Source organism: Archocentrus centrarchus, chromosome 6 (genome assembly GCF_007364275.1).
Source record: "Archocentrus centrarchus isolate MPI-CPG fArcCen1 chromosome 6, fArcCen1, whole genome shotgun sequence".
NCBI classification, from domain to species: Eukaryota; Metazoa; Chordata; class Actinopteri; order Cichliformes; family Cichlidae; genus Archocentrus; species Archocentrus centrarchus.
In genome coordinates, this window is record NC_044351.1 from 20,482,857 (window position 1) to 20,627,035 (window position 144,179).

The following is a 144,179-nucleotide window of genomic DNA, read 5'->3' on the forward strand; positions in this document are numbered from 1 at the left end:
TACTCTTGCTACTGGCAAAATTTTAGATGTTTTTAAAGTGGTATTTCAAACAAACAAACAAACAAACAAAAAGAAATAGACTTAGGGTTCCCGGCTGCTCAAACTAAAAACATAAACTAATAACTAAAGCTGTCCAGTAAATGCAAAGCAGCAACCTATAAAATACAAACAAGCAGTTCCCAGCAGTGGTTAACACAGCTACAAAAAGATGTCCCCATCACCTTCAGTGGGTGTCTGATCCGGGGTTCTCCAACTGTATTTCTCCAGCATGAGCTCCTGTGCAGCTTTGACCTTTACTTTGGTACGTGGGCTTTCAGACCACACATGCCCGCTTAAATACTGCACTCAGATGATTCATGTATGCCTGTTATTTATTTATTTATTTTTTTCTTTCTTTCTTTTAAACCACTCGGTGCAAACCTGCCTCGTACACCTGTGCAGCTGGCTCCAGGACACTGCTGCAGTCTCCGTCGGTGCGCCAGCAACACCTGGAGCAGCAACCTGGAGAGGGAGATCAAACCGGCCGCGGGGGGTGAAGATGGGAGAGTTGGCCCCTGCGCCTTTAAGACTGCATGTGGTCTACATCTTGCTTCTCCCATGGCAGGCTCAGTGGGTGCACGCGTTCAAAGTTTGACTGGGGAATAGAGGTAACAGTGGAGACGGCAGCAGCATCGCCCCGTCGGGAAACACACTCACACTCTCTCACACACGCACTGAACATCTGAGAGGGGGCAGAAAAGGGACCGCAGCTCGCCGGGGAGCGTCCGACTCCCGGCGAAAAGAACAAAGGGACAGATGACTGAGCGGATTTTCGATTTATAAATGGAAAACACAAGAAGGTTAATTTAAGACAGTGTTTGCTGAACGGAGGGACTCCCCGGCAGCAGCCTCCCCCCCTCAGCCATGCCGCTTGTATTCCGCACACTGTTTTTCGGCTTTGTAACGCTGCTGGTTGTGCTTTTGATAATTGATGATATTGCAGAAGTGGAAGAAGAAACTGCGTAAGTATCCTGCTGTGATTTATCCACGCAGTGTGTGTGTGTGAGAGAGAGGGGATATGTTAGTGCTGCCCATTGTTTTCTTGCCCAGCAGGTTATTTCCCTCAGGTTTCTCAGAAGATTTAAGGTGCGATGTGAGGGGAGGAAGGATAACCAGGTGAAATAAACGAGTTTATTTGCATTGAAATGAAGTTTAGAGTTTGGATGCTGGAGTGTGCGCGGTTTGTTTCTACATTTGTAACACTTGGGTGCAGCAGTAGCAGCTGTTCCGACAGCAGCCTGCCTGCCTGGGTCTCCAAGGATTAGGCTATTTGTCTTGCAGCAGCCTGCATGCGGGATAGGATACATTTACACTATAAGAGAGAGGAGTGGAGAGGGAGAGAAAGGGAGAAGGAGGAGAGAGAGAGAGAATGTGTGTGTGAGTGTGTGTGTGTGTGTGTGTGTGTGAGTGAGTGAAAGAGAGACAAAAGGGGCTACGCGCGGGGGGGCTGACTGAATGGCAACAAAAGAGGCTCTCCTATTTTTTTTCCCCCTTTTTCATTTTCAGACTTTGAAATGTTGCCGCACAAATCCTCCAAGTCACACACTTGCATTTGACCTGCAAGAAGATCCATTCTTAATTTAGCATGAAAAACATGCAGGCTCAAAAATCCAACCAGATCTCAACAGGGCTACATCCTCCTCTGCTTCTCTTTATAGTCATCACAGAGATGTAAAGATGCCCTGTTACCTGAATGGGAAAAAGAAAATTAAAAAAAAAATTTAGCCTTCTGTGCAGCTTTTGCGTTCTTGCATTTTCCCTTTGAGCAAGAACATTTTGTTTTGAAAGCAATTACTCGGCTGTGGCTCACATTGTAATGAGGTCACATTGGTTTGTGATTTGCCGTGGGAGAAGCACCAGAACCAATTCCACTCCTGCATAAATGCAGGCTAATATGATTATAACAATATATTTAAAGGCCACCGGGATTGTAAAATGAATGAAAGGAGCCCAGCAGCACTCTGATGTTTCAGTTCTTTGCGCCTTTATTTAAAGTCATCTATTAGATGTGACCAAGGTCATGATTGCAAAATTGCCTGAGGCTTAACAATCTGAACGCATAAACAATATATTTACTGTAAATGCATTTTAGCTGATGCATTCAACACCCCTGTAAAACGATCACTCTCTTCCCTGAAAAGAAAACCTCCTTCCAGTATAATGAGGCCCCATTAAGGCCTCATTTCCCCTCATTACATCAGCCAATGGGCCCACAGTGGAGTTCTCTAAAAATACCTTGATGTGTGCTTTTCACCTTTATTCTGTCTTGAAAGAGTGATGTACAGTAACGCCTGCTGCTGGATACAGCTCAGTGTAAGAATCTACACCGCAGTAAGTGATTCATAATTCAATCTAAATCTTTTTTTCTTTTTTTTTTACCCCCTCCCCTCAGAAATATTGGACATTCAAAGAAGGTGAACTTACACCAGCTCGGCCCCAAACCACACAGGTCTGAAATCTCATCTATCTACACACACACACACACACACACACACACACACACACACACACACACACACACACACACACACACACACACACACACACACACACACACACACAGAGCTGTAGAACACCAGTGGGGAAGCTAAATGGTCTCTCTGGATAATTTTCACTTGCCATTGGTCACTGAATCCTTTACAGCTATGATGCCACAGTGAGTCACTCAGAGTGAGCGTCTCATTAGTTTTTTTAAGGCGAGACACAGCCGCTATAAATACCCATCAATGTGAGTGTGGTATCCATGTGATGATACAAAATATGCCACGTGAGCAAAGCGGGATTTAACTTTTAGAAAAACTGCGGTATTTCAGATAACATCATTTTATTTCATTTATGTTATAGTTCACACACTGACACAATAGCATCACACAGTTGCTGCAGATTTGACGGCTGCACATCCAGGATTTGAATATCCCGTTGCACCACATCCCAAAGGTATTCTAATGGAGTGAGATCTGGTGACTGTGGAGGCCATCTGAGTGCAGTGAATTCATTATAGCGTTCAAGAAACCAGTTTGAGATGATCTGAGTTTTGTAACATGGCGTGTTATCCTGCTGGAAGCAGCCATCAGAAGATGGGTACACTGTGGTCATAAAGGGATGGATATGATCAGCAACAACACTCAGGTAGGCTGTGGCTTAAAAAGTGTGCCAATAAAATCTCCCCCATATGGTTACACCACCAACAGCAGCCTGAAACACTGATGTAAGGCAGGATGGATCTGTGCTTTCATATTGATTACGCCAAATTCTGACCCTACTATCTGCCACAGCAGGAATTGAGACTCAGCAGACTAGGCAATGTTTTTCCAGTCTTCTATCATCTGATATTGGTGAGCCCATGTGGTTGTAAAGAGTGGTTATTTGAGTTACCGTTGCCTTCCTGCCAGCTGGGAGCAGTCAGACCATTCTCCTCTGACCTCTGACATCAACATCTGACATCAACATCAGGCATTTTCACCCCGAGAGCTGTCGCTCAGTGAATATTTTCTCTTTTTCGGATGGTCGTGTGGGAAAATCGCAGTAGATCAGCAGTTTCTGAAATACTCAGACCAGCCCATCGTGCACCAACAACAATGCCACATTCACTGAGTCACTGAAATCACCTTTCTTCTGCTTGAACTTCAGCAGATAATTTTGACCATGTCTGCATGCCTAAATGCATTGAGCTGCTGCTATGTGATTGGCTGTTCAAATGTTTGCATTGACGAGAAGTTGAGCAGATGTACCTATTAAAATGGCCAGTGAGCATGCTGTAAATCTACCTTGTTATAGTCTGTCAATGTTTATATAGTCCCAAAGTCACATATTTGTTAGGAGAAGGAAAGGCTTGTCATAATGGCCTTTAGATTTAGAAATAAACAGGACAAATTCTAACAATACGTAGAGGAGATAATAGGATTTTTTTGGGACTGTGTGTTGGTAACATGACTTATTCTTGTCATTTAGAAAGGTTGCAGTACATGTGAATCCCACTGCTTTGACAACAGCGAACATAGAGACAGATCATCACCATCCAAGCTACAATAACACTGCCAAACATTCGTCAAACAACTGGACTTTCAATAAGACCCTCTCCCACCTCATCAGGTATTTTCATCACCCTCCACAATTATCTCCACAAGGTTTTTTTACACTTCACCAAAGACAGCCTGTCATAATTGGTGCATATTTTCTCTTTTCACAGAAAAAATATTCTGAGATTCCTTGACCCGGAGAGAGATATCTCAATTCTGAAGGGCACGCTGAAACCAGGAGATATCATCCACTATGTTTTTGATCGTCACAGCACCACAAACATCTCAGAAAATCTCTACCGTCTCTTGCCAACCGTATCCCCCATGAAAAACCAACATTACAGGCGCTGCGCCATCGTGGGCAACTCTGGGATCCTTCTGAACAGCAGCTGTGGGCCTGAGATCGACTCTCACGACTTTGTTATCAGGTAGCATGGGTGATTTGAGTCTTGGAAGCCTTCCACTTGAAATAAATCATAAAACACACAAGTTGTAATAGACTGGTGCATTAGTTTTAGGCTTATCTTATCTCCTATACTGAGAGTATACTTCATATTGGTATGATAATCTGTAGCTGGTGGCCACACAGCTGGAAATGTTTTAATTGCACATTTGAAAAAGCTGTCAAAGCTTCTCTAATGACTTAAAGTTGGGAGCCAACTGTCAGGCTGAGAGCTGTTAGATGCACGATTATACATGAAATTGACATTTTGAAATGCTTTTGCATCCAGCGGTAACGCGTTGTGCTTTTCAGAGAAACACCGGCGCTCTCCAGGGCCCTGCTCTCATTTAGCAGAGCGCAGTGTTTGCGAAGCCATCAGCCAGCTCTGTTTGTGTTCGGGTGCAAGCTCAGGAGTCCCTGAGTGGGATATGTATAACTATTCATACCTTTCACTGGAGGTAAAATAAGCCTGTCAAGGCTGTATTATAATTGGCAGATGCAAAAAAAAAGTGCTCTGGTATAAATTATCTGTGGAGTTAGGCATGATCGAACAGAACCTGCCTACCTGTACCCTCTCATAAATCAGTGCTGTTAGAATTAAAGGAGGAAGCAGGTGGGTGCAGCAGCACCTCACTGAGCTGATTGATCGATGGCTCAAAATCTTGTACATGCACCTTTTTATTCACAAACGGGATTCTGTTGTATGTGTATCTCGTCTTGTATCTTGTGCCGCGGCGTTGTGCCAATGAGGGGAGGTCATGATTTCTAAGACTTCCTTGGCATCATAATAATGCCACGGGATGGCAGCAATGGTTGGCTGAAGTCACAGAACAGGAAAGGTGTCATTTTGAGAAGCTGTGGAATTTGCTTCAGCGCTTACATATCAGATCGGCAGATAATGTCGCAGCTAAATATAGTTCTGTGCCCTTCTCGCGGTTTCCACAAAGTAGGTTGACAGCGTTCGGGGTACATAGATTACTTCAGCTCAGCGTGTACCAGCTGTTCTTTGCAGCCAGTGCATTAGCTGCTGTGGACAGTTGACAGGAGCCATTAAGATGTAATACGCAGCATCCCAGAGCAGTAAAAACCACAGAAATGAAAGCTCCAGAGTTCATATGCTAAAAAAAAATTGAAAATAAATAAATAATAATAAAAATTCCATGGCAATTACATTTTTGGAAATTCCTGTACAATATGTGTTTCACTTTATAGATTTATATTGTTTAAAAAATAGATCATGAAAGGGCAACATCTGACCAATCACAAAGTGCACTGTCAGCAGAGCTACTGCTTTTACAAAGGATGATAAAACTATGATATTAGAAAAATATGAAGAAGTTAAGCACATGGTTGCCATGAAAGCAACGCAGCTGCTGCACACAAATCAGTGGTATGAAAGTGTGAGAGGAAAAGCGCTGTCTGAATGTGTGTGCACTTTTAGTGCTTTGGCCATTAAGGCTGGGAAAAGAGCTACTATATTAATAAAGTTTAGCAAAACCCACTGTGAACCCTGAAGGCACCTGGATAAGCCTCGGGAAAATTAAAATTTGCCTGAAAGTAAAGAATGAGTCCTGGAACTTTATTAGTAAAAAATATGAATGAACCATGAAGATCTGAAGTATTCACACTGAACAAACACTGTAATCAGTGTGTAGATAAGAGAATAAAAATTTATTAACAACAAGCCCTCCTGAAGTCTCTCCCCCAACCCGCTGTACAGAATGGAGATGTTTCGCTGCGAGGATAATTACCAGCTTTGTGTTTTCTGACATTTACTTTCAGGCAGAGACTAACATCAATGAGCAAAATGCCACCCTGTTTTCCAGCTGAATTTAACCTTTATTTCTGCTCTATTTCACTCTTCAGCAGGGCTTTCTCTGGGTTTGAGGGGAGGGAACAGATGGGCAATAAATTACATGGAAAAATAAATTAATAAAAGTTTCCTATCAAAGGTTTCGCGATGAGACGCCAGAGCAGCTTCCACTAATCAGAACCACACAAGGAGATAAAAGTTACTTAAAATAGAGGATATCATAGCTTTAATTTTAAGCTAAAGACTTTTTTTAAAACATTATTATGGATATAAAAGCCTTTTATGGTCTTTCCCATCATTAGCAAACTACACATTTGATTCATTTATTTAACTTTTAAGAGTTTAATGTCACATTTCCCAATATTAAAACTGAATCATTTGCTTTAAGGTGTAACCTGGCGCCAGTAGAGGAATACTTTCAGGATGTTGGATGGCGGACCAACTTAGTGACCATGAACCCGTCTGTAGTACAGCGGGCCTTCCAGGACCTGGTCAGCGAAGAGTGGAAGGAGCGCTTCTTGCAGCGTCTTCGAAGCCTCAGTGGCAGCGTGCTGTGGATCCCAGCCTTCATGGCCAAGGGGGGAGAGGAGCGTGTGGAGTGGGCCCTGCGTCTCATCCTGCTGCACACCGTAGACATACGCACCGCCTTTCCATCACTGCGCCTTCTTCATGCTGTCAGAGGGTAAGATGCAGCTCAGGCACAGCTGGTGCGCTGCGACTCATAAGAACACCTGTGAGCAGTATACTCAAAGGGGCTGACGAAGTCTAATCTGCAGCCCAGGTGGCTATTTTTAAGCAAAGCATTATAGCTGATCATCCGGGGGCAGTCAGTGTGATAAAGCTACTCTGCCTGTGCTCACTCAAGAGTCCACCTATCAAATTTGCCTGAAAGGGGAGCTATTATGCTCATTTCCAGCTCCATATTTTTATTCTGGGGCTTTACTTGAGTAGCTTTGCATGACTCACAATTCCAAAAATGACTTATTTTGGTTATACGCCCCCATCCCCACCCCCCCCACCCCCCATCAGTTAATCCTCTGTCGTAACAAGCCATTTTAGCTCCCCGCTGCCTCCATTTAAGCCAACTTATTTCTGAAACTGTCTGTGCTTTTGTCTTTGGGAAAGCCAAACAGAATATTCACAACTAAAAGAAAGCTATTTTGGACAATATCTTCTTACTAATAATTTTGGGAAATCTCTGTCCGTCCATCTGTTCTTCACCCATCATGACAACTGTTCTTTCAATCCACTTCAAACTTGGCTGGTGTATTACAAGGGCCCCTGGCTGAGTGCGGTGCCCAGTTTGACGTCATTTGGATGAGTGACTCTCAAGATTCTGGCTAAAAGTTGTTCCCTTTTACAAGCTATTTCCTTTAGAGTGACTCCATTCTGTGTGTTGGGGGAGGGCACATAAAGGCATATTTGACGTTAGTCTCTTACCCCTTAGTGCCGAACCCTGACCTGAACCTAACTCTAACTTTAACCCTAAAACTTGACGATCAAAAAGGCCCTTGAAGGGGTGTAAAAATTGAAAGCAAGGCAAAAAGTGTCAACTTTTACAGAACGTAATCACTCAGATGAAAAGTCTCACCAAGACAGCTGAACAAGTATGAACTATATTTCTTTGTTTACATTTTTATCTCATTTTATGTGTTTATTCCCTTTGCTTTCCTGATCCAATCTGCCTGTTCTACACAGGCAAGTTTTAAACAGGCACAGTCGCACTCATTTGATCAGTGGCTGTGTCCTTTTATAGCTGTCCTCTTTTTAAATTTGTAGCTTTATGATTGTCTGCTTGTGACACATTTAAGAGACATTTATAAATTGTAAAAACAACAACAACAACAAAAATAAATAAATAAATAAATAAAAACTTGGGTTATGCACATTAGGCCCACTTTACACATAAAATACCTGTTTAACCCTGGAAATAATCTACTGCTTTTAATATTTGAGAAATATGTTTATTTTCTCAAATGACAGATGTCAGTTCTGCTCTCGTGTTGTGTTATATCATGTTAGAGACAGGTAGCTTAGTGTGAGGACCTTGAGTAAAGGAAAGGAAAACAGCTAGCCTGGTTTCTGCCCAACACCTTTAAAGCTCACAATTTAATATTTTGTACCCTGTTTGTTAAATATAAACACAAGCAGAGTATAATAAATTGTAAGCAGCACTATCTGGCCGCTTGAACTAATGATAACGTGATCTTTAGAGGTTTTGCACTAACTTGGGTTGAGTTCATGCTTTCCAGGCACTTTAAATTGTAAGGTAAAGACCCTATAATAATACAGAAAAAAACAAAAAAAAAACAGCAATCAGATGATCCCCTATGAGCAAGCACTTGGGAAGTGGGAAGGAAGAACTCCTTTTTAACAGGAAGAAACCTCCGGCAGAACCAGGCTCAGTGTGGGGCAGCCATCTACCGCAACTGGTTGGGGGTCACGGGAGGGACACAGGATAAAAGACACAATGTGGAAGAGAGCCAGAGATTAATAATAATCAATGATTAAATGCAGAGTGGTGTATAAACACATAGAGAGTGGCAAGAGGTGAATGAAGAAGCAACACTCAGTTCATCATGGGAACCCCCCCCCCCAGCAACGTAGGCCTATTGCAGCCTAACTAAGGGAGGGTTCAGGGTCACCTGATCCAGCCCTAACTATAAGCTTGATCAAAAAGGAAAGTTTTAAGCCTAATCTTAAAAATAAAGAGGGTGTCTGTCTCCTGAATCCAAGCTGGGAGCTGGTTTCACAGAAGAAAGGCCTGAAAGCTGAAGGCTCTGCCTCCCATTCTACTCTTAAATATCCTAGGAACCACAAGGAAGCCAGCAGTCTGAGAGCAGAGTGCTCTATTGGGGTAATATGATACTATGAGGGGGCATGATTATTCAAGACCTTTTATGTGAGGAGAAGGATTTTAAATTTGAATCAGGACTTAACAGGGAGCCAATGAGGAGAAGCCAATATGGGAGAAATTTGCTCTCTCTCTTTCTAGTCCCTGTCAGTACTCTAGCTGCAGCATTTTGGATCACCTGAAGACTTTTCAGGGAGTTTTTTTTTTTTTTTTAGGGCATCCTGATAATATTGAATTACAATAGTCCAGCCTAGAAATAATAAATGCATGAACTAGTTTTTAGCATCACTTTGAAACTCGATGTTTGTAATTTTAGGGATTCTAGCACAAATGCAAGAAATGTTGTTTAATATGTGCATTGAAGGACATATCCTGGTCAAAAATGATTCCTCACAGTGTCCCTGGAGGCTAAGGTAATGCTATCAAGATTAAGTACCTAGTTAGACACCATTTCTAATATTTTTAGGGCCGAGTACAATAACCTCAGTTTTATCTGAATTTAGAGGCAGGGAATTTGATGTCATCCAGGCCTTTATGTCTTTAAGACAGGCCTGTCATCTAGCTTCATGGATAGATAAAGCTGGGTATCTTCTGTACGGCAATGAAAATGCATGCTATGCCTTTTAATAATACTGCCTAAAGTAAGCATGTATAATGTAAGAAGAAGAAGAAGAAACAGCCTTTATTGTCCCACAGAGGGGAAATTTGGGTACAGAGGGGAAATTTGGGTAAATAGAACTGGTCCTAGCAATGAACCCTGTGGAACTCCATAATTAATGTTTGTTGGCATGATGCATGTTTTATTGCCTGCTCAGGTTCACAAATGCCTGTATGTGTTGCGTAGTTTTGTCTGACAGTGATGCAGCTGCACAATGCTGAATGCTTGCTTTGAGGAGAGGGTATTCAGTACAAGACTATAAGGGCGAACATGGTGTTTAAATCCATCTCCTTGTACATGTTTTCTATCAAAGCTGCCTGAGCGCAGTGGGAAGTTAAAAATTCTCCAGTGATTCTGTGCTGTATCTGCCCACCGTGCCTGGAAAAGAACAGTCAAGATACTCTGACTGCAGGCTTTTCCATAGTGCTTAGCACACAGTAATCAAAATGGTGCAGCAGGCCAGTCTTTAACCAGCTGCTATACTGTGGCTAAAAAGTAGTGATAGCCAGTATTTCATAATCATCCATGGGAACCCTTTGCAGTTTTCTGCATTTGATTTGATGGTCTCGCCCAGTCACAGCTGGGATAAGCTCCAGCACTCTGTTACCCTGAATTCATAGCAATCACTCCAAAATTAAACCAAAATATCAACCTCATGGTGAAATGAAAAGAAAAATCAGACGGTCAGAAGTGGTGCTGGACCCAAAGTACAATAAGTACAATATGACATTTCCACTGAGTCACAATGCTCCCACAATTTGACACTATCTTGTTAAAAAAAAAAAAAAAAAAAAAAGAAGAAGAAGAAAAAAACAGCAGGGAGCAGCGAGTCCTGCCGACACCGTGACATTGCCAGGCAACCAGCAGAGTAGCTGCATTAAAATGCTGGGTGGATTGACCTCATGTTGTTCATAATGTCAGTCTTTTAATGTCATTCTCTGCAAGAACGTAAATACGCACATTTCACAATTCAGTGTCAAACTGATGCTTAACTGAGGTGAAGTCAAAATTTCATCTCTGCGGTCACGTGTTCCTCGTCAGCTCTGCTACCCTGATTTACATGAGCTTGTGAAAAGATCACTTTGCCTTAATTATTTGCAAATATTGTTTATTTATTTGCTCTGCTGTTGAGAGGCTTTTGCAGGACCTCTGGAATAGCACAGATAATAGGAAAGGCTGGCACGCTGTGGTTTAACATGGTGTGTTTAGTGCATTTGGTTATAAATTATATTTATTATTTTATTTCATTTGTTTATTTTACAGCTTGTAGGTGATTTTTCAAGAAATGCTTTTTGCATTGCTGTTGAATACATCCTAAAGTGCCTGTGTTTATTAAAAAATAAAAAAAAAATCTCTCTCTCTCCTATTGTTCTTGCTGTCCTTGCCTCTGTTATCATAACCAGACTCCACTCTGGTTCTTTCCTGCCTCGTTAAAAGCCTAACAATCACCGCTGGTCAGTGACCAAATTATGCCATTTTGTATGCTCCAAGTAACTCTCTGTATTGCAAAGAGGTGCAACTGGCCATGATTTTTGTTGTTTAAAGAATGCAAGAAACAGTCTTTGCCCTAAACTGATAGCTGTGTCTGACCTTTTCTCAGAAAAGCTGAACTTTAAATCCTTGTTGGTTGCAGCAGAGAATAAAGCTTGTGCTCATATTCACTGTAACCAATTCTCACCTCAGATGATGCCACTGATAATTAAACCCTGTTCTCTTGCCCTGCATGGCTCATGAACTGATTAGAGTGGGAGGTTACCGCTGCTGCATCTCAACACAAGTTTCCACATTAACTATAGAGGGTGTTAGAGGAGACTGAGGAGACTGTTGTGGCCTCAAGGCTGGACAAATGGGCTAGTGACTGGAAAGGAAAATGAAGCTGATGCAAGTGAACGTGTGACCATCTGTCCCTGAAGCTGCTCCCGAGGGGAGCGTGTGGCATGTCACTGTCACAGGAGCTGCTAGTCACCTCAGGTAGAGAAAATAGTTGTGCAGAGCAGCTTTAGTGTCTGCAGCTTTGTTTAAAAAAAAAAAAAAAAAGCTCACACAGTAAAAAAACATACAGTATGTGCTCAGCAAACACTGTGCAAAAAAAAACATCCACCTGAACATTTTGATTTAATGTCAAATTCAGCATCCAGAAGTTCCTTTTTTTAACCCCCGAGAAACCTACAGTGAGGCTCTGCAACTGCAGTGAGAAAATCCTTTTTTCTCCCACAGTGAAATTTCTATTTCAGGAGTCTTTTGGTCATGAAACTAGACAGATGGAAGTGATTTGTTTCCTGTATAGATGTTGCTGGACCTGAAAATGCGAAGCATATTGTGCTGAAATTACTATCTTTATCGTTTTTTTTTAAGTGTAAATCTGTTTAAGAAGTGTCAGAAAATTAAAAATCTTTCCTTTGCTTATTTCATCCAATCACCAGTAGAAAACGTGCGAAGATTACAAAAAGGAGAGAGAGGAAGAAAGCAGCCAATCCTCGTATTTGAAAGACTGTTAATCTTTAAGAGCCCGAAATATTAAACCAATAGCTACAAAAGACTTTAGGAATACATAAGACAGTTGTAAGACAGAAAGGTATCTGTCAAACTGTGTTTTTCCTTGTGTCACGTAGGATTCAGCTCCTGTCTCACTGGTCTTACTGAAGGAGAAAAGCAAGTCCTTCCTAGTTAATGCAGGCTGCATTGTGATAAGCAGTTATGGAGACCTTGAATGTTCTTCCTTTTGTTCTGGTTATGTCCAAATTGGCTCCTTTTCTGTCACTGAGTGCATCTTACAGCATACTGTATGTCTCTCTCTACAGGTACTGGCTGACGAACAATGTCCACATCAAACGTCCGACCACTGGCCTCCTCATGTACACCATGGCCACTCGCTTCTGTGAGGAGATCCACCTTTACGGCTTTTGGCCCTTTCCGCTCAACCCGCAAGGCAAACCAGTTAAATACCACTACTACGATACCCTGAAGTATGAGTATACCTCCAGCTCGAGTCCTCACACCATGCCTTTGGAGTTCAGGACCTTGAGCACATTGCATAGACAGGGGGCGCTACGGCTCCACACTGGTGTGTGTGACATCCAGCAGAGACTACAGAAAGATCTCCAGAACAAATAGTTGGGGTGTCTTCAGTGAGCAGACTTAAATCTGAGCAGTTTTCTTGTTGCTACCACTTTTATGAAACTTGAATTAACTAATTTTCAGCAGCTGGAATTAAGATTTTTCTATTTCAAGCTCCAAGAGTGACTAATTCCACCCTCAGGGCTGAGGTCTCTGCATTCTTGAGCAGCTTTCATTTGAGCCTTCCAGTTTGAAGAAACCAAACGCAAGCACATCATTTTTTTTTCTGTGCGTTGAATAAATCAATAAACATAATTTCCTTTTTATATTCTAACTTATTATAAAATGGGTTATGCCGAAAAATGATAGATCCAAAATGCAAGCAAGTGAAAAGGTTTAAAAGTTAATAATTCATATTCTAACTTTACGATAATATGATGATAAGACTCCATTGAGGGTGTTTTGTGAGCTGTTAAATTACCGGTTCACTTGTTGAGCCACAAGATGGAAGCACTTAATAATCAGGAAGAATGATAATAGAGGAAAAAGTGGACCAACATTTCTTTTTTTAAAACAAACACCTCTAAGTGGAATCTTCTAAATGAGTCGATATGATGTTCAACGTGTGGCTGCATCATTTTCTCAAATAGAAAACCTTTTATGCGTTTATAGCTTCCTATGAAGTACCTTAATTTGTTATAGAGCAGGTTAATAACAAGCAAAAATGCAAACCTCCAGTAAACCAGAACCACCATCTAATAAAGTCAGGCTACCCTGAGAACCAAATCAAGAAAGGAAAGCATGTTGAACTGCCGTGGCTGTGAGTATAATGGGGGAGTGTACCAGCTGTTCACATATGAATGTTTACTTAGACTCAGCCGATGGTAAACTCACTTTGTAAACTTTCCTTAAAGAGCACCAACCCTGTTTCCTACCTGGAAGGCGAGACGGTAGCTGGGATGTTTGTAGTTAGGTTTACTTTTTGAAATGAATGTATTGGTTCGTTTTCTTACAAATGTGGGAGTGAATAAGCCCCATAATGTGCTTTTAAATTAATATTGAGTCACAATTAGCAGCTATTTCAGTTCAATAACACTGAGAGGAGGGAGAGCAGGAAATTTGTATGCCTTTATTCACGTAGATCAAGGGTTCTCAAGGTTTTGACAACCAATGTACGGAGCCAGCGTACGGATGAGGGCTGCACAAGAAAAATGCACCTCACAGACACTAGAAATGTTTGTGACGTGTCTGTTATTTATGGCAATATGTGTTTGTAATTTCCTTTTTGTGGTGTTTAATACATTTAATGTTACATTTCTTGACACCAGCTATATCTGTCAATGTTAGAAAGGTTTAGTCTGCTATGAAGGCTGTAACACAAGAGTTTTTGGTTTTGTTCTGCGCGGCTACACTCACTGGCCACTTTGTTAGGTACACCTGTTCATCCGAATGAGGAAGAAAGGTGATTTAAGCTGTATTCAATGTGGCATGCTTGGTGGTTTCAGACAGGCTGGTCTGAGTATTTAAGAATGCTTATTGACTGGGACTTTCCCACGCAACCATCTCTAGGGTTTACAGAGAAAGAGAAAATATTCACTGAGTGACAGTTCTCTGGGCAAAAATGCCTTGTTGATGTCAGAGGTCAGAGGTGAATGGTCTGACTGCTCCCAGCTGGCACGAAGGCCATGGTAACTCAAACAACCACGCTTTACAACCAAGGTATGCAGAAGAGGATCTCTGAACAATAAACATGTGAAACCCTGAAGCAGATGGGCTACAGCAGCAGCAGATCACACCTGTGCTGCTCCTGTCAGCTAAGAACAGGAAACTGAAGCTGCAATTCACACAGGCTCACCATAACTGAACAATTGAAGTTTGGAGAAATGTTGCCTGGTCTATACGTGCTGTGACGTTCAGGTGGTAGGGTGAATTTGGTGTAAGCAACATGAAAGCATGACTCCATCCTGCCTTGCATCAATGGGTAAAGCTGCTGCTGGTGGTGTATCCATGTGGGGGATATTTTCTTGGCACACTTTGGACCTCTTGGGCCACAGCCTACCTGAGTATTGCTGCTGACCATCCATCTCTTTATGATCCCAGTGTACCCATCTTCTGATGGCTGCTTCCAGCAGGATAACCATGCTACAAAGCTCAGAACATCTCCAACTGGCTTCTTGAATGTGGCATTGAGTTCACTGTACTCAAATGGCCCCCACAGTCATAAGGTCTCCAACAGAGCACCTCTGGTATGTGGTGGAATGGGAGATTTGCATCATAGCTGTGCAGCTGGCAAAACTGCAGCAACTGTTTGATGCTGTCATGTCAATACGGACCTACGTCTCTACGTTTCCAGCACCTTGTTGAAGCTTTCCAACCAGGTACTAGAAAGGTGTACTTAATGAAGTGGCCAGTGAGTGTATATCGTAGTTTGACATGTGGATGACTTTAATGTAAACTAGTGCATTCTTTCCTTGTTGTCCTCACAGGCCTCACAACATGCTAACAGGAACTGCCACTGGCTCACAGGTCACACTTTGAGAACCCCGGACATAGAGTAATGTATTGATCGTTCTTGTCTAGCATGTTTGGAGTAGTAAACCAATATAATAGTTTGGTACAGATGTGTGTGGAGCTGCTAGTATATTGTGCCTATAGTAAATAAATTCCACTAATCTGTAAATGGACCATCCCCATGCCCAGATGTAAAAAAAAGGTGTTGGCTCAAGAGTTCTTTATAGCCTAGTTATGAATTAATAACACACACAAACAGAATATGCAAAAAATGTTTGTTGTAGGCCTGCAGTCAGGAAAGAAACTCCTTTCTATGTACATTTTGAGGCTAATAGTAGACTGACTTTTCAAACTAGAACATCTTAACGTGAGCTTAAATTATATTTTTGTACTTCGAGGATCCACCTCAGTAAAAGTTTTTTTTTGTTTGTTTTTTTGGAGTTGTCTTGATGTTTGGGGTAGCTCTGGGTATTTTTCTGTAACAAAATGCCTCTGTAAAAGAAAATTAAGAGAAGCATTCAAAATATTCTAAGAGCTCTGCGGCTAAACAAGTAGCCTCATGCGCTCTCACCCATGTGATTTGTCCACAAAAGTGTTGCTTTGACGGGATGCGCCTGTTGACTTGCATGTCGGCCTTATTACACTGCCAATTAAGTTAAGAATAGACATGAAAGTTGCACTAGAGACGTCAGCAGTCTGAAGCAATGAAAGGTTTATTTGTGTGAGCTTGTCTGACTTTAGCAAAAAATAGAAACATTCTGTGACCAACACTATTAAGCTAATTAACCCAGAATGTGGAGTTTGCCACAGATGAGAAAACTTTCTCACACGTGTTATATGCTGCAAAGCTGTGAGGATTGTATAGTTTTATCCTGCCCCCCCCCTCCCGCTGTTAACATCTGTTTAATGTGCAAATTCCAGCAAACAAATACTTGCTTTTGCATGTTTGTCTTGTGTTAATGGATAGAGTTTGAACATCTTCCAGTTTTTGCTTTTACGATCCTCAGTATGACTCGCCGATGCTTAAAAGTGTGCATTTATGACGATGTGAATGTACTTTTCTGTGGCAGAAAATACACAAAAAAATTTTCCTTATCGCTTCAAAGGAAGAGCTTTTATTTCAGTGTTTTTTCTCAAATAAATGGAAACTGAGGAAACAGACAGGGCTGCACAAACATCTGTGTCAGAAACCAAGCGGGGACTTGTTTACTATAAACTTTTAAAACTGTTCCACTTGTAACTTTTTCTTTTTTTTGGGGGGGGGGGGGCTCTGTGAAATCATGGAAATTAGCTTAACCACTACAGCTTTGATTCCTTTTAAGAGAGGAACAATCTGTAGCAGATGATTCGCTTGTAATAAAAGCCCACGGTTTAGGTGAACGGTTTTTCCATGATTTCACACAGCTCAGGACAAAAAACAAACAAAAAAAAAGACATTGGGGGGGGGGGGGGGGGGGCAACTTTGTCTGAGAACTTAAGGCAGGCACACTAAAAAAAATGGATCTGCACAAAGAGTGAAAGACAGGACAGAAGAGAACAGTGAGCATACAGTTTGATGGAAAACACTAAATAACAGCAGTCAGTTTGACGTATACTACAGAACATCATAAAAAAAATACAGTATGTTTACAAGCTTCTTGATTCACATATGACTCAGTGAATTAGACGAAGACTCCTGTGTACTGAGCAGTGACAATAAACACATCCAGTTTTCTGAAATTGCCAAACACTTTATTTCAAGTGGGGGGTTGCAGCGCTCGTTCTCCTGGAAAGGAAAACGCTAAATTGGTTGTGCAAGTTTGGTCATGGCAGCTGCTATTCTTTTATTTTCTTATTAAACCAGGGATGGAGGTCATTCGGAGACAGCTGCACCTACAGGCCACGGTGCATGATCAAATAACTGCTGGGATACAAACAGGTCACCCACACTTTCATGTGCTGCAGAAACCTAATCTGTGTCTGTTCTGCTTTGCTCTTCAAACACTGTAATTGCAGTTATTGGGCAGACATGGGAGGTTTGTTATCTCCTCTGCTCTTCATTTTGTTTATTTTGAATAAATTTTTAGGTAAATTGTTTTTAATATGAGTTTAAATATGAGGTGTTTTTTTTTTTTTTTTTTTTTTTAAAATAGTGGCTTAGTATTTATCAAAAGCACCAATCCTGTTTAGGACCCCCAAATGTTAAAAATGGCCTTTATTACATTCATAGCCTGGGAAAATTGCCTTTTATAAGAAGAAGCCAGCTAGGCATTAGTGGATATTACAGGGGGGGGTGACTTTCATTTGTTAGATTATCTAGGCAATATCACATTTTAGGATATTTTTAACTGAGTAAGTGGACTTTGGACTCTGAAAAGTCAAACTTTAACTTGGCCTTGAAAATAAGATACTGGGCGCCTGTTGATCACTGTAGCAGCACGACTGCAGTCTTTACACGTGGTGTCGATACTGCTCAGCGCCTCCTTGGTAAGATGAAATCGTCGCATGTTTCAGCACACTCGAATAACAACAACAGGTTCACATTCATAGCAAACTGGTACATATTCCATAAATATCTTACAAATAGCCTTTGAGCTTTTAGTCAAATTTGATAAATGTCAGCTGTGATAGCAGCAAAATAGGAATGTCTGAAACAACACATGGTAAAAAAAAATATATATATACACATATATACTCACTCCTGTCAGAAAGCCTTTAACAGTATATATGCACAATAAAGTGGGTAGTAGATATAATATTTGGTTTGGTTAAAAAAAATATTGATTAAATTTTACAGTTGAAAAAAGTACTCTTGGTAAATGAACATTTTCTGCATCAAGTGGTGGCCTATAGTGACCACTGCGTATTTATTTATTTAAAGTGTGATTAACCCTGCATTACTGACATGGCTTCAAAGCAGACATTCGTCCTGATACTGCAGCTCAAATGAAAAATAATGACCATGAAAAAAGAAAATATTACTTCCATGTACTAAAGTGTTACGGCGATGACTGAACTCCAGACCAGTGATTCCTGAAAGACTCATGTGCAGGAGTCACAACATGAAGGCTCCTTCTCTCTAATATTAAATAACCGGGCAGACTATTTGGCTCACATGATAGAAGCGTAAGCATAGTCGCAAACAGTGATGTCAAAACACTATTTAACCACAGATACAAGCCATGCACAGACAGCATAAGTTGCTGATATGGTAAGACTTGGAAACACACACACAAAAAAAAAAAAAATTAAAGATAATGCAGGAAATCACTTGTCCTGGGCCAACTGGGAGTCATCCACTCAAAAACCTTGACACCCATGCTGGTATTCACCTGCAAAGTAGAAATTCAGAGTTATTTAAACACAGGGTAAGGAGGGAGAATGTTTGCCCACAGAGTCCCATCTGACTTGGAAGTCAGGAATGTCAGCTAAACAGGGCGTCCCACCTTCCTTTGAGGAAGTGACTGTGTGTAAAAGAACAATTGAAAGCATGGAAGGGTGAAACCTAAAGTCAACACTGGGTCAGAATTAAAGCAGGCTTTCTTAAAAATACCCTGTTACTTGAGGAAGATGAAATACACTTTTTAAACCCATATTTTTCAGTCTCGTCCTGCTACGCCAGGCTTTGTGCTTTTAAAAGCGAGTCATTAAAAGCAGGAAGAGCTGCAGCTGCTTCACAAAGGCTGGCAAATTTGCCGTTATGCAAAATTTCACAGTCAAAACTGAAGTACAATTTGCTTTACATAGTCAGATCAAGGGTTAAACATTTTATGACTGTAACAGTAGAGATTAAGGTGACTGAGAAAAATGTAATGCTGTGTTTTAAATCTATATTAATCTCAACTTTGCTTTGTTAGAGCTAAACCTTTACAAGGAAATACTATGATCTGTAAATCATAGACCGATCAAAAGGCCATAGCCTTTATAACAACTCTTATCACACTTCACTATTCATGGTCAGGATCTCATCCACATCCATATACCACCCTATCTTCTCTGGCTTACTTTTTTTCCCTTCTTATTTGCTTATATGGCCAGTAAAGATAGAAGAAGAGAAACGTGCTCTCTGGTTCTTCTCGGAATATAATGAATGCATGAACTTCTCATTGCCTAAGTAATTAAAAAAACAAAACAAAAACTAAACAGCCAACCTGTATTTGACATCAAAGAGGGTTGAGTCATCCTCATCGTCGTTTTCCTCATTGAGAGGAGCCATCTCGACCCGCTCCGCAGGTGTAGTGATGATATCATATTTCCGCGTCTTCCTGATTCTTCTGCCAGATCTGCGAGAAACGAAAAACCGAAAAAAACAAAAACAAAAAACAAACATGAGACAAGTACCAGAATTAAAGCCTCCCCTTCTTGGAACCCACAACCTGAAGTTGTAATCTTTCTTTTAGTTATGCCATATGGAGCGTGTTAAATTGCTCAGACTGGCTAGTTTTATAGTACTAATGGCCCAAACAGTGCTGAAATGATTAACTGAACGGTAGAAATTTTTTGATAATCAGTTATTTATACACCAACATTCCAAACAAGCAGTTCAAGGTTATCAAATGTTACACTGTTTTTACTGACATGACTAAATAACTCAATGATTAAACAGAAATATGATCAGCAGACTAACTGCAAGTGAAAACAGTAAGTAGCAGAATTAAACGTGACTTTGGTGACCCCTAAAATAAATTGTATGTAAAATCAAAGCAAATACAAAGCCAATGTTTATAGGCGTAAAAGTGTAACTTACTTCACATTATATTAGTTTCAAAGGTTGCAGACACACAAAACGGCTACGCAAGGCAGCATAAAGTTAAACTTGTGCTTAACGAAGTGCCTAGAAACCCCCGTAGGCTCATAATTAACAGGCCCAGACCTTTCCCCTGTGCTTGCACCATCACATGGGGCCAAAAACAACCACATGCTCCTCATCGATTAATTTACCAGGACACAGCTGAGATTTTAAACGGTGATATGCACCCTGTTTTTATATCGACTGCAGCACCGAGACACTGTTCACTCTTACAGGTCTCACAGTTTCACAACCGTAAAATTATTTTATTTTTACGTTAACCTGCCTACCTGATCACTTTGACCACCAGGCACGTGATGAGAACAGCTGTTAACGCGCAGATGAAAATAACAATGTTTTTCAGGGTCGGAAGATACGTCATTAAAGATGAAATCCGGGATCCCACGGCAGCATCTGTGGCATTGTTTGTCAGTAAATCTTGGCTGATGACGGATGATGTTGAATTTAAGTGCGTCGCAGAAGAAGGAGTAAGCAGTGGTTCGCCGCTGACCCCCCAAACAGCCACAGCAATAAAAGTTAAAGCCAGGCTGTATGCCACCATTGTCCTGAAATAATAAAACGCGAGCAGGATGCGCCCGTAGTTTCTCCCAACTAGATGAAAGGCGACAGCAGCTGTCACATTATAGAGAATCCGCTTGTCAGTCAGATTTGGCTATTTACACAATCAAGCCAGTGAGAGACGTAAAACAGACATTTCTCTACATGTCCGAGCTTTCCCTTAAAGGTGGACTTCTCGGTCGCAATTTGCATGTGATCCCTTGAGGTGAGTTGCAGCAATTCCTTCCTGACTGTATTAGGACTTCGCTTAGAGATGGGGATTATACGCCTCCGGAAGCGCTCTGCTGGCTGACCCACTGTTCCTGGTGCTGAAGAAGAGCATTATGTGGGCTTGTGCTGCGTTCAAGCTGATCGTGTAATTCCTAAAACTTGCTGCCATTGGGAAAATGTTACTGGCAGCTCGTAAGGTACACATGAGGCATATCAGAGGTATGTGTAGGTGTAATTTAATGTATTCCTATTCAAGACAACTTTGGATTTATTAGAGGCTATTCATAAGTGTGTGCATGTCTAGATGAGACTTTCCTTAGCTGACAAAAACAACACCTGGTGTGGTTTTATGTTGCTGTGGCCCATCTGGGAGATTGGATGGTATGATCTTTGGTTTCAGTGTTGCTTTCCCACCTTCATACGATCAGCGGATACACACCCTACTGACACGGCTTTTTGAGAAAACTGTCATTTTTAGTCATCTTAATGAATGGCTTTTAAATAATTTATTCTAGGAATAATTTATTCTGCTTAGTCCAGATCTGCTGCTGTCACTTTGTTGTACATACAGTGTGAAAGCAATTTACGGTTTCATTGTTACTAGAACACCTGCAGCTAAATGGTTAGAGAGGTTGTGGTAAACATTCATGTCCAAGCAGATATACAGTATATTGTCTAAAGTATTTGCTCACCTGTCTTGATTGACATCCTATTCTCTATCCATAGACTTTAATATGATATTGGCCCACCGATTAGAGCTATAAAAGCTTCAACTCTTCTGAGAAGGCTTTCCACAATGTTTAGGAGAATGTTTATGGGGATTTTTGAGCATTCTTCCCAAAGGTGTTCTATCAGTTGAGGTCAGGACTCTGTGCAGGCCAGTCAAGTTCTTCCACACCAAACTCGCTCATCTGTCATATTGGAACAGGAAGGAGCCATCTCCAAACTGTTCTCACAAAGCTGGAAGTGCAAAACTGTCCAAAATGTCTTTTATGCTCAAATATTACGTTACTTTTACTGGAACTAAGGGGCCGAGCCCAGCTCCTGAAAAACAACCCCACACCGTAATTCCCCCTCCACCAAACTTTACACTTGGCACACTGCTGTCAGACAAGTACCGTTCTCCCAGCAACTGCCAAATCCAGACTCATCCATTTGATTGCCAGATGGAGCAGTGTGATTTGTCACTCCAGAGAACACATCTCCAATGCTCCAGAGACCAGCAGTGGAGTGCTTTACCCCACTGGATCCAATGCTTTGCATTGTGCTTGGTGATGTAAGGCTCGAATGCAGCTGCTCGGCCATGGAAACCCATTCCATGAAGCTCTCTATGCACTGTTTTTGAGCTCATCTGAAAGCCACATGAAGTTCAGAGGTCTGTAGTGATTGACTCTGCAGAAAGCTGGCGATCTCTGCGCACTATGCGCTCTGTCATTTTATGTGGCCTACCACTTTGTTGCTGTCATTCGCAATTGCTTCCACTTTATTATAATACCACTAACAATTGACTGTGGAATATTTAGTAGGGAGGAAATTTCACAACTGGACTTGTTGCACAGGTGGCATCCTATCATGGTACCACGCTGGAATTCACAGAGTTCCTGAGAGCGACCCATTCTGCTTGTCCATGGAAGTGACTGGAACACCTGAATTAGATGATTTGGGTGGGTGAGTGAATACTTTTGGCAATGAAGTGTTTATACCATAATTTACTCACAGTGAAATAAAAATATCCTGATATCTGTGATGGAGCTCAAAATTCAAAATATTATGTATGTTGTTCAGAAATTAATCTAAGATTATTTGCAGTCTCACTTTACCAGAAGCAATGCAAACGACAGGAGTTCCTCGGTGCTAGAACTGGACCAGTTTGGAGTGAGCCTTAAACACTGATATTTTATTATACCATTGTTCGTTTTGTTGGAGAAACAGGCAGAGGGATACTCATATTGGCCTTGCAACGCTTTTTAATTCTTTTATTACTTGGCAAAAACTAGACAAGAAGACACGCCATAGGTGTGTTAACAGGCTGTTCTGTAGACTATAGTCTACATAAAGCCCTGAACAGGTTTATCTTATCATTACTCTTTGACACAGCGCATAGGTTAAAGAGTACGCTTACATTTTCAAGCACATTTAAAGGTCGTTTGGGTGTTCCCAAATTTCCGATAGCAATGAAGGCAACATTTTTCCTTCTACCCATGGGCCGTAGAAAACACAATTTTACAAGGACAGCAGACGTCGAGGTCACGACCGCAGATTCCTGGGAATCTTGACCAGATAATACGGTAATAAGAAGTCAGTGGGTCAGTGATAATCATTGGCAAATCTGTAAACATTAAGCAAAATGAAATTAGTCTCTGTCTTTGGGTCTGTCTTAGTACAGATGTAATTCGTGATTTATTCAATTTTGAAATTAGCCATACTGACTGAAAAAAAAAAAAACGAAGCAAAATTTACAGTTTATTTCTAGAATTATTGCCTGTGATTGATAGATGGTGGAGGAACTTAAAACTGCAGCAGATGTAGGCATCAGACCAGTGCAGCACTTCTTACAGTAGGCAAAAATGTGGGGGGGGGGGGGCTCCCTGTTTGTGAGAACAAAGACATAAGTTAATCTGATGGTGTGTGTGTGTAATTATTGTTATTATTGTCTTTTTTACATTTGCCTTGCTGCTGTTTGCTAGAACTATTTAATAATCTGTCCACCAGATGGCAGCACCAAATAATAATAGACCATGCATGTTTCTCCTCAGCTCAGGTTTCAACATGCAGCACAAACTGGTTTAGCTAAACCTCCAGAACACCTCAGTGGTGTTTTTCAGTAAACAGTCCTCTTGGTGGTTGGTATTTGTTCCTATTAGATAAGATACTTTATAATATTGAGATTTCAGATGAGTGCAAGTGAGGAGCACATACCAGCAGATACACAAAACCACAATCATAACCTGGTTTATATATATATATATATATTTTTTTTTTTTGCTTATTTAGCTTTTCTCTGCATGAGGTTGTTTCAAAAGGGATGTTGTCACATCCTGAGAGCAGGGCCTGAATTTTGAACAGAAAAACAGCTCAGATTGTGACTGTGGTGATCATGATGCATCGCCTTAGATTAGATTAAAACACAGCCATGCTCCTTAGGCTCCCGTTTTAGTCACACATTATAAATGTATTTCGTGGTGTTTATTTTGAATCTTGTTTCCCTTTCCCTTCAGAGACCATGTTAACATGCGTTTAAGTATTCGTTTCCACAATTACCTCTCTAACTTGTGTGCAACCACATCTTTCTAAGTGAAAAGCAAATATAAGATCCTGTTCCCATGTCAACCTAAAGGATATTTGCAGTGTAGATAGCAGCCTCTTTGTAAATACACACCTAGCCATTGTTGGGTCAGTCTTTGCAAGAACCAACAACAGGCACACCTTTCTACAACAGTGCTGTGTGCTCTTTTACTTAGGAAAATTCTGAGAAAGTGTGCTTCAAGATAAATGAAAAAAATTAGGTTGAACACTGCATCCATATATTTACTCACGCATACATACATGCTAGTTTCTCATATGCTAATATGTGTCTACATCTGTTTACATTTATTCTAATTACACTAAAAAAGCCTATTTTCCATAGAAGGCTGATTCTAATGATGTATTTATAATTTCCTACCATTCAAAATCAATCTCTTAAATACATCTTCCATTTTCTGGGTCATCTTGTCTATAAAATGTACTTCATGTATCACACTTTTCCATGTACTTAAATCGGGCGGGGGTGTGTGTGTACTTTTTCCACTCTTTTACTGGCTCCAGTTTAGTGGTTCGCACATTTGCCTGATGAGTGAAACATCCCCACTTTGGCCCCAGGAGACAAATCCCTCGTAGGTTGTGTCAGGAAGGGCATACAACATAAAATTGCCAAATCACATATCCAGAGCGACCCCTTGTGAATAAAGGAGCAGCTGAAAATAGCCTTTCGTTTTTCCACCATTTTAATTCTTCAATGCTGTTAAATCTCAAGACTGAATAAATAATCTGCATCTTGCATAAGACCAAGGAGAGGTGTCCCCAGCATAGTATGCATTGCCTTTAAAAACAGATGTTTTAAACACCTCTTCTACAAACTATTTCCTTACCAAAATGCATGTGTGAATTTGCACGGAAAATTTAATATAATGAATACACTTGACGACCAAACTGGAGTGGTGCTTATAAGAGTGGGTCACAAATTCCCACTGTCAGTCTTTGGAAGCACAATATTTAGATTTCAGCATTCAGGAAGCACCATCCATTGAACCAGTCAGTTAAAATAAGGCCATGATCACTTCACTTATAGCGTCTGAATTTGTAATGCCCCAGCAGGGCACTCCTGTTGCTAGGCTCATGATCTTTTTATAGAAATCTTCCACTGCAAAGAGCATGCGCTGCTGCGTGGAGTAGCTCATTGGCCCATGATGGGGGTGGAGTGCATGCATACCACAGACTCCAACAAATAGTGTCCAACAAAGGCTGCACTCACTGAACAAGCCAAGTTTACCATGTTTGGCTGTTCTCATTAGATTTCTCCATCCATCCATTGCATTCCTCCTTGAGTTCAATTTTTGTTTCAACTTTTCTCTCTCTCTCTTTTTTTGCAGTTAAACTAAATGATAGGCCAAAATCAGCTGTTTTTTTTTTTTTTTGGTCATGTTGTAACAAACAAGCTGGGTGCATGTATTTCATATTTGTGCTTATATCCTCTTACGTTTTAATGCAAATCTTAACCCTGAAGTATGTTTCCAATGTAAATTTGAACTTTCTGTTCAAAACAAACACAAAAAAATTACCTGTTCATGTACTATCTTATTCCAAGAAGGAATGGGCGCAAGGCCTCAATGAAATGAGTTCACATGGTATCTAAATAAAATGTATTACAAGTTATTAAAGTGTTATTAGCAGCCCCAACAGGCTTTCAAAGCCACAAAAAGGAAAGGGCACAATAAGACCAGCATTAAGCTAGAAAACAGGTTAATTCACACCTGTATTTCTCGTGTATTTAGTTACAAAACGAGGGAAAACTGGAAGCACACACTGGACTAAATGTCTTGTTCTACCCTTAATAAGCAGGGCCTTCAGCTAGCTGTAGTTTTGGACCACTTAGTGCCACTGTTAATGGTAATATTTGTATAAAACTATGTACTTTCTCATTAGGGTTCTGCTAGCATCCTAGCTGACAATTATGTACAGCTACACTCTGCTAACTTCTTGCATTGACGAAAATGTTTTGAATATGTTGCTTTTAATGTGGCACTAAGCTCAGTCAAAGAAGAAATAAAGGGGGACATTTCTTTCATGTTAAGTACGATGCTAGCGCTAGCTAGATGGGGCTGTAGAGGAAGTGGAGCTTGGCTTACGTTGAGAGGAAAAAGTGGGCAGAGCCGCTGAAGGATATCAGCTCAGGCGGAGGCAGAGAGGAGGACACACGCAGCAGAGAGGAGCAAGGCGTCGACGACGGAGTGGAGGAAGGGCACAGCGATGCGGCTCAAAGACCCACCAAAACGGCGAAAATCGCGCAAAAATGCGGCAGTGGCCGAGGCAGATGACGGGGGATAGACACGGCCTGGAAAATTGGTAAGAACTTACGAGTAATCATACATTAATAGCTAAAAAATACGAGCCAGGCGTGTAAGGCAATATGGTGGAAAGGACGACAGTTAGGCGCAGTGTTGGTAAAAATGGCTATGGTGTGCTGTCAGCGAAGAAGAGAGAAAACGGTCTGCAGAGTGTAAATTGCATGTAATTGTTCTTTAGTTGGTAGATTTTGCATGTTTGCAAGCGCTCTTTTGAGTTAGCCTAGTTTAGATTTGGAGAAGTATATTTGTTCTTGACCTGTTTGGAGTTATTTCAACCTACGCATTTAAAATTTGCTTTGTCCTTGAAAGGGCAAATGCCCTTGTCTGAATTTGCTCGACAAAAACACCTAAAATAAGCAAAAGTTTCGCATTTAAAATGTTGTATCGGGGAGTGATTGACAATCAACACAACAACCTTAAGCATATTTTTGGTTTTTTCACTGTATTCGGTTTTCGAGGCTTTTCATCGAGTTTTAGATGAAAAAAATATTTTAAAATCTATGATTTCATACATTTTATTAACCCAGACCATACAGATGTAGTTTGTAACAAGATTTAATAAACTGTTATATACTTACTCCTTATTAATTATAAATACTTTGCAGAAATTATGATAAGTTGCCAAAATGTCCAAAATACAACTATTAACCAAAATCCCTTAATTTTAGACACCATACATAAACTATACATAACCTGATTGTGAAATGCAGGTTCTGTATGTTATAAAAGCTTACATATACTTCGAAATACAAAATAGGGTGTTGGCTTTTAACCCTTTGAGGTACTGAAGGGAGAAGTAATTTAAATATTTACATAAATTTCCTTTTCCAAGTCACATTACATCTGCAAGACATGTAAAGAAAATTTTATGTTAGAAAGGTTCTCCAAAAGTATGTAAATTTAAGGAAATTGGAAATTCTGTAATAAAATTAGATGGGGAAATAAAATCATCTTAATATCTCAGTCTCATGGACAAGGTTGTTGGTTTCTAAACATATGAGGGCAAATGCAACACATAGGAAAAACAGATGTTATTTAGTCTTTTATGGTATAATGCATCTAACTTAGACTATATCGTTAAATCCAAATGGATTAGTACCACCCTGCCATACCAAAATGTCCTCTTTAAGGTTTTCTGTAATGGATGTTGTTGTTACAGAGAAATTTAGTTGTATTTTGAGCCACCAAAGCATGTTAAGATGGAACATTTGCATGACTAAATATGTAACTACTATTTAGGATTTTTGTAATATGTTAATGAGCTCTTAAGCGTTCTCAAAAATATTGTTTTAAAAATATATTTCAAAACAGCTTGTTTATGATTGGGCTTTATGGCTATGTAAGTTCTGATTTTGTTAATTGCGACTACTGGAATGATCAAAATAATGTTTTGTTTTTTTGCAGGGATTCATCTCGATGTTTCACAAATTACGTGAAAGAAGAGCGGAGATTGTTTCGCCATATCTAAATGGTATGTTTTACTTAAGACCAGACCAGGCTGTTTTGCATAGTCTTACAGTTTCTTAGTCTTTACTGCTACCTGCATGCAGCCAGTAGGGTATGCTGTTGTCACATTTTTTTTCTGAAAAATTATTTTTTTTATTTCAAAGGGTTGACATTTAGCCAACATGAATCGAAGAATTTGGGTGAGCTGTGCTGCAAACGGACACCGTAAGTATAATTTTAAGACAGATTGAGTGTCTTTAGGAGATTCCTTGCATGCAGGCTGTGCTTTGAACTCTTAAAAATTGTCAAATTTAAAAAAAAAAAACATTGTACGGTCCCTTTTTTTTTTTTTTATTATTATAATAACCTTACAAATCTGATCCAATAAACAGCACAGCAGAAAGTGCATTTTTTTTCGACCCCCCCCTTTGGGCATCAAAATCATTACTACGAAGTACCGCTATGTCCTTACATCTCTAAATAGACAGGTCTGCCCCCTAGTGTATAATCTTAACATGGATGCTCACATAAATTCCAAATGTATAGACGTGATCTCAATATGAGTAGAGACATTACACAGTTAGTTTAAAATAATTTTCCCTCAACTTTGAATAAAATATACTGCAGACATTTAAGTTCAACATGTACATTTTCATAGCTTAAGGCACATTAAATATTAGGTGACTTTGAAACGTTAAATTGCTAATGCGTTCATGATGGTCTTTCGGTGAGCTAGCTAACCTGTGAATTACAAATAGTCTTCAGTTATTCTTTTCATAAACTTGTTTCACGTAATTAAAAACAATTGGCAGTCTTTACAGCACACTCATATTGGTTATATTTAAAACGATGAGCTTTTTTCCAACGCTAATTGTACACGGGCAAGAAGTAATTTTGGTGTACAATCTTAAATTCTACGTTAGCTTATGTTTTAGTGACCCAAGTGTAAAGCGACCGGCTATGCAAACTTCAGCACGTCATTAATCGTTTTCTGCTTTTACGGCTTTACTACCTAAGAACGTTTGTTGCATCTCATTTCTAGTTGTACTAAAAATTAAAAGCAGTAAGAACCGCCATATAACCCGTCTGGGGCAGGAGTGTTAAACATGTAGAGCTCAAGCGTCATTTAACAGTTTTATTTTTTTTATACGTCTGGCAGTAGTTGACAGCCTGTGCAAACACTCCACATCCAAGTGCACATTACATTTTGAAATGTTTGATTAGATTTCGAAGCAAAATCAGACTATAGGCTAATTGGCCCATGCAGTAGTGCTTTATTTAGAAAAGCAGTTTTAATATTCAGACACCCAAAATTTCAGGTAGTATGGGTTTGCATTTATGGAACTGGAAGCTGTGATATTATTTGCTACCAAATGATTGCAACCACTTTTGCACCAGAATATCCAAAGTCACTTTTAAAATTAAAAAAAAAAAAACATTACTCCCTGCATTGTGGGAATGGACAAATATGGATTTTCTTTAAAGTCAAACATAACCTACCTTCTTCTTGTGGGCAGTACGTGGAGCCAAGAATTTGACCATTTAGCTTCTTTAAAATGTTTGCACAAATGTTTCAACAAGTAAAAGGAACTCAAAATTTTCTCAAAATGGATCACTGATTGTTTTCCATAGATACCAAAACAAATAAAGTAGCAATAGCATGTTACTGACAGCACAGAAATTCAAGTCTTTTGCTGCCATTTTCAGTTGTGATTTTTCTTATCATCTCTCCTAATTGTAAGAAGTAACTGAAAATCCTTAAACAGATCCACAGGTTAGATACCCCCCCCCCCCCCACACACACACACACACACACACACAGAACATGAAGGAAACATCTTCCAGTTAGCAACACAAATTGTTTAATTTGATAATGGGAATTTGACAGATTTTCATAAAGGGTTAATAGTTTCATAAAGTGATATTTCTAATTTTTGCAGCAACTTGAGTTACACATTACAGCACATAAATCCATCATGTAACAAAAACCCGTGACTTAGTTAACCTTCCCAACTGTTAAGCACAAGTATTGTTTTTTTTGTTGCCTGAGAAAACCTGCATTAGATTAGTTTGCAAAACACTTGAGAAGATCCTGTCAGCTCTGTTATTCACAGTTCATTACTTAGAATGTGATATTTTAAACCACAAATACTTATTCAACCTCAAGAAGGAAGGTTTCAGTAGGTTTTGATGATCAGTTCTGCTTAAATTAAATGTTAAAGAACATGTTCAATATCAAAATGAAAGACAAGTCTCTGGGGATTTTCTTTGCCTTGTATTATTTTGCAGAATTTGTACAGAACATTAGTTTTTGGTTCATTTTTTTTGTAAAGGTTGGAATGAGAGTTTTGTTTTCTCAGAACTGCATTCCTCACATTCTGGAAAAAAGTGAAAGCAGTGTTTGTCAGCCATCTTTGACAAGTTGGAATTAACACTTAAAGAATTAAAAGGTCCAAAGCACTTAAAGCTTGTTGAAGTCTGCAAAGCCTGGAAATGTCTGTGTGAATGTTAAATGGGTGTCATTCATTGTTTCTTATCTTTTTCATAGCGGAGACAGGAGACACTGGGGAGAAGATTTTCAAATTTTGAAGAAAAAGAAGACAGCTCTGTAAGTTTCTTCTTTTTGACCTGATTATTTTTGTCATGTGCTTATTGAATAGCAAATTGAAGATCGTAGAGAATATATTTACCAACATCCAATTCAACTAGGCTGCCTTTAAGTAGTGTTTACTCCATGTTTATTGCTGACATTCACTTTTAGTCCTAAGAGGCTAGCAAAAACAAACACACGCTCACACACACGAAAAAAAAAAACAGCTGTGAAAGTGAATTAAAGTGGAAGTCTGGAAACATAACTTTCATACTACTACACATGATAGTTTAATGTGGCTACATGTATTATTGATAAAAATACAAGCTATTTTGGGGGATGTTGCCTGTATTGCCTCCTACTGGTACTTAGGAAAGCCATATGCACCTATAGTCTCCATTTTGCCAAATCTTAATAGATTTTTGTTGTGCTGAAAACCTGATAAAATGAGACGAATACCAAGTGCACAGTTATTTGTTGCTGAATATTGGTTAGCTGAAAATGACCATAGTTTGTATAGCTGCTTTAAAGGTTATTGGATGCTATTGTTGTACATCTGTTGCTCATGTATTTGGTTCTTCTGGTAATTGTTAATTCATGCAGTTGATCTTATTTTTCATTGTTTGCTTACAGACCCGTGTTGTGTTGTGTTGTTTTTCTCTTAATTTGTTTGAACATCAAAGCTGTTGCGTGACTAGGTTTTAAACATAACGCATTGATGCGACTTCAAGTGCTAATCTAGCTTCATTGTACTCCTGGTGGTCAGCTGAGGAATTGTTTTTTGCAAATTGCTGGAATATTTATTCAGCCCATATTACATTGTGCTGATTAATTTAAATTAATCTCACATTATATTTTTTCAAAGCACTACAAAATTTGACAAAACATAATCATTAAATCTTGGGTCCAACACAACATTTACTTAGCTTTCATCGTAAACTTATCAACTGTTACAAAGCTCGATGACAAACCCTACTGGATTTAAATTTGCATTCAATACAATACATTACTATACCATTTTATTACAGTTCATTTAACATTTGTGTTCTTTTTAGTCAATTCTGCATTCATAGGAACACTTGTATCTCAAAAAACTACATACACTTGCACAGTGATCGCTAGCGCAGCTTAAAGCTAGCCACGTACATTGCTTGACTGGCATAATTTTAGTCTAGTTTAGGATGCCTACTTTTAACTGCTGGACAGTGAATCATTACTTATTTCCGTTACACTGTGGGCTTACAATTCTTCCTTCTTTTTTTTATCCTATCAAGACCCCATTCAACTGGATATTGCTGAAGTGGAGACCGCGTTGTTTAACGTGAAGATGGCAAGTAATTTGGCGGTTAGCCAAATTTTGACAAGATGAAACCTTTTTCTGACTGGACTTTGACATTTGGATTTTTATTTTTATTTTACCCACAACTTGGACTCTGGAACACCTTTGCTGGCTGTGTAGTGGACTCGTTGAAAAATTAATGCTGTTTTTGGGAAATCAGCCTTTTGTACATTTGATATTCAAATGTTGTTTTAAATAAAGTGTGTGACCTCGTATATTTTTTCTGGCTTTGTTTCATTAGCAGAAAAATCAGAGTATATTTGCCGCAACATTTTGACAACGTTGAAATATTTAATCTCGGAAGTTAGTTTTTGTATTTGTTAATGCATACAAAGTATGACGTTGCTTTTCATCGTCTTTGGGTCAGTAATTTTAAAGGTATGGCCATATAAACTGAGCTTCACACTCATGTTGAAATTTATCAGATTTATTTATGAGATCAAAGAGGAAATGAGTGATTAAAATGTCCCCCTTTCCCCCCTAATTAGTCCTAAAACACCTGAAAATACATTTCACTTCAGAGCTTTCTGGTCAGAGCCCAAATGGTTTCCTAAGGCTCTTTAAAATGGCTACTGGTTGTCCTTCTTCCTGCTTGTGCAGGAAGTGATGTAATTGGTGCAAAATATACTTTTACAGCATCTCAGTATTCTTACCTTTTATGAAAGGGCAAGAAAAGGTTTCACTTTGAGGCTTGTGTCCTGGGGCTGAAAATGTATGTAAGTTAATATAAACGCATTTTTAAACATAATAAAAGGGGAGGGACTTAAACATCACCTGAGTGTGGGGTAAATGGAAATAACGTCAATCAAAGGCAAAGCTTTCAGAGCAGGGAAGGAGCTCTAGATGGCGGCTGAGCCTTGGGAAGGGTGCCATGGGCTTTCGTTAGACCGTTTCTTTCGCCTGTTTTTCGACCGAAACTTGTCGATTTTTGATGAAAATTTGAAGGCTGCGATCGTGCGCTCGTCCTTTTAACGAAAATCTACGCGATTTGTGCGGTTTTTGGGCTGTTTTTTTCGAGCCGTAGGAGCCGTCTGCTCCGGCGAAGTGCTCGTCGTTGTTTTCCATACTGGTCTCTGGCAGCCATGGCGCGCCTCCATTTTTAGTGCTGCTGCTGCTGCCTCTCCTCTGTCGCTCTCTCATTAGATGGAAGACTGTAAAGGCCTACAAGCTTTATTTTTCTTTTTAAACAAAGCTGTTTTTGTAAATTAAGTTGTCTTTACAGTTTTATTTTTATTCGAGTCGGATGCATATTTAAACTGTGATAGGGCGAACGAGAATCTAATAGTTCATTTATAGACTAGCACCTTTCTCCACATTGAATTGACATGTTTACACTTTGTGACGCTTAATTTACTGTTTTTCTCATGCTTAAATATTATTTTATTAATGCTTCATCTGATGACGCAGTTAGAATTAACGGCATGCGGATTGATCCGTGAACTATATTTAAAGACATTCAAAGATATTTAACTTATTGTAACAGCACCTGCCTTTTTGTTGGCTTTATTTAAACTAGCGATGTAAGTAATGATCTTTAAATTTTTCGTTTTAATACCTTTTCCCCCCCTGCTCGTGTCGCACCGCCGAGGTTTTAGCTGCCACCTGAGCAAAGGCAATCTTGTGGGACTTGTGTGATAGTTCATGCTTCCTCTTAACTTTTTGACAGTAAATACCAGGACAAAACATCATCCGATCAGATTTTCAGGATACAACAATGATGAAGACTAAAAGTAAAAAACAAGAGGATGAAGGATCGACTCAAAGCAATGCATCAAGGTATGAGCCCTATACTTTTTACCTTTTTGTTTCGTATCTGCTTTGATTGTTTACGTTGTCAAGCATGGTTGATCGCCTGTGTTAGATTTGCGACGTGGTTTTGAAGACGTGCACCAGTGTCTTGAATGACCTTGCTATTGTTTAATAGCCACACCCTGATTTTTTTTTTTTCCTTACCATTTCTTACACTCAATACTGAGGTTTCAGGCCTGTGTTAATGGATCTTTGCCCACAAGATGTGTTAGACCACAGGGAAAGCCTTTCCTCCTGTATTATTCTACAGATGATTTGTCACAAATGTTTAATGTCCGATCGCTATAATGTTATATGACCTTGTCTTAGGAGTTGGTACTGCATTGCACCACTTTTATCAACGTTGTTGTTTTAGGGTTTGATTTGTTTATGAAACAATGCACTGATTTAATATGGACACTAATATGTCCAATTTTACAGTTGTTTTATATGGAACACATTTTACCAGATAGTTTTTGGACCTACAGTTTCCATTTAATATCAGTCTCTACTTTTTTTGTTTTGTTTTATATTTATTTGAACCTCTATTTAAAGTTTTAGCCAAGTTTTAAAGTTTAAGAAAATCTTCCCCTTTTTGTGCTTATTTATTTCTGCATATTAAAACCATTAAAACTCAGTGGTTGTAAACAATTTTGTGTTGTTTTTTATAATTTCTACTAAAGGTTAAAAGAGGTACTATCAGTGTTCACATCCTTACATTATGTAACAGCATTTTAATCTGTTTGTCTTTTACGGTTATTTTTACTTTCCTGAATGAAACTTTTCACTTTAAACCTTTTCTGCTTGTTTTTTTTTTGTTTTTTTTTTAGATTTCATTCTTTACCCTTATATCCATATTATATCCACTAAATTTAAATTATTTTATTTTAAATATAAAGACATAAATGTATTTTTTGAATATGTATATTTTGATTGTTGAAGCCAAACAGTGTTAATTTCTACTGGCTGTACTTTCTGTTTCCTGTTAGGTTGGTTGTAAAGGCCTCTGGTCAGTCTGGATACTTAAACACAGTGACGTTTTCTGCTTTTGTTATTGTACATTGTCCATGTTTGCAAGTCTCTGGCCCTCAGGTATTCTGAATCTTCTCATCAAAAATCAGTGGAAACGTGTTAATCAATAAAGATATCAAATCATCTGCATGGTGTCAGGACAATGCAGGGGTGACTAGCTGCTTTCTTCTTTCTTTTTCTTTTTAAAAAAGAGGCAGCTCTTGTTGAACTTACTGCCTAAATGCTGTTTCTTATCAATGTTGGAAAAACTGTCATGTTGTCAGAGCAAATGCTGCAACCTGACCTCAATAGACTGTTTTTAGAAAAAGATGCACAGCAGTTTGCATGCACCCTCACAGCATTACACTGGCTGTACACTGCAGCAGGTTACATCACACTTGTAGTTTTCCTGTGTGATCCTGTGGCAGCCATTTTAGTGTTTTCCACTTGTGACGGAAACGTGTCCTCTGCAGTGATGACGACCTGACTTTGTTACACAGGTAGATTAGCACCGTGGGCATTCAGGGCAGCTGAAAGAGCTACAGGAAAAATAAAGTCTGCCCTTTTTATGCAATTAAATTACATGAAAGCACCATTTACATACTTTCCTGAGTAACAAAATGGCCCTTGCTTTGTGTGCCCAGCTTGCTCACTTACCAGTATTAAAACTCAGCTCAGAACTACACAGAGGAGGAACAGGAAGAGTTCAGACGTTATTGAGACGGCACGCAAGGCTGTGATAGGCTAGATAGCCACCTAGCAACACGCTAGCCAATAGTAATTCGAGAATATTTCGGTGACCCACCCACTTCTGACCTCACTTAAAGCGGAAGGAGCCATGTACTTCCGAGTTGGCCAGTGAAGCACAATGTTTGTGAGGTTATTTTAACCGCATTTAAGTTGTAATTGTGAAATTTCAACTAATTTAATACACTGTTGCCTTTAGTACTCCCATAGTTTAATAAACGGCAGAAGATGGTTATTATAAGCAATTTGCTCTTATTTTGAAGTTGAAGAATGATGCTTAATAAATGAAGTGACTAACTCCTATTTTCATTAAAACATCTATGAGAGATAATACATTATGTTTTAAGTGCACTTCATAATGAAAGGCAGCGATTGCTTGAGATTTATTCCTAGCAGTGTAGTGTCTGGGGACACCATGTGCCCAAAAAAATAACTGCATGCAGAGAAATATTTAGATGTTTATCCACTAATAACCCCAGTTTAGTAAAACTTTAAGCCAAGTCCTTTTGTTCTTACATCCAAAGCCAAATCATTTGAATTGAAAGCATCAAATACATGAGCACTGTGAGCCTCCAAAGTCATTGAAGGAGCAACAAAAGCATCTGGGCATTTTGGCAGTGAATGCTTGAGGTTCAAAAAACTTGCCATACCAAGCAAGGTATTTATCGGCTGGAAGTTTTAGTAAACAGGGGTTATCAGTCAAGACCTATATATTTTTGCATATGATGATTAATTTGCATTAACGTTGAAAATGTCAGAAAACATATTAACCCTTCTAAAGGAGATCAAGATAAACCTGATGAGGTGGTTAAAATCATATTTTATGTTTTATAGCTTTATTTTCCTTTGATTTATGAAATGTTGATTTGTTTAAACACTGAAATACTTCTTCAGGCCTCTATAAAACTTTCAATGGAAAAACAGCATAGAAAACAAATCAGCATTGTTAAGCTGCTCACTCGCACTACTATTAAAACCTGTTAAACTGAAGCAATGTGTGCTTGTGACCCTTCATATGGTTTTAAAGAGTTGTAAGCTAAAAGGATTAGGAGTGAGTGATCAATAAATGCTCAACACTGAGTCCTTGACAGTCTTTCACTCGGTTTTCCATTAAAGGTTAATAAGGGTATAAGTTGGGCTATTCAAGATGGGAGTACTTTGAGTGTGGTGCTCGTGTAAATTCTTTATTTTGTTTAAAATTTTCCACATAGGAAATTATACTTATTATAGTGTATTTTCTGATTTTATTTATTTTTTTAATGTATAGTTTTGCTTTGCATTATGCTATAAGTATTTAGAGGATGATGGAGAGGAAAAGACTGGTGCTGATTATGAGTTTGACCCAGTTTTAATGTATTTCAGTTGTGAAAGCAGGTCTGTTCACCGCAGGCCTGTTTAAAATGCCTGTAAGAGGATTTGTCAGCCTTAGAGAGAAAGGGGTTATTATAAGACTGTTAGCTGAGTAAGGAACATGGAGCATGATGTAATGAGGCTTCTGCTTCCTCCTGGCCAAGTCACGAATTACTGATGCCATCCAGCTTTTGCAGTTTCTCTGTGCCCTAGTGTGGGGGTGTGCACTGAAATTTAGGACATTTTTAAATTGCTGCCAACGACAACTCCTGTGTTTGCCATGATGTTGCCCATAGCTATTTGAGCAATAGCCCATCATTGACTGGTCAGTCAAATGAACATATTCTTTCTCCTGTAGCAATTCGGCTTCAGAGGAATCCAACCGCTCTGCATCGGAGTCGGGAAGTCAGTCAGAGAGCGAGCATGGCAGTGAAAGGAGGAGATCACACAACTCCGAGTCAAACAGCTCCTCAGAGTCAGAGAGTCACTCAGAGTCAGAGAGCGAGTCTGCAGAGTCCAAATCACAGCAAACCGCAGCAGAGGTCAAAGACAAGCCAGTTAGAAAGAAGGAGCGCCTGGCAGATGTGAAGAAGGTAAAGGTCACCGCAGACTTTCTGTATTTAATTAGATTATACTTCCTGCCCTCTCACAGTAGTGACAGAAATAACTTTTGGTGTGACGGGTCTCTTAATCTGATCATGAAGGTGTGTCATGCAGGAAACGTGGACTTCAGTCCTGTGCAGTAAAAGCTTTTCTTTATCCAGAGTGTCCTTCTGTCTGTGTCAGGCTCTTGCTGTGTCCTGGGTCATCTTGATTATGCTATGTGCTCACGTTACTGTCCCACAAAGGTGATAAAGACACTCAGCTGCAAAAGTGATTTGAATTATAGGTGGAGCCGGGAACAGACTGCTTAAGGAAAACAAAAGCAAGCATTAAATCCTTCAGTTCTACAAATAAGCTGTATTAAAAGCCATAGAAGGGTATCATAATAATGGACAATCAGTAGAACTCTTGATTGCCAGAAAAATCCCTGTTTGCATTTAGCTTGCAAGCAAAGATTTTCTGCTTTTCTCTTTTTCAGGAAATTGTAAACTGAATAGTTTTCTACCTCAGCCTGTCTGACAGAGCAATGCATTTTGACATCTCACAGTGGCTGCTGAGAAATGTGGATGGTTTGCAGTAATTACAAAATGAGCTGAGGCAAAAATCGCCGTTAGTGGCAGCCCCGTACGACTAGCTTGCAGCAGAGTAGAAAGGTGGCATGTTAAACTTGGGTAAAGATACAGAAAACACATGGCTTCCTTCATAGCATCTGATTTATTTACTTATTTTAAATAGATGTGGGAAGAACATCCGGATGTGTACGGTGTCCGGCGGTCGAATCGCAGCAGACAGGAGCCAGCTCGCTTAAACATTGGAGCGGGGGTAAGCAGATGTGAATGAGCAGCACTGGTATGCAGTTATCTGCAGTGACATCAGTTCCTATTAATAAGCTGTGTGTGCCATCTAGTGGATGTTTTGGAGTGCTGCTCTTTTTATAATGTCTCTCCGCTGGCTGTACTCACAGGGCAGCAGTGACTCTGAGAGCGAAAGCCCAAAAAGGAAAACATCACGGGCTAAGAAAAAGGAGTAAGTATACAGATTGTGAATACATTTTGAACATTATAATGTCATCATTATTTCATTTATTTATAATTTGTCAGTACAGCACAATATTATTTAAAATATTTTTGAATTCATGACACTTGCGTTGAACTCGATCCATGTTTTTAGAGTTCATGTCAGCTTGTGTCATTCTGCTGCCAGCCTGTGTTCATATTGTGAATCTTATCATTTAATGCTTATTTTAAATGGGTATCTGTTTGTGTCAGAATAGGCTCAGTTAGTTTCAGCCAGCCAGGTGCTGTTCTACATTAAAATCAAATTTGATTGGCGAGATTGGTGGCTTAACCCTGATTTTAAAAATTGGGTTGTGATGAACACCCTATGGCCAGTATTTTTGAAATTAAAATCGGTAAAATGGCATGGGCCTTGAGGGTGAACTTGTGGCATTTCTTTGTTGTAAGAAATATCTGGAAAGATGATGACTCAAATGATGAAGAGGAGGCGGAGGAGGAGGCTTCCGACAGTACAGACAGTGAGCAGGAAGAGAAAAAAGTTAGATCCAGACGACTTCCTGCTAGAAGGTAAGAGTGAAGCGAAGCCTGGCCATCAGACAGCTACCCACTGGTCATCTCCAAATCATTTCATGTTGTGTGAGCAGTTGATCGTTTTGACTTTTCTTTGCTTTGAGTAAAAATTTGAACGGCGCATCCTGATGCAACCGTGAAATATGCAAATATAACTTCTTGTTTGTTTTGCTAAAATTGGCAACAGCATTGCTTTGTGTAAAATGCCTTTGGCTGCTTCAGGCAGTCATCAATGAAACAACCTGAAACCAAAGAAAAAAAACTGGGAAAGAAATGAATGATCCAGGAATTTTGGCTTATCGTGTCTAAGTAAGTGTGTGTGTGTGTGTGTGTGTGTGTGTGTGTGTGTGTGTGTGTGTGTTTAAACTCTGTGTTTTACAGGCCTCAGGGCAAATCATCAACAGCCAAAAAGCAGCTATCTCAAAAATCTAGGAAGTCCCGGAAACAGGAGTCGTCAGCAGAAGAAGATGACGATGACGACGACGACGACGATGATGATGAAGAAGACACTCCAAAGAGACAGACTCGAAGAAGGGGTGCCACAAAAGTCAAAAGGTGAAATGCAGAACCCAAAGATAAGATCATTTTAAGTCTTATCAGCAAGGCAGACTTCTCACCACAACCGGATTAAAGTCCAGTAACATTTTAACATCGTGTGCACCGCTTCATCTTCATCACGTCTTTCTGCTGCGTTGTAGCTATAAAGAGGACCAACACGACTTTGAAACGGACTCTGATGACCTGATCGAAATGACCGGGGAAGCAGGTGAGGAGCAGCAGGATGATGACAGCGAGACCATTGAGAAAGTTATGGACACCAGGATCAGCAAAAAAGGAGGTGATACAATTTTTTTTACTTGTCTCATTATTTTTGAAAACTACATTCACTCAAATGCTTTCAGTGCAGTCTGAAAGGTCAGCTTTGTCTCTTCTAGTCACTGGAGCTTGCACTACTGTGTATGCCGTCGAAGAAAATGGGGACCCGTGTGAAGGCTTTGACCCCGAGAAGGATGAAGGGGAGACTCAGTACCTGATTAAGTGGAAGGGCTGGTCCTACATCCACAACACGTGGGAGAGCATGGACTCTCTGACACAGCAAAAAGTCAAGGGGCTGAAGAAACTCGACAACTTTAAGAAGAAAAATGATGAACTGAACTCATGGTGAAAAATCTTTGTCCTCGCATTTACACTGAATCTTTCAAGGGTGCGCACCACCCCTCTATTTTCACCATCAATTCTGGCCATCTTTGCAGGTTGAGGAAGGCGTCCCCCGAGGATGTTGAATTTCATAACTGCCAACAGGAGCTCACCGCTGACTTGAACAAGCAGTTTCAGATTGTGGAGCGTGTCATCGGTAAGACATCAGTATATACCTGCTTTTGCAAAAAATACAGTTTGCGCATAAGTTGACCTAAAATTATTTTTATTAACAGCAACAAAAACAGGAAAGACACCAGGATCCTCTGACTTCCCCTGTAAGTTGATGGTTTACCAAAAAAAAAAAAAAAAAAAATCACTACCTCTGTTGAAACCTGTGCTGTACTTCTTGTCGCAATCGTCTTTCTAATATTTTGTCACTTCATAAACAGCTCATAGTCATAAGACCCCATCCTCCAATGAACCAGAGTTCCTGTGCAAGTGGATGGGTCTGCCTTACTCAGAGTGCAGCTGGGAAGATGGAGCTTTGGTTAGAAAGAAGTTTCAGCACTGTATAGACAGCTTCATGAACCGAAACTCCAGCAAAACAGTTCCCTCTAAAGACTGCAAGGTAAGAGTCAAATCAGAAAGAGCCCATATGGAGAGCAAGCACAGTTAAGTCCAACCCACATAGTTCAAGGTAGTCCCAACAGTTCAAGGGTTTCCATCGATTTTTAAGCGCCCCCTTGTCAAACTGAAAAATGCCTAAAAGCAGCAGTGAGCTTAGGTGAACTACAGAGTGGTAAATCGCCCTGAGCAAAGTTTTTATAACCTGCCTGACAGAAAAAGTTGTGAGGAATCAGCGGAAAGAATGAGGAAACTGTAGGAACCTCACACTCATGAGAAGCATTTTGTCACTAACAAGTCAGACATCCCATTTTCTGTTTTGCTGAAAATTAAATTCACATATCGAAAGTAGCTTCTAATGTATCGTGTTGCTTGTATTGGCAGCTTTTACAGTAGGATACGGCTCATACTGAATGCTATGAGGAGCAATAAGTTGGCAAGAGCCTTAAGTAATTACAGAAGAACGCTAACGTGTAGCTGTTAGGAAGCCGAAAGCTAAAGGCATTTTGCAGCAGTTTTCCTTTCCTTTTGTGTGTCGTTTGATGCATTGTGTTTCAGTGTCTGTGGTCTGTCTTCACTTTTGTTTTTATGCAAACATATTTTTCTCCATAACAGAAGAAGTGTGCTTCTGTCATTTTAGGTATTAAAACAAAGGCCGAGATTTGTTGCCCTGAAGAAACAGCCGTCCTACATTGGTGACGAGAACCTTGAACTGAGAGATTATCAGCTGGATGGGTTGAACTGGCTGGCTCACTCCTGGTGCAGGTAAAGAAATATAATAAGTGGTGTTTTGTTTTTGTCTAACCAAAGTACCATCCCAACCCAGCAAAATGTCATTTTAACTATTTGTTTGTCCTCAGGTGCAATAGCGTTATCCTTGCTGATGAGATGGGACTGGGAAAGACCATCCAGACAATCTCCTTCCTGTCTTACCTGTTTCACCAACATCAGCTCTATGGGCCCTTTTTACTGGTGGTGCCTTTGTCCACGCTCACCTCCTGGCAGCGGGAGTTTGACATCTGGGCCCCAGACATGAATGTGGTGGTCTACCTTGGTGATGTCATGAGCAGGAAAATAGTAAGTTGAATTTGAATACTTCTGTCCTTCTGCTGACTCTAGAAATGGTTGTATAAATTTGAACTGTTGCTCCTGTGTTGTGCAGATCCGTGATTACGAGTGGGTGAACCATCAAACTAAAAGAATCCGTTTCAGCGCACTCCTAACCACTTATGAGATTCTACTTAAAGACAAGGTGGGCTTCTTTTAGGAATGTGTTTATATTTTTATTGCACTGTGTTTGTATGCATGAACAGAGGGGGTCACTCACTGTGTTTTTAACATTTTACTCTAGGGGGTGCTTGGGAACATCAACTGGGCATTCCTGGGCGTGGATGAAGCTCACAGGCTGAAGAATGATGACTCCCTGCTCTACAAAACATTAATGGAGTTCAGGTCTAATCATAGGCTTCTCATTACCGGCACTCCACTACAGAACTCACTCAAAGAGCTGTGGTCACTCTTGCACTTCCTCATGCCTGACAAGTACGTCCGATTTAGACGTTTATCATTTTACTGAACAAAAGCAGGGAAAATAGCATCCCGTGTGATACGTGTGACACTTGTTATATCTGCTGTGCACTGTAGGTTTGACTCCTGGGAGGATTTTGAGGATGAACATGGAAAGGGAAGGGAAAATGGTTATCAGAGTCTTCACAAAGTCCTTGAGCCTTTTCTGCTTCGGCGCGTCAAAAAAGATGTGGAAAAATCTCTCCCAGCCAAGGTGGAACAAATCCTCCGTGTAGAAATGTCTGCTCAACAGAAGCAATTTTACAAGTATGATGATATTTCTGCCTTCTGTAACATTTATTGGTTCTGTCTTTCTTATAAATAACATTCACAGCGGCTGCGTTTCTCCGCTTTATTGACTTAATTTGTTCCTGAATATTTCCAGGTGGATTTTAACGCGGAATTACAAAGCTCTTGCCAAAGGCACCCGAGGCAGTTCCGCCGGCTTCCTGAACATTGTAATGGAGCTTAAAAAGTGCTGCAACCATAGTTTCCTCATTAAACAGCCCGAGGACGGAGACGCTGAAACACAACAGGAACACCTGCAGGTATGTCTGTGTGTGAACCCTCTTCAGCTCCGAGCATCACCCCAGGATAACTCTGCTCTGCAAAAGAAACCAGCTGTAGCCTAACACAGAAGGAAAACATGACTGTTCTCGCTAACTGCTGTCTAATACAGCTTCTTGTGTCTTTTAGGCTCTAGTGAGGGGCAGTGGGAAGCTGGTACTCCTGGACAAGCTGCTGACCAGGCTCAGAGAAAGAGGCAACAGGGTCCTAATCTTCTCCCAGATGGTCAGGATGTTGGACATTCTGGCTGAATATCTGTCTAAGAAACGATATCCATTTCAGGTAAAATTTGAATAAATGTACACTAATTTCAGATTTCACTAAGGATTGAGTCAGTGTACTTTTTCAGGCTGAGGCTGTGGTGTCCAGTTTTGTGATTTCTCCAGAATTAGGAGGGCAGTGATGTACCTCTGCAGGATACAGTTTCTCCCTAATAAGTTGTTACAGATCAAAACCGTGAATCTATATATTTTTTGAAGATTTTCTGAAGAATTGTTGGCCATAACCTCAGCATATAGTCGGGGCTGTCACCTTGCCCCTGTTAATGATAAACATACTGCCATCAGTGGGAGCATCAGTGAGTAGAGGGTAGCCTCGGGCTCTGACTGTTGCTTTTATTGGTGTTTACAGCGAAACAGCCTTTGGGGATGGCTGCACTGGGCAGATTAGACTTGGGATCAGATGTCAGTGTTGTTGCATGCATACTTCGCCTGGCCTTAGAGTTCATGTGTTTATTTATATCAACAAGTTATTTTCTACTGAAGACCAGTCGGACTTCTGCAAGTCACTTGACTCGGGTTGTTTTTGCTGACAGCCTCAGTCTTAGACTGTTGTGATCAGTCTAAACATATAGACTCAGTGCAATGTATGGCATGTAAAGACAAGTAATGCGGAGATTCTAGCGGGAAATTTTCAAAGGGTAAATGTCTGTCTTTGCCTCTCTCCTCTTCAGCGGTTGGACGGCTCCATAAAGGGAGAAATCCGAAAGCAAGCACTTGACCACTTTAATGCAGAAGGTTCAGAGGTATGTATGCTAATGGCTTTTATATGGATACTAAAGGAGGGAGCAATTCTGAATATTTGATATGGTCCAAAATATTGGCTCAAGCTGCAGTAAATAAAATCATTTCAGTTTTTATTCTAATATTGTATATTATTATAATGACAATTTTATCAAATACATTTCCAGCAACTATTTAATTATTTGTATGTTTAAAAAAAAAATAAAAATACACGATGACCGAATGTTTGGGGGCACATGACACATGGGCTGTAATGCCCTAAATAGGAGAGTCCTCAAGTCAACCCTGGCCAGCTGGGCCTTTTCCTGCATATCCTCATGTTTCCTAACTAAGTCTTTACTGTGCATGTTGAATAGGGCAAATATGCCAAAAAAATTTTTTATTTAAAATAGACTTGCAGTGAAATGTAGCTGATAAATGATGCAATAAGTCCTGGATAACAGCATAATTAATTGTGAAATCCGTCTCCCCAATTTCCTACTTTTCAAATAATTGTTTTTTTCTGTGTTTCATTTGTTTTCTAGGACTTCTGCTTCCTTTTGTCCACCAGAGCTGGAGGCTTAGGTATTAACTTGGCCTCAGCGGACACTGTAGTTATCTTTGATTCTGACTGGAACCCTCAAAACGACCTGCAGGCGCAGGCGAGAGCTCACAGGATTGGTCAAAAGAAACAGGTAACCTAATGCTCAGGTTCAAGTCTGTAATCGTAGGTATGCTTTGTAACGAGTGAGATTGTTGTATATAAATGTATCCGCGCTTTTCCCTCATAGGTAAATATATATCGACTTGTCACGAAAGGAACAGTGGAGGAGGACATCATTGAGAGGGCGAAGAAGAAGATGGTTTTGGACCATCTTGTCATTCAGAGAATGGACACCACTGGTCGAACTGTTCTGGACAGCAGCTCAGGAAACACAAAGTGAGACTTAATTTAATGTTTTTTGTTTTTTTAGATGTGGTTGCTCTCCATGTTATTAACACTTTTGATTTGTTTTAACAGTTCAAACCCGTTCAATAAAGAAGAACTGACCGCTATTCTCAAGTTTGGTGCGGAGGATCTTTTCAAAGAGGCAGAAGGAGAGGAGTCTGAACCGCAGGTATCAAAATGAGCCAATAAGCTTGTGCGTACTTAAAATGGTTTTCACATATTTGGAAATTAAAATAGAAGTTCTTTGTTTCTGTAGGAGATGGATATCGATGAGATTTTAAGGTTGGCCGAAACAAGAGAAAGTGATCAAGGCTCAAATGCTACAGATGAACTCCTGTCGCAGTTTAAGGTATCTGCAAGCTGTTACTGGATTTTTTTTTTTTTTTTTCCTTTCATGTAAGATACTGATCAAAATGTTTTTTCTTTTCTTTTCTTATTCTCTCCTCTCCTCTCCGAATGTTGATGCAGGTGGCCAATTTCTCCAGTATGGAAGAGAGCACTCCAGAGTTTGAGGAGAAGCCCATTCCAGAATGGGAGGAGATCATTCCTGAGGAGCAACGTCGCAAAATTGAGGAGGAGGAGAAGCAGCGGGAGATGGAGGACATCTTCATGCTGCCTCGAAGCAGAAGCTCTAATAAGCGGGTAAGAAAGGTTATTTGTGAAAGTAGCACTGATATTCTGTTTTATATTGCACATATATACTCATCCTTTACCCAAACAAATAAAAAGTATGTTATCACAGAAACAGTGCAGTTTTGGCAGAGTACCTCTTGTTATCCATCAGCTATAATATACCAGTTTGATAAGCCTTAAAAGCTTTCAAGACTCTGCAACTGTTAACTCCCTCTAGCCAATTTAATCCGTCTTCCTGCCTGGCCAAAGGGAGGAACCCTCTCCTCATTCACCCAGCCACCGTTAGGGGCACCGAACAGGGAGCATACAAAGTTCCTCGTCAGTAAAAGTTAAGCGGAAACTTGTTCAAGATTCCCGTATACTTGGTGTTGATGCGAGGTGGATGTTCAACTTCCAGCCTCCAATCATGGCAAAGTACTCCTCCAACTGTGTATCTCCAGCCAATCCAATCTAGCATCACCCAAAAGGAAAAAGGTCTACTCTTTGCAGTCCCAAAGCTGGAATTGATTTTAAATGAGTTATATTAGGCTTCACTTGTGTGCATGAGAGGGAGGCAAGTGGAACTGAAAATTCAAGGGGTAGAAGTAGTGAAGATGGATGCGTTTTAAATACCTGGGATCAGCCATCCAAACCAGCAGACAGTGAGACCTGCCATGATGTATAGTTTGGAGACAATGACACTGATTTAAAAAACAAACAAACAAAAGACTGGAGGCAGAGCTGGAGGTGGCACGGCAGAACATGTTGAGATTTTCATTAGGAGTAACCAGAATGGACAAGATTAAGAAATGAGTCAGAGGGACAGCTCAGGTTGAACGGTTTGGAGACAAAGTCAGAAAGCCAAAGCTGAGATGGTTTGGACATGTGCAGAGGAGGGATAGTGAATTTACTGGACAAAGGATATTGAAGATGGAGCTGCCAGGCAGGAGGAAAAGAGGAAGATCACAGAGAAGGTTCGTGGATGTAGTGAAGGACAAACAGAGGGTTGGTGAGACAGAGGAGGATGCTAGGGATGGTGTGAGATGCAGGTTGATCTGCTGTGGTGACCCTTAAAAAGGAGCAGCTGAAGTTTTCACTTGTTTGGGTTTTTCTTATTTGATTTTATACTTGACAGTATACATGCTGCATTTGCTTTAGGCCACCATTTTCTTAGCCGTGTTATTTTATGCATTTCTTTTGTTTGTTTGTTTTTTTTTCCTGCTTTTCTGTAAAGTGTATGAAACCATGACCGACCTCATAACTGAGATACATACTGTTACACATGCTGCTAACGAAAAAAACAAAACAATAACCAGCATCTGTTCAAAGTATGGCTCCTATGACTTTCAGGCTCAGGCCAATGACAGTGACAGTGATGTGGGCTCCAAGCTGAAGCAGCGTTCCTCAGGCTCTGAAAGTGAAACTGATGAAAGCGATGATGACAAGAAGCCAAAGAAGCGAGGAAGACCCAGAGCACGCAAAAACAATGTGGAGGGTTTCACTGATGCGGAGATCCGCAGGTAAACTTTCCCTTTGTGTTGCTTTTTTTTGTTGGTTTTTTTTTTTGTTATTAAGGTGAGATTCAGTTGTGCTTGTAAGCATCCTTTTAGAAGCACAGTAAAAATATATTCGTAAACTTATCAACAGGTTCATTAAGGCATACAAGAAGTTTGGATGCCCGCTTGAAAGGTAATCATTATTGTCATAGATGTTGTGGACAGAAGTTAAAATATTTTGGCTCCAAACATTTTAAGCAGTTTTGAAAACTTCTGATTTATTTTTGTCCAGGTTGGAAGCCATCGCCCGAGACTCTGAGCTGGTGGACAAATCCATAGCAGACCTGAAGAGGCTCGGTGAACTGATTCATTCTAGCTGTGCGACTGCAGTGCAGGAGCACGAGGAACACCTTAAAGAGAACCCAGTTGAAGGTATGTAGTTTGTAGTCATTTAGGTAATATTTTAAAAAAAAAATGCTTTTTGAGTCCCCAAAAATGATACGTTGTTGTTATTATTATTATTATTATTATTATTATTATTATTATTATAGCTAAAGGTCCTGGGAAGCGAAGAGGAATTAATATCAAGATCTCAGGAGTGCAGGTCAATGCTAAGTCCATCATCCAGCACGAGGAAGAGTTCGAGCCACTGCACAAAGTGGTGCCCTCCAACCCTGCTGAGAGAAATAAGTAAGCTGTGACTATAGAAATAAGAAGGAACACATCATGTTCAAGATACAATGTTCAGAAAAAAGTGACTTTTGTGGATTAAATCTGGCAACGCTTTGATTCTTGCAGGTTAAAGCTGACGTGCAGGGTGAAAGTGGCTCACTTTGATATAGAATGGGATCTGCAGGATGACATTCAGCTCTTGCTTGGCATCTACGAGCACGGCTTTGGCAACTGGGATCTGATCAAGACCGATCCGGACCTTAAACTCGCTGATAAGGCACGCGTCACACACTTACTTTTAATGCTGAGTTGAAAAATAGTGCTTCAGTGTAGAAGACAGCAAAAATGTGACAAAAGCACACAATGCAAAATTAATTGTTTATTATAAGCGTAAAAGCTTTGAAAAATGCTGTTTTTAAGTTCTGGCGAGTGAGAGCAAATACAGTTTTATTTCTCTCTTCATATTCACTGCACTCATTATGGATACACAACATTTACAGATTAATTAAAGAGTCTAACATTAAAATATGTCTTCACAGATTCTTCAAGATGACCCAAACAAGAAACCTCAGGCTAAGCAGCTGCAAGCGAGAGCAGAGTATCTTCTGAAGTTGCTTAAAAAGGAACAAGAGAATGCCGATCAGGCTAAAACAGGAGAGGAGGTATGGCACTATTAATCATTGAGTATCTCATTAATTTGGATTTGCATGTGCACAAAGGGACCCGCAGTACCTCTACACCACTCACTGTTCTCTTCCTCCAAGGTCAAAGTGAAGAAAAGGAAGCCTCGGGTGAAGAAGGACAAGATTCTTAAAGATGAGCAGGGCAACGACATCTCCTCCCCCCGCCTGTCAGACAACCTGTCAGAAGAGGGCGAGGTCAAGGTCAGCCATAAGACCAAAGCATAAGCCACACTGAATTATGTTCTTTTGTGCAGGGTTCTAGGCTATATACACAGGTATTTTTTGTTAAATGGAGATTTTTCTGAGTTTGTTTTGAAAAAAATCTCCTTCCACATGAACATGCAACCCTAACTGAGGAAATGCAAAAACTGAGTGTTTTGAAAGGCTTCACCCTGGCAGGAGTTTTTCAAAAGCTCCATTTTCAGTGATCCAAAATGTAGTTTACATGTAGACAAAAGGTCAAAACGCATAGAAAACACTACGTTTACCAAAATACCTGTGTATGTGTGAATGCAGTTCATGTCATGGCAGGAAAAAAAAAATGGCTACAGTGATATCAAACACATTTGTTCAAAGCCTTTCAAATACAGACTGTGTTAAATGTTAAATGGCTAATAGGAAAGTACTGTCAACACCTGAACAATGAAGTTTAATCCAGCTTTATTTTTTTCCATATCCAGAATAATAGTACGTTTACAGTCCTTCACCTGCTATTATATCTGTGTTTTTAAGCAGGAGGATGGAACAGAAAAGTCCAACGTGAAGAAGAGACAGAAGAAAAAGGACAACAAAGAGAACAAAGAAAAACAGGGAACTCCTAAAAAGGAAAAAGACGGGGACAAAGAAAAGAAGGGCGCCAAACCCAGAAAGGAAAAGGTATATTTCAGAGAGGAGCTGATGACCTTTGTGTTCTTTCCTCAAATTTCCACAAGCTAAATTGAGGATGATTGGTTGCAGTAACATGCACCTGAAGGATGTTTTGATGTTTGGTCTTTCAGGCTAAAGGAGCCAAAGGGAAGAAGACTCAAGGTCCAGTTCATATTACAGCTGGATCTGAACCTATTCCCATTGAAGAAAAGGAGGATGATGAACTTGACCAGGAGACTTTCAGTATTGTGAGCTTCTTCGTTAGTTCTTGTGCACTAATTTCTTTTTTTTTTTTTTTTTTTTTTTTTTTTTTTTTTTTTTTTTTTTTTTCGTTTTTGAATATGCAAAAGCAAAGCGTTGCATGACTCTGAGCTGTTTGTGTGTTCAGTGTAAGGAACGTATGAGGCCTGTGAAAAAGGCCCTGAAGCAGCTGGACAAACCAGATGAGGGTCTAACCGACCAGGAGCAGCTTCAGCACACACGCACATGCCTACTGAAGATTGGAGACCGAATCACAGAGTGCCTTAAAGCTTACAGCGATCCTGAACATGTCAAAATATGGCGAAGGTGAGAAGAATGCTTTTTCTTTGTGTAATTGAGCATGAGGGTCATCTCTTTAACTAAGCTAATCATTTATTTTTGCTTTTTTTTTTTTTTTTTTTTTTTTTTTTTAACTGGCAGAAACCTCTGGATTTTTGTGTCCAAGTTCACGGAGTTTGGTGCAAGGAAGCTTCACAAGCTTTACAAAATGGCACAGAAGAAGCGATCGCACGAGGAAGAGGTGAGGAAAAGTGTGGCAATAAACCTGACCTGTTATACTGTATCAAAGCAGCACTGAAATTATACTGTGACATTTCCAGAAAGAGCAGAAGAAGAAGGAGGATGTTTCGGGAAGAGTCAAGTCATTCAGGCCAGAGCCCTCTGGTTCAAGTCGAGACTCCACGGGGACTCAGCCATCCTCCAGACCTGCATCGCACTCGACTCAGTCAGGACTCCACGGACACCACAGAGAACCATACAACGCTAGCAAGCGGCACTTTGGCAACGATGGTACATGTGGATTGATAATTAATTAATAGATCATTAGTCACGAGGAGCACAAAGTTAACGACAGTAAACATCAGCTTACCTGAGGTTTGTTACAGATCGAGGAGACTGGCAGAGGGACCGTAAATACAGCTATCCAGGTAACAGCAACGCATCATGGCAGGGAGATCGTCATCATCCCTATGACCCTCATCGCTATAAGGACCACTATGGTGATCGACGGCCGCATGGAGACCCCTATCGCAGCTCAGGCGGTTACCGCAACAACACCTCACCTCGAAAAAGGCCATATGAGCAGTACAGCAACGACCGGGACCACAGGGGTCACCGACCCTACTATGACAGGTGAGTTATACAAATATGGTGGCATGCAGTCTTTAGGCTACATGAGTTACAAAGATGCACTCTGTAAGCTTATTATTATTATTATTATTATTATTAAGTGAGAATGTCTTTTGTGGGACTGATTGAGGCTTTTTGATGAGTGGTGAAGCCGGAGCTCCTGAAGAAAACCTGTGTAAGGCCAACAGAAGGACCACCATTAGGATCAAACCCAGACCCTCTTGCTGTGAGGTAGTGGTGCTAACCACTGAGACACTGTGCTGCCAAGAGGAAGCATCATATGTGCATAATACATTAAACCCCTTAGCATAAACGTGACATAACCTCCCTCAGTTTGGTGTCAGTAGAATACTCAGCATTCAACAGGAGCTGTGGTCTGTAAAGCGCTGCGGATGTGTTTTTGGTAGTTTAAATCTAAAAATCCAAGAAAAACCTTGTTTCCTTAGTTTAATAATCGTTAAATTATATTTCAGGCATCTAGACCCCAAAAGAAGACGTCCTGATGACTTCCGTCCCAACTACCACCAGGGAAGAGACGGTCCTCTTCAGGATTTCAGGAGGATGCCAGACCACAGACCAACAGGTCCACCTGGGCCAGATCATTATAGCAGGTCCTTCCACCCTGAAAAACCACCTCCACTTTTGGACCCTCGCTCCCCGCAGGCTCAGAAGTCTCCCCAGGACTCCCGCTCTCCACTGGATAGGCCCGGAGAGCTGAATGCCATGGGAGATCCGAACTGGAACAACAGGAAAACATAATTCTGCCCAGAGCAGGCTGAAAAACCCATCTAAGTGTTTAGTCCAGGGTCAAAGCCACATGCTGCTGCTGATGGACAAGTCTGGACTGGCCAAACATAAGCTCACAGTTGAAAAGGGAATCAACATGTCCCCTCTTTACCAGCAAAACCAAACTCTTTTTGCTCTTTCCCTCGGTGACTGTGGCTCCGAATTTGTGCCCTGAAGGAAGAAGCTTGTTTTCTGTCTTAAAGATGGAAAAAAAAACAAAACAAAACATGCAACTTTATTTAAATGAACTCATCAGTTAATCATGGTAAGACTGAGTGGAGCGCTCATGGATGCTTAGTCCCATGGACTATTATATAAAGAAAATTTAGGATACATGAACTAAAGCCTGATCTCCATCCTAAAAGTGCCTGATGGTTTTGGCCTTTTTGAATGGTAAATGTATGGGATGATTCCCAAAGGAACTATGACATGAACTTTATTTTTGCGTTTAGCTTTAAGTGCAAATGATGTCATCAGAAGATTTCCATAAGATAGAATGTGTACCGTGTCATCACCTGCACGTTCAAAACGTTTGTCTTGAACATGTACCTGAACCGAATCATGGAGTTTCGCCATGTGGGTTAAAATGAGATCTGTGGACACGTAAATGATGAAACAAGCCAGGTTGTTTCTTCTACAAGCGCAGCAATGGATTTTAACACTTCTCATGTGTAAAAAATAATCATTATTGTGTAGCTGTATAAATCATTGCAATCCTCCTGCTCTGTTGACTTTAACCACTTTCCTCTTAGTAGGCCCGATGAATTGAAAGCTTTGGAATCAGTATTTATTGCAGCAACTTGTACGAAAGTTCATAACACTACAACTTGGAACAATCCCAGATTATCAGTATTATGATGGTTAAATACTCAAGTTATGTCTGGGGGGGCGGGGGGGGCAAACAAAAACTAAGTGATAGAAACTTTTTTTTTCTTGTAGTCAGTCTTTTGGCTATATTTTTGTTGTTGAGGTGTAATCAGGAAGTTGCTGTTGAAATTTCCTTGTTTATGATCTTTAGTCACTCTTCCTGTGCCAAATCTGGCCCTGCTTTGGCCCCCTTTTTTTTTTTTTTTCCCCCTTTTTCTTTGCTTCTCCGTTTGTGCCTTATTTATGTCTGTATTATCAAACTGTATATCAGCTCACAGACAGTATGGAGGGTTCACACAGGCAGGATGCGGTCACATTTTTAAGTACAAAATTGTAATTGTGTGCAAACTGGTGAAGGGACCTATTCTGGTAATTTGCCTGCTTTCCAAGAGTTGCTGATTTGAGAAGTATTTAAACAATAATATAAAGAAATCATTTGTCTTTTGGGTACTTAACCGACTTGCTACAGTGAGCAGCCAGCCCATGTTTTCTTCCACATCAAGCAAGCTACAGTTCCTGTATCATATGTTCTTTAAAGAAAGTCTAAATAATTTATATTTGTGACAAAAACCACTCTTCATGAGAAATGTGTTGTACATATGTTTGGACATATGTAATAAACTTTGTTACACAATGACTTTCATCTCCTTATGGCTAACTTCAATCAGTGGATTAAATGGATTCATTAGAACTGCTTCATCACCTCATTTTTTGCGGCAGGAACACGTGAAGTGCTCAAAAAGCTTTGAAAGTATCTCTGCTGGTATATATGAAGGTGCTGAGTTTCTAAAATGTATAAATGCTGCAGGAGTGACCAGGAAAGGCAGCAGCTAAAATGCTAATCATACTTTCAGAGGTGTGTGAGGAATACAAAGTTTGTCCTGAGACCTTGTCTCCCAACTTGACATGGCAGCTTCAGTATGAATTCAACTAAATCTTCACAGGAAACCACGTCTATATTTTTAAAATATCCAGTTATTATTCCCATCTGAGGCTGGGAACTAAAATAATTCTGGGTCATTTAAAGAGTTTAGTATGTGTGAAGCTTTCAGTTGACCTATTAAATCCATTCATCCATCTTTAACTGCTTATCCAATTCAGGGTAGCGGGAGGGCTGGAGCCTCTTCCAGCTGACGGAGGACATCCTGTACGGGTCACCTTTCTATTACAGGGCGAACACAGAGAGGAAGACAATCATTCATGCTCACATTTACACCTACAGCCAATTTAGAATCACCAATTAATCTAATAAGCATGCCCTTGGACTGTGGAAGGAAACCAGAGTACCTAAAGAGAGCCCAATGCAGGCAAAGGGAGAACATGCACACAGCTTTCCCTTATTTTTGATCATATGTATAGTACTGTGCAAAAGACTTAAGCCATCCCGCATTTTTTTATATTTTGTTAGGAAAAGAAGAAATGGGTGTAGAGATTTATGGAAACGCAGTATATAATTCTAACAAGCTTGACTTCTAAGTCAATATTACCTTTTAATTTCTTTAAGTGATCTTCAGGAAAAGTTCTCCAGGCTTCTTACAGGACGGTCAGAGCTCTTCTTTGGATGTTGGCTGCCTTTTGTTCTGTTCTCTGCCAGGATGATCCCGCACTGCATCAATAAGGTCCGGGCTCTGGGAAGGCCAACCTGTGACTGATAGTGTTTCATTTTGTGTTTTTCTATCCAGGTATGCGTTTACGTCATACCTGTGTGTTTGGGATCGTCATTTTGAAAAATGAAGCTGTTGTCAGTCAGATGCTTTCTGACGGTACTTTTCTGTGTTCATAATTCCATCAGTTTTGACAAGATCCCCAACACCACTGGCTGAAATGCAGCCACAAACCATGACAGAGCCTCCACCATGTTCAACACAGACAGAGCCCATGATGAAGACAAGACAAAGACACAGATGCTTATGCAGAGACAGAAAAAAAAGAGTGACCAGGGTTTCCAATATGCTCCTTATATTGGAAAAGGAAATTTCTTTTTGATCCCTGTCAATATTCATACCTCTGTTCCCTTTTGAAATGACGTGACCATCAAATTGCACAACTTCCTGGCAATCTGCCCAGCTCTTTTGAAATGGCAGGTCTTTACTGGATTCCCCCCATCCACAGAGAAGGAGTAGAGTTTTTTTCTCTCCTTTTGACCTCCACTTGCCCAGTTTCCTCAAGTTTTTAAGGACACACTGCACACCATGCCAGGATATTCCAAGTTATGGGCTAATACCTCTTTGAGAATAACCTTGCTGGTTCAAAAATACTATTTTATGCCTGTCAAGCATTGTTATCTTTTGACATTATTCTCAGATTCAGCTAAAGAAATGGGAACAAATGTTGGGTCTGTACATTTGTAGTGTGTGGCCCTCAGTCATACGCTGGCTCCTCTAACAGCACACAGAAGCACTGTTTAAGGCCGACTTGTGTATTCTCTATCACGAAGAAAACAAACAAGTTGTGCCCATGTGTATTGCAGGGCAGCAACAGATGGTCATTCCCCTTTATTAATAACGAATAATGTGTCAGTGTCTGCATTCAGGGCCAACCGTGAGTCAATTGGCTGATGACGGCCCTTGGTGGGAAAATGCACTACTTGCATGTCATACATTCACAGTTCACATCATGCAGCACAGACAGAATTTCTCCTCAGTTTCAAGTCATGAAATCAAAATAAACCTTAATATAAACCACCATTCTCACATTACAAACACTAATAAACATTTGCTCTGTGCATATTTTTCTTGTGTGGCCCTCAGATACACCGCTCTATGTAATATTCTTAAATAGAAATCTTCCTCTTGCATACTGCCATATATACTGTACATAATAGAATTGCTCAGAGCTTAATTGAGGGCATTATGAGTACAACTGATTGTAGTCATCGTTCCAGTGACGTGAGGCACTCAAACCTAAAAAACTATTCCTACTCTCACCCATGATAATGGCAGTTTCGTGCTGTGTTTGCTGCAGGTAGGTAGGAATGTAGTAGGACAGGAAGACTGGATCAGAGTTCTTCAGGGAAACGGCAAACAAGTCTGAATGTTGAATTTTGGATGCCTTCGGTCTTCCAAACAGGATGTTAAGAATTCTGTATCAAACTAATGTAAAGCTTCTGACCTTCTGCAGGCCGCTTTGATGTCCATTAACTCACTCAAACGCTGCCTGAGGCGTTCTAGTGCCTACCGAGAGGGTCAGAAATGGCTTGAAGATGTGCAGCAAAAATTTTGCTCTTATTAATGTACATTTTGGACCTCGCTTTTTATTTCATTTGCAGCAGAATGATTCTGGGTTTGAAACTTATGTGTGGAGTTTGAATGTTTCTCCTGTGCCTGCATGGGGACCCTTACACAGTCTTTAAGCAATGCATATTAGGTTGATTGTCAATTCTAAATTATGTTATAATATGCATGTCTACAAATTGTTGATGCACCTAGAACAACTTAAATTCAACTTTTTCATATAAAGCTCTGAATGACATTTTTAAATGGGAACTTTTAACTCCAAAGTCAAAAGCTGGGCCCACACTCAAGTTTGAACATGTGCTCACAATCACATTTCTACAGCAGGTGGCAGTCAAGCACCGCAGACTGCAAGCAGAAAACACGTTTTCAAAAAAATGCTTTCAAACTCACACCACACAGGACACGAGGAGAGCTGATAAACGAGACATTTTCCTTTTATTTAATAAATAATTTACATTATAAACAGCTGGCATGTGGGATCACATTTACAACACAGTTTGATCTTTCTGGCATTTCCCCATTCAGCTATTTTTTTTTGTTGTTGTTGTATTTTTTAACCATTACAAGTCAAACAAAAGAGCTAAATGTCAAAGAAAACATAAAGTGCTTTAAACCCAAAAACATGAACGCCCCAAAAACACTTTACTACAATCTCCTCTGTAAGTACGGTGGGTTGTCTTGTTTGATACTAAACAACTAACATTTAATCACTGCGACACAGACCAATGTGTATACTGTACTTAGCAAAGACTAATCTTTTCTGTGGCATTCATGTTTTTGCAAAAAGAAAAATCCCTTTTCAAAAAAAAAAAAAAAAAGTTCACATTCACCGAAACATCTCGTGTACAAAAACTGGAGTGATAAATTCAAAACACAACAGGTAATATACAAATTTGAACTCAATGCACAAACCATGTACAGTCTCACATTACACATGTAGAACCATTTACTGTGAAACACACAAACATAAATTACATCTATTAACACAAGATTCAACATTACAATCATCTGTTTGTTGTATGTTTTTTTTTTTTTCTTTTGTTGTCATCAAACTGCACCGATACATATTCCAAATAGCAGTAGTAAGGCCTGCCAAATACTTCAGTGTAAAGGATAAATGACCATAAAACTGCCCCAGCGGTAACAGGACCTACAGGAAGGACTTGCACACGAACAGATACTGCAGCTGAGAGCCAAAGTTCAACTGGAAACCTAAGAGCTTTATTGTGAAACACAAGAAAAAGAAAAGTGAGACTGCAGCAACAGAAACTAATGCTGCTTTTACAGTGCGTGTTACTGTAAGTCACCCACAAACACGAGTTATATACACTTAGGAATCGCAAACTGTTCCAAGACTGAAAGATGAAAATTCAGCTGTTTCGAAAAATGTTGGCACAAGGGCTTGTTCTTTGGCAATGACTTAAGCCATGAAATCACGTCTACAGACATATGCTTATCGTTTACTCACTAAGCCACAGTCAGCTCAGCACACTGGTAGTCTATAAAATGCTAAACTGACAAGAATGGATGTCTTTACAGCGAGTACTAACGGTATCTACACCACTGACACTTGAAACGGAGATTTAAATTCACAAAACGGTCTCAAAGAGGTGTCAGGCTTTGATTGGCTGCTCTACCTTCTGTAAACGCTTGAAGTGCCCTTAAACAAGTTTGTACTTTTGCTTTCTTGTTAGCTACATTCACACAAACACTGTCTGATCGACACGTCAGCGTGTCGCGACGGCTCAAAAGGAGGGAAAAGGTTGCATGACAGTGAAAATGACGCGCAGATGAAAGCCAACTATTTTTGAGTTCCCTTTAGGAAGTTGCTGCTTGGCTGATAAGAGTCCACTGGATGAACTTGAGTGCCTCATCTTTTTCTATTTCTGAAATTTTAGGTGCAACACAAAGACATGGGAAAACAGTTCTCCCGCTGGAGGTTTGTTGTCTGGAAAAATGCTGCACCCACAAACACAAAATTAACCACAGATGCTGAATTCGGCACACATATTGTACTCACGCATACACACACACACACACACACAAAACCTAACAATATGACCCATTAATCTCCACAGCAGACAACTGGAGACGCTGCTCTGACATCCTTTTGGCTGAGTGCTTCCTCCAAAAGGCTCCAGCTTTTCCAAAGCTGGAAACTAATCAAACATAGAGCTGCTTCTGGCCTAAGGTTAACAAAAGCCCCTGTCAGGTCCTCTTGCTTTGCCACATGAGCTACAGAGAGCTTCACTGGCTTGGCACCAATGAGGGGATCAGAGTAGGGAGGATCAGCAAACTCCTCTTTCTGCAAAAGATCATCTTGTCCGGCTTCCCATAGGTATGCAGCCCCAGTGAGAATGTGGGATTTAATCCCAGGTGGATATCCTGAGCTCTGGGGTAGCTGGGCTCTCTCACCGCTGCTCTCTTCAAAGACCAATCCAATGAAGCAGCTAAATACATGTGATGATAGGTGGGAGAACGCTGAGCTCATCCTGTCATTAGGTTGACGTCGAGACACGGCAATAGCACTAAAATGAGACTTCGGTCGGGGATGACCTACTGGCAAGCTACCTGTCAAGTCACAGAACCAGAACAGAAGAGAGGAGCCGATGCAGGACGCAGCGATGGTACTCTAATGCTCTTTGACAGACACACCGTGAGGACACTGCTGTAAAGAGACTATAGACAAACTGTCCACAATAACACAGCGATGAGGTTGAGGAGGAAGACTGAAAATAAACTTCTGCCCTTCTGTTCAGCACTACTCATTTCAGCATCCTTTTCAAAGATGTGGTATCTTTTGCTATTTGAGTGGAGCATTTTAACATCCTCAAAAGCGTAGTAGGCTGCCATGGTGAAGTTTATGTCTCCAGATGAAAGGAGGTCAAACACACAGGAATGGAAATACAGATCCTCCACTGGAAGCCGCTCTTTGCACTTTTTCTTTGCAGACTGGTAGGTAAAGCCATGAGCGCTGGTGCCACTCCTGGTCCTGCTGGTGCTGTGGACCTCCGCTGCTCGAGCTCTGAAGTTCCTAAAGTCGATGCGCTGGTTGGCAGGACAGCCGTGAAGACACAGGTACAAGTCCTGGTTGTCATCTTCCTCCACAGAATTCACGACTTCTTCTGGCATCCGCACGGCAAAGGTTAGGTAGCGGCCTACCTGCCGGACCACGATGGTTGTGCCAATGTACCTCGCCTGAATCTCCACGTGCTGCCCAGGAACCTTCTCCACAACACGCAGAGTGTTTGCTCCATAGCGGTCGCCTCCGTTCTTGGAGCCGTCAGCAAACGCAGCCGGCAGCTCGTCCGTCTCTGCATGGTACATCTTCTGGTCCACACATTCCTGGAAGTTCTTAAAGATGATTGTCAGCTGCAGAATGATAGACAAAAAAATAAATAAATAAAACCAAAAAATCTCATCAATATTCAGCATAAAACATGTTTTCTGCTTGCATACGGCATCCTAGTAAATGGCAATAAATGTAAACATCAGAATTTAAAAAGGGAAGTGCTTATACTTTTGCATTAAGAACAAGTTTGTACAATATGTGCCATCTACCACACTGCCCCACTGAAGTGTCACATTTCAGGGCTGGCTCAACATGAGGGAGGCCAAGGTAAACGCCTTCAAAAAACACGAGTCTCGGCCATGTAAAAATCAGGCCTCAGTTTGCAGACACAAAGACGATCCATTCATAGCACTGAAAAACCTGCCTGTGAACCCCCCAGAACTATGCTCCAGGGAGTGGCGACGGGCCAGGACACAGCGATATACTCTGCAGCTAATTAAGTGAGACTGGCCAGGACTCTGTAAGCTTGGTTTCATCAGGACACCAATGAGCCATTGTATGAATATGGACACAGGGACAACCTAGGAACTTGAATGTCTGTTTGTTTGAGACAGGGGACAGAGGGTGGGGGTCCACAGTATACTGTTTTAGCTTGACAGTTCATCTGCTGCACCAGCTCTATCTGAATTCCCTTTATCCTCAGCTACCATTTCCAACGCACATTAACTTCTGTTTTTTCCCGGTTTGCTTCTGAAATGTTTAATGAAAACAAACAAAAGAAAGAAAAAAAAAAGCCTGTTATCACTCCACTGGTATGAAGATGGAAATAGCCAGACAGTTTTATTTGCTGCAGCGAGAGATATGTACCAACACAGACCTCTGCTAATGTAGATCTTTTACCAGAAGGGTCTTGTTTGCACAGGTGGCATTGGCTGCTGCTGCTGCTTTGTTTTCCCTTTGTCCAGAATCATGATCTTTAAAAAGTCTTCTCATTTGCTTCCAAGAATAGCAGTACAAAAATGTAATTACTTTAAAAACTAAAAAAAAAAAGAAAGAAAAGAAAAACCCCCACAAATGCTTAATAGAGTATCATTAGAAACCTTGATTACAGAAAATTATAGCTTCTACAAATGTGATTAGGGACAAAGTCCTGTTATACCTCAGTCTGAGTACTTCAGCTATGATCCTCAGCAAATGACTTAGGTCCTCAACCAATTGCTGCTGGAACTTTGCCAAGTCTAGGCCAACTTGTTATGGCCTCCAGTTTGACCATTTTAGTGGCTGCTATCCAAACTAACCAATACAGTATTCAACCAAAACATCAATAATGACTTGGCATTGCTGATAAAGCTAGGAAAGAAATTATACCATAATGTGGACAAAATATCCGTGCTCACTATGGGTTACAATAAGAAGACAAAACATCAGACTGAGCTCAACTGAGAGCGAAGCTTCATGTTACACACCACTGCTGTTATAATACTAACATATGATTCATAAAGCTTATCAAGATCTATGAGATGAAGAAGCCCAGCCCAACAAATCTCAAAGATCTTGATAAGCTTTATCACAGATCTTGGTTTTAAGTAGCAAAGATCTTGATAAAGCTTGTGGTGCCCTTTGAGATTTGCTGGATTGGGCTTCTTCATCTCTTATTATAGAACTCATCCAAATACTAAGCAGGATCCACAGTGTGACAGAAAGGCGGCCCCACAGGACCTCTAAGACCTGATAAAAGTTGCAGACCGTACAATTCCTCTTTAAAACAATAAAACCATCATATGTGGAATAATGTGTGTTTGTGTGTGTGCGGGGGGGTCACCCATCTTTTCAGATTATATATATATATATATATATATATATATATATATATATATATATATAAATAAATCAAGCAATGCTTCACAAATTAGAAGGTGTAACAGGCTAATTTTGTGGCATTTTTTTGATATGTGAGTGAGTTAGTATTAGTGATTATAACTGTGTTGTGCTGAGTTTTCAACAGAAAATTGTGATGATCATTTAATTCTTAGCAGCAGTCCTAGCTGACTATTGGTTTATCCCAGATATGCACCACATGTTCCATCTTTTGTGCTTCTTAGAAACAAACTTTAGTATTAGAGTATTTCATCTGCACAGGGTCTTTTATTTTGAAAAATGATTGGATGCTTGTATGTTGTTCCTGTGTCGGACAGCTTACCCTCCTTTTCTGGTCTGTGTAGCCTGTCGTGCATTTTTAGCAACACAGAGGGCAGAATCACTTCTAGGACACTTGCAAAGCATAATACAGCATGTTTGGAGGAATAATAAACATTAGTCTGAGTGTGAATGATCAGCTGGACATTAAGCTTTGATTATAATCTGCTGCATTTGGTTGGTGCATTGCAATGCCAAGTCTCTACGGGGTAGTCCGCACGGGCACAAAAAAGTGGCACATTGACCCTCGCGCTCACTCTTGGATAGTGGAATTTACATCACTCTGAGCCAAGCGGACAGGCTGGATGGAGAAAGTATAATCAAAGTCAATGTGCTAGGGCTGCAGTCATACACAGGATTAACAGAAAGAGCCTCACCTTGCTTGTGGCAGTGGCAAAAGAGCCTGGTACGACAGGAGTGTTGGTCACCTGGACAGACAAGTATTTGTTATGGATGAGTGGCCAGGCTCCTTCCACTTTACATGTCTGGAAGTCGTCCCCAAAGGTGCGGAGGTGTGGGTCTCCAAAGAAGCCACAGTGGGTATAGTTAGGTGGCGCCGTGTTGCGTGGAAGACTGCGCTCATAGTGGCACACCTCCGGGCCGTCGGAGCGCTCTTGGCTGTCAGTCATGACCGGCGGGGGTGCTGGAGGAAGCGGGGTCCGGGTACGTGGATGGGAAGTCGGTCCCTCCTTGGAACAGTTGTGCTGGCTCATTAGGTCTTCTATACCATGCTGGGCAGAGTGGTACGTCAAGTCACCCCTGCAGGTACGTGCGGTCCGGCGTACACAGCTGTTGTACGCTCGCAGAGCCGTACAAAATTCCTCCTCCGGTCCAGAATTTGAGGTGGAGGCCCAAAATTCAGAGTTACACTTGAGGATCTTGCACTGCAGACTCACTGTCAGGGGGGAACAACATCCCATTTGAACAAAAGTAATAAAGTCATCGAGAAACATTATACTTTGAAGCACACAGATAAAGCTATTTGATTTTGACACTATTAAATTTAAGTGGAAAATATCCAGAGAGTATTCTTCTGAAGAAACTGGATGGATGGATACGATACAGTAAATTACAGTTACAGTACCTTCACATTAGCTGTAATTTTTATATTTGCCACACCAAATCATTCCTGCCTCTTATCAAGTAATCATTAAAAGAAAAAAAAATACAAAGAAACATCTGCACATGGTCAATTTATACACTTTACACTATGTGGCTGTTTATACATTACTTATACATTTTACACTATGTATCCAAGCTCAGCCTGGATACAAGGTAGCTTCACTGGAGTGTACTTCCCTTTCACACCCAGTGGTTGCCATTTCTATGTCTGTATGTACAGGTAAAAATGCCATTAGGGATACTAATCTACACCTTAACCGATTACTAACACTACTTGTCTGCAGATTGTTTTTTCCAGCTTTAATGCCCCATCCAGTGAACTGTTTACACAAATGCTTCTCAAACATTCCTCAGGATGCTTCATTGCGACACCGTGTTTGACGATCACCTTCGATTAATAAAGCATTTATTTGAATTGGCAGTGAGAGGTTTCCGGGGGTGGGGGTGGACTACCAGCACTTTGAAGTCAAACTTGAAACAACTCAAAATGTCCAAACCTCCCATCCACTTATCAAGACGGCAATAAACTAATCTCGATCTCAGCTATCAGCGTATTATCACTTTGTTTGACGGCATGTGATCAAAGAGGAAAACTGACAAGGGTTTGTGCCAAGTGAGCTGAAAAAGTGACCGACTGCAGTCAAATGCAAATATATAAATCCACTTAAAAGACATTATTGTGCTTCTACAGTGCAGTTCTCGGTTTGAAAAATGCTTTGAAGGAGCTGACGTGAAACCCTGAGACATGTCCCATCCCCCAAGAAAACAAGCCTGGAGAGCCGCATGCAGCTCCGAGAGGACCTTTCAAATTTCTTTTCTTAAAACTAACGCTGGCAAATTTAGATTTTTTATATATGACTAAATAGCCAACTTTTAAGAAATATAAAGTGTAATATTTTTTAAAACTGTTTAAACCTTTTCTAAACGTATCCAAGTAAACGCTTCGCTGCCTCTACTGCAATATTTTAGAATTTAATCACTTATGCATCGAGTCTGGTGGTTTTTCAACTAAACGATAAGGCCTATTATAAGCGTTTATACACATTTTCGGATTCCCGCTAAAGCGTCGTATTTTTTTGTATACTGAACAGCTGTTGTTCAGTTACTATTATAATAAAATATTTCAGCTATTAAAAAGTCGATCAACCGGGCAACTTTAGTCGCCAAGGTCAAAAACTAAAGCTAATAACTTCTGGAGAGACAAGTTCGCTAGCGTTGTAATTAACAAAGTTAACGTGAAGTTACGTAAACCGTGTGTCTGGTGAGAAAAAAACAAAAACAAAACACTATTCTTACCGGAGGGGAACAGTGAGAAAAGCACGGCGAGGACTCTGCACACTTCAAGCGCCGAGGGTCTCCCTCTCTCCCCCATAACCATCCATCCAGCTCGGACTCGCACTGTACTCCTCTCCCTGGTCGCATTAAGGAAAAAAAACAAAAAAACAGTGGAGAACAGTTAGCTAGACTCGCCAAGTCTTCGCTAAGAAAACACTAAAAAGTCCATGAAAGAGGTCTGAAGCTGGGGGTCCGGTCCTCTCATCACCGCCTGCTAAGAAGCTGTTTTGCTCCTTCGGTAAAAGTTGAACTGCTTAGCACAAACAGCTCCAAGCAGGCAGGCAGCCGAGCTATCTTCCTTTTAGGGAGTGCCGAGGAGGCGAAGCCTCTGCGGGCCATCGGGCACACTGAACCAATCACGGCCGCCTGTTTCGCCCTTAAGCCCCCACCTTTCTGCAGGACTCAAATTACATCTCAGTGTGCAGACTTGTTAGACGACGACCGACTTTTCATGACCCACAAAGTGGTAGTCCACACCGCCATATAAAAGAAAGATCTGATTTGTTATAAGATCACATCAACAATCCCACTGTTTAAAGCCATGAAATAAAAAACAGTGGCTTGCCTCCACAGAGCGTGTGTGAGCAGATTAACAGGAGGAAAACCACCAGCAATACGAACAAGCATCAGTTTTCTTCTTTATATGACTTCTTGAAAAACTCTATGAATCATTTACATCATTCTAAAATGATTACTACAAGCCATGTTAACCTTTTCCACCCTACACAGGCCACTATGGACTATGTACAAAAGATATTAATGCACAAGTAGTGTTATTGCCCCAAATAGGCAAGATTGTGTGAAATTTAGGGACAAAACGATGAAACATACATGCAATTGTGGGTGCAACTGACTGATCTTCCTCTTATTTTCTCTGTTACGGTTTATCTAGGGAAGAATTCCCATCCCAGGTTCCCAGCCCCTCAGCTGACCCAAAAATATTTGGGTTTCTGGTACACATAACAAAGAAAACCACAAAAACGATCATGTTTAACATGGTGGAACAAGTGAATAATTGGCTTTTTTGGGGGGTCAAGGATCAATATCTGAGTACTGAGAACAGGTTTAATTGATTAATAGTGTAGTTTTTGTGGGGAATCAGGCTATGAAGTCTGAACTGGGTGTTAAAGGGTTAGAAGGAAATTCTGACTTCATAACAAAGCTTGTCAACTCAAAATGAATATCACAAGATAGTAGCATGTTAACTAAGCCCATGTACTCAGGTAGACAATTCAGACAGAGACAGCCATAATTTTAGAAAAAATTACCTGGAGGGTGAGAGGAAAAAAAACAAAAAAAAAAACAGATTGCACAGTATTTGTTATCTCAAATGTTATCGTCTTACAACTGTGTTTCAAAGCATCAACTTCAGAATAAGCATTTAAGTACCCGCCATGTGTAATGTGCCTATAATTATATGATGTAAACTCATCCTCAGGTTGTTAAATGACAAAAAAAAAAAAAAAAAAAAAATACTGAGATGAGCTCTGTGTGGAAACACTGCTGTTCTTTGATATCACAGCGGCCACAGTGTACCCAGCACAATTCTTGTAAAGCCTGAACATGAAGTAATCAAACTTTCATTAAGCAGCACCTGAATGAAAGGACCATAAGCAGCGCATTCACTTTTGGTTTTATTTTACTACTTAATTACTTCACTGAGATGAAAACAGGCAGGAGAATTAAGCGCCCCCTCATTTGGCATTTAGTTGCAATGAGTATTTCTTCCATGTGGGTCTGGCGGATTTAAATGCATTTCTTCAAATGACCAGAAGAGCAGGTGGTGATCCTCTCCTCTTTTGATTAGCTTTGAATTGTGCTGATGACACATTAGTGGTGCCTTTCATTTAAACCAAAATACATACCGCCTGCTCAGGTTGTGGCTGGCTGTACAGTATTTTTCCACAGAGCAGTGATTGTCTTTGTGGTTGCTGTCCCTCTCACGGGTGATGGATATGTTCATGTAAAGAGGTCCGAGCCTACACATGTTTTCAACAAGGGTGGCCCCTGTGCAGACTTACTTCCAAACGTAATATACCAAGCATTCGCATCTGAAAGGAAGGAATGAGTGCAGCTGAAAGGTATAAGCTGCTCAGTGAAATGTTTTGATGAATTGTGGAATATTTTTGGATTGTAGCATGGCTGCAGCAGAGGAATGAAGCTGCTCGGCAGCACTCTGAAGGGTTTGATGCAGCTGTCTTAATCAGATGTCGGTCAGCTGCTGGGCAGACAAACCTCATGATCAATCTTGTCTGTGCATCTTTTCTGAAAAACACATGCTGCACATAGATCACCTGTTGCAGACTAATGCACAACATGCATATTCAACATTTACTTTTATTATGTTAAGATGCTCTTGCACTATTTGCCCATACTCAAACAATTAGAGGAACTGATTGTTGTTAACAGTGTTCCAGCCAAGTAGTCATTTTTATGATCCACTTATGGGGAAAAGCAAAGGAATTATTGTCACAAAATGATAGTTATATCCATAGATTCATCAAAGTATTATGTTTAAGAACTAAATATTAAGGGAGTTTCACTGTAAAGTGACTGGAGAAACCAATTATGTTGCATTGTTCATAAATAACAATTCAAAAAAAATTCAGGGATCTATTTCTTTGTTTATTCGGAATCACTAATATGTTATTGTTTCAGCTGGAATACCAGATTAATAAAATTGCAGTATTAGTAACAGCTAATTAGATTGCTTCCATTTTGATTGGTTGAATTATTCATCAAGCAAAAGATGTTCTCAAATCTCTCACTGAAATTGAACCTCTTTAGGGTTCGGACCATTTCCTGGAGGAAAACTGTCTTTTAAAAACTGTGGCACAAAAAAAAAAGACTTCTGACATTTTATAGATGAATTGATTATTTTTTGTTAAAATACTCACCAGTCAAAATGAGGTTAGGACCCCCCCTCATCTTTCAGAGAACTGATCACCGCATTGCTTAGTTATTTTTATCTACAGCTCCACTTCTTCTTTTTCTTCTTTTTTTAAACAGGACCATCTCCTGACATATAAATTAGGAAACATTTATCTGGATGTCCCTGTTATCCACATGCTGTAACAGGTAAAAGTGAAACAATATAACAATAAAACATAAATCCAGCCTAATGGCTTTATGATCTGCTGCTTTAAATCTCTGATATCACCTGTCAAACCAGGTTGTTAAGGGAATTACAGCAGACAGTTTTTAATCCTCCCTGTGTAATCTGAATAACAAGCTGGTGGACTGCTACATCTCTTTTGTGTGCAGTGTTAAACTGGTTGCACAAGCCAACATTTCTCTGTCCATTTATCTTTATCTCTGCAGCCACAGGGACTGATCCTCTTTTCCAACAGATGGCGCTTGTTATGAGCTCTGATATGAAACCTCAAATCATGACACAAACGCACATGGCATTATGAGGACAACCAAACCTGTTATTAAATTTGAGCTTTGAGGACAGCTCGGTTATTGGTCTAATTACAGGTAGCTGTCATGCAGTTAGGATTTAAAAGGTGAAATATCTGCATCCCACAGGCGCATTTGTCCTGTAGCACCGCTCAGAAGATCATCATTTACTGCATATTAGAATAAAGTGGACTCAGGGGTATTTTTAGTTGGGAGTAACTGTATTAAATCCAGACAATATGACATACAAGATAGTGATTAATGGTTTTTCCTCCTTGTTGTCCAATTTTTTAAAAGCAATGAGGCATGTGAATGCAGTTTTTTTTTTTTTTTCCGAGGGGGGATTTGGTGCATTTTAAAATTCAGTTTTCTCCCAGTTTTCATGCGTGACACTGGAAAATAGATCAGGTAGTTAAAACTGTAGAACTCCAACACTCCCGGCAGGATGATTGGAAGAGAAGACACATTTCAGGACTAAGAAGCATACATTAACAAGCGCAAACCTGACCAGACTCCTGCGTATATATGAGAAATAAGGAGTAAAATTTAGTCTCGAACCAACCTTGGCGACTGCATGAGCTCTCCGCGATTCTGGAGTCCTGCACGAACCGGGAGGACAGCAGCGAACAGGAGCGAGAGGGAAGCAGACTCCTTAAAAAAAAAAAAAAAATCTCCCCCTGAAAACTATACGTCCAGTGTGTCACAGTAATCCGAAATCAAACGCACCCAGCGGCTTTCTGCGCGTAAAATCCGCCACTCTGCACATCATGTCCGCCGAACAGCTTCTCCAAGTCCGCGCTGCAAGAAAATCAAAGTGTTTTTTTTTTTTCCTCTCTCTCTCTCTCTCTCTCTTAGTTAGCTTTAATTTAAGCAGTCACTTCTGGCCGGTGGCGGACTCGGATCTCCTCAGCCATCGCTGAACTCATTTGACTATCAGTCGATCGGAACGGAGACGTAATGATAGATTAAGTCCGGTAATTGGCCTCAACCGCGTGCCGAATTCAAATTGTTAGTTATCGGTCGACGTCGTGGAGGAGAAAAAAGAAAAAAGCCCTGAGGGTGAAACTGCTGCTGTTGCTGCTGCTGCTGCTGCGTACGGCTCGATCCGCTGAGTGGATGTTGTGAAATGGCTAGTTAGAAAGTGTGAGAGAGACAATGATCGGCTCTGCATGACGCCACATGGGAGCCCCAAATATCAGACCCCCCCCTCCTTTTTCTAAAACTGGTCTTCATCTCTGATGCTTCGCAGAGAAGGTCTGCACTGAAAACAAGCCAGAAATGCGGGAAGGAGTTGGGCACTTTTTATTTTATAAAATCGAGTCAAAACAACTAAAGCCATGCATTGTCACAGCATTGCTTTCACTTAAACCAAATGACATTTTTTACTAGGCAGTGAGGGAATGCGCATTTCTACTTTTTGCATACTCTTGTTTCTACAGGATTACGTTTCTGCACCTTTAACATAATTATTTTTTAATTAGTGTCATTGATTGGCAACAAACAGCCCTCACTAGATAACATTTATCAGTCCCTTATCTTTGCAAATCGCCAATTTGAAAAAGACAAATCCATAGTAATCAGGATTTAATGGAGGATCAAATGGACAAACACTTTGCAGCTGGGAGAAGGGTGGGGGTATGCTCAAAGGGCTGCAAGGAGGCTGCACCTGTGTTTTAGGATCAGGCTGCATGCAGGAAAATACCACCACAACCCCCACCCTCTCCCTCTTCTCAAGCGTTTCAAACCTCCAACATAACTGTTTCTCCCTGCTCCAGTTTCCCTTGAACTTAGTATCTGAGCGAAGCTGCAGAGTGGCCAGGATTTTCACCGTCTGCTGGGGAAGCCAGCAGAACTGCAGAGCTGACACAAGCATTTCCTAATGAGCTTTTGATTGCACCTTCTATTAACACTGATGCTGTTTGCACTGAGCCACTGACCAGAGCTGTCACATTACATCATCCCTTAGTGCATCCAGCAAGAAACTGACCCCTGTAATCCTCTCGTTTACTATCACAGCCCAGACCTGCCCTTTCCAGATGGCCACTGAGAGGCAGCATATTTTACATTGATGTAACAGAAGAACATGAAAGAGTGACACCCCGGTGTGAAAAGAATGGCTTTAGAGGTGCCGGATGCTGGCCTCATCTCAGACACAGCTGGTGTACACGCTGCTCTGCTGAGGTATTACGGCCAGTTAACACAACGGGCCTGCTTTACATGTCACTGGATTAATATAGTGCTTCAATTTTGTGTGTGTGTGCCTCTGTGTGCATTTGCGTGTTGTTTGTGACAATCAATAAGTACTATAGCAACGAAATAAGCATTCAGTGACGCCTGCATGCTTGGGGCTCTGAGTTCCTTAAGTAGCCTGTGATTTAGCCTGATATAAAATCTGTTAAGCAGAAACTATATGGCAGAAACAGAGAAGTAAATTTCTAGAGAGCAGAAAATGCCCGTGAGACTAATGTAAAAAAAGATTACAAGCTCCTTGATCTTGGCAGAAACATTTATTTTTCAGGCCTTGTGATGATGAGATTATGTTCTGCATACCCAGAAGAAGACTGTCTGACTGATTAATTTGCTCAATCTTTCCTGGAACACAGTTTTAAGAAGGTTTCTGCAACACAATTAGTCATAAACCACACAGACATTTTGGACTAATGCAGGGGAGTAACTCTTGCTTCACTATCAGGCGATATCCTCAGATCACCACATGCTGGACTTCCTCACTGCTGGATCAAAAGCTCAACTGCAACTTCTTGGGACAGAACAGTCACACAGTCTGTATTTCTTATTTTTTATTCTCACTTGATTGCGGTTTGTGAATTCCTCTGAGAAAAACAGTTTCTGTACATCTCGGGGTGATGTTCTCGCCTTTGGACACAAAGGCTGGACTACATTAATGAGAAGTGGGTCATCCATGCCCAAGTGGCTGCGCATTGGGTGTGGATGAACCATGTGAGAAACCTGCCATCTATTGCAGTATTTCTGAGTCAGACATGGATTAGTAAACATCATATGCTTGAAGTGACCTTCCAGGCGCCTTGTAAACTCCTGCAGCATAATAATTAGCCCATCACAGCGTGCTGGGCTTTTCTTTTCAGAGTTGTCACACTCAGCATTATGTTCGCAGACCTCTTTAAGACTGGGCAGGCCTGGTTGGATCATGTCCTCCTGAAAGAAATAATGATCATTTCCGCCTATTTGCACAGATGAAAGACTCATAACCTTAACATGGAATAGTCGATTAAATCCATGCAAGGAAGCCAGTTCTCATTCATAAATGCAAAGCATTTCCTTGCTGCCTTTCTTTGTTTTGTGATGGCAATATCTCTGTTTTGTCGACTTGAAACAGCACTGATAATGGATATTATTGTCTGTAAAATATATATGACTGAGTAGCTTTATTCTATAGACTTCAATTAAGGTGTAATATCTATATAACAAAGATACAGTATATTATATATGCCACTAAACAAACTATTGCTAAACTGACATCAAATGTATTTTCAGTGTTTGAATGCAACTTGTATTACAGCCAGAGGTTTCATACGCAGTTATAGCAGAACAGTGCTAACCCGTGAGAGTCCCTTTAGTATTCAGTGATAATACAAACAGGCTAAGATCCATGTTTCATGTACATGATTGGCATTTAAAAAAGAGGGGGGCGGTGCACACAGCAGGACTGCCTTTGGTAATAAGGTGTGGGCATGAATTCAAGAAACTCTATTAAGGGGTGATATGTGGTGCTCAGATAATGTGTGGAATTGCTACCACTGTCTGAAACAATGTGGATGCAGGAGGCTCGCAAATTGGCCTGTTCATGCACACAGACTGAGGGACTTGAATGTGCACACCCTCATTGCAGATTCCCTCTCTCCTATTGAGCAGAGACAGACTGCAATCCAACAAGAATTATACACACTACTTAATTTCAGACATGGACCGAACTAGACAGAGTGTGTACAGAATGCTAGACAAATAATTAGCTCTGCTGCTCAACAGAGCCGATCAAGCCAAATTTCAGGGAGAAACATTTGTGAATGGATAACTGTTTTTGACTGTGGATGATGAATCACTGTTTAGCACCTGACAGGGTTTAAAAACACACACACACATACACACACACACACACACACACTGGTGAACAGCTATGCCTCCATTTGCATGCACGATGCCATAAATGCATGCAAGAAAAGCTTATCTCAATAAAACAGCTGCCTTTTCAATTTCCTGCTTTAAATATTCCGCACAAAAAGTGAAAGACTAGCTATATATTCAGTTTATGAATATAAAATTAGATAGGGTTCAACATCACTCTGTGGAAACAATGAAAATATGTGCATTATTCTTATATTTATCTCCTCAGCCATTTTTCTGTTTGTTTGTGGTATTTTACACAGACAGTAGGTCCAAAATTTTCACCCTCAGAATATAAAAGTGCTCACTGCTGAAACGATACAACACTGCTCTGTGTTTTTGAATGAGTTCCTTTCGAAGCCAATATTTTCCTTCCAGAAACTCTGGCTGTCCATCCTTGACCCCTCTAAATGCTGAATGACGATAAGACTGAGAGAGAACGCAGACTTTATCATAACAACCTGACCCACAGTGTTAATCCTACATGCTCTCCTAAATGGGAGTCTTAAGTAAAAGCTGCAAACACTGTCTGGGGATTCAGTTATAGAAAATAAGCAGTTTCTCACTGCTCTTTCATGTCTTGGCTTCTTCTGCCTGCTTGTTGAACTTTGCTAGTTGTCCTGCAGTGTTGTCATGTATGCACAGCTGCGGGGTCTTCGTGCTGGTCTCGCTTCGGTCTCATCTCGTCACAATAGCTGCAGCACAAAGCCGGTGCATGCAGAAGTAAATAAGCAGCGACCGAAAATTACTTTGCAGCCTTCACATTTTGATGTTAATGAGAAACACGATTCTTTAGGCTGCACAGGAAACTGTTTTCGTTGCCTGCTGCAAGCAAGCACCTCAAAGTCAATCAAATGGAAACTCCAGTAAGTTGGTAAAATTGATATTTAACCAGTCAAGCTGTAAATCTTCAGCATTTTGGCACAGTTGGCTAGAAGGTTTTTCTAGATCACCTCTAGCCTCTGCCGCTCGCTCGCTCTCTCTCTCCCTCACTCTCTCTCTCTCTCTCTCCCTCTCCCTCACTCTCTCTCTCCCTCACTCTCTCTCTCTCTCTCCCTCTCTCTCTCTCTCTCCCTCTTCATTACTCTGACCACACACGTTGACTTTAAAGTTCCCCCAGCCAGGGTAGCTACACCTTCAAATCCCACAACATGCTCAACATTTTAATACTCCAATTCCTTTTTATTATTTCAATCAAATACTACTACATGTTGAAATTTGTCTGAGACATAAAATAGAGTTTTATTTTTCTGTATAAATTGGCTGTCCAGTCTTACTTTTCAAACCATTATCACAGGGTCAGCTTTTCTATAAGACTTTGTTTTAATCATTCCTAGTGTATAATTTTATCCTGAACCAGTGTAATAAATTTGCACTTCTATGCCCAGAAACAAAAAGAACATTACGACGCTGAAATATTTATAGTCTCTTTAAAACTGTTGAAGCAAGGAATTCTGAAAGAACAAATGAATTTGAACCTCATTAACATGTATTCTGTCTCTTCAGCAGGCCAAAGAGGAGCTATTTCCCTTTAGTTACTCTGAAACATTTGAAAAAGCTTCTTCTGTTTTTAGCACCCAAGTTCATGGCCCCTGTGCAGCCCTGTCCACTCCATCTTTGTAAAGTGGGCTGTGGTTCATTAATGAGATGTCAAGAAGCCAGCGCTTTGGGTTTATGTTAATTGAAAAGCCCACAGACATCTAATTACAGGGAAAAAAGACTCAGATAAATATCAGCCTTCTGAGATGGTGCACCTTTCCCCTCTGAGCTAATTGATGCTGTTATTGATTGCATATATGTAAAATGATACTCTAATTATCTGTCTTGGCTGCTGCAGTTGAAGCAGGTTAATTGGATCAGACCTTAAAAAGGAAGAAGAAAAGGGTGCTGAATAAGCCATAAAAGTTTGATTTGATTTGTTATGCAGATACCTGAGCTCCAGGACTGTGCTGCAGTAAGGTTAATTAACAGTAAGTTGGAGGGGTGCAGAGCTGCCCCCCACCAAGTCCTGAGATGAAAAGGAAGAATGTATCTGGTGTTGGCTCAGGTGCTTAGAATAATGATGGGCCGCTGATGTTTTATTGACAGCTCCTCGTGGAAGCACCTTGCACACTGTTCTCCTGAAAAGCTGTGAAACAGGAGGAGAGTCAAGCCCCCCCCCCCCCCCCCCCACACACACACACACACACACACACACACCTTAGAAAAGAAAAAAAATCCTAAAACCAGAGCCAAAAGAACATCCGTGAGTCACAGTTGCCTTCAGGCCACGCTGACGTTCATCTTCTCTGCCTCAACATGCAGACTGGTCCTCTTACCAGTAACTTTAATTAAAGCTCAAGTAGGAGTCACCACATATTTAACCTCATCCTAATATCCCTCTTTGATTAAAAAAAAAAAGAAAAATAATACCTCCACCTCCCTTTGTGCCAGTTTACTTCATTTGTATACGAAGTTCAGGTGTCCCTGCGACAGAAATTGATGCTGGTGTAATGTTCCCTATCTGCAAAACAGCAGAAAGGATTTGCTTTTGATTTACAACCTCTCCATTTCAAGTTGCACAAACTGTACGTTTGACTTTGTGTGGGGAGAAGAGTGAAAGTGAATTGTAAGTTCTCATGACTAATCTCTGAGAAGTCTGTTTCAGTCTATATGCCTCCACTTGCCCCTGTATTGTCTACATTTCCTCTTATTTGTGCCAATCAAAGCAAACCCGGGGAAGAATCATACCTTGGGCTGTTGATATTTCAATCATAAGACAAATGATATAAGGAAAAATAGGCTACCTTTTATGTGTAGCTATCATGTGACCTAACAGACACGTACTGTAACTGTCAGGGCACGTAAATCACCTACACCTTTGGCTGCAAACATAAGAACATGTAAGACTTTCCATTAAAACTGCTTATGTTTAAATCAGTTGTTCAGCAGGGTGTTATACTGTATGTTACATGTGAATGTGTACAAAAATCAAAACAAAGTGCGATGCTCTGAAACAGCAAGTGTTGTTTTGCTGATTAAGCTTTGCGGGTAGAAAAAGACTATGAAAATGCAGGCATATAGGCTTTTAAAGATCAAGTGTACAGATTTCAAAGTGACCAAGGAAATAAAATATCCCTGAAGCTGCAGTCAGTGGGTCTTTGCCAGTGGGAGAGCCTGAGGCTGCCTCTTGTTAGTTAGCTGGATGCACCCAGACATCCACTTAGCACGTGCCTTTTATGTCCGGCACCTTGAAAGAAGCCGAAGCTGCTGCATTACTAAAGGTGTGAGGAGCCAGATAGAGCCTAAAAATGACTCTTTGTGCTTCTGGGCTGCACATTCAAAGGCAAGCAAGCTGTTTTGTGTGTAACAGCTGAACAAGCTGTGATGAAATATCTTAGCCCTATTCAGTCAGTAACATAACTGGAAAAATAATACATTAATAATATCTAAAAAAAAGAAAAACAAAAAAAGAAAAGAAAAAAGCAACAGAGCATTTGAATTACTGCCAGGAAACTGACTGAGCTAGCTGAGGAGATCTGTGTTCCTGAGTCAGTGTCAGATTAGACCAACATTCCTGCAAGGTAGGAAGATACAAGGTCTTGCAGTTTCCTCTGAGTATCAAACCACACCTGGATGAGGCCAGTCCAAGTATTACTGGTTTCCACAGCCTCGGGGCTCCTTTCACACTGACAACTCTGTGGTGAAAAAGACCAGTTTCCTCTCATATTTTAATGAGACCACTGTATTGGCACAATGGGGGTTCATGATGTAGGAGCCCTGGGCAAAAAGCACAGCTGAACAGACAGCACAGCTAAAAAGACTGTTCTAAGTCAGCCTTGTTGGTGGAGAAACGCAGCATCATTGCTCAATGCCTGGAAGCCAAATTGTGGCACTAAAAGGCATGAAATGTGTTTCTTGTAGCATTTAGGCTGAGGTTGAATGATTACTGCAGTGCAGTGTCTTGGCATTTCATAAACCTTTAATCTTGGCTTATTAATTTAGATTTCAGCTTCTACATGTTGCCTGCAGCAACATGCTAACGCCATTTTAGCATCCTGAGTTGTGCTGCCGGTCGTTACAGAGAAACCGAGCGTTCAAACTCATCTGTCACCCAACCGAGAGAAATGTTATCTGCAGCACACTCAGCTCATCTGAGGACTGACTCTTAATATTGTATCAACACAGTTGTTCAGACTTGGAAATGTTCATGCATTATTCCAAGTGAGGTCAAATTATTATCTTTTTTTATCCATATATTCCAGTATCACAAACCACACATTCACCTTGTAGAACAAAGACATGAAATAGATGCTACATAGTAAATTTACAGTACAGACAATCACAACAAATCTATAGATACTTTGTAAATATGACCAGAAAAAATAATTATATTTCATGTAAGCTGTTGGTTTTTGCAACATCCAAACACCCAGGCTATAACATTTCCAATATCATGCTTCGTAGTTGGGATGAGCTTCTTCTTCTGAAAAGTTGCAGTGTGCTCCAAATATGTCTTCTGTTACTGTGGCTCAGCAACTCGATTCTCTCTCCAGAGCACATTATTCTAAACAGCCTGGTCATTGCCTGTTTGGACAGCAAAGTTTTTTTTTTCCTGGCAATTTGAGGTTCTTAGAGACTTTTTAATTTATCTATTTTGCATCAACCAGTCTGCTCTTTGGTGGAATTTGACTCATAGGTATTCATGGCCTTCTCCTGAATTCAGATTTTAAAGTTGTGATGAAAATGAAAACACAACACCGTTATAAATAGACACCAATAGTTTTAAGCACTTCATTCTCATAATATCAGACACCAGTACCTCCTTTGATGTCTGTGTACTGACAAAGATCCTGAGATACAGGTTCATTTAGGGAGAAATTTGAAACCCCCATTAATTTTAGGAAAACGACACAGTGGCACTAATAAAAAAAGATCAAAAAACAAGGCCTAGCTGGGATATTAGAGTTTATAAGAAAAATAAATATTTATAAGTCCCTTGATAATGCAGAGTAATTTATGCAAAATCTATTTTATATATGTGGAACAATATCACACACTCTTAAATCGGTTACAGTAAGCAACATTTTCTGTTCTTAGATGATTGTCTCACATAAGGCAAAGCTGATTAGATCCTCCCACCAGATCTAATAACCTGCCAAGCATTGAGGTTTGAGGCTTCTGTTTATAGGAGCCTTTTGACTGTGATGTGGTCAGTGCATCTTTAACCACCTTAACTTTCTCAGATAGACATCAGAAACTGACTAGTGTAGGAAGGTAAAGCAGTGTGCACATTAGAACTGATTCACACTGAATCAGCTAAACATATTTTCCACAGTTGTGCTTCTGGAAAGACTCTTGTGTGTCTTGGGTGAGGGAGGTTCCTGGATAGAACATGCAGGAGGCAGCACCAAGCGACAGCCTCCAGGGCTGGAAAATGAAGCCAAAGAGGAAGTGGTTAAAACTGCAGTTCCTCAAGTGGCAACTGAAGACTGACTTCAAAAGCAGTTCAATCCTCACAGACTCTAATGATAAAATGTTTTCAGAGCAAAAATGATACTGGCTTCTATGGACTGGTTTGTCTGACAGGTGTCCTAACACTGGCATCTGTATCTTTTAATGGAAGTACTTGACAAATAATATGGCTTGCTATGTGGTACAGGCCATCCAGGAAGTTTGTGTTTCATTTTTGGTGAGTGAAATGCTAGTGTTTCTGAATAGTTCGAAGTCTGTTATTTTATGTTACCCATATGTGTGTCTGTGCCAAACACCTGCACAGTTTATGAATGCAACTTGCTTGCATTAGCTGATAACTTAGCATGCCATTCGTTCATTCAAACATGGTAACTTCAGGCTCCAAAAACCAGCTTGGGGGGGTAACCCAAATCCTGAGAAGCTTCCAAATGTACCGTCCACATCCATGTTTTATACGGTCTGTGGGACTGTGTGACAATCACTCACTAAACATATCGGATAATTTACTGTGATACTTTTGACATCTGTGTTCCCACAAGCACCTCTGCAACAGAAAAATCCAGGGCTGCAGTGCATCTGTGAAAACAGCTTAACACGGTTAGAACTGATATGCATGCTTTTGCAGAGAGATTCATTGTTTCATTTATTTATTAATGTATCATGTCTCCCTCTCTCAGTGTTGGACTGATTTTGAACCCTTTATTAGAGCTTCTGGTCTGTGACCTTTTGAACAGCAGGATTTGGAGCACTGCTGAACAATCAAATTGCTGCAGGCTGGGTGAAGGGCGTGAGGGTCAAACAGTTTAAGCTTATGTACATTGAATGTTTGGATGGAGTGGTTATAAGCCTGTTGAATATAATGGGTAATTTCTAAGACACCTCAGGGAGGTCTGAAGCTCAACTTTGTTGTATTGATTATAGCTGCCACAACTGACTAAAAAGGTAGTAGTTTTCTGCTTCATCTGCACTGAAAAATAGGAAAAACAATGTTTTTCATGAAGTAAAATGACTCTTTTGTCTCAACACAGAGGATGCATAGTGTTTTGGGTGACTTTTCCAGATGGCTGACATATGTGCATTTGCTTTCCAGCTGCTATCACTCTCTTTTTCTTTTTTTTTTTACAGTAAGGTGATCTGTGCTTATGATCCCAGCTGTATCTTTGCAGCAAATTCCAGAGTATCAGCAGTCAAACACACCTCTCATCTAAAACACTAAAACACACTACAGGAGGAAATACAACGGAGTGTACTGCAGAAAGATGTGAATACATGTGAATATAGCCCACTTTAAGGTGTGTTTGTAAAACTGGAAATAAACTGAGACTTTGTCAAGTGCTTCAGCCTAGGGAGGAAAAAAAAAAACCCTGAGCTCACGCTGCCATTTTAGATAAGAAACTCAATTTCTGTCAGATCCGCCAGCCAAAAATTCTGCTCTGCAAAATCTGGAGCTACAGTACTGCCCATACTTGTCTTCTAATGGATTTCAACAGTACTGATTGACATTATTGACTGTTTTTCCAAGTAGGTTTAAAACAGCCACAGTGAGAGGTGTTCAAGAATAAGAGCAGCAGTTTTTTTCTTCAGTGTTTTGTCAGGTGTTTCTAAGAAATTTCACCTTTGACCTAAACACATTAGAATACCTGAGGGCTTACTAGCATTATTATTATTATTATTTAAAAAAAAAAACCTTTTCTTTCTCTTGCACCTGTCTCTTTGGAATCTGTCTCTCTGTTACATGTGCACTGTGAATTTTTTCCGTTCGTTTACCAACGCCTAGTTTTTGCACCTGAGAGTCTTCTGTCACAATGCAGCAGCCTGACAAAGAACTGAAAGCCCGGTTTCATAGAGGCAACTGTCAGCCAGAATGTTTTTTACACAATGGAAGGTAGAAAAAAAAAAATCTTCTAAGCCATCCGATTGGAACGGCACAGGCAAACGGCTCAAATAAAACCAGGCAGGGAAGACAGATACAGGGAGGCGTATAAAAAGGGGAGCTTGAGGATCTGGAGATGAGTGTATCCAGGCTGCACAGCCATCTACAGCACCGCTGACATCTACGCAGCTGGATTCTTGCTTTTATGAACACAGGCGAAAGCAAAGCAAATACATCAAGTTTATTTGGTGTACGCATTTAAAAAAAAAAAAAAAAATGTCCATTATATAGACAGCTATGCATGCTGTGACAGCATCAGTCTTTCTTCTTGCTTAATCAGTACTTTCATGCCAAGTTTTAAGTCTTTTTTAAACTTCTTTTTCTTAAGCCTCCTTTGGAAACACACATGAAACACACATCAGAGCTTGATATACGATCAAGCGGAGAATAATGGATCTTCCATGAAACTGTGAGAACAATTGGGGACAGTTTATTTAGTGAACAAATAAAAGCTCTGAGAAAACAGTCAGACTAAAATGCTATTCAGTTCCAAAAGATGACTGGATTGTGGATAAAAGTGGCTTACTCTAACGATTTAACCCATTCCCTACAATATATTTTTAACCACCTTATTTCAGAGGCCATTAATCCTTCCCTGCTGCTTTCAGTCCAGCACGCTGAACCTCTGGGTTGTGGCATAAGTGTGTAGTGCTAATTGAACTTGATGGCTCGTGCTGTTCTTTGGTCAGAAAGCGGTTAGAAACAACTGGACGCCTTTTATACTGTGCTGTGAGCGCAGTGATAAAACTCTTAAGTTGTCAGGCTAGTTAAGTTATTTCCCAACTCTCTGGATTATCCGTTCAACTGTTTCCCATTTTCCATGTCATGTTCTTTAGTTAGGTTTGACTTTTTAAGACTCTGACTCCACTGGGTGCTGCTGATACTTTCACTGCATGTGGGACAGCCCTGTGTCATATCCTCAGGAATTTACCAGTGGTTTTAACTATGAGGGTATCTGAGAAAAACGGAAGCAGCAATTTCAGTGTGTCTCTGTGGCTGCAGAGTATCTGCTCTCCTAATCCTTGACACAAAGCTGGGATGTGCAGCACCTTTGTGTGTGTCAGAAATGCAGGCTTAAGAAACAGGCCTCAGCATGCAGGGCTCCCTGCACAGCCGCAACACTGTGGAAACTTAGCTGACACTGAGAACATCGACAATGATATAGAGGAATATTGTTGGCAGGGATAAGAACACGCCTACAAGAAAAATAAATCTCTCTTTTCCACACAATTACACAATTTGTTCTATACAATACCAGCACTCGTGAGTTATATTTTATTAAATATATGAAACTTTAAGCAGCATTTTACAGAAATAGCTGGTTAAGGATTTGGAATTTTATGCTAGTAGTTCCCAACCTAGGATTAATGAACTTCACATTTTATGATTTATGCTGGGACTTACATTTTGTTCCCATATGGAATACACATCCCCATAATGTGCCTGTGCTACCAAATACAGGTCCCCACAACATGAGTAATAATTAGCCATGAAAATGTGTATGTATTTTTTTTAAATTTCTAATCTAGCTTTTATAATGATACTGATGTGTCACACTGAATGTACATGTTTAAATAAGCTGGCGCAAATAAAAATAGTTACCACTGGTTTAATTGATAAAAATGTATTACTTTTACAAAAGAAACAATTTTTAATGAGAAATCTTAAACCAAAAGTAACTAAACTAGTAACTAAAACCTTCTCTCTGAATTTTTAACCCTAACCCTGACCCTGACCCTGACCCTAAAGGTGGAATAGAACACCTAAAAAGTGTGCACTACTGCACCATTTAGCTGGTCCCTTACAAAAAGCAGCATCTGATTGGGTGCCACTTGTCTTAAAGATTTTCCCAAAGATCTGGCCAAAAAGTCAAAATTGTGGATACAAAGGAAGCAGTTTAACTTAGATATTTTAGCATCTTTAGATGAATGGATGTAGGTAGATGATTTGGGAAACCTCCAGCCTTTGTTGGATACATTGTTGCAGTCTGTTATTGTTTGTATGTAACTGTAAAAGACAGCACAGCATATCAAGGGACAAGTGGCTATACTCGTGCAGGCAGCTAACCCCCCCCCCCCCCCCCCCCCCCCCCCCCCCCCCAAAAAAAAAAAAGAAAAAGAACCCTTTCCTTAAAAAAAAAAAAAAATTCTTTGCATGTCTTTGTGCTTGCATGTGTGTCAGTCATCTGTGTTGTTGCACCTGGGGGTATCTGCTTTTACTTCCTGAGGTATTTAGAGCAGCTCCCACTGAGACCCAAAAATGTACAGAGAACATGATGTTGTTGAAAAATGTTGGAGTTCTCCAAAGCTGATTCCCAGAGATCGTTTAAAACAAAACAAAGCAAACAAAGAAACAAACACATATTTACTTCTACAATCAAAATGACTCTAATATGTGCACCTAGAAGATCTGTACTGACCTAGAATTCTGATTAACCCATTTCAATCAGGGATCAGTGAGGTTTAAAATCATTTTAAGAAATAAATCAGCTTTAACCAAAACCTTATTCACTGGCATTCATAAATTTCTATTTCAGGTAATTTACCTCTCTTTTTTTACTTTTTACTGCCCTAACCTTGGGATATGCTATTGTGGAGCGTAACACATTTAAACGCTGCTAGTTTCATTAACGCTGTCATGTTTCTCTGGAGCTCCCAAAGGCAAGCTCGTTTTGGCAGTCATGTGTTGGATCGGGCCACCTGTCATCTTATTTCTGCACATGGCCTCTACTGTCAAACACTCACTGACATTCCTTTCTGTGCCCCACACAGCACCTGTGATTGGCTTGCCTCTTGCCATCACAGCTGTCAGACTCTCCCAGACTGTTAATTAAAGTGACAGACCTCCCAAAAAGCTGTTTATTCCAATAGCTCAGTGTTTTCCAAATGTATTACAGATGAAATGTTAAGTGTCAGGGCTATAAATAATGAATACATATAATATTGGGAATATTATAGAAATAATTTGGCTCTGTCAGGTGCCACTGGGAACCATGATGCATGTGATTTTTGCCATATATGCAAAAATGATTGTGGCAACAAGCATGTGTTTTAGTCACCACTGCCATTAGGAGCACTGCCCCAGCCCCTCATCCACAGACTCCGAGAAATCTTTCTCCTGTGCTGGGAACAACGAAAATCCATGAGTGCAGTCATCATTTTGCATGAGCCTATCCAGCATGCAGCTTAGACTTTAAATATTTCTTTATGGAAATATAACCAGTCTGCTCAGTCATACAATAAGCTGACATGTTCTGATGGTGTCACATTAACAGAAAAAAATGATTCCCCTAAAAAAGTGATGAGAAGTATTTGGATTTTCTTTTTATACTATATATATATATATATATATATATATATATATATATATATATATATTTGTTGATCAATTTTATTCCCTATATTCCCTATATTATGACACTTTGTAGGCCATAGAGTAGAATACGAAAAATAACTGCTGTATTACACCTATTAAATTAGATGAAGTAATTTTTTTAAACTGTGAAATTAATCATTTTATATTCTTTTCCAGATGACCCAAAACATTATGAACATTCAAAGCTGAATTGAATTACATTGTTTGAAACAATAGCATTTGTGAAGTTCTGGGATATATTAGATAGTAGTGAACAGCCAGTTCTCATAGAACACATTGGTTGAGAGAGAAATTGGCAGGTGTAAAGACCTGAGCTGCTTTAATAAGGCCTGAATCAGTCTGGCTAGAGGAATCGAGTAGGAACATCTTCCAAATGGCAAGACTTCAAGGGTCCAAGAGGGACAAAGCATGATCTGGCAACAGGGTGATGGAGGGTGTACTGAACAAGTCTGATCCACACTGGCTCCCAACTGCAACTTGCAAGAACTTGTTGCTAAAGTCTTGGAGTCCCTGCCTTGGCAGGATAGAACGTTTTGGCGGCTTATGAAGGACCAACAGCCTATTAGGCAGAGGTGGTCTTACAGTTTTGGCTCTTCACTGCGCATCACATTACTCCAGCATCCGGAAGCTCCAGCGGTACAGACACAAATCAGCTACAGCAGACTGAATGAATCACAAATGTGCAACATGCCCACACAAATGGATTTTTTTTTAGCCTTATCTCTGAGGATGTTTGTTCCTAGAAAGCCATAATATTTGTCCAAGAAGACAACAGAAGTTGCAACACATTGATCCAATGCATGCAGGCACTAGAAAACAGCTTAGTTTCAAACTCATTTGCTATTCAAGATAATCTCAAAGTGGTGAAGCAACAAATATCTCAAAACGTTTCCTAAACAAGTATATTAAATATTTAATTTCCCAGAATAAAAATAGCTGTCTTAATCATTTTCAACAGGAGCAGCATTAATATGAAAAGTCTATGGGTGATTATGCAACAGGCTTACTGAAAGCCTGCTTGCCATCACCGAATAAGCGTGAATTATATTATATAAGTCTTTAATTTTGGGTGCACAACAAAAATGAGCAAAAGTTAGCAGAAAGAAAACAGACCAAAGAATCTGGCAGCCACCAAGCCAGTCAGCTTCCTGCTGTTCTCTCTATCTGTGCGTTACTCCACATTATGGATGATTTGTACAGCGATGTTATTGGATTCGCCTCATCATGCAGAAATGGCAACGCTTCTGCAAATACCGTCCTTTGATCCATTTTCTGTGGTGCTAATTCCTTACTGGAAATACAACAAGGGTGTGAGCAGATATTATCCTCCTTTCCTTCTTATGAGGAGAAAGACACACCAGCAAATAGCAGTATGTTTATGTGTGTGAGAATTCCTGTAAGGTTACAGAAAAGATTAATAATGAACTATGTTATCTATCGTATTAATAGGAACTATATGATAGAGTATTTCTTTTCATTCACCTCTTTTTACTCTGTTTATACACCCCTCCGCATTTAATCATTAGTTATTATTAATAATCTCTGGCTCTCTTCCACAGCATGTCTTTTGTCCTGTCTCTCTCCCCTCCCTCAGCCTGGTGTTGGAGTTTTTCCTTCCCACTGTCACCAAGTACTTACTCGTAGGTGGTTGTTTTGACTGTTGGGTTTTCTCTGTAATTATTGTAGGGTCTTCAACTTACAATATAAAATGCCTTGAGGTGACTGTTTGCTATGATTTGGTGCTATATAAATAAAATTGAATTGAATTGAACTGAAAAAATCAGAATCCAATAAATGATTAAGTAGCAAATTAACCCAATACCCCTGAATGCAATCCATTATTCATGACCTTTACAGTTTAACCAGTCCTCATGGAAGCCAGTTTGATGTTGTGTTTAAGGGGATTTCTGCATCTTTTTTCTCTGTATGTGTCCCTTTTTCTGTGGCAGTGCCCGACTTTGATGTTTTGTACAGAGAGTGAATAGGCAGAGAGTTGAATGAACCAACTGGGTATCACTGTGTGACTGACTTTTCTTTTCATTTGTGAACACCAGTAGCTAAGCGGAGCCTTAGCCATGGATGAAGCATCTGATCTATGCCCTCAAACATTGTCCAGCCTCTAACATATTTACTAACTAGGGTTGTTACAATTATTAGTTATCCATATATGACAAAAACAGAAGCAACAGATGGGAGGAAAGACTTTAAATGAGGGAATCTTTACTGTGGTGATACTCAATCAAATTAGCCAGTAATGAAGCTTTATTCTCCCTGAATGGCAGCAGTGTTTTGTTCAGCTGACAGAGGACGAAGGCTATTGCTGAAGGAGTTCCTGAAAAAAACGTCCGGTTTTTGAAATGCCCCCATTCAGGCCAAAGGAAAGGATTTTTTCCCAAGCCCACTGTTCTCACACTTGTGCTTGCATCTCAAACAAACCTCCTATGGATCCCTAAGTTCACAGAATAGCAGCAGGGGGAGGGGAGTTGGGGGTTGATGGAGCTAGGAAGGGAGGGGGGTGTGGGGGGGGTGGGCGAGTGTGTGCCAAAAAGAGTGTTTTATTAAGATGCTGATTTCTTATTCACTGGTCCTCTGTACGAACAGAAACCCAAAGGAATGCACGTTGAAAGTGACAATTCTCATTCAGAGGCCATAATGTGGGCTTCACATATGAGCTGAAAAAGAGTTACCCTGGTGGGAAAATAGTGACCCCCCGAACCCAGTGAAAAGATAGCTGCTGCGCGGGGGGCTCTGAAAGCCGAGGTGCATTGTGGAACGAGCCTGCCGCTGCTTCTCACCTGCACAGAAAGAGAGTGAAAGCCCTCTCTAGGTGTTTACACCAAGCCCTCCTCTGCCTTCCCAGTGGAGCAAAGGAATAACAACGCAAGTCCTGTCTGAAAGTGCGGAAATGTTGCTAGATCTTAATCAAGCCTTTCACGAGAGGCATGGATGACACATCATTCTGCATCCCTCCTTATTTTGCAGATATGCTCCCTTTGATCCCTCTTTTGGTCTGTGGTAGATTATGTTAAAGACATTGTGAAGCATGAAGACCGTCATAACAAAGAGCCGTCATACCTGATAAGCATCATAAAACACCAACCAAATCCAAGAGATGGAGTAAACAGGCTGAGCAAACCCAGCGCATAAACTAAGATTTTTAAATGTTCTGAGTGTTCCCAAAAGCCTAGTGGCTTCAGAAAAAACAAACACGTTCTAACCTAAAAATAAAAATTCAAATAAATAAAGTATGAACTTCACTGTTTATATTTTGGACTACTGGAAGCAAAGGAATACTGTAAAATTCAGATAGGACCAAACCCAGTGCATAAAAAAGAACCGTTTGCAGTTAATCTATATTCTGGAAGAGCTGCTTGGACGTGCATTTATTTTCTTGTATTTCCTGATTTGAAGCCAGCATTATGCACGACTTGTGCCCCATTTGGAGGAATTAGACATTACTGACTGTTCCAGCTGACAGCAGTGTTAAACAGATGTTGAGCTGGAGACAGATATCATCAGTGGAGTGATTCCAAGAATGCCAACTGAATTTACAAACTGCACCGATGGACACATGACATTTTAGTTTACCGTGTGTGTGTGTGTGTGTGTGTGTGTGTGTGTGTGTGTGTGTGTGTGTGCGAGACAAAGAGAAAATATAGAGTGCATGTTTTACATATGAAAAAAAAGAAAAAGCACCAAAACAACAGAGCTGTGAGTGTAGCCGAATCGTCCTGTAGTTCAGATGAAGAGTAATGTCAGCATATTGGCAGCTCCACACAGAATTAGTTTCCTGGGTGATAGTAGTATTTGTGGTGAGCTGTGCGTGTCAGTCACATTAGCGATGCTCTTTATATAGAACCTCAGAAGAACCTCAGTTCAATGGGTCCATAGTGTGGGGAATGCTTTGTAGAGAGCCAAAGGTCAGGGCTTTTCTTCCGCCCCCCCCCCTTCTCCCAAATTGTGTGGTGTTGTTGCTGGGGCCATATGTTGCATTTGCACTTAGAAGGTCTCCACATTTTTTATGCATTAAATACTATAAACACACACATTCTACATGTGTTTTCAGTGGTGTTCTGCATAAATTTGCAAAAAGTTAATTAGTATAATAATAATAAAACAGACAACAAAAGCAATTTTGTCACCCTGGAGTGGATGGTTATTCAGTTGGTAATACACGTCACCAATAACCACCATCATTGCTGAGTGAGGATCCACACCAGTAATTTGCAGCTACATAGACAATGACAAACAAGCACAAAGTATTCATTTATCATTTAATGCTCAGGATGATTCCTTTGATGGTTTGGTTTAATAACTAATGACTCATATTATTATTGGTGGGAGCATGTTTAGCTCGTGGCAGCACCTCTTTAATGTTGTTGATTCATCACACTGCCTAAAGCAGGGACGTCAAACTCATTTTACATCGTGAGCCACATGCTGCGCCACTTTAATCTTAAATGGGCTGAACCAGCGGAACTCCTCTTTCTGTCAGTGTAAAGACATTTAATCCCATTTAAAATAAGAAACAGAAGTACAATTCCAGCAATACATCTGCTGCTGTAGTAAATGAGAGGGCAGCACAAATAAATACATATGTAAAATTACAGAAAACATTCTGGTAGCTCGTTGCCCAAACTTTCCTGTAATTATAGTTACATTAATTCACAGAAAATCCTCTTTTTTTCCCATGGACCCATTGTAAAAAAAAAAAAAAAAAATTCTTTGGTCTATAGTGAAAAAACAGGAACTTTTCTGTGTTTGAATTGTTATTGACGTTATTAATTATATTGGTGTTGTACGAATGTCAGTGAGGAAGGCCTTTATAAGTAGGAAAAGCTGTAAAATCTATGAAAATAAGTTAAAATAGATAAAAGGCCAAAATCTATGCCCTACCTCACATTTTCCAAACCCGTCCAGTGGGCCAGATTGGAGTCTTTTGGACAATTCTGGCCCCCGGGCCTTGTGTTTGACACCTCTAGTCTAAAGCAATGCTTGGATACGAGGCAGAATCACATCAACTGCACAGACTCCTGATGAGTGCAGTTCTGCTTTTGGTCGCTTGAGGCTGGCTCCAAAAGTAGGTTAAACCACTGTACACCTACCAGGTAAAATATCCAACTTGACAACATTAAAAACATGTTTACAGCCAGTTACAAAAATGATTTTGGTCTCTGTGGATAATTTCTCCTTCATTAAAACTGTAAAGTGGGTTTTAAAAAAAGCAAAAACTAATCAATTGTAGATTTAGGGGCGTGGCTGCCAAACTGATGTAGCCAATGCTACAGGCCTCCTGTCTTATTCTGTGCTGCTGCTGCTTGCATGCATACCTGTGATCACTGTTGAACTGAACTCTTTGGAGCAACTAAATTTAAATCAACAAACATCCCCTATATTTTTCATTCTCAATAATTTAAACAAAGACTAAAATATGTTTTCACTCATGCCATTAAGTCATCTCCTGAATATTTGCCATTGTTGCACATTTCAGATTTTTTTTATGCTTTTACTTTTGCCTAAAAGCCACCTTGCAGATCAACCCCTTCTTCTGTTTGTGTGATGACACTGATTGTGTGGACAGGTGACTGACAAGACAGGGAAGGGAAAAAAGGTCCTCATTTTGTTTGAATGTAAATCTGATATGTGTCAGCCTTTATTAAGTCCTAGTTACCAAGACATAGGCCTACTTCAGATAAGCTAGTCTACTGTAACATGAAGCTCGCTTGCAAATTGCACAACAATTTTACTATTATAAAGCTTGTTTCATACGCAGAGTAGTATTTAAGGTGCTATATAAAAAAAAGCAACTGAAAAACAGCACAGTTCAAAGCTCAAATTAAACTCTTTAGCTAGCTAGGTTCTAATGCAAGCTAGATTAACAATTTCCCAGCTACATGTGTGTGTATCATTATTGTATGTATATTTTATTACTGCACATAAATTAATTCCCATGAAATTGCCTGTGGCACTCATTACCTAGTTTGGTTGTGATAAAAGGTGATGTAATGCAGTTAAATGCTGCATTTGTTAGCCATAATGTTATGAAAAACAGTCTGAAGCTAAATAATGTCACTGGCTGCAGGTTCACAGTGGGTTATTCATTCTGACAAGAAACCAAAACACATAAATCAATAACAAAATCAAACTTAAAAATTGCTTGAGATTTCAAAATGTAGAGCCATGTAACAAGTAATCAAGAATACATGGGCAAAGTTTTTCAGTTCATGCTGAAACAGCACAAGTTTGTTATATCGAGTGAACTATTTGGGTGGTCTTACACTATAAACCACTGCTGCAGGGGAGCTGAGAGGTATTTTTGTTCTACCTTGAACAGATATCTTCTCCTGACTGTTGGCTGTTATTGCTTTTGTTATTGTATTGATTTATTAGAGGCCACAATCTGAATCTGACTTTGCCAAAATATTTGCGATAGAATATCAGCCCACGCAGGAAATGTGTGAGCTGTGTATTTGCTTGAAAAAAAAAAAAACTCTGGTGTCAGTAAATGCAGCTCAGATAAAGCTGAACCTGGCATTGATTTAACTGCAACAGATCTTGTTGCAGTGTTGAATAGTGGCAGATTTTGAAGTGATTTATAAATTGAAAGTAAAAGGGCTGAGAAGCTATGTTTTTAACATTTATAACTTAGAAGCTGAAATATTAATATGACAGTAAAACAGAACTTGATATAAGGATGTTGGATGCCTGTTTGGATAGGAAGAATTGTTATTTATGGACGACCTACTAATCAGTTGAAATACAACCACACAGAATTAAAGTATTTAGAAGTGCAGAGTGAATTAACAGAGAGTTGCTAATGATTTCTGTGTACATGGCAGTACTTGGCAACTGGCTTCCCCAAAGCAGAGAGTAGAGAAAAAATAATTGGGTTCTTGATGACACCCCTCTCTAAAACAGAGCACTGGTCAAATACAAAGAGAGAAGAGAGAAAAAGTTTATTATTTTAGAGACTGAGGAAAAATAAAGGTGGCTTCCTTCTGGAGGTACCACAGTGGGATTAGCATGAAACTGGAAAGCTGCATCTATTTCCAGAAGCGACACGTGGTTGACATTCAGACTGAAAACAGAGCTCATTGTTGAGCCATTCCAGTGCTGCTGGCGTTATTGTTTTCTCTGGCAATCTCCTTTATTCTCAAAACCTAGATCAAGAAGATAATTGAACCAATATGTCTATGTTGGGAAATTAGAGAATAAATAAAAAACAGATATTGGCAATGTACCTTTGGTACTCGGGTCTTTGTTGTTTGAAGATGATTATATACTTTTTCACATGAGTAAAGTCATCTCAAGAGATTTTTTTAAGCTCTTTTGATGGCGCCTAATAGGAGACAGACGAGCTTTAACAGTTTCATAATAATTTAAGAAGGAATTACTCACAAACCAAAAAATAATTAGCATGTGATACTGTGGTCTCATCAGTCAGTAAGTTACTCATGACGCAGGTTTATAAAATTCAGAGTTTTTAATAAAATAATCTAGCCAAGGTCTTCTATAACTGCTAACATCATGAAAAATATGTTGTTTGAAATTTAATACAGGAACAGATTATAGTTAAGATGTATTTGTATAACTGGCAGTGTTTATATGTTTACAGTGCCAGATCTGTGCAGTACAGCAAATTCTTCAAATTTCCTTCATTTCAATTTTGGCAAAACTGAGGTTGTTGTGTTCAGGCCTGACAGCTCCTCAGTCAGGGTCAGTCCTCACATTGGCTCAGTCGTCTGCTAAGAATCTCGGTGCTATCTTTGATCAGCATCTGAATTTTGAATCTCACACCTCTAAGCTCATCCAGTCTTATTGCCTTCATCTAAGAAATATTGCAAAAAATCAAAACTCCACCCTTTAATTTTCTCCTGTGCTAATTATTATAGCTCACTTTTCACAAGCCGCACTGGTCTGTCGTCGTAAAGAGGGAGCTGAGTGTGAAAGCGCAGCAATCTACGTCCCTACCCTCACCTATGGTCATGAGCTTTGGGTAGTGACCGAAAGATTGAGCTCATGAATACAAGTGGCAGAAATGAGCTTCCTCCAAAGGGTGGTTGGCCTCTCCCTTAGAGATAGGGTGAGGAGTGCAGACATTTGGGAGGGGCTCAAAGTAGAGCTGCTGCTCCTCCACATTGAAAGGAGCCAGTTCAAGTGGTTCGGGTATCAGACTGGGCAACTTTTGGGTGAGGTGTTCTGGGTATGTCCTTCTGGGAGGAGGCCCCAGGGCAGACCCAGGACATGCTGGGCTGATTATATCTCTCGATTGGCCTGGAAACACCTTGGAGTTCCCCCGGCTTAGCTGGAGGAGGTGGCTGAGGAGAGGGCGGTCTGGGCTTCTCTGGTTAGGCTGCTGCCCCCACGACCTGGCCCCGGATAAGCTGAAGAAAATGGATGGATGGATGGATAGATGGACTTTATAACTGTGCATTTTAAAAATTGCTATTATTATGAAAAGTGCTTATTATTATTATTATTACAATTATCATATCTAGAAATAATTTTAAAAATTAATATATACTGAAATTAGCGTGTTGTAATATTTTCAAAAAGCAGTGATTTATTTCTTTGATTTTACATTGACACGAGAGAGCGGCATCATTCATTACATGGATTGTTTTTATGCAGCGGGCCCCCATCAGGCACTACAGGTTAAAGACAAATCAGCAAAGTTAAATATTATCGCTCCAGATTTACCAAATTGAACCAAGAGCGTGTGGAACCACATGAAATAATAGCAGTGGAGAAGGAGGAAGATGTTTTATCTTTGTAAACAATATGTCAATATAAAATATAAAAACCTCCCCCTCAAAATTCAAGCTGAACTCGTCACACTTTAGCACCTTAGCAGGAAAGCATAGTTTCACTAGTGACAAAAACAAACATCTCGGGTTGGTGGATTTTTTAAAAATCTGCTGCTGTCTCTGTGCTGTTTGTGTATTCTGCTGTTCTCACCTCTGCAGATGATTTCCCTGTTAAATAGTTTGTTGAGGTAAAATACCAGAGAGACAACAACAGATGGTCCGATACCGTACCTGTCAGCAGGCATGAGGGAGTGCATGAAGCCCCACTGTGGAGCTACTGCGCATGCTCAGATCTCCCATGTTTGTTTGGAGTGGCAAAATCATGGTTTGTGCTGCTTTTGTGAAGTGACACATATGTGACACTGATAGGCAGTCAAAAGGATTTTAGACACTACAATCAAAAGCATTTTGCTCATAACAGAAACGAGTCATTATGAGCATTTATTTTAATGCTATATGATATATTGTTTGCTATGTCTGATTTGATTTGCATTAGAAAAGTTTTTAATGCCAAAAGAAACAACATTTTTTTAACAATAGAAGATTTAATCAAAGCACACCTAAATGGTGTTGATTAACTGGATAGCTGCTGTCATTTTATAACTGGGGATTCTTATTTTTCTTTAAAATATTTGAAGATTATTCCCTGGCATGATTTATTGTGTGCACAGATTTCAGTATTTCTTACCTGAAGCCAACAAAGCATGAAAACCTGTCACTTTCATGCTGAAAGTTATTGTAAAAAAGGAGTCAGCTATTCACCAGAAATTCACCACACTGACATATTGTGTTTGCTGCGGGTTTAACTGGCTGACTGCAAAAATTTTTTACAAATGTCCAATAAATCCAAAAATAGACATCCTTATATTATTGTTGTTTTATGGAGCTCTAACTGTTACTTAGCTGACATTACTCTGATAGTCCTGACATTTTTTTTTTTTTTTTTAAACTGCCTGCCCTCTCAGCTTGTGTCAGTGTCACCAGTTGATGGATGCAACAAAGGCAGGCAAGAGAAGGCAGACCAGAGGCGCAGACCTCAGGTGTGAACAGGTGTGTGGGTTCACTGCCATGCTGGAATGGGAGCGGTTCCAGGTGCACAGCTGCGGGGTGTGGCTTTCACTCACACACACACACACATATGTATGCATACATACATGTACACCGTCCCCCAGCCTGAGTTGAAATAGTGAGTCTCTGGGAAAGCAGGAGAGGCGGGCTGGGTGGGGTTTCTGGGTAAACTTGATCTTGTTTTAACTTTGAACAAGGAACTCGGAGACAGAAGAGAGACTTAATTTATTGAGTTGAGGGTTAGAGGGCGAAAGAAGGGAAATCGTGATGGGGAAATCAAAGGTTCTTGAATTTTTCACCTGTGTGGGCGCTTTGTGTGTTCCTGTGTGTGTTTCTAGGTGTGTAGGCGTGAGTGATCTGTGTATATTTAAGAGACAGTAGGGCCAAAAGCAAACAGAATGACAAAGAATGATGTTCGGGAGGTTGCTTGTCTGGGAGTTAAATGTGTAGTAGTCTGGTTTCCAGGGAAACTATTGTTCTTATCAATCCATGATTAAACAACTTTGGTAATTTGCAATCCTGCTGTAACACATCCTGGTGAATGTCTGTTGAAAGGCTCGAGCTTCTCTAAGCTCTGGACAGCATCAATCCCAGCCTCAGGACAGATTAGGGTTGAGACAAGCTCTCTGTCTGCAGGGTACATCATCTCTAGGTCTTCTCTATCAAAGGTCAAAGCAACCAAGTGAGGAGGCGTGGTAATTTTGAAAACAAAAATGGGTCACTGGCTTCTGTGGATGGACTCACTTGACCAGGACGTACACAAGCCCACACATGCTGTCAGGGGACATGCAGGCTCTGTGTATGTGTGTGTGGACAGCAATGCAGGGAAGCCATCATAGATTGCGTGTGTGGATTTGGAGCTTGACATTCTGCAGCTTTAATTTCCACTTTTTCTTGTATAACGTGATCCCACAGTCTCATTGACTGCTAGACAGTGTGCCAGATGAGCAGTCTGACCTTTTGCTGTCCTTGGAACAGTTAATGCTGTGTAATGTATTCTGCAGTTGATTCCTTTTTTCATCCTATGAATTTTAACGTTTTTTTTTTTTTTCTTGTCTCTACAGAACTGAGTCTTTCACTCTGTATCTTTGCACTGCTGGATATTATGCTTCCTATTACCTCTCAGAACTCCAATCACCACTTGTCCTGTGGAGAAACAAAGCTGCGAGACACAGTCAGAAATGGAAGCAGCACAGGGAATGTCAATTTCCTCCAATCGGCTTAGAGGACAGTTTTTTTTCCTGCAGGGGGAGATTAGGTTGATGTCAAACCTGAGATCCAGTGAGCCAAAGCCAGCTTGGGTGAATCTGAAAATGCACTGAATTCCCCACAACAAAGCTCGAAATATCAGTGTTAACCTTTTTCAGTTCACCTACAATCCCATGTTATGAATATTTTGTCATTTGCGGCTGCTAGTGATATTCCCTTTAGTATCAGTTCAGCTGACAGTGACTCTGAGGATGCCAAGAGTATCCATCAGAATCCATTAGTCGTCTGTTACTAATTACCAGTGACTCCGGGGTTGATTAAAAGAAATCACTAAGCAGCAGCACACACCATTATGCTAATGAAAACTCATTTAAAGAGGCAGAGTGGGGGGCGCCGCCAAGTATCTGGACGACTTTCCTGTGCAGCCGGGCTGGCTGGAGTAAATGGCTTCTTGGACAGCATGTTGTTACAGGACTGGAAGAGAAGCAAGCCTTGTGATAATGGCAATGATGATGAGGAGCAGGATGATGATGATTATGGCAGAATTTTAATATACTCTGTCTTGTCTATACTCATGGTTTTATTCAAATGCTGACTTTTTTTTTTTTTTAAATCCCTGCTCCTTATTTGCATATTGCCTATTTTTTGCCTGCACTTGCCCTGTGGCTCCAAACACCAAATATCCTCTTGGCAAAAGAAGATAAGACACATTTGGTGTGTGTTTGTCATAATTGATTTTCTCATTAATTAGAAACCCTTCAGGGGAGAGAGCAGGATGCCGAAACAAGCTCCTAATCACCATACACTGATTGCTTTAGTGACAATAACTTTCAATAGAAAGATTATAGAAGTTACAGACACATATTCATTATGAGACATTGATCTTTCTTCACACAAGTGCTATAAAGGCTAATTGTCCACTTCATCATATTATGACAAACAAAAAGAAGATTAAAAATGACCAAAGAAAACAAACCCTTATAGAGACACATAATTAGAATAGCTCTGATTTTTTTATATTGTATAAACAACTCAAATAACTTTGCAAAAAACAGAACCAGGTGAAATAAGAGACCTTAAACATTGCTACAGTATTTTTTGTAATTCATCAAACTGGGTCACCTTATTAACAAATTTACCAAAATATTCAGTAAATCAAGCTATTGGTGGATGGAGTAGCAGAACCTACCATTTTAGCAAAAAAAAAAAAAAAAAAAAAAGTTATAATAGTGTCTATATTTTATTGTTTTACATTATTCACAGTTCAGGATTATGCTCATTTAACTTACTGTGCTGTAGTGCAGTCCCTCTGTTTGCCTTTCATCTGAAACATTCAGTTTTAGTGCCCCTACCTCCCTTTTAGCCAAATTAAGATTTGCTGCCACTACCAAAATATTTAAACAGCATGATGGCCACATTAAGGATATCTGCTTTCACTGACATCACACAGAGCCTAAAGTAGTGAAAAAAAGAAAAACTGTCAGAACAGAGCAATTAGAGCGCTGTGAAGCTTGAGCTTTTGGTTTAAATAAATTACTAAGTTGACCTCATTATTTGAAATTTTATCCATGTTTAATATGAGCATCCTCATATTAAACATGGCCATGCTTAGATATTGTACACAAAAATGTTACAATGAGGACGTGTCCAAAAATTTTGGACAGTGTAAAAATGTAAATAAAACCAAAATGCAATGATTTGCAGAGTCCATTAATTAAAATGTGCCATTTTAAGAAAAATATTAGCTCATTTTAAGTTTGATGGCAGCATAATATAATATAATATAATATAATATAATATAATATAATATAATATAATATAATATAATATAATATAATATAATATAATATAATATAATGAAATTTAAAGAAATTGTTTGACATTTGCTTTCTTGCTAAGATTAGATGAATTAGATGAGCGAGCTGCATGTCTGTTTGCTCACTACAAGGCTAAAAATTGGGTTTGTTCAAAGGTCAAATCTACCAGCAGATGTAAAACTCAAGCAGGTTACACACATTATATTTCATTTCATTCACTCATCCTGAGTATAAAAAGTGTTTCTGCTAACCAAATGTAGTGACATAGCTATAAGCAAAGCTATAACTACGAATGATCAAGTGAAGTGCAAGTGCCTCAAAACTAATTCCATGGAGGAAATTGATAAATTAATTAGTTTTTTCCACAGTATGAAGCCATGAAACTTTTATTTTTCATGAGTGCCATCCAGTGCATAACCTGGAATTATTTCTGACACCTAGCATGAAACCCACGGATTTTATAGTAACTGCCCTAATCCCCTGCTTCCTTTATTTGATGAAAAATGCCCCGGGGTTTTCAAAGGGTTTCATCCTCATGAAGTTCAGCTCCAGATCCCTTCCAGCCCCTGAGCACCTGTTAAAGGCCAACTACTTCATGGCATCTAATAAACAGCTCCAACTCTTGAGCCTCTCTCACAGCGCAAAGACCACTTTTCATCCCTCACATCTGTGATTCCCCTAGCATTCCTCAAAATCCCCTCGGCAGTTCAGTGATCTTTCTCAGCTGTTGGCGTGCCCTCGGACCAGGGTAGGCTTGCTGTGTGCTCCAGCTGCAAGCTTTGCTGTGATCGTGGGGCCCAACTGAAGGGGCACTATTGTCCATTCAAGGGGTTCACTGTGTGAAAGGTCAGATGAGGGAGAGCCTGTGCTGCCTGGCAGGAAATGAAGGTGGAGTGCCAATTTGGGTGATAGTGTGAGGCTGGAGCCTGAATAAATAAAGTAGTTCAAATAAGGACAGACTAAGTTGAGTCAAATTTTTTTTTAGCTGCAAGTGTGTATTAAACTAAAAGACAAAAATCTATTTATAGACATAGTTGTTCTTTAACAGAAGCTGTAAAAATGTGCATTTTTCCTGAGCTGGTGAACTCTTGATAGCATGCAGGGAGAGGTTGAGAAACACCGTGCGGCTGAGAAAGCAGAGCGCGTCACAGATGTGTAGATAAATCTTCATTTCTTACCCAGTTAAGCAATTCAGTCATCTTCAGAGGCAGCACTGCTTCAAGCCAAAGGCACCTTTCAGAATTCAGAGAAAGTGCAGAACAAATTGGAGAACAAATAGTCACACTGGGTCATTCACATTAGCCTCGGGAGGTGGGCTGGCTACAAGCAACAATGAATACTATGCTGACACTATTTAATGTGAAATTTATCATAAATCTTTTATTAGGTACTGTCTGAGTCCTCGAACCAAAGGCATTCAGTGAACAAAACATTTATCAAAGACAAGTCAAAAGCATTGTTATGAGACTGCAGATATTAGAGCAATTTCAGAATAGAAGACAGTTTTGATGAATATTTGGTTCGGCTAAAAAAGGTAAGGGTGCAGTGTAATGGTTACAGCAAGCCAGAGATTCCCAGCGTTTTTTGTCCAGTGCGTCTCCGTAGTTCTATCAGATGGGCTCAATTATCTCTAAATACACAGACACAAAAAAACCCCACCCAGAAATCTGTCCACGACACAGTGAATAGTTTTGAATAAGTCATCAGTTATATTGCACTTGAGTGGGACACACTGGGTATTTGAAATTATAATTACCTTTAGTTCCTCGTGTCCACTTTTCTGCTCAGTTGCTATTTTCCAGCCACCAGTATTCTCCATACTTGGTTGTAAAGCGTTAAAACTGCCTCAAGTCAGTGGAAAACTGAGGCCTTACTAGACATCTGACAGCTATTGTTGTGTACAGTTAACTAACAACACTAGAGCTGCAGATAACATTTATTGTCACGAGTTACACTTAAGATCACATAATCAGCTTATTATTATTAAGTACTTCATTTATTTTTTAAATACCATGTCAGAAAATAGCAAAAATCTAAAGATATTCAGTGCAGAACAAAGAAAAACAGCAAATCTTTGCCACTAGGAAAATCTTTACTTTAATAAACGCCTTAATAAATGACTTGGTAGTGGTAAACACCTTAGTAGGCACCTACCTGACTACCTGCCCACCTATAGGCACCAATACAAAATGTCTGTAAAAAGGCCAGTGATATCACATGTGAATATTTCAGTTTGCCTCACACTCTTGCTGATTTCACTCTCTGTCTAGTAATCAGAATCATCAGAATCAGAATCAGAATACTTTATTGATCCCAGAGGGAAATTTCTGTTGTTACAGCTGCAACCGTTTCATTTAAATGAGTAAACCAAAAACACAATAACATACACTAAAGGCATAAAAATATAAAGATATAAAGACTAAAAATATAAAGACTAAAGAGATAATTTGACTATATACACATCTAAATCTATACACATATGAAACTTGTGAATGCAAAAATTTTTTTAAATAGGTGTCATTATATATATATGTACAGTCCTTTTTTTTGTACAATGTATAAGTGTATGTACAATGTATATGGAAATTTAAACAATTTTATGTAGTAAAATCTGATGTGCTCACAAGCTTAACTCTAAAGATGTGTTGGATTTTCACCCAGGAGGGAGATACCTGCATCTCTGCAAATAATATAGGCAATTATTTGTGTACAAGCAAAATTAAATAAAGGAGAGAAATCCCTGCATTAGAGGGAAAAAAACACTGAGGAGGCTTGAGGGAATTTTTCAAAGCCCTTACAAAGATTAACGAGAGCCAAAAATGAAGAAAAGAGGAAAGAAGCAATTGTTTTTTAGACAATGCACCATTGCAAAGTCTGTTTTCTTGTGGTACCAAACAAGGTCACATATTTTCAGCTGAAGATAATGAGCGATCCGTGGTTGTGTTCTCTAATAAAGGGAAACGTGGACCACATACACAGAGCTGTGACATCAGCTGCACTATCTATTTGTTTTCTGTCTGCTGAGCAGTGAAGGGAGGAGAGCAACAATTACAGTAGGATTCAGACAATAACAGACTGCAGTAACACTCCAGATCACTCTGCGTGCTCAGAGGTGTACGGGGGGGAGGGGATGACACCGACACAGGGTGTTGAGGGATTATGGACCAAAAGGGTGTCTGAGTGGCAGAATGGCTGACCTTTCTCTACACTGAACTGGAAAGTGGTAATCAGGGGCAATTATGAAGGCCTGTTGGCTGCAAATCACCTAATCCTGTTGTGGTAGTGGGAGCCAAATGTAATTACGCCACTCTGGTACGCTGACCCTGTGCCTAGCGGAACTAAGTCCAGAAGCAAATCAGAGAGATTCAAACCACCAACTTTAGCTCAGTCCAGAGCAGACAGAGGGTTCCTATTAGGTCGGAAAAGCGAGAGCCACCTGTTTCCTGCAGCTACTGCCTTTTTATTCCCCTGACACCAATCTAATCAGCATGGGCTTTGCTGTTGCATCAGATATAACCAAACCAGATTAGCAGGAGTGTGCTGGTTTTTAATTTATGTATATCTACATGCAAATTATATTCCTGTCTTATCATGTGTTGCATGAACAGTGTATTTCTTCAAGCCTCTGGATCTTACACAGTGTGTAAAGATCATCTCTCTGACCTTTTACTACAATGGTGTATGCTGCTGGGACCATCATCTGTCTAATAGCCTCAGGAGATGGCCCTGTTGACAGCAGAACTTCGATTCTGGAAATATCTTTCAGCTATAATGCAGCATCTTGATTGAATTTTCAAACAACAGTTATATTTTTCTTCTCATTCAGTCTTCTCAGTGTTTGCTTGGATACTGCTCCTCAAAAATTATGATTTTTTTTTTTCATATGACAATGATAATTATTCTAGTAATATTGCGGCCTGTGCTAATTAATGTTGTGCATAATGTGGGCACAATTATGTGCTGCACCAAGTGTACTTCAGGTTGATCTGACTCAGATCCTAAGTGTAGTTATTTTGTACGCGAAAGCCAAGTGGTGCTTGTTACTTAATTAATACGCTTCTCTGGCAGCTTCTTCTGTCACATCCTTTAAATAAAATTGCTTTACCAGAGCACTACCTCTTAGCACTTTCATCAAAAGCACAAATTTGGTGAACTTCAGCATGGTAATTTATGCCGTTTACCAGTAGGAAACCTTTCTGACAACACTGACCTTTAAGAGAATGTAAACCTCCTGGGTCTAAAACTCAGAAAACTCGCTGTGCTGCACCATCGAATGTTGGAGGATTTACTGCTCCGGAGTGGAGAGATTATTTTCAGATGAAAAATGTTTTTAATGGCTAGGCCTAGTGATATATTATTCTTAGTCAAAACAAATTGCACAAAACAATAAAACCAACACCAAACACATCATTTTAATAAATATTGCCTGTGTACTCAGTACCTCATTCCTCTGTGCTGCAGAGCTCCATTGTTGTCTAAAATCCTTAAAAACACATCACTGAGCCACATGGTTGCACTGACATGCTTTTGTTTTAACATAACCACAATGTATTTTGTATAAAATCAAGCTAGAGCACCCTATCTGGGATTGGGACAAATATCACTGTTTGAGTAGTGTTTGCCAGAAACAAAAGAGAGGGATTTATGAGCTATTTTTGAAGGTTTTCATCCTGGAGCGTCATGGTAGGGCTTCAGACTGAGTGCCATATAAAGGCATGGACTAACATGTTGCCTTTTTATGAGATTTATTATTAGTTGCATTGTTAGTTTGATGACTGGGCTGCAGCAGGTTGGCCATGTTCAGCAGGCGGGGACACTGTTTCCAAAGTTGTAACAACCCAAAATCTTCCATTATGCTACAGTCACACAAGGGGAAACAGTGGCTGGAGACAATGACATTATCAAAGTTATTGCAAGCATGTGCAGTGAACTTGCTTCCTTGGAAATGGTTGCTTTGAAGATGGGGGCCACACCTGCGACCATTTGCAGTGAGCAGCCTTCTTCAAAGCAACTTTGGCGATAAAATGGCAATGAGATGGAGTCAGTCTGCAATCAGTCTGCTGCCAGTTTGTGATTGATTGGGGTTAATTCGGTAATTAGATGCAATCTGTTTATGAGAATAGGATAATTAACTGTGATAAATTGTCAAAAATTGCAAATCTGTTGCCGCCTACATATACAGAAATTCATATTAACTGCTTACATTCAGAGTTCAGACTAAATTCATAAATTCTTCCACAAATAGTGAATTTTGCAGTTAAATTACTGCAGCACAGTAATTTAACTGCAAAATGACATAGGTGTTCACCAACCTTGGTTTTATATATAGGAATATAACCAGAATACAACCAGTTGAGTCAAGTCCCCTATTGTAAAGTGACGTGTTGCACATGAGTTGCATTCATTGGCGCAGACTGACTCAGCCTGATTGCAATGCCTTAGCAATCTGTCTGCATTTTTAATTAGACATCAGTTACTTAAAGAAAAACTGCCAAACTGTCTGAGAGTGATTGCAATCAGTTTGAGCTGTACTGGGACTGTTTGGAGACAGGGTTCAGACAACATGTGATTGAAATTTGTTGGCCTCTGGGCGACCGGTTATTTGCCACAACAATTGCTGAATGTGAAAAAATTCAATGCAATCCTCAGGCAACCACTGAGTTTTCCTAGTTGCAGAGGGTTGCTTATTATCACTCTTGTTTTACTGAAGCATTAAGCTGCAGAGAAATTAGTGACTCTGCAGTCTGTGCAGCACTAGTCCATCAATACAGTGTGTAAGTCAAGCTGCAGAGTCAGCCTAAAAGTCACATGGCCAACTCCATTACCAACCTTCCACCAACCCAACTTCAACAGCAGCATAATCAATCGACGCAACGAACTCTGACAATCAATAATGACTGCAGTTTTTCTGTCCTTGCTGACTTCTTCTACCAACTTTCCTAAAGTTTCATTTTAAACAAAAAAGACAGACACCAAGCTGCAGCTTCACAGCAGATTTGTGCAAGGTGATTGATTTTTAATATGTTTCTATCCATTTTAATGACAGCAGGTTTGTAGGTAATGCTCAAAATATTCAGCTTGGATTCAGTTCCATAAAGAAACTTCACCACTGATTGAATGTTTGGAGAAATATATGCATTTTCTGTTTTTCCCTCAAGGGCAATTGAAAGGTTCAGCTTGGATCAACGTCACTTTAAAGCTCTGCCAGCAGCAACAGTGGACCTTTGTCAGATTAGATTTGAACTAATTCCAACAGCACACTTAACACCATTTATTTAATGGACCTTTGACGTAACAACATAATTTATTTGACAGTGCATTGATTTTACTTCACAGCATAATCACCTGATGGATTTCTTTGGCATTCAACCTGGAATAACCTGAAATCTTGCAACACCACAGCTGAAGCGAACAGTTGTAATCACTGTCCAGTATCTCTAATATAATGTATATTTACCATCACAATTAAAAACATATTTCTATTATTTTAATCAATTCCATTTTTTTCCCATGCGTAGCAACAAAGAGACAGTTTTTAATATTTTAGTTCCCTCAAAAATAATAAAAAAAGAATTCTACTGTGTCAAAAGTATAACTGAAAGAGAAAAAAGGATATCTGAACAACTGACAGACTAGCATTTATCTCACCAAATTGATAAATCAGTCTCTATTTCCTTGATTATCAGGTGAATTTAGCTGTCACGTGTGATAGAATCCAAGCGAATTGAGCTGACAGGGAATGACACAATAATTCTTGTCTGTCAGTTAAAATAATGTTGGGGTATTAAATGTCAGTCAAACTGTGATAATTTATACCCAGTATTCAACACCCCACTCACAGAATAGATGAACCCACCCACAATTCATTTACCTGTCTCATAGCCTGCCTCCAAAAATGAAACAGAAATGGCAGTCAGTTCATAGCGGGGTAAAAGTCTCCAGGGACAGGCAGGCCCAGCCTCTGAGAAGTAGAACAGGTTAGGGAGTGAAGCACACAAAGAAACCATCAGCGGGCAATTGAGTTTTAGTAGTTAGTGGTGCAATCAGACAGATTTATTTGTAAGATGTAAGCCTGGCCAGTTCTACTGCATCTGCAATCGATTTTTAGAGTTTAAGGGGGATTTTAAATTAGGTAGTTTTTAAACTGTGGTCACATTATTTATCTGTTAGTATAAAAGGGAACATTTCTCTCAAACACATAAATACTGGTTAAGTGTACATAAGAAACTGCAACATTCAGCCACAGAGGGATTGCAGTAAGCAAAATGCTGGCTGTGAGACTTTTTACAGATATTTTTGGTTTTTGAACCATCATTTTGGTTTATTAATCCTTTCTTAGATGCTAAACGTACAGAGAGTACTGAAGAATTATATCATACATTTCTTTTTCTTGATATAGTTAGTTAAATAAACCAGACTCATGTGTTTAATAACATGACAGGGTCTTGAACTTAGAAATGTGAGAACTCAATTCAACTAAATAACCCTCAGCAAACATTTCAATGTTGAAAAACCATTGGCTGTTCGCTGTCTTTTCTCAACAACTAGTCAGGGTTGAAATATTGTTCCAAAAGTTGAACCAACGATGTGGACATTGCCTCAACTCCGTTTGAGGTATTCCTGAAACATTGCCTCATTAAACTTTCTAGCAGGAGAAAGAATTGTTTTCTACCATCTCTTTATTGATCAGAACAAAATGAATAAACAAAAGATGTTTCTCGATAAAAAAAGACAGAGAAGAAAAGAAATTACACCTCAAGTGGTGATGCAAACTCACAACCTCGCACTTTTGAGTCCACCCATTATCCTTTGATGGTGACATCGCAGACAGAGAGGAGATGATTGTAATAGTGCAATGACTTAAGTTCAGAGTTTCAACAAGCAAAATCATAAATAGCTTAAAAGTTAAAAAAACAAAAACAAAACATGCTCTGGTTATACTATTCTGTGTACATGGAAAAGATGCTGTGTGGACATCTGTTCATAACCATGTACTAACCATATTAGTTGTTTAAAACAAAGACAAATGCATTTAATTCCTTCCTTGCAATAATCTGATTTGCATTTCTGGATCTGACGCAACCTCCATTACACGTGGAAACAACATTGCCATCCGCCCATTTGTGGGTTGTAGTGCAGTCAGTTTTGACCAGTTTTCAACCATGACTGCTGGGTAAAAATTGTGTATTTTCTTACTGGTTGCAAAGAGGGTTCTACACCAAAGCCCTCCTTGTGAATGCTTTGGTCACTCGTAATTTAAAGGTAAACTGTATATATAAATATGGACCAAATTAAACAGGGGTTTACTAAAAAACAACAGAAAACAAACATTATGTAAATCATTTATAGATACCTGATTGAAATCATAAAAACTCTGTTTGAAAATACCATTTAAAATATGAAAGAAAAAACTGAAATCACAAATTGGATTATTAATACAGATTTTAATTAGGGATTTAAAAGCAATTAGGATACTAGTTTACATTCGCTGTCTTTTTATTTTTCCTGTATTTGATTTGCCTGCTTACTGCTACAAAGTAACTAATATATTTTATGTTTTAACCCATATTTAAAAAAAAAAAAACCTTGTAGAATAGTTGTATCTGATATGTTTTTTCTGTAAAATATTTAAATAACTTTAATACTAAAAAACAAACAATCTTTAAATTACATTTATTCCTTACCTCTCACTGAAAATCTTGAATATACATTGAATATATGAAGTTTAAATATTAAGGAAGTGTAGAAATTCCCTTTGAAATGCTGCATAAAATATAAATATTCTCCAGGTCATTTAAGCCCTGAAAGTACAATCACAACACATTAAAAGGTTAAAACTGAGAAATTTGATTACTTAAAACAAACAAAAAACAACAACAAAACTTCATGTCAACAACACCTTACAAAACGTTAGGACAGGGACAACAAAAGACTTGAAAAGTGCTGAAATGCTTAAAAAAACAAGTTGTGGAATATATCACAAATAATTAACTTTATTATTTTAATCATTTACTATAAAAAAGAGCATTCCACAGATAAATCATACCTAGTAAAGACTAGGAATGGGTAAAGACTGGGTTAACCACTAAATACTTTAGATATTGGGAAATTCTTTTGTTGCATCAACTGGAATTTATTATTATTATTATTATTATTATTATTATTATTAATCTTATTATCATTATTATTATCATCATCATCATCATTATTATTATCATTATTATTATTATTATTATTATTATTATTATTATTATTGTTATTGTAGCATTGCACTGAAAGTCTGCGGTCCCCACATCAGACACAGCACTGCCCAATCTCATATCCTGGGGCCTGTCTGTCAGGTTGTCAGTAATCCATGAGACGAGGGATGTGTTTACTGACATTTCCTGAAGCTTCTCTCTGAGTAGCAGCAGCTGAATTGTATTGAATGCACTTGAGAAATCAAAGAAGGCGATCCTCACTGTCGAGTCATTCACTCCCAGATTTGGTCTGTATGCAGAGATGTCAAGAGATGTTTTTGCCTGTGGTCTTAGGCTGGCTAAAACTAGTCTCTCAAGTACCTTCATTGCATGTGATGTGAGGGCAACTGGTCAATAGGTATTACGCTCCAATGGCATTGGCTTCATTGGTGCAGGAACTCAACAGAATGACTGTGCTGACTAACAGAAATCTCCAAATTTAACCTAACTCTCCATAGATGGATTTTGGAGTTCATCTATGGTACCTAATAATATTAGGTTGGGTAAGCTCGGGACAAGGCTGAAAACCAATACTGAATGTCAAACAGAACCATTCCCTTTTTCAGAGTTCATCATTGGCTCTGTGAATAAAAGTTACAAACTCTTCTCTAGCAAGACGCATATAAACAATATCTAGAAACAGCCTTCCCTGAATCTGAGCTCATGTAACTGGACTGACATGTAGAGGAAAAATGTCACATGATCTGACCAGTCAAATGTGTAACTGTTTTTGGGAATCATGGATGCTGCAGAAGAGAGCCCAAAGCCAGCATTTGTGATAGCATGAGGTGTATTAGTGTACATGCCACAGTTAACTTGCACATCACTGAAGGCACACTTTCTCCTGGATATAGAGGTTTTTGTAGCAGCATGTGCTGCCACCCAGCAGCATATGTTGCTTGTTAATGAAGCATTTTTCAGCAAGACAATGCCAAATCACATTCTGCCCATATTAAATCAGTATTGCAGGTGTTAAACTGGGCTATAGTTCAGGTCTTTCACCCAGTGGAAACCTTAAGTTCATCACGAAGCAAGAAATAAAACAAAATGACAGCATTTGGTCTCCTCAGACACATAGACATAAACATTTGACTGCAATTTGTTGAAACATGTTGCTGGCATCAAATTCAAAATGAGCAGACTGCTTCCACAAACAATAACATTTCTCAGTTTCAACCACAAGCTGTCCTTGTGTTTTAAAAAAAAAACAAATAAAGAGCTCAAATGGTGTGTAAATTATTGCACTCTTTTGTTTACCTTTCACTCACCCTCAAACCAACCTTTTGAGAGGGGAGCAATTTATGAGGAGTTACAATATTATATGTACTATATGTTATACGCAACAGTATTACATACACATGCATACGGGCATAGTATCTCAAACAGTGCACTTGCGAGTTGACTTTCAAAATGCAAAAGGAATTGTTTGATCTATCTATATCACAGCTGTATGACTTTGAGGGTACACCCTGTACAGGTTGCCAGCCTGTCACAGGGCCAACACAGAGAGACAGACAATGATTCACCTTCACACCTGTGGGCAATTTAGAATCCCCAATTAACCTAACCCCACTAACTGCACTTCTTTGGACTGCAGGAGGAAGCCCAGAGAAAACCCACGCAGACATGCGGAGAACATGCAAACTCCACACAGAAAGACCTGGGCCAAGGTGGATTCAAACACATGCCTTCTTGCTGTGAGGCAACAGTGCTAGCCACTGCGCCACTCTGAACCACACGCAAATTCATATTTAATTAATTTTTAGAAAATTTCAGAAGGTTTAATAAACACTCCTTTTTTAAAATTGAAATTTCTGGCAATTGTTCAGCCTTTAAGGAGTTAAAACTGATGTCAGCATCTGGTTAAAAAATCCTGCATGTAGATGGGCAACAATTTTTCACTTCACATCAAATAATTTATAAACTGGATTTCAACCATGTGGATTCCAGACCTAAATGTAATGTTAAAAACTGTGGTGTGTATCTTAAAGTGAGCAAAGAGAAAACAGAAAACTGTTCAACATCCAAACAAAGTACCAAGAAAAACACCTTTCTGAGTGGAGGAGAACTTTAAATGACCAGTGTTTCCAGATTGCTGTAAAAATCAACTTGCAGAGATTTAAATAAACATAATCATCCCCAAATTTATTCAGAAAAAGCTCCACAGCCATAAATATGGACATGTTTATTTCTACCTAATCAAAACTGCAGATTAGAGAGTAACAGCCTTGAAAATGAGTCAGTGAACACTGATGCTATTCAGCTGCAACTCAGCTGCAAGTCTGCTGTAGTTCATGCAACAGAAACAAAACAAAATGCTACATGTCTTCTAATCAAGCTCTGTAACACACAAAAAGAAAGCAAAGGATGCATTCGGTCCCAACGCAGAGATCGCCAATGTGGGAAGAGGACAACAAATTTATGAAGGAGCAGATTAATTTCCTGGAAAACAGACAAAGGAAAATAAAGGCAGAAGACAGTCTAACCTCCCAGAAGAGATAAAGCAAAAAAGACAAGCTCCACAAAAGGCTCAGAGGAAACAAATAAGACTCCTAAATCTCATTTTGAGACCTCAGCACTAAAGAAGAAAAGAAAGAATGAGTGAAGAAGAAAATTAATGCAGAAAAGTGAAGAAAAATGGAAGAGCACGCTCTAGAAGTGAGCCCCACAGAGAAGACTAACACAGTAGAAATTTGGAAAGGTGAAAGACCTGCAGAAGGAGGAAGAAGACGGGAAGAGATGAGCAGAACAAACAACAACAAACCTCGGGGTATGCTGCCTCAACTTATTGATTGGATTTACAGCTTGTTTCACACTGCCTCGCAGTTTAATTGAAAACAGAATATGTCTCTCTTTCCAGGAGTTTGCGTTTGGCATAAAGGAATAAAAGTACTGAAGCAAAAAAGATTAAAGGAAACAAGAGGAGACAAAGAGGAGGAAAAATAGAAGGAGCAAAGGAGGACAAAGAACAGGCAGAAAATGTGGGAAAGACAAATGGAAAGGAAAGATGACGAGCAAGCAGAGAAGGAGACACAAATTGTTGAAATAATAATAACAATAATAAAAGAAAAGCTGGAGGAAGTGGCTGGGAGAGGGAGGTTTCTCAGCTTAGGCTGCTTCCTTGTGAATGGACGGATGGCAAAGAAGGAGATGGGAAAGGAAAAAAAGGCCCCAGCACAGCATCATTCTTCCTGTTTTCCCTTTCAAACTTCCTCTTCCTGTACCCCTTAACGAACCACAGTCATCCCAGCTGTAAGCCCTACTCCATAATACTCTTACTCCACTCTCCTTAACTCGTGCCCATTCTTTTACTGCCCATATAATGTAAATATGTTAGAAATTGTTCAACACAGTTCTGTTATAATGAATGCCTTCCAATTACTTTTTTTTTTTAAGTGCAGATTATTGTTTTCAGTATTTAAAGATGTCACATTTTTTTAGATTAAACAAATCAGAGTAAACGTTGACGCTATAGAAAATGAGTCAGTGTTCCTCTTGGCCATCTCTATTTCAGGTGTGCTCATGACTCATGTTGCTATTTTAACGAGTCTCAGCATCCCAAGGGCTTGTCTCAGCACTGACATTGGCTGAATTTCCCCCGACAACAACACAGAGTGAAAATAGTATTTTTATTACGCCTTAATTAATTGTGTAGACAGACCTCCACCACTGCTTAGGGCTGTACCCTTTAGTTAAAACCCAAGGATAATTTAATAATTTAATGCAAAACATGCAAAATGTTTCAAAATTTAGCCCCACTTTGGTGTAGAAGAATTTTACTAGGTTGCATAGTGTGTAGAAAGCCTTTGTGAAATAGCAGAGCAAGAGTTTATTGATTAAGTACCTCTAAAATGCCACAAGTGATCACAGGTCTCATCCCCTAATACAATATATTAACAAAACAAAACAAAACAAAACAAAACAAAACAACAGTCCTTTTAGGGAATACACTGTTTCAGTTAACCTTGTTGCTCTGTCTATGAACTCACTGGCGAAGATAGCTGATGTAAACCCCAGTCAGAACATGGCTGATTCCACAGTTACAACATATTTACCAAGAAGAAGGTGGATACTCAACGGCCTGAAAGAGGTCATCAGCAGGGCAAAGGATGAGCTTAAGAGACGTCAAGTTGAAGTCTGGTGCTAACGAAAGAGAAGATTCAGGCAAACCCAAGTTTCTGTCATCTTGTCTATCATCTTTATATCTTTATTTATTTGACATCTTGAACTTTACTGAAGTAAAAATCTCCAGCTGCTGTAATGCTCCTCAGTCGATTAACCCTTTGTGTTGTGATACAGCACGTTTCCATTTTATTTCTAAAGATGGTTCTTTTTTATTCAACTAAGTTTTCAGGCATGTCTGTACAGTGCACAGCTGATATATCATTAACTTTGATACCGACTAACTTGTTCTCATCTTGTTATTTTTATTACACATACAGTGCTTAACAAATTTATCAGACCGCCTATCACAAAAATAAGAAAGCACACATCTTAGATATCTGTCAAAAAACATATTTAAAACTAAAAATAATATTGTTATTTATAAGGAATAAGGAACTGAATTCATGTTCTTATACCCCAATTTGAGCTGGCACACTGCACTTCTCTGGGAAGTCAGAAATGAATCAACCATAATATTCAATAACTAAAAGTAATTTTTCTGTTCAGGAATGCAAGTAAATAATTGTAATTTGGCATCTGAATAAAAAAATAATAATGTGCTTTACTGTTTTTTTCCCCCAGCTTTTTGTAAAACAGTATATTTGAAAATTCATGGATTATATCAGTAATTATATTTTAGCATTAAAAAATATCAATTTGATTAAATACTGCCCATACTGGTGGATTAACCATTACATAGACATAAAAAAAGGATTTCGGTAATTACCAGTGCTTTTAATTTAGGGCAGCTGTGGCATAAACCTCACATTGGGTGGTGGTCTAATAAATTTGCTAAGCACATTAAACATACATTTTTACAATTTACACATTAAACATAAAAAAATCGTATTTTAAAAAGCATCATATAACACTCAAAATGTCTAAGTCTCCCACTGCCCCGTCCTCACCTTAAAAATGTTTGTTGAGAATTTCTGGTGACTGATACTCGTCTGGAGTATCAGACGACACGGCTCACAGTGTGCCACATCAAAGAGTTAAACCTTTCTTTCTGATTTCAGCATCTCCTGTGTCCGGCAAAGGTCTTTGAGGGGTAAAGTAATGAGGGATGAAGATGCAACGGATGCATCTAGCATTACAGAGAAGTGCTCCCCTGAGTGAGCAGGGCAAGGGGAGAGGGACTGGGAAATGTACAAGTACAGGCAGAGGGCAAACTGGATCTGAGCTCAGACTGATGATTTCAGAGAAAAACTGATGAGGCAGCCACACATATACACACACATTATTTCATCAGAGAGTTACAGAGACATCAAAGAGTTATTAGATTTTTTATATAAACCCAACGCAGGTATGAGACAGTCGGAGAATAGCCTTTCCTGGGTAAATGATAATGTTGTTTGCACATTAGTGTGTTTAGAGGAACGTCACATACAATACAGCATTGTCACCAATTAATACTGAATAGTCACAGAGTGGATTTTGCATATGACTTCCTACACACAAAGTGTAGTAATATCATTACACCTCAGGGAAATCAGAGGCTTTTTGTTCTCACTGTCTCTGTAAGAGGATTTCGAATAAACTCCTCTGAAAGGAAAAGTGGAGTTATCAGATGACTGCAGCGATTCTCCTGTGAGAGTTTGCAGCCAGCTGACTACTAATGAGTTTTCTGCAGAAACAATTAGATATCAGCCATGCAAGACATAAGAAACCGGGCATCATGCCACACTGATACAGTGCAACAATTCCTTCTTACATTTCATATAAATGTCATTGTTTTGTTTTATGCTGCTGGATAATGGGACAGTTTATTACACATTTTATTGCTTTTTTGTATGCATAACAAGAAGCATATTAAGGTGTTCAAATATTGGCAGCTATTCATGAGCTCATACTTCTGTATTCATCAGTTTGATGCTGAAATATGTCTAGAATATTTTGGAAGTGAAAGCTGAAGCCCATCATGCTTTTTCAAATGCAAACATCCACTTGTTTTCCCCTTGTTTTTTCCTTTTTTTTGTTTTGTTCCCTGTCTGTGGCACTCCTCTGATGCTCTTTTGAAGCTGATATCAGTCAGAAATTTTGATTCTGTATTTTGCTTTCCCTCCTGTTTTGATCAGCAGTGCTAAGTTGCTGAAAGGCTCATAGGAATATTCGTTCTGCCTCAGAAGCTTATTTCTAAAAGAGATGGCATGCTCATCAGAGCAGCAGCATTTATGAGGCGCACTCATAACCTGGCAGGAATTTTTGCAATTGCAGTGCCACTGTGAAGTTTCACTTGGCTGCTGGATATCGTTTCCTGACAACATCCACACAAGAAAAACAAAACTCTTCAGCCGGAAGATAAAATATAGATAGTGTCTAGCTGCGGCATGTATGAATGTCAGGTATTCCTTTTTATTGTAGTAGTACAAAGGGCGCTATCTCAGTGAAGACTTTGTCATTCTGAGCCCAATCGATATTCTTTGACATTTGTAGCAAGGTTTGGGACAGCAGGGGTGAGGCTGGAGCAGAACGTGTACAAAGGATGGGCTTTAGAGAGGTCTGACAGGCCCCGGTATGACCATTAGCTCTGTGAGAGATCCTGCAGTGCTTGAAGAGTGGGAGGTTGGTGAGGCACTGCGGGCTTTTTATTTAAGAGACACGACAGGAGACCCAGATGAATAACTCAGCCAGGGAACTGAGGATAATGGTGGGTTTCACTCCTCAATGCAGAGTTCAGTAGGCATAAACAAAACAAGGCTTAGCAATGCTTTTAAATTGAAGGCAAATAACCATTTTTTTTCTGCCCATGAGGATCCACTGTCAACTGTTAAATATGTGTACTTTGTGCTGCAATGTAATCAGTCAGCTTAATGAATTCCTGCTTCGCTTTGACTCAAACTGCATCAGTCATGGGAACAATCTCCGTCACATCTTCAATGGAGCCTATACAGTAAATGCCACACTGATAGTAAAACAAAGCACATTAAATGAATGGAGCTATAGCAGTCTTTGTAGTCTTGCTGTAACTTTTGGTAAACATAATGAGGCTTTCCCTTTGTTTTCAGTATAATAGGACCAGTGTTTGTATATGGACAGGTTCATATTTAAAATTCATTAAGAAACAGTGTGTCAGTAATGAGTCTAGCAACAATAGATAAGACTGCTGTTTGCTACTATAAAAACCCACCTAATTAGATGGCATGAGTCAACCTGAGGAATTAGAGTGTATTTTTGGAGATGCCAGTCATACAGTTTAAAATGTTGACGAGTGCGAAGGGTCACTTTCATCAGATTTTCTAACATGATGCAATGGCACGATATATGGCAAGTCTTTGTTCTCTGTGATTGCAACTCAGAAAAGGACATTTTCTCCCAGTACCTGCTGTGTCTAATTCAAGAGACGCAACAGCCAAAGTGACTCATGGATGAGAATATTAATTTTTTCTGAACAGGGCCTCATCATTCCCATGCACGACACATCTTTTCTTTGTGAACGCAGAGCCACTCGACTGTGCAGTCTCTGCCCTTTAACAGGTACTGTGAAACAATGAGGGATTTGAGTCAAGCAGATCAATATGTCCAACTTTTCCGCTCTTTTATGCTGTCAAGGTCTGGCTGCAAAACGTTGCTGTATTAACACATTGCAGTGATGCTGCTGTCAGTTCATTCCTCCTGCTGTGAATTTGACCACAGGCCTGCCGCAGGGCAGCAACACATGGGATGACTATATTTCCATTTAATGCATTCTTTACCCGCTTCACCTTTAAACCTGTTGTTAAACTCTGCTTTGTGTCCTTGCTATTATATTTCCAACTCTGTACACCAACACAACAAGAAAGGATTAAATCTAAACAGAAATGTTGTATCACTTTGCACAAGTTGTTTTCAAATGAATCCAATTCTATGTGTGCAAGACTGTTGAGGCTACAATATTTCTCTCTCGCCAGTGAAACCTAGGAGATAATCAATATGACATGCCAAACAATAGAACACAATGATTTGAGTTTAATACCCTTGGCTCGAGAATCACTAATGTTCCTGTTGCAGAAAATCGATCTCCTCCACACCGGAGTGGCTCTAACTGAAACACACTGAGCGATGAGGAGTGAAAGAACATCAAACATGTAGAGTGCTACACATTCAGTATGACGTCACCATGTAGCCATTATACACACCGTGTAAGCCTATGTAGTCTGGCAATCAGGAAAAGTGAAATTAGTACAACAGCGTTGGTCAATTTACTGTTGATCAGATCAACATAGCAATTTAGTAACACACAACAGAGACATGTCATGCTTTTGTTTTTAACAAAGCTGAGAACATTTAGTGAAAATGTCTAAGTATGCACATACAAATATAGGTTCACGAGAATAGTCATCTCAAGGTGCTTTATAGTCTAAATGGACTGACATGGTTGAGCGTTGATTCTATGCTGAGCCTTTCCACAGACTGTCATCTAATTTAGTTTAACATAAACCGAATCAGCAAATGAAAAGCAATGTGCAAAGCATAAAGATCCCAAAGTCACACACACCAGGGTCACCTGGTTGACCAAGTAGTGATTTATGCCACAGCTATCCCTCCAACCTCCCAATTTGTAGGTCTTTAAATTGGGACTGTTGTCTCTTGTAGGCCAATCACCACAGCTGATGCTTCAAGTCATCGAGAGCTTATTTGTAATGGGGAGATGCAGGTTGCAGCTGACAAAACGCAATACACATAATATTGGGGGAGAGAATCCACTGCATGATTACTTGCAAACACTTGGCAACTGTGGGGAGGAAGAAGTTAACAAGAAGAGACCTCTGGCAGAACAAGGAGGGGCAGACTTTAGGAGAAGACAACAATAGATCACTGACATTGTAGAGCTTCACAATGTAGTCTCACGATGCTTACCTCAGTCACACAGGCCTAGAAACCTATCAGTAACCTGTTAACAACCACTAGACACTAGGGAAAAATTTGTATTCCTTGAACAGCTGGCGATTGCTTTCAGGAGGTGTCTTCCTGTCTCTAAATAAAATTGGTTGCGAAGTGGTATGCAGCGCTGAAAACTTTGTAATTGCTTTGGTCCCTAGCATATTGTTAGCATAGTTTGCATGGAAGATGCTGAGTTGTCTGCACGCGCTCACTACCTACACACTACCTGTTACTGAAACTGTGAAGGTTCCGATGCACAGTGGAAATGGAGAACTTTGCATCTAAAGTAAAACTTGCACCTTTCGAAAAGCGGTAAGGCATAACTTGAACTTTGAAGTTCTTCATGTTTTACTACTGCTGAGTGGTTAGTTAACGAGTGTTTGCAGTTAAATCGGCATCTTTCATGCAAACTATGGATGACATAAACAGCAAATAAACCAAAGACTGAAAAAACACAATAAATAAAAAATCACAAGGAGGCTTTTGGTGCAACACCCTCTTTGTCTCTTTGCAACTGTCAGGAACCTCCACTAAAGACCTGCAACCAGTTGGGGAATACTCATTGATCGATGGTTGCAAGGTGGTTGCATTGTTTGCATTGCTAAGTCTTGATCACCTGACAGATTTCTATTAAAATGCTTCCAGAGACATGCATTGTACTTTACTGACAGTCAAGTGGTGTGTTCAAGTTGCTTTGTGTCTGGTTTTGAGCTGCATTTCTTTTTCTGTGACTAGCACCACACTGGCAGCACAGAGCTGGGATAAACTTGTGAAATAACATAGAGAGGTTTGCTCAAAGAGTTAAGGCCAACATGTAATTAATTAACCATGTCCCAGAGGCAGAAAATGACAGCCACATTTTAAGGTTTCTATTACAGGGTGTTGAGTTGCAGGCCTCAGGGGGGACTGCCACATCTCAGGAATCTCTCCCCGTCAAATCAGATACATGATAAATATTCAATGACACATGGGCTTATGGGTAACAGCGGGCTCTGTTTTCCTGAACTTGATGGAAGAAGGGCTGGACGGAGCAACGTAATACAGATCCTCAAACCAAAGCGCAAGTCTGCATCAACACCCCCTCGGGATTCACCCTCTGATCTCCAAAACAGTAGACGCCAGTGTCAGTAAATTATCCCTGCAGCACTCTCCTCTCCTTACAGGTAAAAAGCACTACAGGACCAACTCTAATTCACACAGTGGGGAGGGGCGTTGTTATGAAAGCGCCTTACTTTTAAAAATGTACACCCCTCCGATGTTTTGGTATCATCATCTGCTATCATTTATTCTTTGTTTGTGCCTCTGAGTAAAGGGTTAATGCTCACTGTGTTTGCCTTTGCTGTTACTGAAGTCACTCTGCGACAGCATGATCAATACAGCAGATTACTCGACACTGTCGGCTATCACCTTTCTCTCTGTGCTGGGCAAATGAGCTCAACACAGCAGCAGAGGAGAATGTAAGCAGGTTGTGAGGGTGTCTGTTTTATTAATGACTGTTTGGGCAAATAAGTAAAATTGTCAACCTTTTCTTAAGCTTCATAAAAACAAAATATCCAGCTGAGTAAAAACACATAAAACCCTTTTTTTTTTTTTTTGGTACTTTGACATCATTAGAAGAGCAACACCAAAGCTGATTAACTGTAAATTATTGTTTCGCATCAGCATATTGAACAAAGAGAAATGTTAATGAGGCAGAGGAGAGGCAAACTGCGCTCTCAGCCTGTGACCTTAATTAAGTCATCAGACAGAGCTACTTGACCGGCGGTCAGGATGCTCAGTCACTCCTCATCCTGAAGCTTAAACAGGACCCAAAGCCAGCCTTTGCTGATGAGGCTCACAAGGGTCTGTGTCTACACTGAGAATGCGACTGACTAACGTGTGTATCTATAATATGTTATTTCATAAAACAACAGCTATGATTAAACAGTTTCATAAACAATAGTTCAAAAAGGTGTCCACCAAAAGGGGTTGCTTTTACTGGCAAATATAGTTTGCATTTTGATTGCATTTGGTGGACTTTGTTTTGCATTTCAGCTCATCTAATTCCACTGTTTAGTTCACTGCCACAGCTTTCACAGGAGACTATGTATAGTACCAGTCACTTACCCACTGGGTAAGAAAAAGTCACTTACTTTTTTCTGTTAAAAATGCACACAGATACAGTTATTGTAATGATTAGCTGGTGGAATATTTAGTAACTAAAGAGCAAAAATACAGAACCAACAGAAGAGAAAGTACTAGACTTAAAGCCATTTTATACATGTGGTGCCTCGTGAACAGTGGTGTAGATGCCATTGTTTTAGACAAGCGTAACCATCCAATGGACACTACTGTAGCAGCAATTCATCCAAATAACAATCAGCACCTGTCTGCACTTGTTCACCAGTTAGTATATTATGAAGCATACCAGTTCAACCATTTTTTTTTTGTCACATTTAATGATTTACATATTTTTTTCATAACCAGCTTCTTGTGCATCTTTGGTTGTTTTACTTCCTGTCTTTGTCCCTTTCCCTCCTTTATCACGCTTTGCACTGCCCTCGTCAGCCCTATATTCAAGTCATTTAGTTCTCTGTGTATTTACAGTCCTCCCCTTCTCCTTCATGTTTGTGAGTCTGTGTACTCTGCCTTTCCCGGGTGGGCAGTTCCCCGTGTTCAGTGTTTTTGATAACACTGGTGTGAATACCATATCATATCAGCTTCAAGCATGCGAGTGTTCTATTTACAGTGTGCTTCCTTTGCTCTGATTAAATTTGTACTGATTAAATGAATTTGGGCATATTACATGACTCATTGGAGACAAAGATTTTCATTGTATTTCCAAAATTTCTTATGCGGTAAAGGTTCAGGATTAGTGAAAGTACATGTTTTTAATTCATAAAAAAGGCAAACATTAATAAGGTCCGTGAGAATGCTAAAAACTGGGCTCCTGGATGAAAAAGTCTGACTCGCCACATGCGCATCCCCCAATCAAGGCACAAAACCCATACAGTCCACCTTGTTAGATTGAGGGCACTGGATAGAGGCATTCATGTAAATCATATAGATTTATTCAATGTAGAAGTGATTCCCTTGGATACATTTCAGAATAATATTATTCAGCAGAGATAAGTCTGTCAGACAGTGTTGGTGCACTGAAATGAAAAGGTTATTTCTATCACTGCTGCCGCACAGTCTTGAGCACAGGTATTTTTTTTTTTTTTTTGTCTTTGTGTTGTTTTACTCCTAACAGTAAAATTAGCATTCACCAACAGCAGAGGTGCATTACATACAAACTCGATTTAGCCTCCAATCTTCCAGAGATTGATTGCTGAACCACAGGAGCAGAGATATGATGAAAGGATCTGTAATGAAAAAGCCCTGCATAGTTTTGAAAGTAAATTAGTAATTAGCTGCTACGGTGCACGTCTCAAGGCTCAGGTAATCAGTGGGAAGCGTTGTGATTCAAAGGTTCAGATGCTAAAACTTGGTGGACACACTGATGCATGCTCCTTTGGAGTCACAAAACATGTCTTAATCCTATTCAAGTAGATCACTTACATACTATATAATACCAAGTCAATAGAGATACGTGTAATCTCATTGCCTCTGAAAAAAAAAATGATTGCCCTAAAGATACTTTAAGTGGTATTAATTTCACTCTATTGATGGGGACCAGAGAAGGCGATGAGGCTGATACTGAATCTCTGGTGAAACATTCAACAGAGGGAAACAGGTCACATGAATACTTCATGGGCTTTGGGTGCATATTTCCACACATCCATAATGTGATTGCCCTGCTAGTATTTTTCTTCACAGGAGCACATACGTGACATTCAGTATATTTTAAATACACCATGGTTCACTGAGTTGTTTTTTTTTTTTTTAAATGTCTGTAGTCTCGCCGCTCCGACCACACTGACACAGACAAATCTACGGCCATCACCATGGCAACTGCTACCTTTGGTGGTGAATGATCAGTTTGAATGAGCATCAGTAGCTGAACTCTAGAAATTAATCAACAAGTAGAAGGGATTTGAATTAATTGCAGTCTAATTAGTCGCCCTTTATATTCAACCAATCAGAGAGCAAAGTGTGAACTGTCAGTCATCTGCCCTCACATCATTATACTGAGGAAATGAACTAACTCACTTTCAGGGGAGCTTGTCGGCTTATCTGTGACCCAATTAATACCAAAGGGCAGCGCCTTGGAGAGTAGTGTCATTGTGCTTCATCGTGATAATGAGTTCAACCTCTGAACTGGTAATGGCTGCTGTGTAAGTTTGACTTTAATGTATAAAAGTATTTAAGGAATCAGTATCTGCATCAACAGCAGAGGCATTTTTAATGCTTACAAAGTAATGACAGAACAACACGAGCCCGCAGCTGAAACTGAGCATGATAGTACAGCTTGATTTGACTCTGCTGCCTATTAATAAATGCACAGCATGTTCTGTAATATAAAGGCACCCTTTCCATGTATCTCTTTAGAGGAATTTCTAACATAAATAGTATAAAGTTCGCAAGTGTGCCTTGAGAAGGGATTGACATGATGTTATTAAAATGTAGGAACAGGAACCCTGTCATGCTCACCTCAGTGAGATTGCGTTATCGTTTCCGGGGAAGCATGAACAGTATGATGAAGTGTAAATGCGCTGAGTGCCTTCAGAGATTGGACGACCTGTCTTTCCAATTACATCCAGTGAAGCATCAAATGGATGTCAGCATGAGATAAAATTATCCTTCTGTGGGTGTGAATATATGAACTTAAGCATCAGCAGTGTTTTTCATCAGCACTATTTTCCGTGGCTGCATAAACAACGCGGCAGATATTTTTTTTTTTAATCTGCCTGAAGTACACTCCGATCTGTGCTTCACTTTTAAGAGCTTGTGCCACAGTCAGGAACATGGAGGTGACTATTACATCCAGCTCTACTCCAGCAAGCATGAAGAGATGCAGGCAGAGGAAAAAAAAACTAAATATATGGTATACCTGAGTATATATGGCTCCCGTCCTTTGAAATTGCATATACATGACAAAATCCAAAACACAGTGATGGAAAATGACTGGTTTTCCTGCCACTTAGAAGCAGATATAACCTTTCTGCACGAGAACATCCAGCCCTACAGTTTTATATTGTGCTGTAACAGACTGGCAGGAAAACCTGTGAGAAATTAGATTAAATTAATTGAACTGTAATTAATATTAAAGAAAAATGTATATAGCTCTGTAAATAGCTCACCATAACAGCGTGAGTTTTCCTCTTTGACTTTCCCAGGAAACCTTAATGAAACAGAGGCTTTATTATTCTGCTGACGTTCAGACTAGCACTTCTCAGTTTACTCTTCATAAAGCACTTTAAAATGTAAATGACTTGTTAACACACTTCTTCCAACTGGGAGAGTTTAATGATGTGAAACAAAACACTGCCTTATTATTCCATACAGCAGCAGAAGTGGAATCTCTGATGTATTCAGAGGATGACTATTTGAAACCGTTTTCTTCCTGTTTATGCAGAGCTGATTTACAACATCCATGTTTTTGTGTACATGCTGTGATCAGCTGACCCATGCCTATATTCAGTAATATATAAGCAGATGTTGCATGATCAGGGTTATTATAGTTAACGAAAACGAACGAAATAACGAAAACTGAAATTGAAAAAACATTGTCGTTAACTGAAATAAATAAAAACTATAATTAAAAGAAAAAAACGATAACTAATTAAAACTGAATTGTGAGTTTACAAAACTAACTAAAACTAACTGAAATTATCGATAAACTGACTTTCATTTTAAGCCTTGTGGATTGATATGAAATCATTGTTTCCGCTCTCGGAGTTTAAGCTGGGAGCGCCACAGGACAACTGTGTGAGTGCGCATGTGCGTGCGCTCACCGCGCTGGTCCGCACAGTAATTGCTGCGGTCTGCCGAGAAAGCGGCAGAGTCCCGTATGGAGGTTCTTTGAGTACAAACACCTGCACACGACCACAAGGTAATAACACACACAATCCAGCTACACAAGCATGAATGCGGACATGAGGTCGGCAGCTTCTGTAGGTTGTGTACAGAGGCCGCAAAGACCCTCCAGGTTTAATTAGCAGCATCTAACCAAGCTAGCTCCAAAACAGAAGCAGCTTCAGGTGGTGAGAACATCAGGATGCAGATGGATTTGAGCTTTGACTCCTTCAAAGAGTTTGTTTTTGTTTAACACCACATGTAGGCGTTATTAATCTGCTGCACTGATGCTGAAGTTTATTGTGGAGTTTATTGTAGAATTTATTGAGTTTGGGAATTCATGTTTTTCTTTGTTTCTCCCTGTTGATGTTCATGTGTGTCCTTAATATTACACACATTTAGCATGTCTTGTGAACAGCTCGTTGTTGAATATATTTCTTTAAACGGTATCTTTTGTCAAGTTTTCATTACACAATAGTCACTTTTGCGCCTTGAATCTTGCACCTGATCAGGTATGAAAATACTAAAACTAATACTGAAACTAACTGAAACTAACTAAAACTAAGCATGAAACCAAAAATAAAAACTAATAAAAACGAGCAAAACCACTCTGAAAACTAATTAAAACTAACTGAATTAGAGAAAAAAAAGTAAAAACTAACTAAAACTAAACTATAATGTAAAATCCAAAACTATTATAACCCTGTGCATGATGCATAACGACTGCATTCAAACCTCCATAAAGCTAAAGATGGAAGTTGGAACTAAAGAACAACATGAGCTTAAACTGATGATTCCTACCGAAGTCTGTGTAGAAGAAGTTTCTGTTATATCTGCTCCCTCTTCAGGACATTTGGAGCATTTTAAGGACATTGGTTATAACTGCTACGCAGATGACATTCAGTTATATATAGGATCTCTTTTAAGCCTCAAGGTGTTTCTTAATAATGGATCTTGCACAGGTGCTTCGACTCTATTAAAAGTTGGATGGCTGAAAATTTTTTCCAACTTTAATGAAGAGAAAATAGAAGTCCTTGTCTGTGCACCTGAGAGATTTGCGGCTAAGCTAATGGAAACTTGGTCCCCTTGCCACTTTTGCTAAATTTTCTATCAGGAGCCTTGGAATAACATTTGACTTAGCCATCACTCTGGATGCTTACGTTAAATCTCTGGTTCACTCTGGCTTTTATCACTTAAAAAAGATTGCCAAATCGAGTTCCATTGTGTCACATTTCATTATACCTGTTACTCAGCAGGTATAATGAAATGCATCTTGGCACTTATTAGTTTTTTAAAAGCAGTATCTAAATTAACTTTCATTTTAATAGTCAACATGACATAAAAACTGCATGTACAGAATATCCTGTCAAATCTGATTAAAATTATACATAAATGCTTGCCCACAAATTAAATTTAAAAAATTCCACTGGAAGTTATACTTCTGCAATAGTCTTTTGCAAACTTATCCCATAAATTTGCATTTGAAGTTACTCTGTTTATACTCTGAAGTACTGCAAATGCAACTTTATTAATACCTGCAGCAAAAATGTACAACAGTTATGAAATGGCGCAGGCAGCACCATGCAGGCTACTTGCTTAGCAGCCTCCACATCATCAGCCAGAAGGACCTCCAGGCTGCAGCCCATGAGAACTTATTTTGCTTGATAGTATTTTGTATTAAACTGCCTATTATATTTAATTAACTCATTAACTGTAGGTGCTGGAACGGCATTCTGGATCATTCTGGCCCACTTTAACCCCTGCTTACACTATGCAGTGACAGATCACAGAGTCAGTATATTGTTGTACTGCATCCATGCATACAACTATGTCCTTGTGCAAGGAAGGACATGGTAAGTGTCAGCAGCCAGCAGCCATCTCTGCAACATCTCTGGGGAGTTAAAAAATGCTAAAAGGTGCCTCAAAAAGCCTTTTTCCTCCACAGGCATTGCTTAACATTATGGCTTCATTCATGGCACAATCCAGAGTGCTGACATGATCAATTTCTCGTGTTCACCCCACCAGAGCACCTAACAAATACTATGCTAATTCACATCATAGATACAGTGAGCTGAGAAAAACCATTCATACACTTACCTACAACTTGAATGCAAAAGCAAGCAGATATGTCTACCACTACATGGTAATGACTCTAAACAGTGGTGCAACAACACTATTGGCTTGTACGTGTACAATTTGGCTCTTATAAAGCAGATGATTGACTCTTTGGTGATGGGGCAGGACAAGTCTTTCTTAATGTGTTTTCTACTGTAGCATTTAAAATAAGCAGCAATATAGTTAAACTCAATAATGTCCTTAAAATCCTAAAGCTCTCGGAATGCTGATGTTTGAGTAAAGTGATGGATTTCCATTAGATTTAGCTTACACTAGAGTATACACCCTGTAGTATATTTATGGATCCTTATGCTATTCCCCTAATGTAAAAATTGGATCAGTAATTTATTTGTTTAATACTTTAAAAAATATATTATGCCCTGTTTTCTTCTTCTTCTTCTTTTCGGTTCAGTTGCATGCATCTTTAGCTGTGTGAGAAAGATCCTGTGCTCTGGATAACCACTGGGAATACTCAGAGGTAGAAAACATGCCATCTGAAATGCAAGGCAGGATCATCAGCTTGGGTCCTTATCTCTCTCTAGATGGAGGTATTTATCTCTGAGGGGATGCCTGCTTTGATACGCCTTTGCAATAAATCTGTCTCCAGTCTTCAAAGAGACAATGCACTCTCTGTGAAACATATTATACCCACATGATGGCTTAAAACCTTCTTACAGGCTTCATTTGACTCACTGACTTAGTGGCTAATTGTTTCTCTAACCTGTGTGTGATAAAGTAATCCAGATTCTAACGGCCGACTATCTTGTATTTCTCACAATTGCCTACCCTCATTGTTGTGTTCAGCCATTATACTGAATGATATTTTAGCAATGTCAGGGACACAGAAGAAGCTCTATTGCAAATCAATCATATCTATTGTCTCCAAAGAGACTCAGTTGCCAGAGAACAATAGGAAGAGGTGCAAGTCACAGGTTTGGCACACTCTGTGATAAAGAGCAGGTTTTTGAGAAACACACTGGCTTTGGGTTAGCTAATTACTTTTCAAATTGACCCATTTATCTTAATCTAAAAGGCTTCAAGATAAGACTGTATTACTTAGCAGTGCTGAAAAGCCTTTGTTATGGGTGGATAATGGATGGCTGTCATAAAAACAAAAGAATAAAGGTAAGAGATTAAAGCATGAAGAGAAATAGATTTTGCCTACAAGTGTTGAAATGCTCAGGGTAGTTATTATCCACGATCAAATAAAATAACCTGTTGTGGGTATTTTTGTTTCAATTCAGATTTAAAGGTGCGTATATTTATATGTATTCAGTGAAATTTCAAAAGGCGCAAGGTGTCCTTTGCCTTTAGATTCATGGTGCATTGAGCTGCGTGAAGCTGACACCCCACCCGAAAAATTCCAGCAAATAGATTGAGCGGTTAGTGCTCTGTTTGTGCTGGTTTGTGCCGTTAAAATTTTTGTTTGTGCTGCTTTAGTTTCTGAGTTATTAAAAATGATTTTTTAGGTCATCTAAAGGTCACCGTCCCCCCATCGTGCTCCAAAACAAACCAGAATGGTCTACTTTTTTAGTCCTCCGTTTGTGCTGTTAAAACTGTCGCTTATGCTGCTTTAGTTTCTGAGATATTATGAATTATAAATTTGGCCAAGCACCTGCCCTGCTCATGTTTTTGAGAAATTTATCCTGTTCCTTCTTGTTTCAGGGATAAATAATGACCAGCCCAAAGGACCAACCAAAAACATATCATTTGACCCTACCATCTCATATAACTGAAGCCTTTTTAAGAAACCCCACACAAGTGTAGGAGTAGTGGGGCCGAAACAGATCCAACTTTGAAGCAGGACTCTGGAGTTCCAGTCACATCTGGGACTGAATTTTACTTCTGTTTTGTTATTTTCTTTCTTTTTCACTTGCAATCATGTTGGGTTCAAGCACAGAAACTATTTGTTAGGCTTGGGAAAATACAGTTTGAGTTAAAATACACCCATTTGCAAAATTACACAACTCTGTTTTGTTTGTTGCCAGGGTGCCGGGTTCTGCCCCATCTAAAGGCAGATAACACAGCACACCTTTTAGATGCATTCATTCACACAACCTTAAAGGCCAGTTTAAAATGTAACTTTAAGTCATAATAAAGACTTTCACAAATGACCTATGGCGTCATTTTTGTGGGGAGGACAGTCTCATTATAACATTCAGTACAACAGTAATGAGTAATGCATTACACCTTAGATACAAGGCAGGTTTTCAGAGGGCGGATTTGTTTTTCTCTAAAGCTTGACATGGACCATGCCAATTGTGAAGACAGTCTCATTAAAGACTACCTCCCCTTGTGTGACAGCAGCCATTTGTTTAAGAGCCTATCTTCTCTCCAGCCAACCCACATGTGATAAGTCAAAACACAGGAGCACTAGCAGAGACACCTGACAAATGACAGTGTACACCTGCCTCAGATCATTGCACCATCTCCCTAGAAAAATAACCTCTGAGAAGATTCAATTTCCAGTAATGAATCTCAGTTAGGATGAAAAAAAAAATTGCAAGATGTTAATATGCTGTGCACATATGTGAGCTGACAAGACATCAGTCTTAAAAAGGAAGAAAGAACAGAATATTAGCAGCAACAGATGTAGGTCAGATTAGGCCATTCTTTAAAATATATCAACCACCAACATCTCAAGGACTATCTCTAAAAAGGCAAAAATGTAATTGTAACTGTAGGTCAGCATTTTTGTTGTTAACACACCCTCAAAATTCCTAATTTTACGGAGTACTTATATATATATATATATATATATATATATATATATATATATATATATATATATATATATATATATATATATATATAAAATTAGACACTTTTAAAGTCACTTATTAACTGGCTTCCCAGTTAATGGTTCAACTGACAAATATATACAATGAAAGCTCCAGAAATTTCTAAATGGCTTTTGGACAAAATGAACAAGTATTTAAATATGTGGGCCTTGATAATTCTCCTAGAAAGATCATGTGATCTGACAGAAAACTCAAAAACATGCCTTTTTAAAAAAAATCATCTTTCATGTAACACTGGGTCATTAAAGACTACTAGACAAGTAGATGTTTACAGGTTGGAAAAGAGTTACAGCTGCCCAAATTCTAAATTTTAATTCTTAATTTAACATCCAGCATATAATTCTGGCTCTTTCCATATGCTGTATTTCATAGTCTTATGATCATTGCTCAGTGTGAGCTACTTAGATGCAACATGAGCTACAAAGAATGACAAAGTTTACCATAAAATAACCTGAGGCAAACACTGGCTCAGTAACCTCGCTCTCATTAAATATCTAATAATAGTGTAGGCCTTTCAACAACAAATAACACATGTGGTGGAAACACAAGAACAAAACAGAGCTTCACTTTAAAAGATAATTCTTGTCTACCAGTATGTCACAAAATGATTGCACTATGTATATTTTACAGGTTTTTTTTCCTAAAATGTGAAATTTTAAAGGTAAACAAAACCAATATCATGAGAAAAAAATAATGACTGCACCTTTAAATATGGAATACTGAGGGAGACTTTCACCGCCCTAGCTATAATCCTAAAAGCCACCCTAATCTGGAATTATTTCATATGAAAATACCCAGAACATCCTCTTTTACTCCTAGACTGAACATCGTTGCATAAAACTGTCTAATATTCCCTGCATATCATTATTACTAGTGATATTAAGACATAAAAAATACTACTGGAGCTACGAAGGGTTAAGCTCCCGTAGCTCCTGTGTGCTGTCTGTATTTCAGTTCCATTATAGCAGTCTCCCTCTGGCTGTATCGAATGTCTGCTGCTCAGGATGTGGTGCAACAATTAATCCTCAGATTGATTCACTTCCTATTGAATTGCCCCCAAACTCAAGCTGTAACTCAACCTGTCCTTGTTAAGCTAAGACCCTGCTTTACTCAAACACCTTACAAAAAGATGTGAGACATATAGCAACTATTTGTTCATCAATTTAAGACTTTTTAAATTGATCAGATACAGTATATCTACCTGATGTGGTTTCTTTGTCAGCTACTGCATCCAGATTCAATGTGAAGTTTTAATTTTACTGCATTAAGCAGGCTTAGACAGGACAGAAATATACTTTCCCAGACTGAGATGAAAATCTTTAACAATATCTGTCTGTAGTCTACAGCCAGGTCATAGTTAATGTAGAATAGGCCTCAGTCACACAGGCCTAGAGACTGGTTGGCAACACACTGGCAACCAGTCACTAGGGAAAAACTTGTATTCCTCTACTGGTTGATGAGTGGTTGCTGGAGGTTGCTAGCTGTTGCTAGATGAAATCGGTTATAAAGAGGATGCTGCACCCAAAACCTCCTTGTAACTGCTTTTGTTATTGATAATTTGCAGGTGTTTGCAAGCACTCTCTACTTACTTGCTGAGCAGTAGTGAAACTTGGAAAAATTGATGCAAACCAGGAATGGAGACTGTTTGCCTTCAAATTAAAAGTTTTGACTTACTGCCAAAACCAACACATTCAAAACAGCACTACAGTCATCCCTCACCTATCGCAGGGGTTACGAAAATCCACGAAGTGGTGGCATTATATTTATTATATATTTATTTTACTATTTATATATATTTTAAGGCTTTATAAACCCTTCCCACACTCCTATAAACCTTTCCCACTCTCTTACTACAACTTGAATGATGAAGATGATGAATTATGTACCTGTGCATTACTGATGGTGATGAAGGTGGCTATTACTTCTATTTGCAATAAACTTGTGTGATGAACATAGTTATGGGGTGTTACAGAAATACCTATATACCTCAAAATCCTGCAATATAGTGGAAACTCTGCAAAACAAAATTAGTAATATTTTTTAAAAAATCCACGATACAGTGAAGCCACAATAACTGAACCACGATATACCGAGGGATGACTGTACTTTGAATTTGAAGGTGAACAATCATCCTTTCCAGTTTGTGTCACACTCTTCAGTTTCACCACTGCCCTGCGAATGGCTGTGGAGTGTTTGCATGCAACCCATGGTGACTGTGACAATCTGCCAGCAACCAAATCAATCACAAGGAGGTTTTTGGTGCAGCACCCTCTTTGTGATCAGTTTCACCTAATGGCTGCCCACAACTGTTTGGGGAATACAAGTTTTTTCGTAGCGACCTGTGGCTGTTAGGGGGTCACCAACCAGTCTCTAGGCTTGTGTAATTAAGGCCATAGCATAAAGACTGGAAACAGGGAAACAGCTAGCCTGTCTGTGCTCAAAGGTAACAACATCTACAAAACAGTCCAGTGCTGAGGTCATTGCTCAAATAAATTAAAACAGAATAATAAATTGCACATTGCTTGTTACCTTTTTTGGGAGTAAGTAATTTATAACATATTATATGAAAGTGGTTCATTGTACTTCTTGTTATATTACTTTTGCATTGCTCTGCTCAGTGGCCTGAGATGTTATCACATGATTACCAGTTAAAAATATAAACCTACATGCCCACACACTGGCACTAGCAAAGTTGGTGAAAAACCAGCCCTAAGAGAAAAATGTTGTGGCCACAGTGATTCTACTACAGAAACAGGTAGTTACAAAGCTACATGTTTACTGCTCATCACTGCCTTTGTTACCTGTTCACCACAAATGACAGGCTTTGGCTGTTGAGTTGTGGTCAGCATAAACTCAGCTTTAACATCACTCTGGGTTTTTTTGCTAGCTTTGTGTTAGCATGCTGTCTCTGTGCATCCTTGCAAACAGTTGATGTTATTTTAGCAGCAGTAAATGGCCTTATTGGCTGGCCTGGGCATCATTTGCATGTTGCCTTATTCCTGATTTTTCCTGCTTTAAGAAGGAAAGCAATAATGGTACCGCTTTACTATTTTTGTCCTCCATCAATATGAACTGAAGTTGGATGAGGGTATTCGGGAAAAAATACATTACATAAACTGTAATGTGATTACTGAATTTAGTACGGTAAAAAAAAAAATGCATTTCTTTGGAACACATTACATCAAACATCAAACTTAATCATTATTTAATACTGCAGAAAACAGTGAAACAGTGATTTCCATCATTATGTGTTTACCAGTATGAATAAACTGTCTTTCAGTACTCAAAATGAATCCAGTGAGCAGCAAAAAAAAAGAAAAGATGTAATGAAAATATTTAAGGTGAAAGAAAGAATCCCATTTCTTTTGTTCATGAAGAAAAAATATTGATATTCGGATATACTGAAGCCGCAGAATTTAAAATGTGCTGCAGTCCTACATTGCCTCAGATCATATTTCCACCGATAAAGTGTTAGAGCAGCATTTTTTTGGAGTGAGATTTCATATCACTTCTGGGAGACAATATATTTATATTAAAAGGCTCTCAGTGCAATCAATCTTTCCATAGGGACATGAAAAAGGAGCTTAATACGTTTTATCAGCAGTACCTCTTTTTAGAGCCTATAGTAGTCCTGTTCATTATGATTATAGTGCAGCAGTATAGGGCTCAAGGGGCCGCTTTGAAATTGTGAGAACAAATATTCCACAACTGGGAAATTTGTGTGGGGTTCAGTCGGCCAGACAGTTTAAACCACTGAGTTCTGGGGACAGTATGCTGTGAACATCATTGTGCAACATGAGACGGTAACAATACTAATCCGCTTCAAAGGCAATGTGCTTGTCACAAGTCCTTTAAAAGCTCCTTTCCCCAGTCAGAAAGTGCCAGAGGGAAAACCGCTAGGCTGCACTTTGATCTTGCCAGGTCTATCACTTTTGATAAGAGCCTCTGAAGCAAATTAGGAAAACATTGTCATTCAAGAAGCAAGCGTGGCTGCATGGCATGTTAATTAATGTAAACTGCTGGAAGCTCAAACTGCACTGCAAGGGGCTGAAATTCTCTATTTTCTGTTGGTTTTTCATTCATTTGGCAAAGATTTAATCCTTTGAACACATGTGTTAGCTGTTTCTGACAGTGCTTTAAGATAACACAGATCTGGAATGTCAGAACTTTATAACACTCTACATGACAAGAGAGTCAGAGAAATGAAGTCAAGATTAGCTGAAACCTGGTGGAGCAGAATACTGATATGAGTATATCAGTATGCAGATATTGCAGATTAACTGTAGATTCACTGCAGAATTTATGTCCTGTGTCATCAGTGCAGAGAAATATTTGATTTATTATAACATTTAGATTCCACACCCCTTCCTTACTGTGTAAAGCTAAATTACCCATTTCAAATGTTATCAGCCCAGTGAATGGCCATTATCAGTTGTAACCACCCCCATAAAAATACACTGGCAGAAGACTGGCCTCCTCCACTTACCTAAGATATCACCTCAGTGTTGGTTGTTCTATCCTGCTGAATCGAAATAACGCCGCCATTTAGAATAACAACAGTTCAAAACAGAAACAAAAGTCTGTGTTGCTGGAGTCTTGAATATCTGTATTTCCTCATTATCACATTTTTGTGTCATTCTCCAGCATGCCACTTCAGTGAGTGATTTAACATTTCAAGCTACCGTTTTGTTAAAAAGAAAGTTTTTTTTTTTTTGTGGGATTCTTTGCAGTTCTGTGAAAAATGAAGTAGAACCTTACTGCTTCCATAGGAATTAAGAGGCTGAGTGGCAGCTAGGTTCTGCTAATCAAATACACTTAATTAACTGAGAATCTGCCAGTGGGAGCACCTCTATAAAAGCATAAGTTTTGGCAGTTTGCCGCTCTGGAGCATTCAGGTGTGTTAACACAGTGTCAAGGAAGAATTTGCTACCCATCGATCTGGGAAGGGTTATGAGGCTATTTCCAAATAGTCTGGAATCTATCATACTACAGTGAGCAAGATTATTCAAGTGGAAAACATTCAAGACAGTTCCCAATATTCCCTGCAGTGGACATCCCAGCAAATTTACAAGGTCAGACCATTTAATACCAGAGGTGGCAAAAGTATAGACATTCTGTACTTAAGTAGAAGTACAGATACTTGTGTTAAGAAATACCCTGATGAAAGTTGAAGTACTGATTCAACTTCTTTACTCAAGTAAAAGTAAAAAAGTACAGGCTCTGAAATGTACTCAAAGTAAGAAAGCAAAAGTAGGTCTTTGGAGGATGTTTCTACCAGCTGTTTTTCTCTAAAGCTAACTGAACCTACCATATTAATATAAAATGGTACAAACTGAGAATACAAACATTATTCCAACCTAAATTCTAATTAATGTACTCAGCTTGAATCTCTTAACTACATTGTAGCTGGTGGTTCTGCCTCCACCAGAGGTGGCAAAAGTACTGACATTCTGTACTTAAGTAGAAGTACAAGTAATTATGTTAAAAAATACTTTAGTAAAAGTCGAAGTACTGGTTCAACTTCTCTACTTAAGTAAAAATAAAAAAATACAGGCTCTGAAATTTACTCAAAGTAAGAAAGTAAAAGTAGTTCTTTGGAGGATGTTTCTACAAGCTATTTTTGTGTAAAACTAACCGAACCTCATTATATATTATTGTAATAATATAAAATAATATTACATGAGAATACAAACGTTATTCCAATCTAAATTTTAATCCTAATGAATGCACTCAGCTTGAAACTGTTATGTAGGACACAAACTGTGAAAGGGAATTTAAACACAGCTCTATTCTCTGTGTCCTCCATAGTAGAGGGTGACTGTGCCTCCACCTAAACACCAACATGAGGATACTCAGGGGTTACAGTGGGATTCAGAAGGTGGAGGAACCCTAAGATCAGCTGTAGTGGCTCTGCATGGGGAGAAGAATCACAAATTTCTATTGTGAGCTCCAGTAAATGATGTTGGTGTGCAGGCTGTGATCAGCTGACCTGCTGCTGCTGCTCTGAGGTTTACTGCTCTGTGTGGATGAAGTGAACTCACAAAGATGTAACCCAGTATTTCACAGCTATCTGCTGAGCTCCATCCCCTACACTGACAGCATACAGGCTGTAGAAATGTTGGATTCAGTGAATGAATCTCAGCATCAGCAGCTTTGATTCAAACTCATCTCTGCTGCACTGCTGTAACCTGTAACTCTGACCATGAACACAAACACTGTGCTCCAGTCCAACACAGAGCTTTACTGTAAATACAGTACAACAAGCTAACCTAAACTGCAGCATTTTCATAGAATCTTTGAATTACACAAAGTCAGCATACTTCAGTTTATTTTCCAGTCCTTACCTTTAATTCTAACCTCTCTTCTTCCTCTCCTGTCCTCTTTCTCCATCTCTGAGTGAACTTCTCTCTCTTTGCTCTCCCTGAAATACAGTAGCTCTTCTTTTAGCTAGCAGACACACTGTGTAACAAACTGCACACACTTTGTGTGTTTGCTGATATTTGTTGAGCATTTAGAAACGTTGCATTTACCTGCCACGCTCCTCTTCAGTAGCGCTAGCTAAGCTGTTTCTGTGCCGCAGCGCAACTTACGGACTCGGTCCGGCCCGCTGTAACCCCTGATTATAGCGCTATAAATGAGACATTAATTATATGGGTTTGTGTATTTAATCCCTTTGTACGAGATAAGCCCCGATGATGGAGGATACGCAGTACGATTGTCTCTTATATGTTATTATTCCTCCGTTTAGGCTCAGATCGTTTGATGTTTGAGGCGCACTGACCGGAAATGCAAACTTCTCTCTGACGTGTTAAAAAGTAACGAGTCTGTTTGAAAATGTAAGAAGTAGAAAGTACAGATACTTGTGTAAAAATGTAGGGAGTAAAAGTAAAAAGTAGTCAGAAAATAAATACTTAAGTAAAGTACAGATACCTGAAAAATCTACTTAAGTACAGTAACGAAGTATTTGTACTTCGTTACTTCCCACCTCTGGCCTCCACACATAAACACAAATATTAGTACAGTCGGGGGTTAATGTGGGATTCAGCAGGTGGGGGCCTCTAAGATCAGTTGTAGTGGCTCAGCATTTCACAATCTGAAAAAAACATAACATCACATTATATATAGATCAATATCTGATTTTTTTTTTTTTTTTTTTTTAAATGAGGACATTACAAGTAGGCTTTAAATTTATAGTTTATCAAATGTCACTGAGCAGTCCTTCCCTTTAAATCCAACCTCTCTGCTTCTTCTTTCTTACATCTCTCCATTTCAGAGTGAACTTCTCTTTCATTCTGGGAAACATTGCAGCTGGACCTTTAGCTAGCAGACACACTGTGTGACAATCTGCACACAAACAGTTTGTGTGTTTACTGATATTTGTTGAGCTGACACAAACGTTGCATTTAAAATTACCTGCCACAACATGTTACTCCCTTTACGGACATCTGCACTCAGTCGGGCCCACTGTAACCCCTGAGTACAGCTCTATAAATGATGCATAAATTATATGGTTTTGCCTCTTTCATCATTTCAAGTATGTGATAAGTGATGGAGGCTACTCCAGTAGGATTGGCTTTTGTGTATTATGGTTCCTTTATTTAGTCTTAGATCAGTTTGATGTTTGAAGGCGTGCAGTGACCAGCAATAAAAACTCAGATGTGTTAAACCTAAAGTAATGAGCCTGTTTTGAAAATGTGAGTAGTAGAAAGAAGAGATATTTGTGTAAAAATGTAGGGAGGTAAAGTAAAAAGTTGTCAGAAAAATAAATACTCAAGTAAAGTACAGATACCTGAGAAATCTACTTAAGTACAGTAACGAAGTATTTGTACTTCTTTACTTCCCACCTCTGTTCAATTCTAAGAGAAACTGCAAAAACTCCAAGAACTAGATTTCAGACTTTACAGGCCTCAGTTAGCATATTAAATATTGGAAATGTTTTCAAGAGAAAGGCTCTTCTCTCTAAAAATAACATGGCAGCATATCTTTGGTTTACAAAGTTGCATCTGAACAAACCACAAGACTTCTGGAGCAATGTTCTTTGGACAGACGAGACCAAAGTGGGGATGTTTGGCTATAATGCACAGAGCCACATTTGGTAAAAACCAAATACAGCATACATCAACACAAGCATACATACAAACTGTCAAACACGGTGGTGGAGGGGTGATGATTTGGGCTTGTTTTGCAGACAGTGCCTGGATACCCTGCTGCCATTGAGTCAACCATGAACTCCTCTGTATACCAAAGTATTCTAGAGTCAAATGTGAGGCCGTCTGTCTGACAGCTAAAGTTTGGCTGAAACTGGGTCATGAAACACGAGAATGAGCCCAAGCACAGCGGCAAAAAGAAAAGAATAAAGGTGTTGCAATGTTGCAAAGTCTAAACCTCAGCCTGATTGAAATGCTGTGGCGGGACCTTACGAGAGCTGTGCATAAATGAATACTCATACACCTCAATGAACCGAAGCACTGTTGGAAGGGACAAATTCATGCAGTCACACAGAAAACAATTACTTCAAGTTATTGGTGCCAAAAGTGGCTCTACAAGCTACTGAATCATGGGGTGTACTTAGTTTTTCACATAGCTGCATAGAGTCATATGAAAACTATGATATATGACCTTAACACAAGGGCTTGGTTTAAAATGAATCGGGCACCTTTGGCTAGCCATACCTGTGGGACTGATTACAGCTGAAAATGACCATTCACAGGGCGGGTAACAGCTGAATCAGGTGGCTAAATTATTGACAGCCAAGAAAACATAGTGGTATAAGAAATACTAATATGTGAATATGTGAAGCTGAATTAGCAGCAGGGAGAGTGGCTGTACTCTTAAAATGCCAACTGTGCTCAGCTCTGCCTGTTAGTGAAGAGAGTACTTGTATCGATTCCTACTGGAGACAAGATGAGAAAACATTTCTCTGAGCTCTTTGATGTGTGAAACCATTTATAGGTTTTCTTTAGCTTCAAACCTCTTTAGGTCCTCAGCCATTTCAAGCTTCTGACATTACTGAAAGTTATAGTGTCTCTCTCTTAGATTGTAGCCTAAAGACGACCATTTACTCCCATCCTCTGTGAGGTGTTACATTTGTAAAGAAATTGAGAGGGCAGTATGGACTGCGCATAAAAAGTATGTAAGTGGTTCATAGACTTTACTGGCCAGAAGGATTTGGGAATACTGAATAAAACATGTCATTCTATAAATACCGTGTTAGCTTCTCCTCTCAGTTTGAGAGAAAAACAAAACTGGCATTCAAGTGACATTCCCCAACCACAATGTAACCTGAAAATAAACAGGAGAGGAAGAGAAAACATTTACAGTTCATTCTCCTCTTGATAATGAGAGCCCGCTGAGTCAATCAGCAGAAAACTAACATGCCGGGGGGTGTCTCTTGCAGAGGCACCCTGTGTCTACTGAGCCCGAAAATCTAAATACTCTGAAGGCATTGACTTATTTAAATGAGATGGATGTTCTTCCCATGCTGCATGGCACTACTCAGACATTTGCAGGATTATCTGAGACTCTTGGATGGGGCTTTTTTTTTTTCTCCATATGTATTTCTGGGTACAATTTGGAGCAATTTCCTGCAACTGTTTATATAGTGAGGCGCTTCAGGCTGTGTTTTTAGAAAGTTTTGTTGTAAAAGCTTTACAGTATATCAATCTTACTGAGAAGAAGCTGGTTACTATTACTGCCACAACGCTAACTTTGAAATATTTGAATGATCACATCATACGTCACTTTATGGTCATTTTGCGTCTCTTCTTGGTTGAATTGTGCCTCTTTGTGATCATGCTGCATGTATTTGTGGTTACCTTGTCACTTTATGGTTGCTTTGCATCTGTGGTAATGTGGTAATGTGGTAATTGCGCAAGTTTCTGTAGATGTTTTGCTCTTTTTGTAGCCATTTTAAACCTCTTTGTTTGCTTAGTTTCTAGATGTAGCTATGTACCATTTATTTTTCCTCTGAATCATATTTAATCAGAAATATGCGATCACTGAGGATGCATTTTGCTAGTCTCTCTTCGAATTGGTGCTTTGCCACAAAACACCAATAAACGGTCATTAAGATATCTAAACCTCAGAACACTCTCTGTGTTATTGGAAGTCATACTTGTTTTATTTTACACTTCTGAGGTGGCACATATCACTGTGCAAAGGTCACGTAAGAGTGATGAGACTACAGCAGGAGACAACTAACTGTGAACATGAGAAGCATCAGTCTCTGATCAATAATGAGCTTATGACAGTGATGGACTGTAGGAATTGCAGAGAAATTGGAGAGACAAATTGTTCAGAGCTTGGAGCACACAGCTCCACCTTGTTTCAAGGTCACTGTTGTAGCTTGATGGGAAATGTTTGCTGTCATACGTGATCTTCCAAAAATCCCTTATACTTTAAAGACAGAAAAGCACCAAGCACTACTGTTTAGTGAATAAGTAGGGAGTAGGTTTCTTCACCAAATCACTGCCAACCATATTCATTCATGTTAAGCAGATCTACAGTTTGGTTAAAACCAATGTGGCATTTTTTTTTTTTTTTAATACTGACATTTTTTTTCAACTTTGTTTGGATTCAGCCTGAAGGATGCATGCATAGTTGGCAAACTGTGGTGCAATGCCTCAGCACATGCTCCACAGTGACCCTCACGTTATGAAATTTACATCACTCAGAAGCAAAGTGTACCCTCTGAAAATGAAACTATAACATTGGTGCAAGTACGGTTTTTCACCCTATGCTATGAGAGTAAGAGTGACACAGTTTGTGTGTACGTTACTACTTTGAGTTCCAAATGCTGAACCCAGTGTAGAGTGGAGATTAGCATTGCACTAGAGTTTGCACATGTTGCCAGGGGTTAAAGTGGGATTTGGCAGGTGGGGGAATCTAAATATGTGGTTTAGCGGTGCAGTGGGGGAATCACTCAGCTCAAAATAACTCTCAAAATGATTTGTGAGCACTGATGGGCCAGTATATTCTTTGCAGACAGACAGTGTTATACAATTATGTCTGCTTTCCAACCTCTGCCCAAAACATAAACGTTAATACCATTTAATAAGTCAGCAAAGATATTTCTCAATATAAATTCAAATGATAACTTTAAGGGCACATCATGTACATATATACATGTTTAAAATGGCCATTTCCTATGAAAGCCTTTAATTTTTTTCTAGATTATCAAGTGTTATTTGCTGAATATCATTACTGCTAAAAGATATTCTGCCATCTTGCTCTTCTGTCCCCCAAATGTGCCTGCAGCTACTGACACCGACTTCTCTGCCAACACTCGCAAACTACCCACCAAGCCGTACTGAAACTGAGAAGTGTGATGCGAAATGGAAATGAGAACGTTCAGCTTCAAAGTATAAGGTGCACCTTTTAAACATGTTGGTTTCAGCAGTAAGGCACAATTTTTAACTCTGAAGGCAAATACTCCTTGTTTCTGCTTTGTGTTGCAGTTTTTCAAGTTTCACTAAGAGAATAAATGGCATTTACAGACAAGTCAGCGTCTTCCATGCAAACTATGACTGCAGCAATCTATTAGTGACCAAAGCAATCACAAGGAGGTTTTTGGTGCAGCAATCTCCTTGCAGCGCCGGCAACCACTTATGAATACTCATTTTTCCCTAGAGACGGGAGGTTGCCAGGGGATTGCTGACTGGTCTCTAAGCCCGAGGCCTAAATGTAACAAATGAGTAATGAATTCCACAACGGGCTACACCCCATTTCAGTAGGGCCCCTGGCAGTAAAGCCAATGTGGCCCGCTCTCTACCACGGCCTGACACATAATACTGCTCAAGAGCAGCTGCAACTTCTGCCTATATACTCAGCAGTTCCTCCCACTCTAGGAAATAGTGTTTAAATACAAATCAAGTATTAAATGAACTTTTAGCCACACTCAATCAAATGTGATTGAAAATGAACAATTTTAATAGGTTAACAGTGGGAAAACAAATATAGTTATATTAAGAGACCGTATCAACACATCCTTGAGACATCAGACAAAACTCCCCCTTCCTCATTCCACTCTTGGCACGTTCCCCCAGGAACTTGACCATAAAAGTAATCCAAAAGGGGTCTGGTTTGGCACTTACTGGGTTCCAACTACATGGAGGCTAAGCGCAGTCTGGAGGAGATGTGAGACACAAACAAACTGATCAATTCTTAAAACTAGCATTTTTATTCAGGCCGCAATACACAAGCAACACAGCACGGTTATAAGCACTGTGTGTTGTGTTTAGAGGGTCTTCCCTGAGACAGGCGCAGAAAGTAGATTAGCAAGAAGAATCTGCCAGCCTGTGTTGATTCGGCTGTTTTTGTCATATTGTGCAGGTTGCTTTAAATACAGTTATCAATACTTTAACAGGTTAAATATAGATAAAGCTGAGATCTCTTTTTACTATTTGAACTGAAAACCAGTTAAAGTTGTTGGATGGACGTAGTATTCGAGCAACCTTCTGCCTACACAGCTATGCCAAACTGGAAGCACAGAAAACATTGATTTGGCTTCAGACTAAGCAGGTTTTAAAATACCACAGCCAACAACACAAAGCAGAAAATCAATATCCAAGCATAATACAGTTTCACTGCCAATTGCTGTTCCTTAAGTGGACTAAACCTGAAATTACAGAAATGAAAACATGATTGATTTCTCACTTGTTACTTAGGGATACAAGCAACAACACCAGATGAGATGTGCTACTTGACCACCTTCTCAGTGGAGAACCACATCTGTGTTGAAGGCAAAGTGTGGACGCAATCTCACTGTGAGCCTGAAACCAATAGAAAACATTAATCACATGCAGGAGGCCAAGGAGACGTACGGTTAAAACACACACAGGTGTCACAACACAATTTCTTTATTCCCTGTCTCCATTCCCCTGGTACAATGACAGGGTAAACATAAAAGACATGATTTTTCTTTGAAAAAAAAAAAAAAGCAAGTGGGGTACAGCCTGTGAAGAAAGACAGTAAGTTCCCAGAATTTTTTTTTCTTTTTGTGCAAAAAGAGGCACAGTCATGAAAAGAGTCTGGTACTTTTTTTTGGTCTTTTTCATTTTCAGTTTGGGTTAACTGTATCTACGACCATGTAACTGATCATTTTCAGTCCAATCAAGCACTGATAAGTTGTAACTTAAGCACTCTCAGAGAGAAGATTGCATTAGACAGTCCAAAGGCAGACTGAGGTGATAAGTGCTCTTCTGCCATCTCTGCACAGCTTGGTGGGTGATCTGTTGCAGCGGGGATCCCATCTAGAGCTGTGCTGTAGTTTGCGGGTGATGCTAAAGGGCGTCAACCACACTCCAGTGAGCCATTAATTCACATTGCAATCCAAATGTAGGCCTCTGCCACACACAGAGAGCCCCTTTGCTTTCCCAACATATGTACATATTCCAGCACACAGCCGCATTTTGGCACCCAGCTGAACACAAGTGGGAAAGTTAGAGTGGGGGGAAAAGAAAGAGAGAAAAAAAAATTGGACAAACTTGAAAACAGCCTCTGTCAGAGTTTTAAATAATGCACAGTGCGAGTCAGCATAGACAGTCTAGTCTGAAAGGAGTCATAAATACCACACAGATGTCAAACCTTCACTGTCTGCCACATCTGAGCTGCAGACAGCAGTACTTGGTCTGCTGACAGCATTACAACCCACACACACACACACTGCACAGTTTTTGCAGTTTCAAGCCATCATGTTATTTCTTGTAAATAATTATCTATCTTTATTGGTTAAATGCATTTACACCCAGAAGGCTCGATATAAAGCAAACTTTTGGGGAATTGATATTACTCATTTTCTTTCTGAAAGTTTGGATTGATACCACTTTTATATTTGTACAGCATAAAGCTACAGGCAGCAGTTGGCCTAGCACAGCTGCTAAGCCAACTGTGAACACAGGGAGATGCTAACCTGGCTCACAGCCTAACAAAATGCACCTACCAGCGCATTAATTAACATACCCTTTTTTTATTCCATACAAATACACAAGCAAAAAAATGAGAATTTGCAGCTTTAATAGGGCGTTCTATACTAATCAAATCAGCTATAGGTGATTATCACTTCATATTTAGAATTTAAGATGCAATATAGTCCTTCTAGAAGCAAGTCCTGCAACTTGGCCAGCATCTTGTCAACACCTCTGGGCAGTTAACTCAGGGAGAGAGCCATAACTGCAAATTTAATGATCATGGAGGCCAGTGTTCAGTGTGATGCATTACTGTAATAACATTACATTACAGTTGCATTTATGTTGTTACCTGCACTACAAAGCATTTTTAGTTACCTACACAATGCAATCAGCAGGACGAGAAGGAGTGGGAGGAGGAGGAGGAGTGGAGACATGGACATTATTTTCATTTTTTATTGCACGAAAGGGAAAGAGTGCAATGGTAAAGTGCAAACTGCATTATACTGTTAACACAGCATCGGCTCGTTAGAAGCATCTGCACAAAAAGAAAGACTAACAGAAAGCTGGTGAAGAACCCAGAGTGACGTTAAACCTGAATGTATGCCGATCCCGCCCAGCAGCCAGAGCCTGATCTTCCACAGGTAACAAAACAGGGATGAGCAGTCAGGCTTCTCAAGTAGAATAACTGTGGTGATGAAGTCTCTTTGGGCTGGTTTTCTACTTTGTGTTGTTGGCTTTGTGTTCAAATGTAAATCACCAAAAGGAAGATTGTATGTACTACATGTCCTCGTTAGGAAGAGGATTTGTGTTGGTGTGTGGGACTGTAGCCTAAAGTTTATATTGTTAACTGCTCATTATGTGACAGTGCATTTCAGGACTAGTGCAAATGTAGTGCAAAAATAATGTAATGGATACTGTAACACATTTATTTATCCTGGGATTAATTAAGAATGGAATGACAGAACTAATGTGTTGCTCAAAACACATGTGCCAGGTTTCACAAAATTTCAATTTCAAACAGCCAACACAATCAATACTGTAGAAATACCATACTTATATGCATACAGTGAAGCAAGATAAACTATAGGGACACTTCTGTGCATCTCTACTACAACAGCTATATTTATTACTACAGGCCAACACGATTGGCTAATATTTTTCTCGGCTTGGCTATTATAAACAAGGTGATTGGCAAGTTGAGGAGAGGGTTGGACAGCAGAAATCAATCAATTGCTGAAATCAATCTTTTCAATCTTAGCTTTACAAATAAAACTAATTAACACTGTGGTGACCCCTTGTGAATAAGGGAGAAGCCAAAAGTATCCATCGAACGCATTTCCCTTTCATTTTTAATAGTTTCTGTTTCTTTTGTTTTCTATTTGTTGTCTGTTTTTGTGATGCACGCGTCTTTTGTTTAAACAATCTTTATTTTCCAAATGCGAGGTGTGAAGGGCTCTGTGATTTTGTTCTTTGTGCCGCTGAATAATCAGGTGGACATCTGCTGGAACAAAGTCGTCTGAATATTGACATTGCCACCATCAAGAAGTCCCTCTCCTTAGTATAGCCTGTTTCCTTGGAAACATGCCCTGCTCTCTCTGTCAGTCTGCTGGCCTCTGTTCTAATCTCTTCAAGTCCTGTGAGATGCTGCTGACGATGTAACACACAATAGTCTGTTCTGTTTTTCTGGGATGTCTTCCTTTTTACTTCCCTAAATTCATTGGGTTTGCAAACGTGGAAAATATCCCCATGTCCTTTGATGGCTCTAACAACTTAATACTCACCTCAACTATTAGATGTTATCTCTGTGTGTGTGTGTGTGTGTGTGTGTGTGTGTGTGTATGTAAAATCCATTTCTGACCTCCAAGGAGGGCTCAAACTACTGCTGTGAACATGAGATCACTAATCCAATTATTATAGAATGAAAAGAGTATGTTCTGATTAGCAGTACATTTTAAAAAGGAAACATTTAACTGTTGTACTTTATTGCACTTGAACATCGCAGATCTGTATCCTCACAAGTCCTCCTCAGGCTGTCTCTCTTTTTATGACATCTCAGTTCATAAAAACAGTTTGATCAACAGAATCTGCTTTGCTGCTGAGCCACAAACACAAATATTGTTCTGCAGATATATCTTTCAGCCCCTCTGGGAGCTGCATGCATTTGAAATTGAGGCTGTGGCAGACAGGGCTGAGGATGAATTTTGGTGAGGAGGCGAAATCAAGGGGGGGGTTCAGGTGGCTAACGAAGCACACCTGAGCCTAACAGCTGTGCAACATAGTACACAGCATCATGTGGCTGGATAAAAGGATTAAATCTCTGGGTTTGACACTTAACTATCAGCTCAGGTTGTGATTAATAACTCTGACTTTTTATGAAAAATGAACATAGCCACCATGACTTTCATTTTGAAGCCTCAAGTCTGGCATTGTGGCCCTCACTGAGATTAACCTATTTATTTATTTAGAAGCCTGGCATATGCATACTTTGACAGCTGTTAGAGCTAGGGGGATGTCTAGCTAGGGTGTGAAAGCTCGGTTAGCAAGATAGCACATCTTAGCATTTTGGACATATATAGGGATTGCTGTGAAATTTTAGCTTCATAAGTCAAATACTTTTCAAGATATGTTATTTTGAAAAATGGTCCATCCACCAACTTTCAGCATTTTTTTTTTTGTACTTTGAAATCTGAGGCCATGTTTGAACAGAAAACGGTTAAAGATAAAAGGCTGACAGTTTCACTGATCGTTCTCACCATAAAATTGAGTAAGAATCTGTAATTTGTTGCAAATACACCCCAGAAATCTCTCTGTGTGGGCTAGTTGAAATAAAAAAAAGAGAGAAATCGAAGCAGTCTCTAATATCTCATTCTTGAACACACACACTAATTTCAAAACTCATATGGCAAAATACAGCTAGTGACAGTTTCTGTTAGAGAGGCATTAATGTAAAACATGTTGTACATACACATAAATACAGCAAAACAATTAAGATGAATAAAAAAAGGGATTAGTAGCTCATTTCAGGTGAGTACTATTGCAAGGCCAAATTGCTGTGTCCACATGACACAATAGTTAGTCACAATCCAACCCTAACCCTAATACCACAGACAAACAAGGATCAGTCGATCAGCACGCTGACCGCTGAAATTAAGGCTGCAAGAACTGTAATATGTATGAAAATGCTACATTGTTGCATTTTTAATGCCTCTCAGTATATTTTAAATTTAACCCAAATTATCAGATTCACCCAAGTGAAAAATGTGCATATATTTATCAAAATGATTTTCTTAGCTATAATTAGAGTATCATCTGAAAACTCCAGAGTTTTGTTCTATTCGAATTAGATGATCGACTGATAGTTTGTTTTTTTTGGTACGCGACCCTGAACAGGATAAGCAGAAGAGGATGGATGGATGGATGGATGGATGGATGGTACAACTTCTCATATTTGGTCTATCCAGGATGAAAGTTGAATGAAAATAGCATTTTCTTCATGTATGTCACTGATTACTTTATGTTAAAAAGTATTCTACATGTTTTATTTTGCATTATTGAGAAATACAAATATACACCATTCAGACCTTGTCATTAGTTGTCTTTTGCAATGTGAATTGTTTTATCAGTGTGTGCTTAAATATGGGACTCGACAGGTCAGACTTAATTTAACATTCCCTCAGATTTCAAAGTGTGAAAAAAACATGCTGGAAGTGGATCGATGGAACATGAAAAGTATTTGATACATGAAGCTAAAATCTCATGGCAATCATTATATATGTCCAAACTTTGGACCATAACATTTTGAGGCAAATCAGAGGGTGGTCAAGCTGAAGACCCATGGTGATTTGAGATAAAGGTGCATCAGTAATTCATTGTGACATTAAACGCTAAAAATAGGAAAACTAAACTGAGAAGCTGAATCCTCAGAGCATCTTTTAGTTTAACCAAATACTGAGCAAGACAAAACAGCACCTTTCTGTCAATCAAAGGCTACACCTTTAATAATATATAAGATGTTTTTATACAATTAAAATAGCTGTTGTTAAAAAATACCCATCAAACTAAAACCTAAAACAAGGCTGTAAACATATTTATTTCTGAAATACAGTTGGGTCTTTTAACATGGGAATCCATGAGGATTAACTCACTTGACCATTCAAATGGGGGGGGTGGGGTTGTTGGAAATGGCTGACTGAATTGGAGTTTCATGCATTATGATGTCCCTACAGATTGTCCTTGAGTATTTTTGCAAGGAGATTCATTTTATTAAGCACACTGTCTATTCAATTTTCCTAGAAAGATATAATCTGTGCAGCCTCATTGACATGTTTTTCTCAAATAAACTGTGTGAAACATCATATGAAAAAGAGCAAAGTCTCCTTGGTAAGAAGGTCGAATATATTTTAAGCTTAACAGAAAAGCTCTGACAGCTTCAGATTAATGTTGTCACCAAACTAACCGTCGGCTGACAAAAATAAGCAGCCTGAATCTGTCCTGACCTCAGGAGTGCATATAATTTACAAACTAACATAATCATGCACACAATGACAGCCAGGCTCACAGAAACACACACCTACATCCAAACATTAGAGACCCATTATCCATCATACAAACAGATAAAGAAGGGGGGAAATTAGAGACATGTACTTTACTATAAAAGCATGTGTCTGCATGAATTCCTCAACAAAGGACAAAATGACAGTCACAATCCTGAGTGGTAATTTGATTTAGTTTTAATTTTTAGTTTCAGAGGAAATATGAAAAACTGAAATCTTACATTAAACATCCACCAGTGGAACCCTCATATTAAAATATATGCGCAACCAAGTGGCAACTTCTAGGATCGAATGAAATCAACTGTTCCCTAAGTGGCCACTTGAGGCTGGCTCCAAGAAGAGAGTCAAAAACACAGACAGTATAAAGATGGATGTAGCTACTGAGCGTTTCTGCTGTCGCTAACTTGGTTGTAAAAAACTGGATGAGACAAGGAGGGGCAGGTCTGGTTGTGAAACTGCATGCTCATTGGCTCATTACTTGTGATTTACATGTTGTTAGGAGAAGTGTTAGGGAAAGTTAGGAAAAGCAGGGAAGTGTTTATAGAGGCCAACACAGAAATGTATTTTCCTATCGACTTCTATGGGTGCTGAAGTCTGTTTATGATTACAGCTACTGTAAATGAAGCTACAACCACGTTTTATACTGTCTATGGTCAACACCCATAGACCGCCCTGTTGATATGCCCCACTTTACAACAGAAATAAGCATGTTTCTCATCTATTTATTTTGTATGATGGCTTAAAATTGTGCATTAATAGCTGTGTGACAGGGGCGGGCCATCTTTATCTTAGCTCAATATTCAGCTGTTCTAAATTTGTTTTTTGAAAGCAAATTAGCATTTAATACTGCAGGGATTTACAGATTTACCCTGATAATCAAGCAATCGCGTGTCTGATAGCGCCTACTAAATATAGTACTCTTTCAAAAAAAAAAAAAAAAAAAAAATCAAGATGTATTAGACCAGAATGCCAAAATTTAGGCTTGAAAAAGAAAGTGTACAAACCAGTGTTTTTTTTTTTTTTAATCATAGTCAGTATAGAAGACAGCCGTATCTTGATGGAAGCACCCTAAACCTGCATTCTTTGCAATGACCAGCAGAGTGAGATGCCTGTAGTTGCAAAAGACTTGTAGGCTACAACTCTATTCAACCTCAATAAGCACTTTTCTGATGAGTCTGTATCTTTTACCCAAGTAATAGATGTATATGTAAAATGTAAATAGACACGTACAAAGAATGAGAAAGCCAGAGAAATGAGAAAGAGACAGAGTGCTATTGATTTGACAACCAACTGAATTGCATCTTTTGTTAGCTAATATAGTCTGATCTATCACCGACTGCTGAGTACTAATTGCGATTTGCCCCGAGTCGATCCTCTTTCAGTAAGACACCTGGGAGAACACAAATAATAATAATAAAGGATTTCGACAAACAGTGACTCATACAGTATTAATGAGCAAACCTTTTTATCCTTACCATCAGGGATGCTTTAAAAAAACCTAACAATGAACAATAATTTTTTTTAAAATCAGCATGTCTATATGAAATACCATAACTAGATAATTTAACTTAAAAAAAACACACGAAGCATCAAGAATTCAATATCCTCTAACTTCTCTGAGAAATTACCAGTAAGAAATGAGAAATCTCAAAGAAACAGGATTAACAAGTGATTATGATTGTTGCAGCACTTCAACGCTGTTAGCTGAGTACATGTTAATGAATAAAAATGTCCTATTAAACCTCGCATTCATTATGTGCGATGAATATGGATATATTCAGCAAGCGTGCTCTATTAGCAGATTCATGCATTAAGAGCCTCCATCAGCCCTGGGATCTGCACTGTGAAGTGATTTCAGGCTGTATATGAACTCAGACCTTCTCTGTATTCCAGTGATTTAAAGTTGCTCTTTATATGGTGCAGATACGTGGAATCAGAAAGGCTGGCATTAGTCAGGGGGTGATATTCCCAGCAGGTCT

The 144,179-nt window shown here is 39.5% G+C and overlaps 4 protein-coding genes across 5 annotated transcripts; 2 read left to right on the forward strand and 2 right to left on the reverse strand.

Annotated features, from left to right (window-relative positions):
• Window positions 1-664: 664 nt before the first annotated feature.
• Window positions 665-16,554, forward strand: st8sia2 (ST8 alpha-N-acetyl-neuraminide alpha-2,8-sialyltransferase 2). The gene is made up of 6 exons (XM_030730957.1): window positions 665-1,001; window positions 2,432-2,488; window positions 3,991-4,131; window positions 4,229-4,486; window positions 6,702-6,995; window positions 12,627-16,554. The coding sequence occupies exons 1-6, from the start codon at window positions 904-906 to the stop codon at window positions 12,937-12,939; spliced, it is 1,161 nt and encodes a 386-aa protein (XP_030586817.1). The 5' UTR covers window positions 665-903; the 3' UTR covers window positions 12,940-16,554.
• A 930-nt stretch (window positions 16,555-17,484) lies between these two features.
• On the reverse strand, window positions 17,485-21,039 carry fam174b (family with sequence similarity 174 member B). Its single transcript, XM_030730958.1, has 3 exons — window positions 20,452-21,039; window positions 19,524-19,655; window positions 17,485-18,704 (listed from the first exon to the last, which is right to left on the reverse strand). The coding sequence occupies exons 1-3, from the start codon at window positions 20,721-20,723 to the stop codon at window positions 18,701-18,703; spliced, it is 408 nt and encodes a 135-aa protein (XP_030586818.1). The 5' UTR covers window positions 20,724-21,039; the 3' UTR covers window positions 17,485-18,700.
• Window positions 21,040-26,144: 5,105 nt separating this feature from the next.
• On the forward strand, window positions 26,145-51,460 carry chd2 (chromodomain helicase DNA binding protein 2). Of its 2 annotated transcripts, XM_030731955.1 has the most exons (42): window positions 26,145-26,554; window positions 27,961-28,027; window positions 28,167-28,227; window positions 30,551-30,610; window positions 31,867-33,707; window positions 37,186-37,420; window positions 38,166-38,252; window positions 38,395-38,456; window positions 38,894-39,013; window positions 39,398-39,571; window positions 39,715-39,854; window positions 39,952-40,177; window positions 40,270-40,370; window positions 40,450-40,491; window positions 40,606-40,784; window positions 41,421-41,545; window positions 41,641-41,857; window positions 41,943-42,032; window positions 42,132-42,322; window positions 42,425-42,613; window positions 42,732-42,894; window positions 43,043-43,195; window positions 43,866-43,937; window positions 44,460-44,609; window positions 44,706-44,854; window positions 44,936-45,032; window positions 45,120-45,212; window positions 45,332-45,505; window positions 46,826-46,995; window positions 47,123-47,164; window positions 47,264-47,403; window positions 47,523-47,661; window positions 47,770-47,920; window positions 48,183-48,305; window positions 48,408-48,527; window positions 49,062-49,202; window positions 49,325-49,441; window positions 49,582-49,760; window positions 49,875-49,974; window positions 50,054-50,243; window positions 50,339-50,585; window positions 51,056-51,460. In XM_030731955.1, the coding sequence occupies exons 5-42, from the start codon at window positions 33,646-33,648 to the stop codon at window positions 51,339-51,341; spliced, it is 5,436 nt and encodes a 1,811-aa protein (XP_030587815.1). In that variant the 5' UTR covers window positions 26,145-26,554; window positions 27,961-28,027; window positions 28,167-28,227; window positions 30,551-30,610; window positions 31,867-33,645; the 3' UTR covers window positions 51,342-51,460. The 2 variants fall into 2 exon arrangements, with proteins under 2 accessions (XP_030587815.1, XP_030587816.1); XM_030731956.1 differs by lacking the exon at window positions 38,894-39,013.
• A 4,427-nt stretch (window positions 51,461-55,887) lies between these two features.
• rgma (repulsive guidance molecule BMP co-receptor a) lies at window positions 55,888-67,922 on the reverse strand. Its single transcript, XM_030732435.1, has 4 exons — window positions 67,381-67,922; window positions 63,378-63,493; window positions 61,337-61,854; window positions 55,888-58,843 (listed from the first exon to the last, which is right to left on the reverse strand). The coding sequence occupies exons 1-4, from the start codon at window positions 67,392-67,394 to the stop codon at window positions 58,151-58,153; spliced, it is 1,341 nt and encodes a 446-aa protein (XP_030588295.1). The 5' UTR covers window positions 67,395-67,922; the 3' UTR covers window positions 55,888-58,150.
• Between the last annotated feature and the right edge of the window lie 76,257 nt (window positions 67,923-144,179).

What these genes read in the sequence shown, in the direction of transcription:
- st8sia2 (XM_030730957.1), top strand. Translation starts at nt 904, where the DNA reads ATGCCGCTTGTATTCCGCACACTGTTTTTCGGCTTTGTAACGCTGCTG. An exon ending in CTCGGCCCCAAACCACACAG is followed by an intron (nt 2,489 to 3,990) that starts GTCTGAAATCTC and finishes CTTGTCATTTAG; the next exon opens with AAAGGTTGCAGTACATGTGA. An exon ending in ACCCTCTCCCACCTCATCAG is followed by an intron (nt 4,132 to 4,228) that starts GTATTTTCATCA and finishes CTCTTTTCACAG; the next exon opens with AAAAAATATTCTGAGATTCC.
- fam174b (XM_030730958.1), bottom strand. Translation starts at nt 20,723, where the DNA reads ATGGTGGCATACAGCCTGGCTTTAACTTTTATTGCTGTGGCTGTTTGG. An exon ending in CTGGTGGTCAAAGTGATCAG is followed by an intron (nt 19,656 to 20,451) that starts GTAGGCAGGTTA and finishes CGTTTCTCGCAG; the next exon opens with ATCTGGCAGAAGAATCAGGA.
- chd2 (XM_030731955.1), top strand. Translation starts at nt 33,646, where the DNA reads ATGATGAAGACTAAAAGTAAAAAACAAGAGGATGAAGGATCGACTCAA. An exon ending in CACTTCCTCATGCCTGACAA is followed by an intron (nt 42,323 to 42,424) that starts GTACGTCCGATT and finishes TGTGCACTGTAG; the next exon opens with GTTTGACTCCTGGGAGGATT. An exon ending in AGGCTAAAACAGGAGAGGAG is followed by an intron (nt 48,306 to 48,407) that starts GTATGGCACTAT and finishes TCTTCCTCCAAG; the next exon opens with GTCAAAGTGAAGAAAAGGAA.
- rgma (XM_030732435.1), bottom strand. An exon ending in TTTCTCACTGTTCCCCTCCG is followed by an intron (nt 61,855 to 63,377) that starts GTAAGAATAGTG and finishes CCCCCCTGACAG; the next exon opens with TGAGTCTGCAGTGCAAGATC. An exon ending in TTGCCACTGCCACAAGCAAG is followed by an intron (nt 58,844 to 61,336) that starts GTGAGGCTCTTT and finishes ATCATTCTGCAG; the next exon opens with CTGACAATCATCTTTAAGAA.